Here is a 122,759-nt window from a genome sequence, read left to right as displayed (position 1 = left end):
TGTATTGGTTTGACAGCAAGATTACACACAAAATCAACAGATTTCAACCAAACTTGCTGCCAAGATTTGTACACTGTTCCGAATAGTGGAGTTGTATCACAATGTTTAAAGTATCTATAAAAAGGAAAAGGTCTGACAGAGATGAAGGTAGCAGCAATAACAATTGTAATGATAGCATTACTACTAGGAATAATAGTACATGTTTGGAGGCAAATTATGTATTTATTTAATCTTCATTTAATCAGGCAGGCCCCTTGAGATCAAGATCTCTTCTCAAAGAGAAGCCTGAGAACATGACACATTTATAATCAGCAACATACAATTAAACATAAGCAACAGCAAAATAACACAATAAAAATTAATAAATATAAATAGTCACAAGATTCATAAAAGAAACTCACATAGTAAAGATTTAAAATGAACTGTCATCCTGGATCAGCACAAGGACTCCGAGGAAGAGGTGAAGTCAGTAACATGTATGGAGGAGTCATGTGACACTTGTGTCTTTTATTTGGGTGAACTACAATCTTTAGTTTTATACAGCACATATTTAGACCGATGTGAATAACAAGTTGAAATATTATTCCTGTTCTTTTATGTTGGATTATATCTAATAACAGACACCAAGAAATAATCAATAATTTAACCCAATAACTTGCCCACATTTGTGAATTCTTTGAAAGAGGGAAGTGAAAATGTCAGCGATGTTGCAAGGCATCTAGGGCGAAATAAACAGGAAGGAGGATTGTTTCTGACCAGGGAGATATGTGATTGTAAATACACTTACACAGGAGAGATTTCCTAATTCCATGGTAATTCTCTGCTATTTGGTCAAAATTGCATCAATAATGTGTCAGATAGAAACAGATTTTTGCACAAAAAACAATGGGGAACTGCCTTCCTTGGGTTGACAAGATCAGTTCTTCATCAGCAAGTTAAGTGTTGATGTAAGAAAACCTCTAGAGTTCAGGGAGGGACATGAGAAAGGAGGAGAAGGATTTAAAAAGCAGACCTCCTTCCCAGTTTGTATGACTGACGAACACTGCAAAGATCAGATTGTAATCTCAGGCTCCAGCTTCAGAGCAGATATGTCTTACTTTACAATTGTGGCACTCATGGTTTTTCTGGCTATTGCTGTGGGTGAGTAATCTGTCAACCACTAAACAAATATAAGAAGATGAGTTTCTTGACTACATGTGATGCCTTACTTTCCTTTTTGCTGCACAGCTGAATTTTTTTGAGATGCATCCAGAAATCAATGTGTTTCTCTGACCTCTCACCACCTCAGGTACCAGTCTGGGGGATCCAGGAGTGCCTCCGCGATGTCAGTGCATCAAGAAGGAGAGCAGGCCCATCGGACGTCATATAGAGAAGGTGGAGGTGATCCCCGCCAGCTCTGACTGCTCAGAAACTGAGATTATGTAAGCACCAGGATCTAAAGTGTGCATTTTTCTTGCACAGCAGACATCTGAGGTGATAACCTTTGTCTGTTTGGTTGTGCTGAAATATTATCTCATCCTCTTATTTGGTCCTGCAGTGCCACTCTTAAAAAAGATGGGAGAAAGACCTGTCTGGACCCTGAAGCTCCGTGGGTCCAAAGAGTGCTCCAGAAATTGTTTAAGTAAGTGAAGCTTCACTCAACTTTCACTGAATGTTTGAAAAGATTAGCTCAAGAATCAGGCTTATTTGAACACCTCAGGGTAAGCATGTGCATGCACGTCTTTCTATCGAAGGGAATTTCCTCACCTTTGTATTGATTGAAAGACATATCTGGTTACTTTATGGCAGCGGCATACAAAATACTATTCACTGTGCTTTAATACTTAGTCACAGTTCAGGGAAGGATATGAAAGCTTGCAGAAGACGTTTCCAATCACTACCCATAAAACTCTCCAGGAATGCAGCTGGTTAATATTAATGCCTTATGAATGAAATGGCTAAAGACCAGGGGTGGGGCAATAATAAACCATTTGTTTTATTGTGATCAAACAGGATATAAATAGTGCTCCAGCTGTCATATATTCAGTTTGTGTGTAAGTTAGACAGCCTGCCCTATAACACATGTCATATTTCTCTCTTCAGACGCACACGTTGAAGAATAACGGACCGGGACACGTTTTTGTTTACATTGAAGCTTAAAGTGGACACATAAAGCACAAAGAGCTTGTTCTGTATCGCAGGAAGGATTCATGTGGCAGCGGTTGTGCCTATAAATCTTCAATACAACAACGAGTGCGGACACAAACAAGACTTTATCTGAAGAGCGTTACACCTTCAAAGAGCTGTTTTAAAAAGCAATTACAATATTTGTATTTTTGCTTTGTATCTTTTGTTTTTTGTATGAATCAGTAAATGTAAAGAATTGTTTAAAAATAATATATAAACATATTAATAAAATATGTTCCTTATTCCTTAGTCCTTAACATCAGGGGAAAATAGATAAATGGAACAGGAAAGTTCTACTTGAAGGCTGTACGACGTTTATAATGACTGAATGAATTCTTTGTATGAATTTATACCTTTGCTGTAACTTTATTATGCTGGCTTCGACAAGGTGGTTATGTCTACGATCATGTAAAAACTATCATACCTGACATTTTCAGGTTAGATTCCACTGAGGTCAGAGAAGATCTGTGTATTTTGTCTCTTTATTTAAATAAAGCATTTTTACAAAAGGTTTGTCTGCTTGAGGGCTGTGTCCCACTATGTCTTGGATCATAGATACACAAACACCATGGGACTTTGTCTCAATACATTTTAAACAACGTTTCATGGATACAGAACATTGCATACCTGCAGAGTTACTTTGAATTCTCAGTGGACGCACATTGCCACCTCTTGGAAAGAAAGGTTCACATCATCAGGACTATATCCAGTTCTAGTGATTGTTAAATGCCCACATTCATTATCTGCTCACAATACTGAAATTATATGGTTTTAGTAGTGTAGGTCTAATTCCATTTATATTCTATATTTTTGTATATTTCCCACATTCATAAGTATTGCATACTACTCATTATTACTTTACAGATATCTGTTTTTGACTGCCTTCTTGCTGCTGTAAATTTCCCCACTGCAGAATGAAGGATGATCTTATCTTGACTTAACATTAACCCACAGCTCAACTCAAACAAAAAGATCCAGCTGCTGCACAGCTGTACTTAATCACTGAAAGTCTACAGGACCAGAGCCAGCAACAGCACAAATAAATTGCTCTGCCAAGATATGTTATTGTGCAATGAGAATTACTGGCAACGATAAAAGAAGAAAATCTGTGGAAATCCCAGCATTTCCACAGAGTTTCAACAGGACCACCACAGAACTACCAGTAGCACCAGATAAATATTTGGACCATTTTCTTCAATTGACCTCTCTGAACTGACTTCTCTAGTTTAGTCCGCTAAACCATCATCCTGTCATTAGACCCTATCCCCACGACACTTTGAAGGAAGGTTTTCCTTTAATTGAAAGTTCTATATTAAATCAGATTAATATGTCTTTGTTAACCGGCTACGTACCTCAAGCTTCTATGGTAGCAGTAATTGAACCTCTGCTTTGAAAGCCCACTCTTGATCCAGATGTTTTAGCTAATTATAGACCCATATCAAACCTGCCCTTCATTTTACGAAAATCCTTGAAGAAGCTGTTGCTAACCAGCTGTGTGATTGTTTAGATAGAACTGGTTTGTTGGAAGCTTTCAGTCAGGATTTAGAATCCAACGCAACACAGAAACAGCACCGGTAAAAGTGAGGGAAGACTGTGCAATAAAGTTACCTCATTATAACAGCAGCGATGATAGCAGCAGTAATTAATAATAGCAACAATGATAATAATAAATAAGCTCATAATACAAATTATAGTTCTGGTAGATGGATCAAACGTCTCCTACAAGTCAGGTACCTGTAGAATGACAGTAAACAATAAAGATTTTAATAAATCTATTATAAAGATGATTATTTTATCATTCATATCAGCTGAATCAACACTAATTTACCCATTAACGTTAAGCGGGCCTCAGGTTTTACTTTTGTTGATTTTGATATGTTAAAATATTTATAATAAAACTACTCTTAATAAGACCTGTAAAATATACTTTATGGAGACGTTATCTTAAGACATAGAATTAAAAAAACTAAAAAATTATAATATTTGGTAGAGTGACAAAGCACCTGAATATTTTATGAAATATGTAAAAAGGAGAAATAATCAATCAAACAGTCAACATCAACGATATTTTTGGAACATTACTGTGATAAAACTCAACATTCATTTGCATGTAAAGACATGAATCAAGCAGTTTCCTTCTGGGGTGACGTTATAAATAAACAAACTGCAGATTCTCTCCTCTCTAACAAACTGCAGATGTGTTTTAAACAGGCTGTAGATAATAAGCAGGGACCGTACAGACGCCCACTTCCAGGGGGCGTGGTGGGGATGAGCCTTCTCCATCTTTGCTGTTTCTTTGCCGTAAAGTGGAAGCGAACGTCCCAAACGCCTCTGCAGTGATGTCTTGTTGTTGTGAGTCCGGAGGCAGCCGCCGGGAACCGTCTCCGAACATGCGCTGACCCGCCGGCCTGTGACGAGCTGGATCGAGGTAACACCAGGTTGATCTCTTGTGTTATTCTCACGTAGGCGACGCTTCCCTCTTATTTAGCGATGATCGATTGTCCATCAGCGTTAGCTCGCCAGCTAACCGCAACACGGCAGGGCTGCGTAGGGATGCTAGTGACGTAAAGTAAACAACAACAGTGAGGTAACATGTCCGCCGTGTTGTTGTGTTGCGTGGGGCTAGTGAGAGTGTTAGCAGGGTGGGTTGTTTGTGGTGGAGTGGGGCCTGGGGGGGGGGTTCAATCCTCACTCTTCCCCATCTGCATGCCGAAGTGTCCTTGGGCAAGACACTGAACCCCTGAATGGCCCCTCATAGATGTTGAGTTCACTAATTGTAAGTCGCTTTGGATAAAAGCATCTGCCAAATGACGTGTAATGTAATGTCATCTTGCTAACTAACAAACAAGCAATTCGCAGATAAAGACATAATCTCCTTGGTAGAGTTAATGACAGTTCTCCCCTCTAGGTCTGCATTGTTCTCTCCTTAGTCATAACTATATTTGTCATTAAATTCTGACTTAAAAACACAAATGAAATGTGTTAATGTAATGTGGAGATCGGTTTCCGGTTTACAGCTCAAGCTATTAACACAGTCGTCCCTTTTTGGTTAAAACAGCTGCATTTTGAACCACCTTAGTTAATATTGTTAACAGCTAACCAAATATTGTTTGGTAGCTGGCAAATAATTCAGTTTGTAACAGTGACTTCACACTTTAGGTGACGACAAGAGTAAATGTCTTACTTTGATAAATATGTACCTGTGGATCGTCAGGTCCAATTTGTGGAGCAATGGGACCTTTACATTTTTCTGATCACATCTTTCCTCGGTTTACAGCTCAAGCTATTAAGATTGTCGTCCCTTTTGGTTAAGGAACAAATCTTAAAATTGAACTGGCAGCATCTTTACATTAGCAGCAGGATCAGTTCTGTGTTCACGGGGCATTCCAGTCTAATTTGGAGAAATGCATAATATGATATTGTATCATAATGCTACGATAATACTGAGATAATGACTTCACAGAAGAATGTACATGCACCTTATTTTGTGTCAAGATTTGCAAAACTGGTTATTAATAGTTGTTTATGTAAACTTTCCGCCTTGGTTCCCGACTGGTAATGATCAGAAGGAAAAAGTCAGCTGTGGCAAAACACAATTAGTGACTGTCCAATCATCTGTGTGTGAGTGTGAGTGTGTGCATTGTTGTTGTTGTTGTGTGACGGTTTCCTCTGTGACTGGCTGTTTCCAGGCGCGCCTCCCCCGCCGTCACGCTGCTCCCCAGCCGGTGTGCTCGCTGCCATGGAGGTGGGCAGCCTCCCTGTGGAGCTGTGGCGGGTGATCCTGGCCTACCTGCCGCTCCCCGACCTGGGCCGCTGCTGCCAGGTGTGCCGCGCCTGGAGGGAGCTCATCCTCTCCCTGGACAACACCCGCTGGAGGCAGCTGTGCCTGCGCTGCCCCGAGTGCCGCCATCCCAACTGGCCCAGTCAGCCCCACCTGGAGCCGCCGTCCTGGAGGGAGGCGCTGAGGCAGCACGCCCTGGCCAGCCGCACCTGGGCTCAGAACGGACCCGAGCTCCAGTCCTCCACCTGCCTCCTCTTTTTCCGCCGACGGAAGGACCGCCGGGTCTGGCACGTGGGGCCGGGGTGCGAGTTTGAAACCCTGCGCGGCGCCCTGGGGGCGGCTGGGCCATATGACCGCGTGGTTCTCCACCCCGGTGTGTACGAGGAGCAGGCGGAGCTGACGCTGAAGGTGCCCGTGGAGCTGGTGGGTCTGGGCCGCCTGGGTGAGGTGGCCCTCCTGGTGTGCATGGAGCAGCAATGCCCCACTGCCAGGCTGTGTAACCTGGTGTTCATGCCCCCCTGGTTCTCCACTGTGGTTTACAAGGTAACAGCTCGATCTCTTTACACAGCAACAGTGTTTCCCATTATCTACCTAGACTGTGGTGGCCTGCCTTATTCTAAACTGTCCTGCCACAGTTTTTATAATGAAAAAGCATTCATAGTTTCAGCTGCCGTTGTGCCGTTGTGCAAAAAAAATACAAATCTTCCCCATAACGCTTTTAAAAAAAAACGTCAAAAGAATATGTCATAGTGTAATACTGATTGTGAGTCAAAAAGTCCAAAGTCTGATTTCTAAACTCAAATCAGGTCTAACTCTTTCTCTCCTTGCTCTGCTCTAGACGTCGTGGGGTCACGTCCAGCTCGATAACTGCAACTTTGAGGGGGCTCAGCTGCAGATCCGCGGCCCAGGAACCTGCCAGGCTCGCTTCTGCTCCTTCTCCCAGGGCAGCTCGGCCCACCTGCTGGGTGTCGTCCTCAGTTTAATGGACAGCTGCGACTTCTCCGGAAGCGACACCGCCTCGGTGACCGTGGAAGGTCCGCCGCTGTCAGAGAGGAACTGGGCTTGCAAACACTTGGCCGCTTTGGCCCGGACGTTCCCGTCTTGCGGCGTGTCTGGGAATAACAGTTACTCATCAAGAGGCCCGCAGGCTGGCTCCGCTGGTGGGCCTCAGCCTCCGGGTAATCATGTCAAAAAGGAGCATGTGAGCATGGAGGACTGGCAGCGGAGGACTGGGGTGGATGCACTGTGTCAGGGCACGGTGATCGAAGACGGCTGGAGCGACGGCGAGCACAGCGAGGGGGAGGAGGAGAACCGAGATGGAGAAAAGACCAACGACACCAAAAACCCATTTACATTGGATTACAAAATCTCATACGACAATCATGGACTGTCCCATTTGCTCAAGCCCCGGGCAGACGGCTCTCTGCCCCTGGCCTCCTCTCCAGACCCCCTGCCTGTGACCCCGGAACCCCTCACCCTTCAGCAGGAGCTGGACCGGGACCCAGAAGCTCAGATGCTGGCATCGTCCACCCTCGGCTGCATCCTCAGACGCTGCCTCTTCAGGGAAGGGAAGGGGGGGGTGCATCTGTCTAACTATGGGCAAGCTCGGCTGGAAGGCAACGTTTTCCGTGGGCTCAACTACGCTGTCCGCTGCATCCAGAACTCCACAGTAAACACAATCATAATAACCTTTTTTGAGACTTAATTGAATTTGACTCACATTTAGATTGCCCATGTTCAGTGCCTTTTTTGAAATTCTCTTTTTATTTAGAAAGGCACATTTCCATCACATACATTAAATACAGCTTTAGTCTGTCAAGGACATAATAAAGGATGGATGTAGTAAGTTTGGGTGATTTTGTACATATTGCCTTTCTGGGGTTTTGTTTTATGAACCTAAACTACTCCATGTAGGAACAATAACAGAGGTAAAGATAACACAACCGGGGAGTGCACATCACATCAAAAAAAAAGGAGGATCACACAAAACACAAGTATATTAAAATAAAATCAGATCTAACTGGTTTTACATACTCAGTCCATTTGGTCCAGGTCTTATAAAAAATTTCTTTCTCGACCTTGAGGGAAAAAGATATCTTTTCCATAACATAAATCTCATACACAGTTTCAATCCATTCATCAATGGTGGGAGGGTCCACTTTTAACCATTTCCTTGTGACACATTTCTTACTAGCTGCCAACAGTATAGCGAGCAGTTTTTTGTCTTTTATGTTCCACGTTTCAAACAATATATTGCCCAAAAACAAAGTTTCACATTTTAATAGGATGTTGTTCAGTGACTTTTAATCCTCATCACGCCATTTGAGAAATGTATCAAGTTCAGGAAGTAGCCCCAGATCATAAGTAATTAAGTGGCAGCTTCCAATTCAAACTGACACTTGAGCCGCTTCCCTCTCTCTCTCTCTCGCTCTCCTACTTCAGATAGTGATGCTGAGAAACGAGGTGTGTGAGTGCCGTGCGTCGGGTGTCTTCCTGCGTCTCTCGGCTCAGGGCCTCATCGCCGAAAACAACATCCACTCCAACGGAGAGGCGGGCCTGGACATCCGGAAAGGGGCGAACCCCATAATTCTGGTAACTGCCGCACCACTGGATATTGAATTCCATAGTTTGAAACATGCAAACATATCCACATTCGATGACATAACCCTAACCCTAGGGGATTTATGGGCTCCTTTCGAAGTCCCAATCACACAGACATTTATTAAAAAAAAGATAATACTAAGTAGGGTTGCAAAATTCCGGGAATATTCAAAGTTGGAAACTTTCCATGGGAATTAACAGGAATAAACTGGAAATGTTGTGGGTAATTTATACTAACTGTATTTACCTTGTCATATACAGACATAAATATAAACATTTTTTTGTGTCATAGGCTGATTTGAGACCTGAGGAAACTTTGGGCACTTGACTATATGCTTCTGCATCGTTGTGTCATTCTTAACATAGGTCTTTGCACAGTATTTGCAAATGTACACAGCCTTTCCTTCTACATTGGATGGGGTGAAATGTCTCCACACATGAGGGAGTGCACGTGGAGATAGTTAGCCAAACAATTGGAATAGTCTGTAAAAATATTTTACAATTGATGGATAAATTAATGGAAATAGGCCAGATGAACAGATGAACAATCCTCAATAAGCATGCTAATATATTTTCCCCAGTAATATGCTCAGCGTTTAATTTGCATAGTTTTTTGTTTTTTTTTCAAAATTCCCCAAATTCCCGAGCTTAATATTCCCTTGAGAAGTTTTAGGCAAGTTTCCGGTAATTTACCGAAAACTTTCCGCCCCTTTGCAACCATAATAATAAGTCACGTATAGAAGCTTGAATTTGATGTAAACGTTGTTGCTCTTAGTTTGATGGTGGTCTCTCTTTTGACTGTTTCATTTTGTCCTTTCTACAGTGCAACAGAATACACAGTGGTTTGCGTTCTGGGGTTGTTGTCCTTGGCAAGGGAAAAGGTTCAATTCGGAGCAATTGGATCTATAACAACAAGGAAGCGGGCGTGTATATTCTCTTCAGTGGGAATCCTGTGGTCAGGTGTGTGGGGCTCAAAAAACGACGGCCGTAACTTGTGCTGGAATGTGCTGTCCTTGTTTTTCCAGTGTAGAGAGGTGTTTGTTTTCGGTAAAGACAAAGTGTATTTGTTAGTGTGTTGTTTTTTGCAAATTCGTCATATTAAAACATTTTTTGAACACGTCAGCCGTTTTCAGATATGAAGAACACAGCAGGAGATTGTGCGGGATAGTCCTTCTACAAGCACTAGTAGAGTGTGCTGCTATACTTAACCCTGCATTATAGTGTTTTAAGTCATTCTCTACATTCTCTGCAGGAGAAATAAACCAGCTACTCCACTGGAAAACCTCAGTTAAAATAACTTAACTGTTTATTAATTGATGAGACTCGTTCTGAACTTGTGAAATTATTCAATGTTCTTCTTTCTGTCTCCTAGTGGGAATCACATCTTCCAGGGCCAGGCAGCTGGGATTGCTATAAATGAAAATGGCCGAGGAATAATAAAAGGTGAGAACGTGGGACTTTCCTAATTCACATATCATACCAGCTATCTGCCAAATAGCTTCTTCATTTTCATCCACTGCTTTTGCCGCTCACAGAAAGCACACTACATGGGGTTATTAACGTTCTGACTCTTACATTCATTTCCAGATAATGTGATCAAAGAAAACCAGTGGGGGGGTGTAGACATCCGAAGAGGAGGCGACCCCATCCTGAGGAACAACTACATCTGCTACGGCTTCTCAGACGGCGTGGTGGTGGGAGAGAGAGGCCGCGGACTCATTGAGGGAAACCACGTCTACTGTGGGTACTTTCAGCCTGATAATGGCAGCGTGCTGTGTTTTTATTTCAGCATCACAAGGGGTTTCATTTCCTCTCTCCCTCTTGCTCCTTCAGGTAACAAAGGCTGTGGCGTGTGGGTTATGTCGTCCAGCCTCCCGCAACTCCTGGGAAACTACATCACCCATAACTGTATGTACGGGCTGGCCGTGTTCTGCAGGAAAGACCCGGACAACATCGAGGCCAGGGAGGGTAACTGGCCGGGCCAGGAAGGGATCGCCGGAGACGGAGTCAGCGGGGAAAGGAGAGGAATAGAAGGAGAAGGAAGAGAAGTGCAGGAGAACCTCAACGAAGAGGGGGAACTGTTTGCGTGGGAGAGCGATCTGGAAAGCGAGGATGAGCGTCACTCTGCCCGTCGCTCCACCAGTGTAGCGCTGGTGGAGGGCAACTGCATGAGCTACAATGGAGGTAATAAAGCCCACTGATACGTCAAATACAAATTGTCACTCACTCCCCAGCTCTTATGTTGTCTCCATCTTTCTGCTTTTTGCTCTGTAGCCGTTGGTCTGTATGTGAAGAGCAGCGAGGCCCTGAATGTTTTCGCTAACCTTGTGAACAGTAACTGTGGCACTGGAATCGCTGTGCTGCAGAGCAGTCAGCTGACCCGGCTGGTCACTAACTGCATCCTTGAAAATGGTCGAGCTGGTGTTACGGTGGAGAAAGACTGCCGAGTGGAACTTCGTGGTAATGGCATCTATGAAAACAACGGCCATGGCATCAGTTTCAGTGGCAACGGGCAGATTGCAGAGAATGATGTGGTTGGAAACCGTGGATACGGGATCCAGGTGTCGGGCTGTGCTGACATCAAGGTGAGTTGCATTAAGACATGGAGAGAGCTTGTTAAGACTTATTTCAAATACACTTTGTACAACATTGCACATAGTAGATACTTTATGTTATGTCAACACATCATTTATATGCATGTTTTGTGTTTTTCTTTTTAAATGATTTGTATCTTCAGGTACTGCGTAACCGAGTCCAACCAGCACAGGGCTGTGGCATCGCTGTGATGGGACCAGTAAAAGGTGTCGTGCATGACAATCTCTTGTTCCAGGGCCATCCTGGAAACAAGAAAGCACTCCTCCACATGGATCCTGGCACAGACGGCTGTGTGTTACGGAACAACAATATTCTAAGACACAATAACAGGTAAACAGACAATAGGGCCGGAGATTTAAAGGGTATCAGTGGCTTTAACAACCATTTCTCTTTCTCCCTTTCCTTTTCTCCACATACTAACAGCAACTAGAATCCGTGTAACAATCTATGAGACGACAATGAGTAAACACTGCGTTTGTAGAACAGATACTTGTATCTGTGACCTTGCGGGAAATTATCTCCCTAACATGCAGCTAACCTTGGTTTTACAGTTCTGTATTGATTAACGGTTGTTTGTTAACATCTTTTCAGCCAGTAAACAAATGGAGCACTAACGCAGCCCAAATTGAAGGCATTTCCCTCAGGAGTTAGTAGCTAAAAAAGAACGTGTATTGGACTTAAAGCTTGTCAGGAGGCCATGAACATGGCTCCAAATAAATGATGTTTAATATCTTCAATAGATAAGCACCTGTTAGTTCACCATATTAACATGAACTCAGCTGTTTTATTGCAGGTTTGACATCATTGTGTTAGTGGGAATATAAAACAAATCTGTTACTTTTGTCTTTTTTTCTTTTGTAGCTGTACATCTGCTCCTCCCTGGGTGCTGGAAAACCCTCCACCTCGGCCACTGGCCAACTCCCCCTCTGGCCTCTCCTCAGCCCAGTATCCTTCCCGACTTGGAATATCCATGACAACCAGGATCAGTGCCACTGTGGAGAGTGGGTGCCACAGTGGAAGCATGTTCTGCTCCATCCTGTGAATACTTGCAAGCACTTACTATTTAATATGATTGAACTGGTCAGTTATCATATATTTGGAGAACTCTAAACTTCCTCAGAGAAGACTCTCCAAAATGATGCTCTATCGTTAAGGTGGATCAATGAGCTGGAAGAAAGAGGCTGCACCAACATAACCACTAAAGGGACCATCCACCTTCCGGGATCATAAAGGTGGCACAACATTTTGTACATCTGAAACCAGACTTTTGTAATTGTACGATGAAATGCCAGAGCATTCATCAAATGTGGACTCACAATGTGAAGCTGGAGGACAAGACATTTAAGCATTGTCACCATCGTACTATACCTTAACCATTTCTATACTAAAGCTTTAACTTTATCATGTTCTCAGATTTCATGTACAGGATCGCTGTAGACTTTGTATTTTTGTCATTTTGCTTCTGAGACTTACTTGTTAGGATGTGCACATGTATCCAAGTCCTAGCAGGAATCTAAACCCCCATTCAGACCTGCTATTAACATCCATCCTGAGTGATCTAATGACAAGTGGTCAGCATTAAGTTTAGGTAATGAACACAACCAAATGCGTCCTGAGATCCAGTCGCAATCGGAGGTGGTAGTTTAGTTTCACAATGATTCAAAAGTATTTTTTATCAGTATCCATGTTTATTTATTCATGGCCAGTGTCACAAAATCAACAGTCTAACACATAATTTGTGATACTAGATAGATTCATTCTTTCAGCCCATCCTGACTCCTCACTCTTTACCCTCTCTCGCTTGCACCGACAGTGACAGACACATCCGTAAACTCAGACTTGGTCAAAACGACATGATTTGGTATTCAGAAACCGAACTGACGTGTGTTTATTTGCATATCGAACTGGAGAAGGGGGATCCGATCACAAGTGGTCACTCAAGAGACACATCCAGGACGTGTTTTAATGCCCGGTGTGAACAGACAAACGTATCACTGTCAACTTGCTATCAGATCTCTCAGGACGGATGTTAACACCGAGTCTGAACGGGGCCAAAGCCTCAACCATCCTACAAAGTAAAGTTGTGCCTTGTTTCACTTCTTCAGTGATTGTAGCTGGGGAAGGAGTTGTCATAGTGCAAGGTGTATATGCAAAAATGATGGAGCTGCTCTATTTCCTGGTGAGTCTGTTTTTGTATCATGCCCATGTTTTTAAGATGAAGCTTTGACTTCATGATGGAATTCCGTTCAGTACACAACTTCACAGACTCACCCGGTAATTGCAAGTTACAGAAGGACAATTCTGTTCAGTGTGCAATATGTGATGTCTACAAAATGTGCCTCTGTTTTATCTGTCTCGGTTGTCACCTAGAATTTGTTTACAGCTCAATACTCTGCTGCTTTTTTTGTATCATGCACAGTAAATATTAACTTAAAACATCACGTATAACTCAAGAGTTCATCATTTTATTTGTCTACAAAATGCATCAATAAAACAGTTCTCTCTTGATCCGGTTCTTTGTCCTCTCCTGTTAGTGTCTTCAGTGCATTTTCTTGCGTTTCCGTCTCTCCATGAACTGATCATATTTGATCAGAGGTACAAGAAGGGACGCCTGCTTGTGTTCGCCTTGCAGTCCAGGCTCAGTCTTCCCCCGGGCCGGTCTAACTAGGGTCAGTCCCATTGACTTTGCAACTTCAATCATCCTACAGAAAAATATGAATCATGTATTCCTGCAGAGATCCTCTATAGCACCAATAATCTTCCCTCAGTGTCTAAAGTTTAAACACTAACATAGACTTCACATGTACTCATTTAACAAGACAATACTTCACACATTTAAAACCAAACATTACACACAGAAGTTCCAGACTTGGTATTTGCTTCTTACCTGGCCTCAGTGATTCCTAGATCGCGGTGCAGTAACGTGAGGTCAGCAGTCATGTGACCCATGTGCAGGAGCACGGCCAGAGAGTGCGCTGCTATTTTGGCTTTCATTGATGTTGACACAACGTTCAGGACCCTGAAAGACAGAGGAGTCAAATCAAAAATGTGTGCGACAATGAATTATATATTAAATTATATACATTAATTAGTCCTGTACACCTAACAAAAACTTGCTTATAATGGATTCCTCTTTTTCATCCACATTAAGGGTCTAAGGATAGAGGGTGTCATATGGCTTTACAAATTCTCATGAGCATGAACTCTGAAAAAAAGTCAAGAGAATTAGGTCTAGATATTTGCTTTCACATATGAAGATTCGAGAGGGCCGGTAGAGAAATTTCAGGAAAATGTCTGCACTTCACTTTAGTGATAAACAAATATATCCAGAAATATAAAGTGATTATGAAATATCACACTAAGGTCTCTGCTAAGCAAATGTAGTCCCTGCAAATAGTTGACTAAATTACCAAGGTGTTACATCATCGTACCTGCCATTGTTGAAAGTCTCCACAGTGAATGTTTTGAGCAGCTTGTTTTGAATGATGCGCGGGCAGCCTTCCTCCTGCCCAACTGCACATATAAATATAAATCAGTTGGTTTTATTCCCAGAAGAAGGTGCATAGAACCACATATACTTTGTGACGAAGGCTAAGAGCGTTACTCACACTTGCGGGTGATGTTCTTCTGCCGGGCCAGTTTAAGCAGCATTGAGAGGTAAAAGGCGGCTCGTGCCAGCTTGTGCCTGGCTTCATCTTCAGTCGGCAGGTTCTCGAGGTGCTTCACAACACACAGGCTCCTTCAAACAAACAAACGTTAGAATGCAAAGGAAAACACGTGCAGCTTCATAACATGTGTCAGTGTGAGCCCATTGTTACGCTACCCTCCGTCATTCGCCATCTTCTGCAGCTCCTCAGGGCTGAGTTCTGCCAACTTGGAACCGGCCATCTCCAAAGTTTCAAACTCAACAGGAGTCAGGACTGTGGTTGGTGATTAAGGACCAAGCCCCAAAAGTGTGGGTTGATTTTGAAATTATATTCCAATCAGGTTCGGTCACGTTGTGTACATGTTTGTTTACAAAACACAAGCCTGTAATCAGGTAAAACATTGGGCTTGGGTTGGTTCAGACACTGAATATGAAACAGGTTTCCTCTCAGGCTTGGACAGGTTTTGACAGGTTTGGACAAAACAATGTAGTCTAAGCCGCAGTCTAACCCAAACATATCCGGCTGTCATTGTGAAAACTCAACACATTTTCTGTTGTAGCATCTACAGTTCTTACATCCTTTGGTAATACACACACACAGAGCCAATAAAGGATACGATCGTCCAGTAGGTAGACGTCCTCAGGTTTGTCTGCGTTTGCATCGCAGGGAGGCAGATGGAGAGCCAGATCTCCTTGGGACTCTGTCTCGGCAACTTCCTGTTGTAGAGCTGAGGAAAGCGAAATTAAAATATGTATCAGAAACAAACTCAAGACTTGAGAGCACAGGGAAGACAACAGAGACTTAAACAGCCAGAAATTCCAGGTTAGCTTTGTGTTTTCCTGGCTGTTGAACTTACCTTCCAGACCCTTCTGGTCGATCACATTGCTGGCAGCTTTAGCCACAGCTTGGTGCAGTGTATCGCTGCCCACCTGATTCAGCCTGCGAGAGCTCAGAGCTTTCTTTTGTTTGTTGGTGCCAAACGTTGATATCAAAGAATCAACCTGCAGAGAAAATGGGATGCAACATTAATATATTACTGCCAAGGGGATTCTTGCTCTAGTCGGGGTCTGAGAGGAATAGAACACATCATGGTACCTTTTCTCTGTAGGTCAGAGTCGTGTCCTGGGATGTTGCAGTGTCCGTCTCTCCTGGTGAAACAAAAACATTGTAAGTGTAGAAAATTTGCCCAGACAACATTTCAGCATCAAATATTTGCCTTTCAAAAGATAATGATTGGGTTTTAGAAAATCATCAATCATTTGGGTTATGTAGACAGATTAGGATTTTGGGGAGACGATACCAATATAAAGAAGTAAGATATTTTTTGATATCAATACATATATATTAAAACATTTAATTTAAATTTTATATTTAGTTTAATAATCAACACGTGTTGCTGGTTGTTTTCATTACCTGGTATGACAGGCTGCAAGTTGAAGAGCTGAGCATTGTGCACCTCCATTTGCATGGTCTGTTTGTTCAGCACGCCGACATAATATCTAAACAGACACCAAACACACACCTGTTAGTCCTGTTCACAGTGGTGAACAATGGTATTGGTCCGAGTTTCTGAAAATGTGTTGCATTCACATACTTGCAAAGGTTGTTGCATTTCAGTGACCCCGTTCCAAAATTATTTCCAACATAGGACAGTCTCTCTGATTCAGCAACCTACACAGAGGAAGATGAAAGCAACACTGTGTTTTAAGTCACACTCAAAACACAAATCATAATAAACATATATATACACAAGAAACCACTATACCAATGCCTCCACAGCCACTGGTAGCATGCAACAAGGTATGTTCACTTCATTACTGTAATTGAGTAAGTTTCCACTGCATATATCAGCAAATATCTGTACTTCCTACTCATTTTCAAAGTGCATTTTTTTTTTTTTTTTTATGTGATCAATAGCAAGTAGAGATTTGATCCAATCAGAGCAGGCAAATAACATCAGACCCGCCTCCTCAGCTATGATGATGTGGTAGACTGCTACATTAGGAAATTGGAAACACTCTGCAAGTACTTTTTCTTTCATTACTTTAAGAAGCAAGCAAGTACTATGTTATTTTTTCTCAATCAGAGGATTAGTCTAAACATTAGGTACAGTGTGAACACATCTGTCAGAGGATAACTGTGGTTCTGCATCTTCCTCACCAGTATCCGTCTGCTTCTCTTCCTGGGGTTGTTCTCATCTACGCTCTTGTACATGGAGAAATCCAGTTTGTCTGCATTCCTCACGCTGCCGTTTGAAAACCGGACTGTAAAATAAATATGAATATTAATACATATTAATAAAAAAGACACAGAGGAGCCTGTCAACAGCTACTGCACAGAATCTAAAACATGTTTATTATGAGCCACAAGAAAATACATCAATGAAGAGGCAACTAATATAATGCTGCGATGCTAAAAACATGATATTCATCAGTGTGTCCTGTTTTAAAGTATTTTTCTTGACTCAGTGCTCGTGTCACCTGGATTTCACTAAACTAAACAACTAGCCCCGCTGCTGCTAGCCCCCACGTGTACGATACAAACAAGCCTTTATACTTGAGAAATACGTACGATCCGACGTTTACAGGCGTTATTACAATTTGAGTTATATTATTAAAATGCCTGAACAACCAACAAGAGGGACCAACGCACCCATAACAGCTTTGTCGCCTTCTCTTTCCTCTTTACAACACACTAACGAGCAGGAGGCCGCCATGTTTGTTGTCATGTTTGACGAGAGGGTTCACTCCCTGCTACTTCCGCCTTCGCCGAGCTTGACAATGTAGTTCTCCATCAGGCATGTGAAATTAAGAATCTGAAAATAAATAACATTTATTGGAAATCAAGTTTTTTAAAAACAGCAAAAACTTGAATTAAAGTTAAAATTGACAAAAAGTAAATTTAGGCCACATGAATTCTGAAAGGAAGGTTTTTCAAAATAAAATAGTTCTGTGCAATAAATTAAGTGATTTTTGAGTAACTTCCCCACACAGCTCTGAGCCTCACTCCACCCTCTGACCATTTTGAAACATGATAAATAAAACTGGGCATGGGTCTGATGGGGTGAGGAGGGTGAGGGAGAGAGAGCCAGATGTGAGAGTGATAGTGTCGCTGACCTCTTCAGGCCAGAAAAAAAATGGAGAGCAGATTCATTGAAATAGAAGATGGTATGAAAATGCTGCTTTGAATCTCTGGTCATATTAAGAAATTACCAACCAGAGAAGTGTGGCTGAAAACTACCTGGGCTGAGGAAGAGGAGGGTTCACAGGCAAATTGAACAAGTATAACTTTAGAAATAAGTAATACAACAGTGCTGCATTAGAATAAATACTGAATACTCTATTACTATTCTGCAGGTTTTATAAGATTCAAGGTTCAGATTCAAGATTTTATTTGTCAAATGCACAACAATAACATTAAGCAGTCGCTGGCAATGAAATGCTTGGGTCACAGGCTCTCAATGCTCAGAATATTACAAGCAAAGAAAATATTGAATAAAGTAATATAAAATAGAATATCAAAATTTTAAATAGAAAATAAAATATATATATATCTAAATATATATATATATACATCTAAAGAAAAAAACAACAGTGCAAATATGCTAAGGTGCTGGTTTAGTGGAGGTATTGCAGATTGGAGGAGTTCACAGGTTTTATGCCCAATGGCTTTGGCCTCCAGGGGAAGTCGTCCAGCAGGGGGATTAGCTCAGATGGTAGAGCGCTCGCTTAGCATGCGAGAAGTAGCGGGATCGATGCCCGCATCCTCCAGTTCTTTTCAACATGGATGCCAGGATTCACTGCATTTTCTACAGGTGCACCATAGTCTCTGAGTCTGGTGGTGCGGGCCCGTCGGCCAGACGGCAGCAGACAAAGATGTGTACGACTGGGATGATAGGGACCTCTGATTATCTGGTTGGTCTTCTTCCTACACCCCTGGGTGTAGAGGTCCTCCATGGATGGTAGCTCCGTCCAGGTGATGTGCTGGGCAGACTTCACCAGCCTATGTAAACTCTACGGTTCAGCCATAGATCTATGTGTTCAGCTGCCAGTCAGCAGGCTCTCTATGGTCAGGGGCGGCTCCTGGTACAGACGACATAGGCGGTTGGCTAGGGTGAAAAATGCCGAGAGGGCGGCACAAGAGACTGAATTATCATGACGTAACACATGCAATGTAAAACAATATATCAACGTCACACCATCTAATCATCCTCTAACCCCGGGACGCACCGGAGGTAGAAGCGCCGCGAAAAGCGGTCCGCCTCATTTCCTCGCCTATGTTCGCACCGGCAGTGTAATGCCGGGAAGAACCGGGAAGCGCCACGGCCACACACACACACAAGCACATTATCTCCTGTGGGGGGTGGGGGGTCGGGGGTGGCTACAGGCTTGCGTAGGTCAGTCACCTGTGAAGACCAGCATCATTTACCCCTGAACCAGCGCGGAGAAATGCGCTCCCTGGGCCGCAGGGATGAGCCAGCCCCACGCCACTACGCTGCCATGGGTGGAACCAGGACACCAGTGGACACAGGAGCTGGGTCAGAACTCATGGGTAAGTTTGGCAGGCTGTCGTGTTGGCAGGACTTCAACCACCTATTCATTGCACAATATCTAATAATATGTAAATGTAAAAAAAAATTAAATTAAATTAAAAAAATTAAATTAAATTATTATTTTTTTTAAACTGCGCCCGCACACCCTGCGCAGAAGCCCATTGCGCAGGAATTGCGTGCGCATTTTTTTTCTTTTTTATTCATTTAATTTAATTTTTCTTTTTTTATATTTAATTAATTTGATTTTCTGATGTCACCATCCGTGGCTCCGTGGACAGGCAAGCCAGCATCTAAAACATCCTCCTGGATGGGCTCCCTGTGTGAACAGACACGCTGCTGTGACAGACTGCGGTTAGAGTCAAAGATGAATCAAAAAAAGATTAAATTATCAGGTGCACAATTCATATATATTAATATACATATATAATATAGAGGTAAGAATCCACCCGATTGTGGACATCATTAATGTTTATTTTTGTCGACATGACATGATATGCTATCAGTACAGCTGACTTCAGACTCTTTATATTTTTTCTTATATATTTTAGTTTTTTATAGCTTACAATTTTGTCTACCTGTGTGTGCATCTGTATACAGTCCAAAAGTTATTATGGCTGCATGACAGTTTGCGTGTGTATGTTGGGTGGCGCCAATTTGAAATCTAGGTGCCAACATTGCCAGGTCCGGCCCTGTCTTTGGTGCACCTTATAATTGCAGTGAATCCTGGCATCCATGTTGAAAAGGATTGGAGGATGCGGGCATCGATCCCGCTACTTCTCGCATGCTAAGCGAGCGCTCTACCATCTGAGCTAATCCCCCTTGTGGAGAGGAGTCTCCTGGTCATAAAGTCATTGCAATCTTGACAGACAGACAGACATTGCTGTAAGATAGTAGAAGTCTCTGATGGGGAAACAGCGCCACCTTGTGTGTCTGGAAGGTAAAGGCCGTCTGCACAGTGACTGATGGGAGAATTAATAAAGTGAAACATTGTCTCACTGCAGAGATCTCGCTTCACAGCCTGTGTCCGCCTCCTTCACGGTTGTCCCCGGGGGAGGACACCGACCGATGCGTGAGACAAGCGGTCCCGGAGAGGACACATCCCCGGCAGCTCACATCCAGACACAGGAGGACACAGGGGTAGGGGTGGAGGGGGGGGGGGGCATGGCGTGTGACCGCTACACAGACCGTGGTAGCAGCCTGACATGTTAGCTAGTTTACATCTGAAGACACAAGCAGCAGATTGTTCACAGGGAAGCGGCGCAGCCAGAGCTAACCGCAAGCTAATGCTAGCGTCGTAGCTAACGGGCTGTTTGCTGGTGTGCAGCCAGAGAACTCCAGGCTCCTCGGTTCCTCTGCTCGGGGCCTGGTCGCTTCTTCTTCTGCCTCCCGGGACACCGACGCCTTCGGGATAATTCAAGGTAACGTTAGACGTCAGCAGCTCCACATTGTCCCCGTGTGTTTGCTCCTTCAGCTACAGTAGCTAGCTGCTCCTGTGGTGCAGCTAGTCCAGACTTGTTGTTGTATAGTTTTATCATTATTACAAAAATACTCAGCAGCTACTGTGCATTATACAGTGTTTCTTTACAGTGTGTCCCTTTACAGCATGGATTAGTAAACCCACTAGATAGATAGATAGAATTTGTCCCTTTACAGTATGGATTAATAACCCCACTATATAGATAGATAGATAGATATAATTTGTCCCTTTACAGTATGGATTAATAACCCCACTATATAGATAGATATATAGATAGATAGATAGATAGATAGAATTTGTTCCTTTACAGTTTGGATTAATAACCCCACTAGATAGATAGATAGATAGATAGATAGATAGATAGATAGATAGATAGATAGATAGATAGATAGATAGATAGATAGATAGATATAATGTGTCCCTTTACAGTATGGATTAATAACCCCACTATATAGATAGATAGATAGATAGATAGATAGATAGATAGATAGATAGATAGATAGATAGATAGATAGATAGATAGATAGATAGATAGATAGAATTTGTCCCTTTACAGTATGGATTAATAACCCCACTATATAGATAGATAGATAGATAGATAGATAGATAGATAGATAGATAGATAGATAGATAGATAGATAGATAGGATTTGTCCCTTTACAGTATGGATTAATAACCCCACTATATAGATAGATAGATAGAATTTGTCCCTTTACAGTATGGATTAATAACCCCACTAGATAGATAGATAGATAGATAGATAGATAGATAGATAGATAGATAGATAGATAGATAGATAGATAGATAGATAGATAGAATTTGTCCCTTTACAGTATGGATTAATAACCCCACTATATAGATATATAGATAGATAGATAGATAGAATTTGTCCCTTTTACAGTATGGATTAATAACCCCACTAGATAGATAGATAGATAGATAGAATTAGTCCCTTTACAGTATGGATTAATAACCCCACTAGATATATAGATAGATAGATAGATAGATAGATAGATAGATAGATAGATAGATAGATAGATAGATAGATAGATAGATGGAATCTGTCCCTTTACATTATGGATTAATAACCTCACTTTATAGATAGATAGATAGATAGATAGATAGATAGATAGATAGATAGATAGATAGATATAATTGGTCCCTTTATATTATGGATTAATAACCCCACTAGATAGATAGATAGATAGATAGATAGATAGATAGATAGATAGATAGATAGATAGATAGATAGATAGATAGATAGATAGATAGATAGATAGAATTGGTTCCTTTATATAATGGATTAATAACCCCACTGATATTTTGGTTCCCCCTCAGATTACTGCCTTTGTCTGACAGCTACAGACTTTGACTTGTTGTTTTACATCCTCACATCAGCACCTCCTCTAACAAACCTAGCTAATGAGAGCATCTTCATCTGTGTTGACCTTCACTCTCACCCCATCATCACTTCCATGTACTCTCATCCCAGGCCTCCATCGCCTCAGGCAGCAGCTGATGTTATCTTTGCTGTCACATAATCTGTGGATTAGTAACCGCATTAAAGGTGTAGTCAATAAATTGGGTGAAAAAGACACCCATCACAATTTCCCAGAGCCCAAAGCTGCTTGTTTTGTCTTATAAACAGTAAAGGATGTTCAAATTACAACTTGAGTAGCAGTCAGTAAAGCACAAACCTTCCTCCCTGGCCCAGTGGTCTATTAATTTCAGTCAAGCCTTGCCAATTTTTACAAAATCACGTGTATCAATTTTATTCATCGAGATCTATGAATTATTCATTGGGAAAATGTTGGAAAATGCCCTTTGATCTTCCCAGACACAAACTGCATCCTTCCACCAGGTTTCCTGGATATCTGTTCAGATGTTTTGGGGAATTTAGCTTACAAACAAACAAGCAAAAAAACAGACAGGATGTAAAACATAACCTCCTTTGTTGTTCTTTACATCAAACAACCCATCAAAGGATTCAAAGCAAAATCTTGTTTTTCAAAGCTGTTTTGATGTGGACTAATCAACTGTTTTTTTATATTCTTTTTTTTTATGTATTAAGGGCCATGGATTTCCCAGGCCACTTTGAGCAGCTCTTCCAGCAGCTGAACTACCAGCGTATCCACGGCCAGCTGTGCGATTCTGTCATCGTTGTGGGGAGCCGACACTTTAAAGCCCACCGCTCCGTGCTGGCGGCCTGCAGCACTCACTTCAGAGCCCTGTTCACTGTGGCAGAGGGCGATTCGAGCATGAATATGATTCAGCTGGACAGCGAGGTCAGGATCGTGAAAACCTTGTCAAAGGCAGTGGCAATGTCGTATAATCTTAATAATTTATAACGATGAATGTAATCAAGTTAAAAACATGGCCATATTTGACATATTAAATTCAGTTTTGTTACTGTTTCAAATAGCACCAACAAGGTCACTCAGATATTTGTTTGATTGCAGGTGGTGACGGCTGAAGCTTTTGCTGCTCTGGTGGACATGATGTACACGTCCACACTGATGCTGGGGGAGAGCAACGTCATGGATATCCTCCTCGCTGCCTCACACCTGCACCTCAACAATGTAGTGAAAGCCTGTAAACACTACCTGACAACACGTACGCTGCCTATGTCGCCCTCATCTGACAGACTCACACATCACCAGCCTCAGCAGGACCAGCAGAGGCGCAGGCAGCAGCAACAGCAGCAGCAGCAGCAACAGCAGCAACAACAGGCAGATTTAGCAGTGAACCCTAATCTAGCAGCTAATGCTAACCTTGCAACAAATGCTGCAGCATCAAAGTTGCAGCGCTCCTTCCTGTTGCAGCAGCTCGGTCTCAGCTTGGTGAGCTCTGCTTTGGGTGGGATAGAGGAGGATGGGATGGGAAATATAGCTGGCAATAGAGAGGTGGGACAGAGAGCCTCTTTCCCTATCCGACGCTTTCACAAACGCAAGCCCTCCACAGCACTGAACCTGTCAGAAGAGAGACCCAGGCAGAGGCAACGCCCCTCAGCCCCTAACCACGGCTTGTTGGGAGAAGAAGGGATGAGCGCAGAGCGAGAGGAAGGAGCACTCCTGTCCCCGGACTTCCACAAGATGGGGGACGAATCAAAATTAGGTGCTGGCCACGTAGGGGTCTCCCAAGATGACCCTCAGATGCCCAGCCAGTCAGACAGTGGACACTGTGGGGGGGAGGACTTGGTGAGAATGCAGGGAGGAGTGAGCAAGGAGGAGGATATGGATGACCATGACCAGCAGGACAACAGGTTGGCTGTGAAGATGAAATCAGGGACAGAGGAAGAGGAGGCTGAAGAACAGAAGGTAAAACTGTGGCTTCTTGTTTTTGAATACAGCATTTTTCACATTTTGAAGAGGTCTCTATGAAAAATGTATGAATCTGTTTGTAAGCGTGTTTTGATCCTGACCATCACAAAATCATTTAACTCGTATGCACATCCAAATCACTCTGCTCTAAAGAAGCTGCTGTCCTTGTCGGCTCCTTTCGATTTAAATAACCCCAAAAACCTTTGCTTCCCACAGGTGGTGGTTAAACGAGAGCCGCTAAGCTCGCCTGAGCCGACGGATGAAATCAGTGACGTGACATCGCAGGCTGAGGGCAGCGACCCGGCCGAGCCTGGATGTCCAGAGGAGGAGGAGAAGGTGGAGCTGAGCCCAGAGAGCAGCGACCGCAGCTTTACCTCGGAACCCCAACCCAGCTCTGACTCTCTGCTGCAGCCCAGCTCCCAGCTTCTCATCAAAAGCCACATGGGAGGAGGCGCCGGAGGTTTTGGATCAAATAGCAAACCCGGTTTCAGTATTTCCAGCTTCCTTAGCCCAAAGGATTATGGAAGTGGTGTTGCAGGGTTGGTTACAGGAGAAGATGACCTGCCCAACACGACAACTGGGGATGCAGTAGCACGTCACTTCCTGATGCGACAGGAAGCTGCTGGACCACCTGGCTCTGCTTCTTCTTGTCTTCTGCAGTCCCCACTCAGTGGTGAGAGTCGCAACAGCTTTGGAGACAACTTGCAGCATGATTCTCTATTCCTCCGTCCCCTGCACAACAGTTTGGGGAACCCCAGAGGAGGCGGAGGAAATATGAGTGGAGGGCATGGAGGGTTTGAGCCCTTTGGTTTGGACTTCCAGCGCTCCAGTCTGGGTCTTCACTCTCTAGGGCAACCCTCACGAGGAGCCGGAGGAGCCGCCACTGTTTCTCTGGGCTATCCAGGCTACAGGCGTATAGCCCCAAAAATGTCGGCCGGTATAGGAGGAGAAGAAGGTGTAGGCGGTGTTCTCCAGGATTCGGCCTCTTCCTCCTCAAGTCTGGCAAGTCCCCTGCTTCTCAACGAGAGCGGTGGGTATGACATGAACAGTGGCAGGCCCACCTCCCTCCCCCCTCAGCTCACCCGTGCTTCAGCGGACGTCCTGTCTAAGTGCAAGAAAGCTCTGTCGGAGCACAATGTCCTGGTGGTTGAGGGAGCTCGGAAATACGCTTGTAAAATCTGTTGCAAAACCTTCCTAACCCTGACTGACTGCAAGAAACACATCCGTGTACACACGGGTGAGAAACCCTACGCCTGCCTCAAGTGTGGGAAGCGCTTCAGCCAGTCCTCCCACCTATACAAGCATTCCAAGACCACCTGTCTGCGCTGGCAGAACAGCAACATGTCCAACGGCCTGATGTAGGATTGGGAGTCAAAATATAAAAGCCCCTAAAAATTTCAAATCAAAAATGTTCTCAAGCTCTGACAGACCAGACTTAAACTAACCAGTCCTGATCACAGACCAAAGACGGGGATGATAATGTTATCATCATTTTTTTTATTTCGGAGAAACCAATAATATCAAGTCAGTTAAAGTATCTGTAAAGACATTTAATCTGATGGAAGAGTGTAAGGATACAGGACATGTATGTATATAGTACCGTTGATGTACATTGTAATCTCTCCTATATGATTAACAAAAAAGAAAATGGACTTAGCATTATATGATGCAGGCCAGTTCAGGCTGTAAAGCAGCCACACTGTTGGGGGTTTGGTGTTTTTAGAAAAACGTCCTTGTCTGAGTGTTTGTAGATCAGAGGCAGCTGCATCACACTGCTGAGTGGTCCCAACTGTCATATCAATGCCTTGTTCTGTTCAATGACAGTCATGACTGTGAACTAACTGGTTCAGAGTCTGTAGTGGTGCAAGATATAATTCCTGTATTTACTAAGAAGGGTCTTCTTTCATTTACTCAATCTGTGAAAGGTAGAGTTAGAGACCAGGATAAGAACAACAACAGAAAACAATTCAACATTTGAAAACAGCTGCATTTTGAACCACCTTAGTTAATATTGTTAACAGCTAACCAAATATTGTTTGGTAGCTGGCAAATAATTCAGTATGTAACAGGGACTTTACACTTTACGTGACGACAAGAGTAAATGTCTTACTTTGATAAATATGTTCCTGTGGATCGTCAGGTCCAATTTTTGAGGCAATGGGACCTTTACATTTTTCTGATCACATCTTTCCTCGGTTTACAGCTCAAGCTATTAACATTGTCGTCCCTTTTGGTTAAGGAACAAATCTCATAATTGAACTTGCAGCATCTTTGCATTAGCAGCAGGATCAGTTCTGTGGTCACTGGGCATTCCAGTCTAATTTGGAGAAATGCATAATATGATATTGTATCATAATGCTACGATAATACTGAGATAATGACATCACGGAAGAATGTACATGCACCTTATTTTGTGTCAAGATTAGCAAAACTGGTTATTAATAGTTGTTTATGTAAACTTTCCGTATTGGTTCCCGACTGGTAATGATCAGAAGAAAAAGACAGCTGTGGCAAAACACAATTAGTGACTGTCCGTGTGTGTGTGTGTGTGTGTGTGTGTGTGTGTGTGTGTGTGTGTGTGTGTGTGTGTGTGTGTGTGTGTGTGTGTGTGTGTGTGTGTGTGTGTGTATACAGTTTGTGTCACCTGAGTAAACTGTTTACTGGATAAAGATGTTCAGCATGTGCTGAAAAAGTGCTTTGGAAATGTAAATATTGCACATTTGTGGTTGGATTCATAGTTTTGCTCTTTGAGAAGAGACAAAACAACTCATGAACTACTCAACGTTGTGTATAAGTTTGTTACTGTACTTGATATCAGTGCTTTATAAATGTCTCTTTTTTCATCTAATGTTGCATCTGTTGCTAAAGCACTTAGACAAATCATGCTCTTTTATAACTAACATGTTTACTGGAATGTTAAACTATTTGAAAAGTGTAATTTAGAAACAAAACATTTTTTACACAATCATTTTTTACATAGATGTAAATGTAAAATGAGTTTTCTTTACCCGAATATGATTTAATGTCGACCTTTAACGTGATTGGTACTGTAAGTTTCACAACTATTGTTCAATTCTGAATTTATTTTGTTTTAAGACTCAAAAATACCACACATCCTTAGGAGGAAACCTAATTTTAGTTTAGTTTATAGAAAATAATATCATACTAAAGATTTTTTAACTTATACCTAACTGAGAATGTCTGACTTCCAGCAGGTTGTAAATAAGAGCAGCTTCCCTGGTAATTGAATGTCCATGCAGTGTTGTAAAGTTCTGTTTTAGTGAACTGAAAAGAAAAAATAACTTCAAATATGCGTTTTTATATACCTGATCGCTTGCTATATCATGTCTCCTTCACTGTCGGAGAGATTCACGTGGTCTTTGATTTTCATTTGCTTTCCCCATTGTACTGTAGAGTCATTGCACTGTTAGCCTATAGAAAATGACAGATTTTAAAGCATAATCTTAAATAGACAGAAGAGATTGCCTCTTCAGATGTTCACCCCGTAAAAAACAATAATAAAAGGTGACCTGCGGTCTGCCCTGTAAACCTCTTCACTGTGGAGTAAAGTCGCTGTTGCCTCCTCTGTCATGATGGAAAGAGCAGGCTGTGATTTGACCAAATTATGAGGTGAAGGAAAACCCTTCCCAAATGGCTTCCGTGTCTCACACAGTGGCCTATTAGGAATTCAAATGCTGCTCCTCCAAAGCTGTTGATGTGAATCTCTGAAAAATGCACTGACTATATTACCCCTGTATGAATATGCCAAACATAAATTGATCAAGAAAGTCACTGCCTTACGCCCTCTTATCTTGAAAAGCTGGGCTTTTGTTGATATGCCAAATCTGAAGGATTTCTGTTTTTATTCCTGTATATCTAGCGTTAGTGTAACCATGAGTGGACTAAATGTATGAAGGCTATGAAGATTGTATAGTATGTTCAGTCGTTGTATAGATTGAATTAAAAAAAAGATAAATATAATTTTGTAGCTGGTGATATTTTTATGAAATGGTACAGAGATCCTATAAGTGACAAAAGTAAAGGAAACAAGGGCATAAAACTGGTCAAATATACTGGTTTTATTACCTTTTAAAAATAACTAGGTAGGTGTAAGTAATGGTCTATCACTCAGCCAGTTCTCAGAGTGGAACCACCGTCTTCTCACAGCTTGAGCTCTTTGATCATCGGCTCCCCCCGCAGACCGAGGAGGAGGTTGTTTGCCGCCAGGGCAGACATGGCATTACGGGTGGTGTAGGAGGCACTGGCAATATGTGGAAGAATCACTGTGGGAAGAGAGGATTTAAAACAAGACTACTTATTGCAAGTGAGAGTTAATGATACAGAGTAAAATTGCCCAAGTGGGATTTTAAAAAGATGAAACTGTGTGATGGACTCACCGCAGTTTTTGAGAGTAAACAGAGGGTGGCTGATGGGAAGGGGCTCAGGGACAGTGACATCTAAACCAGCTCCTGCAATCTGCCCGGTGGACAGCGCCTCATACAGGTCGTCCTGGTTCACTACCCCACCTCTGACACAGTAGAGAGCACGCTTAAAACACAGGTACAGCTCTCAGTGGACTTTCCTCATTCGCAGGCAACAGTTTTACCTGCTGGTGTTGATGAAGATGGAAGTATTCTTCATCTTGGAGAAGAGGTTCTTGTTGCAGATCTCTTTTGTTTCTGGCGTCAAAGCGCAACACACTGATAGAAAGTCCGACTGCTTCGCCAGCTCATCGAAGGAAACTAGGACCAAAGCAGAGGCTTGATGATGTTACATTACACAAAAAGTCTGAGCGCGAACTCATCAATATCTCTAAGATCAGCACGTGAAAGGTCAAAAGGTTTGAAATTATGTGAGTGCAGTAAATGTCATGTAAACCCTCAATTCACCTTGTTGAGAGTCAGTTTTTGACAGAAAATTAAGAAAAGCACAGGTTTTACCACAGTCAACAATGTAATCACCAAGTCCTGACAGTGAAGGGCAAAGACCATCGAGCAGCCTTTGTTGATTGGATCCCTACCTCCCACATGGAGGTTATGTTTGGAACATAGTCTAAGAAAGAACCCATCATATTTTGACGTGGATATGGAATTATTATCACTCTCTTAAATTTTTCCAATTTCCATGGGAATAACACATGGGTCTTAATTAAAAAATTCAGGCACATTTTTGAAACTGATATCTACAAGTGTGAGCAATTTGGTGGAGTGTTGCAGGACCGTTGAGTAATACTTTCTACTGTGTCAAAATTCCTTCTATGGGAAAGAGAAAATGCTGACACCATCAATCTGGTCCTTACCATACTCTGCATTGATCATACTGGCCAGCTCAGGCCTGGGGACCACGTCCGTGTAGATGAACTTCTTTACTTTGAAAGGCGCCAGACGCTCAGCGATGGCGACACCTTTGAGCACAAATGCACATTGGAAGAAGTCTGATACTGAAAGAACTGCAGTTTTTATTTGATGAGCCTGTGTACCGTGTGTTAGACACTGTGCTCACCGATCCTCCCCAGGCCAAGAATACCCACAGTGCTGTTGGCCAACTCATGTCCACACAGCCACAGGGTTCTCCATGTGCCCCAGCCACCTCTGACACAAGTGAGAGAGAGGGGGGGGGGGGGTTGTTTTTTAAACATCTATCAATGTTTCGAGGACAGGTTTGTCTGTGTGTGTGTGTGTGTGTATTGACATTACGTCTTGGCTTCATGCGTGGCCTCAATGAGCCTCCTGGAGGTCGTGAGCAGCAGAGCCACAGTCAGTTCAGCAACAGAATCCGTCAGAACATCCGGAGTATAACCTACACGGATTCCTCTGGAGAGAAACACAGACATTACAATAATCATTTTGGACCTGGAAACAATGGAACTTTTCTTTGGTTTTGTCACTTTTTAATTGAGATGTTGGTCAGAAACACAAGTTTACACACAAATCAACACTTCTCAATGGATGTGTGTGAATCGATCACCTTTTCTTCAGCTCCTCCAGAGAGAGATGGTCAAAACCCACTGACATAGTACTGAGGACCTTCAGGTTTGGACCTGCAGATGTGCATCACACACAGAAACACAAGCATAAATTAACCACTGTGCATTGCATGAAGGTCATTCAACCGGTTCAGGGACTGTCCTCTGACCTGCAGCGTCCAACAATTCTGCATCAATCTTCTCGGTCAGCACGCACAGCAGGGCGTCAGCACCTTTGACCTTCTCGAGCATCTCCTGTCTGGGCACAGGGATGTCATCTGAGTCCCACAGCTGGAACTGCACCCTGGGAAAATAGAAGCCATAATATTTATGCAAAAAAGTGTCTCAGGTGCTTCAAATCTGTCGGACTGCTGCAACTGTTTCCTGCTGATACCTTCGTAGACACGTATTAAAACACAGTTACTTGTCCAGTCCACCTGCATATGAGCAGGTGAAGAGCAGGGACCTTCACAAGGGAAGTTAATTTGTCAGTGGTGTAAACAAATACACACAATCAAAACCAAAATACATGCCGTTAAATAATAGATGCCACACACATATATCGGGGATTCTTCATTTAAAGCCCTCGATAAACAGCATTTATCGTGCAGGCCCTCACAGAAATACTGGGACCTAAAGGTAAAGTGAGCTGTGTTGTGGGGGAATACCCCTCCGGTTACATGTCTTATCAGCCCAACCTCAGGGCACATGTTTACTGTTTACTCAGAGTAAATGATGAACTTTGCCAAGCAGACGTTCAAACTCTATAACAGTTAAACGAGGTACAGCAGCGAATTCATTACAAGACATAGAGTTTAAGTGATGCAACAGGGGACTCACTGTCCAGATTCACGCAGGATCTTCAGACCCTCGGGTGGGATCTGTCTGGTGATGTATACCCGAGACAGGGTGGACATCTCCCTCTGCATGTTGCTTGTTAGAGCCAGTGGAGTAATCCTCTGGAGCCGACGCAGAGCCATGCGACTGCACCACATTGCCAGGAGGGAATGAATCTGTTGGCAAATTGTGTTGAGATCGAAGTGGTACTTTGGAGTTTGGCGTCCGTTGTGTGCATGAGCAGGATTTTGGCTCCAGTTTAGTGGAGGGGTGGTCCCTGTGTGTGTGTCTCTGACCAATATGATGAGAGGGAGGGTGTCTCTAAAGTCTGAGGTCAAAAGGTTTTGTCCCAGAAAAAAAAAATTGGCTGAGTACAAAGATCTTTGTCCTGAAATTGAAGGTTATTTCAAAATCACTGATACACAAACATGAAAAGAACAATCACACACACGCACACAAGCACACACACACAAACCTACAGATACACACAAACGCTATATGAGACAGCTTGTGTTTTTGATACATTATTGTCCACCTAAGTAAGTAAGTAAGTAGGATGTCAATGTTTCACTCAGCTGTTGACCTTTGTTCCTATCAACACTAAAAGCTGTTTTTTGTTCTGTCTTGTCTCTCCAGTTGGATCTGGTTCAGAAATCCCTAACAGTTAAGCACCGATGCCCAACACGGGTTAAAACACGAATATATAAAGGAATAGGAAATTGTTTCTCTTTTTCTTTATTCAGATATTTCACAATAATGTAAAATATGGTATCTTTGTCATTCTTGTAATCAACAAATAATTAATGAATTAAATAATAAAAAACTCTTAACAAATAATACTACTAGTATTGAACTTCATAATTGCTTTCAACTAAAAGTGTGTGAAAGTTTCTGCTTAATTGAGCCGACAGTTTGGGTAGAGTTGTAAAGTTTTGCACTTGAGGACATATTGTGATGTGCAGATGACAAAGATGTGCAAAACGTGAAGTTAAATATAAGTAGTGTGTAAAGTCATGCATGTAAAATAAGAATATATCAACGAGTGAAGTACTGTGTGACCTCGGTCATGTGATAATGGTAACCCGGAAGCAGTCCCGGTTTTTAACCAGTCGCAGCCATTCATTCGCTGTAGCTTGTCGCTCATCCTGGCAGGTGGCTTCCTATGATTCCTTCTTTTATTTTAAAACAACATGAACAACGACTTTATCCGAACGCTTTCTATTATTAAACCGGAAACGTCTTTCCTCTGCGGGGGGTAATCTGTAGCCGAACGAGTGTGTCATCACTTTGAACGAGTGTAGGACAAGTGTCCTCCTCAGTCTCGCCACCGGCACCAGGCAGCGGCGGCGCTACAGCTAGCTAGCTAGCGAGCAAGCTAGCTGTAGCGAGCTAAACCTTTCCTCCGCATATTTCCTGACTAAACCAGCGGGAGCTAACAGCTAGCATGTGTGACTGCCACACAAGGCGTCGCTGTGTTAGCTGGTGGTTGTCCGTGTAGCTTGTAGCTCGGCTGGCAGCTGTCAGGTCCACATCGTAGAGTGTGACTCAGTTAGCATGCTAGCTAACCGGCAGCGGGGCGTTGGTTTTTGATCTTAGACGCCTTATAGTCGAATCGCCTGTGACCCCGGTCTGTGTCTCTGTTCGTCTGACAGGTGCGGTCGTTCCCTCTCTGACACTTGGACCCCCCCTCCTCCCCTCCCGGCATGGCTGCAGACTCGATGGAGATTGACGACTCTCTTTACAGGTGAGTCTTCCAGGTTTACTCCGTTGTTGTTATTGCTCATGATACCTGCAGATCCCGTCGGAGTCCGGACAGGAGATGACATGTGTTGTGTTGTGCTCCTTCCTTTTCCCCCCCAGTCGCCAGCGATATGTGCTGGGAGACAGTGCTATGCACCAGATGGCCCAGTCGTCAGTCTTTCTCAGCGGAATGGGAGGACTGGGAGTGGAGATAGGTAACCATCACGGCACTTTATAGATATTCAGCACCACTGTATTCTTATAGTTGTTGCCAACAGAGGCTCATAAACTTGATTTTCTGGTTTTACAGCAAAGAATATCGTCCTGGCCGGTGTGAAGGTACGCATCCTCACTAAAATGTGATTGTTCAACAAATATATAATGTGTCAAAGTGTCCGATCAGCCCTGGTGTTAACATCTGTCCTGAGTGATCCCATCACAAGTGGTCAGCACATGTTAGAGTTGTGAACGCACCTGAATGGGTCCTGAGATCCGATCCCATTCGGAGGTGGTTTGGGACTCGTGTGGCAACATACTTTATGCTGAGTGACCGCAAATGTGTCCTGGGCCACATCTAAAGGAACACGCCTACTCCTGTCACGCTTCTAACCCACTACAGATTCCCAATTCATCAAATCTATTTTTACCCCTCTCGTTGCCCATATATGGAGTTGTTTGTGGCCACAATAATAACACCGATGGCCACCTAATGATTGCTCCTTTTTGTAAATTGGTCAAATCTTACTTCACAGCAGATCTGCAGCTCATTGATTCATTTATCACCTCCTGACTCTTCTTGTTCTCTCTCGCTGACGCTGTCACACACACACACAACCATTGCTCTCAGTTAAAATAATATAATTTGACTTACTTGTGTATTTGCTAATAGAGTGGGGAAGTGAGACGCATTCAGGGACCATTTCAATACCAGGTGTAAATGGGCAAACTCAGCGCAGGACGGATGATTATACCAGGTCTGATCAGGACCTTTGTCTTCCCAGTGCTTTAGCTGTAGTCTCTGTGTAAACGTGTGCTCTGTGTGTGTGTGTACAGGCAGTCACCCTTCATGACACAAAACAATGTGAGACCTGGGATCTGGGCACCAACTTCTTTATCCGCAAAGAGGATGTGTTGAACAGCAGAAAGAGGTAATATACGACATAAATCTGGACAACCTATACTCGTATGGAGAAATATCACACACTCACACGCGGACTGTGATCTTTATATACAGGCAAACCCTTCTTATAAATCTCTTGTTTACTTAGATTGTTTAATAAAAGTTTTCATCCATTCTCAGGGTGGAGGCGGTAGGCCCTCGGGTCGCAGAGTTGAACCCCTATGTTCATGTTGACATGTCTTCCTCTGCCCTTGATGACAACACGGATCTCAGTTTTCTTAGCCAGTATCAGGTAAGACATTTGTGAATGAGTGGTTCTAAGTCAGTCATAACAATTGTTTTCCTTAATTACCATAGGGTTTGTTTTCTTGTCCAGACACTGCTGCAGACTGAAGGTAACATTTGATCTCTGTCTGTCTGTCTGCTCTCTCCTGCAGTGTGTGATCATGACCCAAGCCAGGTTGAACCTACAGAAGAGAGTAAATGAGTTCTGCCACTCACAACAACCCCCCATCAAAGTAAGTCTGCAGTCATTACAGTGGTTCTACCTCACAGAGCACGAGTTAACGATGTCTTGTGGATGTGAAACACACAAACAGTCAAGTATTTATCACTAACTGTATTAAAGCTTGAAAAATAGTCAAAAATAGCGCGCACACCCCTGAAACCTGACTGAGGAACGATCCTGATCATGATCATCGATTAATAACTAAAAACATGTGATCGTGAGCGACAGACACACACACGCTGTAAACTAACCAGACTGTTGCATTTTCTTCCCTGCCAGTTCATTGGGTGTGACGCCTACGGCATCTGTGTGCGGGTGTTCTGCGATTTCGGGGAAGAGTTTGAGGTCTCTGATCCCACAGGAGAGGAGCCCAAGGAGATTTTCATCCAAACTATCAGTCAGGTAGATTTCTGCAACATGTAGAATTGGCATTTTTGTTATTCTAAATGTATTGCTACTCTAAACATTAAACAAATCCTCTTGACTCTTTCCCCTTAAGGACAGTCCAGGAGTGGTAACATGCATGGACAACCAACCCCACGGCCTGCAGACCGGCCAGAGTGTTGTGTTTAGAGAGGTCAATGGCATGGCCGAACTCAACGGCACTGCACGACAGGTCTCAGGTATTATGTCCACATTGCAGATAATGATTCCAGTACATTAAAGGTTTTTGCTGAGCTCTTTCTGTAAGTGTATTATTGTAATTCTATTTCACCAGCATATCTGAAAAATCGGAGATGCATCCAACATCAAGAATATAGTCGTAATATTTATTTGACGTAAAACCAATGCTGTCTCTTTCATTTCTGTCCGATTTTGAGTTGTTCCAAGAGCAGATTTGATGAGAGATTTTTTGTATTGGTGACAAAAGTACAGTGATCTAATCTAAGCCATGTTTGTCTCCTTTTTGGTGTGTGTGTGTGTGTGTGTGTGTGTGTGTGTGTGTGTGTGTGTGTGTGTGTGTGTGTGTGTGTGTGTGTGTGTGTGTGTGTGTGTGTGTGTGTGTGTGTGTGTGTGTGTGTGTGTGTGTGTGTGTGTGTGTGTGTGTGTGTGTGTGTTTTTTTATCAGTCCTTTCCCCTCATAGTTATGCAATAGGAGATACATCCCAATTACAACCATATGCACATGGAGGATTCTTTTTCCTGGTGAAAACCCCTAAGACATACACATTTGTAAGTAGAGTACCATAAACATCACAGTTGAACCTGAAAACAAACTTGTGTCTCCAATTGAGCATCCTGAACGCCTTCATATTTTTGTATTTCAGGAAACGATAGAGAGGCAGTTGTGTGATCCTCAGGTCCTGACACCAGACTTCAGTAAACCAGAGGTGAGTGTTCCTGGAGTCTGAATCGCAAAGTGAGGTCAGGGTGCCAGTTAGTTTTAACCCAGATCTACAGCAAAGCAAACATGACACATCACCAAAAAGCATAAACAATGCAGCATATCCTGTTCAGCAGGATAAGATTGGATGCTCAGGAATAATGGAGCCATAATTACTGCTGGATCCATACATGGTCAAAAATTGAAGCCATCACATTATATTTAAAAAGTAATAGAAGCACACATGTGGACAGGGCAGTAACATAATCTGACTTCTTAGCTTATTCTATTTTTATTTATTTTTTATATTTAAAAAATATATATTTTTATTAAATTTTTTTACACAACACAAAACATACTGCTCAGACACGACAGAAAAGGAAAAAAAAAACAGAATGTGGGCATATGGATACAGTAAATAGGAAATAATTAAGAAAATAAGAATAAATGACAGTGGGCACATTTTCCAGCCCCCCCCCCCCCTTCAGTCCCCCACATCAAGACAAGGCAGAGTCCAGATAGGAGTCAATACAGAGCATACAAACATAGCGAGACCACAAGATGCACGTAACCACTTAAGACAAATTCACAAAGACAGGCTTATTCTATTTTTATAATAACCACCATATTTAGAGTTGCATATACGAGTGAAGCCAGAAAAAATATCACTAAAATTACTAATTAATTTAGTCTTATGTTAACCAAGCTGTGTAATATATACTCAAGTTAGCCAAGGCCTATTATTTTTGCCAAGCCAATTGTTTTCTCACAATCTTTTCTTAATTCAACACATCAGGCTCCTCTTCAGATCCATGCAGCCATGTTGGCTTTGGACACCTTCCAGGAGCAACACGGCCGACTTCCCAGCATCGGGTAAATTCAGTATTTATCTGCTGCTCACTGTCTAGATCCAATCTGCTGCTATTCTTTTCTGTACTCCTGCACCTGAGGATATCATTGGTCCTGGCTGTGGTTTCCAGTGTGTTGAAATGTTTCATGTTCAGTTGTGAGCAGTTTTACTTTGATGCCATCAGGTGTTTACAAGATGCTGAGGTTTTACTGAAGCTAACTGAGGAAGTGAACGCTACCCTGAGGAACAAAGTAGGTCTTCTCTTCTGTTTTTATATCCTTTTTATGCTTGAATTTCCCTTTAATTCCCAGCAGAGAGGAACGCTCATTCCTTTTCCTTCCTCCTCTCTCCTTCTTTCCTCCCAGGCTCCTGTTAATGCTGAGCTGGTGAGCTGCCTGTCGAGGACGGCGATGGGAACTCTTCCACCTTTAGCTGCAGCTGTAGGAGGCCTAGCCAGCCAGGAAGCTCTCAAGGCCATCACAGGGAAGTTTGCACCACTACAGCAATGGGTAGGTCACCACAGTTTAACAGTAGATCTTCTTTTCAAAGGCAAAATGTTGCTTTTACAGTTCAATAGCACAGTCTATTCCATTTCTATTGCAACACATTTATGGGAACTATTAACTCTAATAGCTTTTACAAATATTTCTTCAGCACTATGCATTATTTTTATATAACTTAACTGTTAACTTTATTTCTGTTCAGTTTTACCTTGATGCCATCGAAGTTGTTAGGCCTCTTCAGTCTCTTACTGCCGAGGAGTTCATTCCCAGGGGCGACCGGTATGACGGATTACGAGCTTGCATCGGCGAATCTATGTGTCTTGAACTGCACAAGCTCAGAGTCTTCATGGTAAGACTTTCTCAGCTTTTTGATGGTACCTTTTTTTGTTGCATTAAGTTGAAGGTTACGTTTCAGTAAATGTCATCTCTACTGTTCCAGGTCGGCTGTGGTGCCATAGGCTGTGAGATGTTGAAAAACTTTGCTCTGCTTGGGGTTGGATTGGCCAAGTGCTCAGGAGAGGTGGGCATTCGCTCCCTTTTTCCTTTCTCTCCTCTGTCTTACTGCATCTCTACAATTTACTGAAACTAACTAGACTGCATCTGTCCTTCCTCAGGTGTGCATTACAGACCCGGACCTCATAGAAAAGTCCAACCTCAACAGGCAGTTTCTATTCAGGCCACATCATATACAAGTGAATACACATTCTTTTCCACCTCTGTTCCCTCAATATTAAATAACATGAATCACAGTACACTCACCATGCTGTACAGACACTCACTCGTACCCCTGTTTCTTCTTTGTCTAAGAAACCGAAGAGTACCACAGCGGCAGAAGCCACTTGCGATATCAACCCCGACCTGCAGGTGGATGCTCACCTCAACAAGGTGTGTCCGGCTACCGACAATATCTACAGTGACTCCTTCTATTCTGGCATGAACCTGGTGGTCACGGCGCTGGACAACGTGGAGGCCCGGAGATATGTAGACAGGTTGGTGCAAATGATAATGTAGTGTTAATGAAGTTCAACTTCAACTTCCGACGGTAGTGGAATGTAAGCACTGGCCCTGCACAGGTCCTAGCATCTTGGAACACTAGGTGGCGTTATGAGCAATGTTCAATCCATAAATGAAAATATATTTTCTATAAGTGTAATAATAAAATGTTATTGAAACATGCATTCATTTCTTTTATCAGTTGTGTAATTTATTTTAAAGCTCAAAAACACATTAAAGTATTCAGTATCTGTTCAAAGCATTCAAGTTATTGTACTTTCTGTGATCTAATGACATTTAGCCAAGTACTGATGTTGTGTTTCTGTATGCATTTAATTTCCAGTCGCTGTGTATCCAATCAGAGACCTCTCCTTGACTCGGGAACCATGGGAACTAAAGGACACACAGAAATCATTGTGCCAAATTTGACAGAGTCCTACAATAGCCATGTGAGTGTGAAAGCATATTTTTGTTCTTTGCTCCATTTTCTTCCTGCATTGTTCTTCTCCAGTGACTCAACAAACACAGACTTTACTCTAAGTACAATCATTCAACATATATCTTCCAGAGAGACCCCCCAGAGGAGGAAATCCCATTCTGCACGCTCAAATCTTTCCCCTCTGTCATCGAGCACACTATCCAGTGGGCCAGAGACAAGGTTTGCTTTTCTGACCAAATCCCTCTTTCATTTTTCGTGTGCTGATTATTTTAGTTTTCGGAATCTCTGTCTGTGTACCGTTCTAACTCAGATTTTTATTTCCATGGGTTAACGTAGTTTGAGAATGCATTTGCCCACAAGCCCTCCGTGTACAACCTGTTCTGGCAGACGCACTCCTCGGCTGAAGCGGTGCTACAGGTAAGACTTTGTATATCATCAAGTTTTTCCAAAACATTTTAATGTAATACAATAAGCATGGATTTGAATGATCATTTGTTTGTGTTTTTGCAGAGGATGCAGGTAGGGGACAGCCTGGAGGCGTCATTTCAGGTCATTAAGCTGCTAAGCAGACGACCTAGTCTATGGGAACAATGCATTGCTGTAGCCCGTCTGAAGTTTGAAAAGTATTTCAAGAGAAAGGTAATTAATCTCTTCCTGAAAATACACAAGTACTCATAACATGGTGCAACATGATAACCATTGTTTTCTGCTGTTCTTTTCATCCAGGCCCTACAACTTTTGTACTCTTTCCCCCTGGACACAAGGTTAAAAGATGGAAGTAAGTTTTTATTAAACACACATTTGCCTCTAAATTTATTTCACAGTAATTTCATGTGTGTAACTACAGTATAAAATGTATGCACATATTGAAATCTTTGTCCTCATCCTTAGGTTTGTTTTGGCAATCCCCTAAAAGACCTCCAGCACCCATTGATTTTGACTTGAACGACTCTTTGTGAGTGCTGCTTTATTTCACATTACACTTCAAGCCTCTTTTTTATTTTGTGTTTGACATCTGAGCCTCTTGCCAAACCCACCTCTGTTCCCATCAGGCACTTCACTTTCATCATCAGCACTGCTCGGCTTTTCGCGGGGATTTATAACATCCCATACTCAGAAAAGGTAGGTCATCTTCACTCGCGCACACACTGTCTCAAATACAAGTAACCCACTTGGTGACTAAACCTTTCCATCTTTCAGGACCTCTCCAAAGAGGCAGTGGCCAGGATTCTCTCTGACGTCAAGATTCCTGAGTACAGGCCTTCAGAGAAAGTAAGCTCCTCCACTCATCTGCTCCTTGATTTCTGAATGAAGAACAAGGAATCCTGAACTTGTTGTTTGTTGTGGATCTGTCCCTTCCAGTGTATAGAGACAGACGAGACAGTAAGGAAGCCTGATCAGACGAAGATGTCTCAAAGCAGTCATGAGGAGAGGGAGGCCATCACACAGCTAGAGCAGGCCATAGCTGCTGACCGCGTCACCCCTGGTACTTGAATAATAAATAAATATACACTGAGAGATGGTTGTATTACTATTATTGTTATATTTAGCGGTTACTCCTATGTGTTAATCTCTCTGTAGAGAGATTGCAGATGCGGCTGCTGCAGTTTGAGAAGGACGACGACAGCAACGGCCACTTGGACTATGTCACGTCAGCATCTGCTCTCCGGGCGAGGATGTACTCCATCGAGCCGGCTGACAGACTCAAGACCAAGCGAATCGCTGGCAAGATCATCCCTGCCATCGCCACGGCAACGGCTGCTGTGGCTGGACTGGTGAGAGCAGTGACCCAAGAAGAAGTGTTTTGAGAAAAGGCTTGAATTTACCATTCACAGACATGCATGTTTGAGATGTTGCCGTCCTGTGTTAATGAGTGATAATATGATATCAGCATTTTTGTCCATTTGCTCTTTTAATATCTTTTTTGTTTGTTTTGTTGATGTACTCAGGTGGCTCTCGAGTTAATCAAGGTGGTTGGAGGCTACGGGTTTGAATCTTTCAACAACTGCTTCTTTAACCTGGCCATCCCTGTAGTGGTGCTCACCGAGCCTGCACCAGTCAAACGGACACTCATTAGGTAAGAGCTAAGCTACACTTTTAGCCCCCACACCTCACTAATGCTGCATCACAACAAAGTTCCAGTTGCAAGCTGACAGTTGTGTGATGTCTTTCCCCAGGGACGACATCTACTTCTCCATCTGGGACTGTTGGACTATTTTTGGCCATGAGGACTTCACTCTGTCTGACTTGATAAATGCCGTGAAAGTAAGAAACATTACTCGTATTATACTGCTTTTGATTATCCTGAGGTTTTCGACCACTTATTTGAATGTATCTTAACGGTGGTGTCAAATAACATGTTGATGTTTTTTTGATGACAGGAGAAGTATGGAATTGAACCCACGATGGTTGTCCATGGTGTGAAAATGCTCTACGTGCCTGTGATGCCTGGACACTCAAAGAGACTTAAATTGACGTGAGTTCCTTACCTGAAAATAAGTATTTTTCTCACCTTGTTCAGATTTTGTTTTGTGCTGGAAATGATTCAGAAATATCCCTGTTGTCTGCAATGTACAGACTGTTTTAACTCTGACTCTCTGCAGGATGCAGAAGCTGATCAAGCCGTCAGTGGACCGCCGCTATGTCGACCTGACGATGTCATTTGCTCCGGAGGCAGATGGAGACGAGGACCTAGCTGGTCCTCCCGTCAGGTACCACTTCAGCCGGGATGGAGAGACGCCATGACACCTTTCAAAAAGTCGTCCTTAAACCTCTTGTGTCCTTACTTCCCTTCCTGTATATTGATGTGCCCCAGTAACCTGGGCCAGGGGCCAAGAGCTTTCCCTCAGGATGTTATCTGACAAAGGCAAAGCTCCTGGTCCCAGCACAAGCCCTCTCCCCCTGTACTTCATGGAGCAAGAAGAAGCGAGTCCTGGTCCCAGTTTTTCTAGCCAGTGGAACACGAGGCGGCTCGAGTAACATTTAAATGTACCTGTGTACATATATTTTCTCTGTTCTGTTTTCTACTGGTGAAATGCACAGCTCTGCCTGTGTCGATGCCTTAATTGATAAATAACCTCTTTCTGTTTGTGGCAGTGAGTCTGACTAAAAAGTATGTTTACAGAAACCTGCATACTCCCAAAATAAAGACCCACGAGTCTCATATCTGTTTTAAATCTGCTCGGACTGCCGGAGCAATGAAGTGGATTTGTAGGCATCGTGTCTTCTTCTTCCTCAGAGTCCTCTGCTTGGGTTTGAACATATTGCTGACAACAGAATTATCCAGTTGTCAGTCATCTCTCCTCATAGCAACAGGTGGAGCCAGTATTTGTTGTTTTTAAATTAAAGGTGCAGCAGGTCAGTGGACAGTGATTGTTCTCTTTTCATCATCACACTGATAGCATCATAAAACATGTATATCAAGAGGTATTGCTCAAAGGTTAAAGGGCAACACACACCGCTGCATCTCGATGAGCTTCATCATCGACTCTTTGCCTCCCAGTCAACTGATGTAGGTGATGTGTGGTGCACTTAACAATGCGGGTAAAACCACCTCTAGTTGTAGCTGCTCGTCTTACCTGTTTTATTAGGTAACCACATCGTTAACACATTTGGGAAACCATGTTAAATAATAAAGTTCAATGGCTGTTTCACACAGACATTTTCTGGAATTACTCTTAAAACACCTTTTAAGAAAAATTTGTTGCTGTTAATGTATTTCTTGCATTTGTTTATGGATATGTGTCCATGCCGTGTATTTATTTACTTCCTACTCATTTTTTTGTGTCAATCTGAGCCTGTGTTGAGCTCTGTTGAGTCATGGTTCACTGGTTAATCAACAGCTGCAGGAATATGTCGCCCTTCTGTTCAATTTCAGGAGGAGGATGTGAAGAGGATCTTTGAAGTGGTCCTCATTGGCCTGTGCAAATTAACAAAAATGTTAATGTAGTTTTGAATGGATTGAGTAATGAAAAAATCCAGTTTCTATAATTTGAAGTTATCGGACATATTCAAGTCTCTGACCATTACCAGAGGTGGTGAATTTCTCTTGGCAGAAGAAAATCTCTCATACTGACTCATTCTGACAACACTTGTGCAGTGAATGTCATAAGTGTAAAACAACATAGTTTTAATGAGCTACAATGATGATGTATGTTCTTGTGACAGACAACTCAACCAATGGTCCAATAAAATGAGAGAATTCTGGATGTCCTTGAGACAACAGCTGCTCCAAGTCTTTGTTTCGTTTAAAATTTCATCCTAGTGGAGCTGAAACGAAATTATTGAAAAACCTTTCTGATCGATTGTTTAGGTATAATTTCTTACATTAGAAGTTTTGCTGCCTCTGTCATATCACAGTGAACTGAATATTTTGTTTAAGTGAAACATTTATTTGTTTTGTTACATTTTATAGACAAATGACTAATCAACACATTAATATATTGTTAAAATAACCATTTGTCAATTTATTAAATAACAGAAATTCATCTTGTATAAAATATCCTGTATTAATAAATAAAATTTAATTTTCACACATTTATACTTTTTTGATACTGTAAACCAGGGAGTAGAATTAGCAATACATTCAATAGTTCATTTAGAGTTCATAGAGCAAACATGGCCATCTTATATTTCTACATTTCATTAATCTGATTGTATTCATTAAAAATATTTTTCACAGATCACGTTATTTACACACAGAACTACAGTAACTTCATGTTGGTACCAGACATTAAAACATTGTGATTACAGATCGATGTCCTGCAGGTTCCCCCAGCTGGGTCCCACCTTGACTTTGGCCTTGAGCTTTACGTAAAGTTTTACTGCCGACTCCATCTCTCTCTTTACTATCTGAGCAACCTGATGAAGGGTTTTGGGAGAAAAAAAGAATTTTAAATATATTCATGTGGTCTTTTCTAGACCGTGATGTCCTTTTTCTTAAATTGGCCTAAAAGAAAAGTGCAGGAAATCCACTACATTTAAGAAATATACTCTAAATCTCTTAAGTTTCTTTATATTCTCTATATATTTAGTATAGATTCAGTAACTGACAATCCAGTAGATCATTTCCATACCTGGATGAGGTCGTCCTCTGTGGTTTCATAGATGAGCTCATCATGCAGCTGCAGGACAAAGTAGGCTCCTCTTAGGTGAGACATCCGAGTCCTGCTCTGGTTCCTGGCTGTATAACAGAGCAGAATGTTATCAGACACGATTAGTCTACAGGCTTCCACTGTCTGTGTGTGTGGTGTGAGAACGGTGAGAGTGTCACCTGAGAGTGTGTGCTGGTGGGACGCGGGAGCAGCAGCATAGGTTTTCCTCAGTCGCTTCTGGATGTTCACGGTGGCGAGTTTAACAATGTCTGCTGCTGAACCCTGAACAGTCGTGTTCACCGCCTGACGCTCTGCCTGAGGGAGGGAGCAAGAGGGAAACGGATGTTATGAGCAAATGAAACAAAACAAAAAAAATCAAATGTGTTTCACAGCCTACAAATAAACGTAAGTTGTGGTGGTGCAGCTTGCTTACATGTGCTTTGATGTGCGAGCTGGAGTTAGTGATTCCAGGGAGGTACCTCCTGCGGCCCTTCAGAGTCTGGACGTAGCCGTTCTTTACACAGTTCTTCACAGTTTCTTTAAGAAAAGCATTGATGCCTGAAACAGAAAAAACAAACACCACAAAGTGAAACCGCCTGAACTGAAACAATGTGGCCAGCAATTGTATTAATCGTTCCACAATATTCGTTGAAACTTGAAACTTAAATTTAAATACACCAACAATTTTTATATTTTAAAAGCAGAAGTATGTAAAAAAAAAAAATCAGGTATTGAATACATTCTGAGCCATTAGTTTAAGTATGATTAAAGCAGAAATGTGCGTACCTTTGTATCTGGACTTGAAACTCTCTATGTAGCAGGCTGCATCATTCTCCTCCACTCCCATTTGTTCCCCAAGAGACTTGGCTCCCATCCCGTAAATGATACCGTAACAAATCTGCAAAGACAAACACACATTATCTCACATGTCACACACTCACACGCAGGCTAGTGAGTTTCCCATTGAAGGAGCACGTCTGTGGTCCTCGTCTCTTTCCTGCCTCCCACCTGTTTCGCCTGTTGCCTCAGGTTGTCATTCACCGTCTCTGGGTCGATACTTTTCCACTCGGCGGCGATGCAGCGGAACACGTCTGCTCCTCCATTCAGCACCTAGTGAACACACAGGCTCCGTCTCACTTTACCTGCGATACCATGTTTAACATACAAGGGTTTAGGGTTGCAAAATTCCGGGAATATTCAAAGTTGGAAACTTTCCATGGGAATTAACGGGAATTAACGGGAATAAACTGGAAATGTTGTGGGTAATTTATACTAACTGTATTTACCTTGTCATATACAGACACAAATATAAACATTTTGTTGTGTCATAGGCTGATTTGAGCCCTGAGGAAACTTTGGGCACTTGATTATATGCTTCTGCATTGTTGTGTCATTCTTAACATAGGTCTTTGCACAGTATTTGCAAATGTACACAGCCTTTCCTTCTACATTGGATGGGGTGAAATGTCTCCACACATATGATAGTGCACGTGGCATTGTTCTGTAGAATAAGATGAGAAAAAAGTTTGTAAAAAAATACTAATGCAATGCCAGAGATATAAAAAGTTAGCCAAACAATTGGAATAGTCTGTAAAAATATTTTATAATTGATGGATAAATTAATGGAAATAGGCTAGATGAACAGATCAACAATCCTCAATAAGCATGTTAATATATTTTCCCCAGTAATATCATGGAAACTTACCTGACTAGTCCTGCACACTACAGCAGGCCTCAATAGCCCTGCTGTAGAGTGAAAGATGCTGGGAGTTATCTGTGCATGTGATGGAAGAATGCACAGTGGAGGGTTGAAACTCAACGTGCAGCGTGTGCTGCATTCCATACATCTTTAAAATAGAGTTTTAAATTATGTTTTTATTGCTCAGCGTTTAATTTGCATTGTTTTGTTTTTTTCAAAATTCCCAAAATTCCCGAGCTTAATATTCCCGTGGAAAGTTTCCGGAAAGTTTCCGGAAATTTACCGGAAATTTTCCGCCCCTTTGCAACCCTACAAGGGTTTCTTACTGTTCACTATAAACCACTGACCTGCAGAAGTCGCTGATCCTTGGACAGATGAGCCAACACTCTCAACTCCAGCTGGGAATAATCGGCTGCTAATATCATTCCTCCTGCAGTGTTGTGCAAAAAGACAAGGCTGACACACAACACACACTGAAGTTACAGACCAACTCGAGACAATTACATCGTTATAGTCACCTGAAAACGGTACAAAGGCGTGTCTCATGCTGACGGAGAAAGTCGGGCCTTGTCCTGCAGCTCCAGCTGGACCTGAAGGCACCGCAGAGCGTCTCTTCTTTCTGAAACAGAACAGCATGAGCTTTGTAATGAAAATGCATCTAATTCTTTCAACTCCAGCAACGTTGAGAATAACTTTGAAAATAGTCTTTAAAAGACATGTTTTACTTAACAAACTTTAGGAATTGGCACTTGTCGAATTCATGACACTGTATTTTCCTTCTCATATAATTGACTACGGTATAGTAAGTATTAGCATAACAGATTTGAGATTTGATGAGGTTACTTCTGATTGTGATTGACAAATGAATAAATTTACTTTTATATTGAAACATTCACCTTTTACACGATGTATCTTCTGTACTGTTTGCATGCAGAAGTTAAAAAACATAATATTTATGATACAAACACATTGGAGTATATATTAAGTAAAGCTATAACAATATGGGAGTATTTATATTGACTCAGTGTTTCTGAAAAGGCAGGAGTAAAGTCAAATGGATTTAAAGTCTGCAGTTATCAACACGGTAAGAGCCTGAGTGGAATGTACTTGTTTCTTTCTCAAGTAGACAGATTTATCCACCAGAGGGAAAATGACATATGAGGAAGTTATGATTAGAATAACAGTTCTTTCTGAGAACATACTGGAGGCCACCCAACCCCCCACTTTGAGAGACGCTGGCTCATAGGTCATACCCACCCTGGTTTGTTCTGGCAGGCCTTTTGTGAAGGAGGACTCTCATCCACCTCCGTGGGCATGTCGATCTCAAAGTCTTTGGGGACGTTCTGTATGTTGGGATCAGTGAAGCTCACTCGACCTGACAGCAGAATGAGCTCGGGTCACTGCATGTTTTATATTTACTGCTAAATAAAACGTGCTAAACACAAAATAATTCACCAATGAAATGAAGTTGTGTCCTCGTGAAACACGCTCCGTATGTATCGGTTGTCTACCGGCTTTACCTGTGGCTGTGTGTGTCTGGGCGATGGGGTATATTCTGTTCATGGCCAGTGAAGGATGATATTTTTTTTCCCTCTGCAGGGGGAACACCACTTTGGTCAGGGCATTCGTGATCCGCCTCCACTCCAGAATCACACCTGGCAGCGGGTGCAAGGGGCACAGTTTCTCCAGAACATCCTGCCAACATGTTTTTCATTTAGTTTAAACACTGTGGATGTTTCATCTCCCCAATAATGTTGTGTACTGCAAAGTAGTTTCACCTTGGTGGTGCTGAACTGCTTTCCAAGCCGCACTCTGCCACCGCCTCTCCTGGTGTAGCCCAGAGTCTTCTTACTTTTTGATCCGCCCACGTCACCATTTGGAGGCAAGTGAAGCTCCAAGAACAAAACCTAGCATACACAAGTTTGGAGAAACTGTAACTCTGAGTGAATTTGAAGCTTTGGAACAAAAGACTGTCAGGATAAAGAAGTAAACCTGTGCGATGTCGTCAACACTGGTGAGCGAGAAGCCGTGTCCAGCCAGGTTGTACGCCTGAGACTCCAGCGTGGAGAGCTTGGCCTGCATCACGTGTTTCTGTCTCTCACACTCCTCGGCACTGAAGCCCACTCCATTCAGTTCCAACAGAGCCAAACTCACCTGAGAAGGCATCTCAATGCTCCTGAATAGATCTGACACACACAAAACATTAAACCACTGATGTTTACCACAGTTCTGTCCACTGCTACAGTACTGTACGATTAACCGTCTATTACCCAGCATGCCGTCCTGCTCCAGCAGGCCGCGGACGTGCTTCATGACAGCATGTACGAGCACGCTCTTGGTCGCTGCTCTGACACGGGGACAGTGTGCATGTGCATTTCCGAGTCCATCCAGCAGAGGTAGCTCTTCAGGACAGAAGACAGTCACCATGTTGGGCAGGGTCCTCTCCTCACTGCCGGGGTCCACCAGCCAGCAGGCGACCTGTGGTGAACAGTCAACACAGTCGTTTAGCTGCAGGTTCAAGTTTAGGACATAAACCGCCTCCTACATGTTGGTGGAGGGGACATGGAACAAACTAATGAGTCAAAATACACCTGAAATCAGATGGTTTCTGACAATTTACAGACCTCTTAAAACAGGGGTTTTCAACTGGTTTTGTCCCAAGGACCACCATTCTGACTAGAAAGTAATCCGTGTCCCACTGATGTGCCTACGCGCGCATGTGCCTACGTGTGTGTGTGTGTCTGTGTGTGTGTGTGTGTGCATGTGGATAGAAGGAAGTTTTAACATTTGGTTTTTTCACGTTGGTTTTATTTCAAAACCTCAAACAAATCTAGAAAAATCTGTGAAAAAACAACAAAAACGGTTGTTTTCAGTGCTTAAGAATTGAATTAAAGTTGCAGTTAAAATTAAAATGCAGTTTGTAGTTGTACTGCATCTCAGAACCATATGTACATCAATATATAACGTTCATGACTTAAATGTACAGACATGTAGCTGACATGTTGAGAGAACGTTAAAGTAACGGTGATCAATAACAATCAACATAAACTGGGGCTACAACTGAAGAGGGGAGATGACAAAGTAATGCAGAATATGTCACAAATGATAATCATACAATATCACACAAACAATTGAGGCGTACTTAAGTTTAACCTCATGATCACCAGCACCTTTATATTATTTTAGACATATTTTTCTTATTTTAGATATTTTTCCCGATATTCAAGAGAAATCTGGAAATGTGTTGAAATATCAAAACGAATTTCGCGGACCCCCTGCACTGCCGTCGCGGACCACCAGGGGGCCGCGGACCCCCAGTTGAAAACCCCTGTCTTAGAACACTGATGATTGTTCAAGTGCTAATTTAATGATACGTTTAGTTTTAATTAGTTACTTGATGCTATTAAAACGAGGTGAAACATCATGATTGAAGACTGAGACTTGACTTATTGACTGTTCCTGGAAAAACAGGGTGTAGCTTCTTCTTCGACAATTAAGTTAGAAGAACTTCTCTACTGTCTGCAGGTGTGTGTGTGTGTGTGTGTCTCTGTTGCTATTGACACATTTATTTAGTTATTAATCTATGATGTCTGATCATGAATCTGGATCGCTCAGGTCACTTTAACCCTGATATCCTGGCTTTCATTCATAGCTTTTGACTCTGCATGAGTTCAAAGATGTGCATGTGAATGGACACTGTGCATGTATGAGCTCTGTATTCTCACCTTGGGGTCCTCACAGCTGCCCTCCAAGCTGATGCCACAGCTCAGTACAAGCGTCTTGTACACCTGGATGATGTCATAAGTGACTACCACTACCCCACTGGGACCCTCTGCTGGCCGGCTCAGACAAGCCCTCACCTGCTCCAGCCTCTCACTTACTGGCAGACCCTCATCCAGCAGAGGAGGAGCCAGACTGGAGCTCAAACCTGAGCGTTACACAGACGAGATGAATGAAGGGAAACATTTCAGTTGGATTGTGTCCAGTTACGTGCATGTGCGCGTCGCTACCTTTGCTCTGCACCTGCTGCAGAGACACGTAGTACGCGTCTCTTGCTCCCCAGCAGACCGACAGTCCAATCAGCACCAGTCCATCACTGTTTCTCACTGGAAAACCATTGAGCTTCTGATGGGCTGCTGATGCTGCACAGGTGGACACACGCATGGATGAGGACATGGGTTATTTAGGGTATTACAGTCATTTGTGTTGTAGGTGACAATCTTAACAAATGCAGAACATTGATTCTCTGCACTGTGCTTGGTAGATTAAGTAGACTTGGGGTGTTTCTGCCAACACTAAGTGTAAGACTCTGATCAACTTTGGCCTCCTGCAGGCCAGGAGGATGGTTGCTTTATCTTGGAGAGAGACTGAAGTATCGTCTACAGTACACAATCTTGGATTAGAGAGATGGCAATGTATGTTACATTACAAAAGCTAACCTATGTAATCAGGGGTAAAGCACAGGAATTTGAAGAGGTGTGGGCACCCTTAATGGACTTTCTCAGGCAACGGTAGATTATATCTATCTGTAGGGATATCGAGTGTGACATTTTTATTTTATTTTATTTATTATTGTTATTATTTTACATAGGTATGTATGTTTGTGTGCGTGTTTATCTTTACTTATTTATTTTTGTATATGTATGTGTACGCAGTGAAGTTCGCCTGCATTTCATTGTGCAACTTGTGTGGTATGTGTCAAGGTGTTTTGTAGGTTCTTATTGGAAATTAATAAAAGAACATTGTTCAAAAAGAGTAGACTTGGGGTGTAAAACTGTGCTTTCTAACAATCTATATCCCATTTTAATGCAGCTTAATGTCACCTCTATGTTTACCTCTCTTGTGTTTCCCTCCTATTTCCTCCTCAGGCTGCTCTCTGCGCTCCCTCTTTTCACAGGCCAACGCCAGAGAGTAGCGCTCCTTCGTTTTCCACTCTCGGATGAAAGTTTCAAATAGGCCCCTGTCGCTCGCCACGTCTATGATGGAGAAAGACCCAGAGCTGCTGGAATTTAGTGATGCTTCTTGGGACAGCTGAAGAGTGAAGCCTTCAGCGACTGGCGACTCTGTATCGGGGGGAGTCTTTGGTCGGTGAGAGGACGGAGGAGTGACCTGTGGAGGACGGCTGAGCTGCTGGTTGCTGCGGAGCACAGGTTTGGTTTTGGAGCATTGAACAGACCTGAGCTCGGATTCAGGAAGTGTAGTTAAAGATTTTGTTTTCTCGAGCTGGTGTTTGTGGCTCCGATCAGAGTTGGGCTGTTTAGTGTCGGTAGCTTCTGATGGAGGATGACCGTGTCCTGAGAGAGATTTACGACATTTCCGGGCTGCCTGTTTCCGTGGAGGAAGGGTTGAGGGGGTCGACTGGTTCAGGGGCTTGGTGGTGAGAGGCGACTGGACCGAGGAGGTGGTCAGTTTTACTCTGGGGGTGACCGGCGGCGTTTCCTGGGTGGGGGGAATGAGGTCACCAGCAGATCCTGGTCTCTCTGTGACATTCTCAGCTTCCTGACTGGAGGTGAGTGCCGACTGAGATTCGCTCTCGGCGGCAGGTTGCACATTCAGCTTTCCTGTGTTTCTGCCCGCTTGTATTGAGGGCTGAGGTGGATCTGGAGTTTCTGTGTTTGCAGAAGCAGCAGCAGGAGGAACAGCAGCAGCAGCAGGAGGAACAGCAGCAGCAGGAGGATCAGCAGGAGCAGGCACAGCAGCAGGAGCAGCAGCGTCTGTTGGAGTGGCTGTGTGGCCTGCGTTGGTGTTTTGCCAGGACTGGTCAGACATACTCGGCCAGCGGTCAAAGATCTCTTGTAAATCCGGGCTGCAACAAAGATTTCGTTCAGGTGCATTATCTACAAATAAAACATTCATGTTTGTTGCCGTCTCTTGTTCTCCACTTCCTCCCTCCTGTCTCCCACTTGCTCTGTTGTCCTCAGTGCACTCTGTAGCTGTGTCCTTGTCACGCTCACGTTGACTTGCAGTGCGCTCGGGTAGGGTTTGTATCGGCCCAGGTTCAGACGGAGAAGCCGACAGCTGTTCCTTTGCGTTGGCTTCCTGAGCTTGATGTAATCCTTCTTGCTCCTTTTGCGTTCTCTCCGTGTGCCTGAGCAAGCTCTGCCTCTCCAAAAAATGCTCGCCCACTAACAGCGAGTCGCCCCACTCCGACAGGTTGAAGGAGGACTCGCCCCACTGCACTGCCTCCTGCTTGTCGGCCTCCTGGTTGGCGAGGAGCTCACTGCGTCGTCGCTCCTGGGTCGATGGAAGGGGGCACTTCTGCTCCTGGTCGTCAGATTCCTCCTCATCTGACTGGTGGTGTGGGCTCAGACCAGCCAGCAGGGCGCTGTCATACAGGCTGTCGAACAGGAAGCTGCTGCTTCTGTTAGGACTCTCAGAAGCAACCTGATTGGCAGCAGGGGCGTCAGGACCATCGTCACCACCTTCATTTTGACCTTCATCCATGTTATCACCTCCACCACGACCAGGAGACATCTGGGAAAACAACAGAACTTATTAAAGAGGCAAACGCACATATATAATCATGATTAGGGCCCGAGCACCGAATGGTGAGAGGCCCTATTGAATCTGTAAGGATTTTTATTATTTCCCTTTGGGGGAGTTTTTCAGGGTCTAGACATGATCAAAAAGTTATGAAACTTTGCAGGAAATTTTTACTATACTGGAGTCATTTGAAATGGGCGTGGCAAAATGGCTCAACAGCGCCCCCTGGAAAGCAGCCCCTAGGTTTCCCTTTGACCAATTAACACAAAAATCGTGGCCCACGTGTATCATGACCAGACAAACAAAAAAGTCTCAAGGGGCATTATGAAAAACGCAACAGGAAGCCCGACATTTTATATTTAGTGGCCATTTTGGCCATATTCCACATTTTTACTTTGACGTACTTGTCCCAGGGCTTTCATCACATCAACTTCAAATTTAGATGAGGGTAATCACAACAAGATGGAGATAAAAAATGATTTCGAGATCGATTTTTCGTCACACCATGTGACCGTGGCGTGGCGTCAAAGTTTGATTAAACGCCATCAAAACACAAGGTTCTGTATCTCGGACATATATTGTCCAATCGAGTCCAAACTAGACATGTAAGACTAGAATCCCGGCTTGATGACATCTACACAGAAATTACGACTTGTAATTATAATGGATTCTGTTGAGTCACCTGGTGGCTGGTGTTGAGGATGAGCTCCATCTGGCTGACTGTAAGAGAGATGTTGAATCTGGGACATGGGTTGTTAGGGGCAGGTCCGTCGTCTCCCTCGGGCTCGACAGCTGTTTCTACCATTCCCTCCTCTTTTGTCTTTTCTGTTTCTAACATCTCATTCCTTCCTTTTTCATTCCTGTACTCGTATGACTGCTGAACGAGAATTCTTTCTGTCTGAGTGTCCAATTCAAAGCTGTCGCCGAAGCTCTCCTGTCCCTTTTCAACATCTCCCTCATCCTCCTCGTACAGCTCCGGAGAGGAGAACTTATCCACCTCTCCGGCCTCTACCCTTCTCCGCTTGGCTTCCGGAGAGAATAACGGAGGATCTGATGTGGCGCCGTTTGTCGGGCCAGAAACTGAGGGAGGAGTTTGTGGCCCGGGGTCAGAGGTCAACTGCTGGACTGCAGGTCCTGAGGTGTCGGCCGATTTCAGCGGGGATGTTCGCACAGTCTCTACGTTATCTTGGGGACATTTGTCAGTTTGTATGGAGTTCAGGACTTTGCTCAGAGCCCTTGAGTGCTTCTGTCTACTTTGCTGCAGAGGTGAGGCAGAACCCCCTGTGGTGCCGTCTCTTTTTAAAGTCCTTGTGGAAACACTACGTTGTTCTGCCACCCAGGATATCGGGGCTCTGAAACGAGGAGGAGGCATTGGAGGAGGCGTGGGCTGAGGATGGGGCAGTGACAGAGGCAGAGGGCTGGAAACAATCTCCGCCAACTCCTGCGTCAGACTTCTTTCAAGAACGGGCTGTTTTGCTTGCTGACCCACTGGTCTGATTGAGACTGTGCTTTCACTTTTCTCCTCTGATTTTTTGGGCTCTTCCTCTTCTTTTTCTGGCCTCATGGGTGTTTGTCTTTCTAGTTTTTCATTTAGATTTTTCGTTTTATTTGCCATGGACATATTTTTATTTGTCTCTGCTTTCTTTTCTGTTTCTTTGCCACTCTCCACTGGCATCTCATTATCTGTTTGTCTCATTTCTGAGTCTGCTCCATCTTTCTTTCTGTGCACCTCAAACTCTTTGTTTACTTCCTTCTCAGCAGGATTGGACTTCCCCTGCCCTCTCCTGATTTCACCTCCTGCTTTCTCCTGTTTTCTTTTCTCACTTCTATAATCCTCCTCTCTACGTCCATCAGTATCTCGACTCTTACTTTTCTTGAGCCCGCCTCCCTCCTGGCCGTCTTTAGTGTTACCTCCCTGCGCTTCGTGTGAGATGAGATTTGAGCCAGATGAGGTTTCCGAGCCACTGCTGTGATGGTCGTCAGGGCTGATGACACCAGGAGCTCCAGGAGGAAGTGTCGTCGGGTCCCACTGAACTCCTAGCCTTGCCAGGTCTTCCCGGAGGAGGAGCCTCGCCTCAGAAACAATCTCGTTGGCTGCTTCCTGCTCCGTCAGGGCCCGCCCACCTGTCACCCAGACACAGCGAAGCTTCCGTCTCTCCGCCACCTCCATCTCACTTTCATCCACTGCACGTTTGGAGCTGAGGAAAACAGACACCGTTGACTTCACATTTGGGCATCAACATTTTTTCAGGGAGATTAAAACTTGGTGTGTTGATGTTAAAGTTGCTTTGATTTAGAAGTGGAGCAGTCGTTCAGTTGTTTAAGGATTATGGGATGTATTTAGGGTTGCAAAATTCCGGGAATATTCAAAGTTGGAAACTTTCCATTGGAATTAACGGGAATATACGGGAATAAACTGGAAATGTTGTGGGTAATTTATACTAACTGTGTCATATACAGACATAAATATAAACATTTTGTTTTGTCATAGGCTGATTTGAGCTCTGAAGAAACTTTGGGCACTTGACTATATGCTTCTGCATCGTTGTGTCATTCTTAACATAGGTCTTTGCACAGTATTTGCAAATGTTCACAGCCTTTCCTTCTACATTGGATGGGGTGAAATGTCTCCACACATCAGATAGTGCACGTGGCATAATTCTGTAGAATAGGATGAGAAAAAAGTTTTTAAAAAAACGCTAATGCAATGCCAGAGATATAAATAGTTAGCCAAACAATTGGAATCGTCTGTACTCATATTTTACAATTGATGGATAAATGAATGGAAATAGGCTGGATGAACAATCCTCAATCAGCATGCTAATATATTTTCCCCAGTCATATCATCAATACTTACCTGACTATTCCTGCACACTACAGCTGGCCTCAATATCCCTGCTGTAGTGTGCAGGATGCTGGGAATTATCCTAGCAGTTATTATAAGGGAAGAATGCACAGTGGAGGGTTGAAATTCAACGTGCAGCGTGTGCTGCATTCCATCCATCTTTAAAATAGAGTTTTGAATGATGTTTTTATTGCTCAGCGTCTAATTTGCGTAGTTTTTCTTTTTTCCAAATTCCCGAGCTTAACTTCCCACGGAAAGTTTCCAGAAATTTACCGGAGAGTTTCCGCCCCTTTGCAACCCTAGATGTATTATTATTTAGTTGTTTTATATTTATCATTAAAAATGTCACAATGGAACCAAACTAACAGCTGTGCTACAACTCCTCTCAGCTGACGGCCCTTCTTATGCCTGTGTGTTGTATCGGGACTAACATCACTGCAACAGACACACACGCACCTCTTGAATGGGACTGCATTCCTTAAGGCTTTCTCCACGTCAGCCACAGTGGCCCTGGCTAGTTCAGCGACAGTACAGAGCCCTTGTGTGTAGAGCGCTCTGGCTCGTGTTGCATTCAGGAGGGAGACTCGGACCAGGTCCACCAGCTCCCTCTGGACTCCAAAGCTCAGCCTGGTCTGGTACTGGGACAGCAGCAGCTCCATGTTGTGCCAGCCCAGACGCTTGCAGAACACTGTCACCATACCTGAGGGGCAGCACAAAGTGAGCAGACTGTTTCTGGAAGCTCCATTGATTTAAAGTCATTCAATAATTGTCTCTTTTTAAGCTTTGGCTTTAAGCTTTTGCTTTCTTGCCGTGTCTGTGTGGGTTAATTTAATATGGACTCTCATCCAGAAAGAATTATGCCTCATTTAAGCCCGTGCCTGAGGAGTCTACACACTCAGACCTCGTGAACCCTCTCACGGTAACTTGATGCAATAAGCATGAGCACTAATGAACGATGGATACAATATATAGCTCTGAAGAAAGTATATCGTCCATCAGCTAATGGAACGAAGTCTATTTTGTATATACATTATTCTGAAGTGCACCTGTCTCCTGCTTCAAGTTACTATATTAGTAACTTCCCTCCATTTTTAATGTAAACTCTGTAGGTGTACTCTACATTGACCTCGCCATGTACCTGCATAAGTAGAAGCAGACTGCTGGAGAGACTGTAACTGCCCACGATTGCAGGTGTATTTAGAAGCAACTGTTCCCAAAGGCACCTCATTCACCAGATCCTGGAGTACAAGGGTGGTGAAAAACCTGGATAGTGACAACAAAGACAGGAAGTTAATCTCTAAAACTGACTGTTTGTCAATCTGCAATCAAGATAAAACTGAGCGTTACCGTTTATGAATTGCCATCTGTCTACGCTGCTTTTCTGTCTTGGCGACCAGTTTGCCGCTGACAGACCTGGCGAGAAAACCTTCCTGGACGCCGACCAGCTCTGCCACTCTTTTCATCGATGACGAGAGCTGCTCCCACAGACGGAAGAACTGATACCAATCTATGGTCGTCCACTCTGCATACAACGGGGTGATCTGTGAGGTCAAAGAACCATGTATGACTCTGCTTGTAGGGACCGATTAAATTGGTTTTTATGAGGATTTTTGCTCAAAAGCTATAATCAATTACTTGCTGTATAATGTGACAATTCCAATATCCACAGATTTGCAATTTCATAAATTGGACAAATCATGTTATTATTATTATTATTTTTTAACATATTAACTGTGATTAAGCCTCGATTTGAAATGTGATGCATACTACGCTGCTCTTCTAATTGACTTTATCATGAAATGTATGTTCACAAAAAAGAATAAAAAAAAAAACAAAGCTATAATCAGTTACTCTTATGGAATGAAGTGGTGAGGGTTCAGGGATAATCTGGAGTGAATAAAACAGAGAGAAAGTTATGAAAGTTGTACCAGATAAAGAATGTGCAAATCATTTTCCAGCACAAAGCCCTTCATGGCACGCTGGAGATCTGCAAATATTCCCAGAGCCTCGGGAGGGGAGAGGGAGGAGGAGAGGGTGGCGCCGCCGAGTTGAGTGGGACAGTATCGCTCCTCTGGATCTGCAGATACAACACAACAGATCTTCTTTTTTTTTTTTTCCAAATTGCAGGAAAGCTTTAGTAAGATATGAGTTTGGATTCAGTGTGCATATTTACAGGAGACTTGCACCTACATGTGATGTGCATTAACGTTAACTGTCGTAGTAGTGCAAATATCAGTGTATCCAGATGCATCTGTTTGACTGCCTTAACTAAGTGAATCAATTAAATGTGCCTTATAAGACTACATACTAGCTTCCATCCTGATATTATTTTCTAATTCTGTTTCCGTCGTGCCATGGCACATAATAAAATAGCACTTTGGCAATGGTGTCTGTACCGTCTCCCTCCTTCTGGATGCTAATAAATTCATTATCCATCAGCCATTCAACACAGGCCTCAATAGCCCCTTTGTTGGTCCCTTCGTCTGATCTGGATTTGCCGTCACATTTCGAGCTGGCAGCCAGAAGAGAACACGAGGCGTACAATGACACATCCTTTGGAGTGCTGGCTACACCGCCAACAATGATCTGTGATTTGGGATGATATGAATAAGGCACAAAAAAATGTAATCAAAGAGTTTATGAGGCAAAAATGTTTTTTTGTCACTAAACTGAAAAAAGACTTTTCCATAATCAAGAAACAACTCACATACTTTCTGTAAATAATAGTGTTAATGTAAATATCCATCATACCTCCAGGATGGCTCGCAGCATGCTCGTGGTGACACCTTCCCCTTCCTTTCTCACCAGACAGCTGCTGATTGGCTGAAGAGCACCTTTGAGGAGGATAATGCCTTTCTGACGCTCCGCCTCCTTACAAACCAACACACTCTCACCTGAAAGAGGAGCAACAAAATGACATCATACCCACGTGATGTGGGCTCCAATATACATGATAGCTCCATACCTATAGTTAAGGTTGCAAAGGGGCGGAAAAATTCGGTAAATTTCCGGAAACTTTCCATGGGAAGTTAAGCTCGGGAATTTTGAAAAAAACTACGCAAATTAAACGCTGAGCAATAAAAACATTCAAAACTCTATTTTAAAGATGGATGGAATGCAGCACACGCTGCACGTTGAGTTTCAAGCCTCCACTGTGCATTCTTCCATCACATGCACAGATAATTCCCAGCATCCTGCACACTACAGCAGGGCTATTGAGGCCTGCTGTAGTGTGCAGGACTAGTCAGGTAAGTTTCAATGATATTACTGGGGAAAATATATTAGCATGCTGATTGAGGATTGTTCATCTGTTCATCCAGCCTATTTCTATTCATTTATCCATCAATTGTAAAAAAAATTTACAGACGATTCCAATTGTTTGGCTAACTATTTATATCTCTGGCATTGCATTAGTGTTTTTTTACAAGCTTTTTTCTCATCTTATTCTACAGAACAATGCCACGTGCACTATCTGATGTGTGGAGCCATTTCACCCCATCCAATGTAGAAGGAAAGGCTGTGTACATTTGCAAATACGGTGCAATGACCTATGTTAAGAATGACACAACGATGCAGGAGCATATAGTCAAGTGCCCAAAGTTTCCTCAGGGCTCAAATCAGCCTATGACAAAACAAAATGTTTATATTTATGTCTGTATATGACAAGGTAAATACAGTTAGTATAAATTACCCACAACATTTCCAGTTTATTCCCGTATATTCCCATGTAAAGTTCCCGGAATTTTGCAACCCTACCTATAGTGTCAACTCCTTTTCTCCCTGCTCGTCCTGCCATCTGTTTGTACGTGAGCGGGTCCAACAGGTGTCCATTGAAAGTCGGGGTTCGAATGATGACCCTGCGCGCTGGGAGATTAACTCCTGAAGAGAGAGTAGAGGTGGCAGCTAGGACCCTGAGCATGCCCTGACGAAAAGCTCCCTCCAGCACGTCGCGTTCATCGAATGTCAGCCCTACAGAGGAGAAGACGAAACATCAGCGTAACAGGATACAATCACCCTGACGTTCAGCCCCCAGTTTGTTGGGGTCAAAGGGTTCAATGAGCGTGTTCACCTGCATGGTGGAAGGCCACGCCCCATGGCACAGTCCGCTGGAGGATGGGGTCAAGCCCAGCAGGAGTTCGTCTCAACTGGGCTAAAACATCCACTAGACCCTCTTGATCCAGAGCCACTGGTCTGAGGTTAGTGTCGCCCTGACCATCTGAAGAAAGAGATAAATCACCTCACTATACAATATTCACAGAGAGTTATTCATGAATCTTTATTAGAATAACCAGGCTTATTTAGGGGACTGATATTAATGAGTGTGTGAAATTTGCTGTGTATCTAGTAAGTTTAAATGTGGTTTCATAAGGGGACTTTCTGGCCTTGGCAGAGATGGGCACTCTAGTTTAGAATGAATTAAAAAATCTGTCTCATACCAGCCAGTCTGAGGTTGTAGAACTCCCTTGCGATACTGTCTGCTAGTTTCTCGCACCAGTTCTTTGAGGGGCAGAACATCAGCACAGAGCGGCCATCACTCACCGTCTCATAACACAGGCTCACTATGTGGTCGTCATCACCCTTTTAAAGCAGGAAAGGACACAGCACATGATTATATCACCAGTCAGGAGAAAGTGTGCTTCAATCGTGATAACCGGACACTGGAGGAGCCGGCCATCCCAATCACCTTAATGTGGAGGGCCGGGGTGAACTGTCGCACCACGGAGAGGCTCTTGTCGTAGATGTTGCAGCCCACTTTGAGATGCTCCAGCAGGGGAACAGGTCTGTAGTCAGTCTGGTAAAGCTCAGCACCTAACCAGCTGGCCAGGAGGGAGAGGTTAGGCAAGGTGGCGCTCATACCTATTATCTGTACACCCTCAGACAAAGACCTGTGGAAGGAGATGCACAGACAGACTTACTAATCTATTAACAGGATTGTAAAAACACTGCACAACAAGCATACAATCAAACAGACGGACCCTGTGGTGTTCTGCTTCCGGGCTACGTAGCGGATTTTGGTCAAGAGCAGTTCGAGCAGGTATCCTCTCCCAGAATCCCCGACCATATGCAACTCGTCCACCACCACCATACCTGGAAGCACAAAAAACAACACACAACCTCAAACTCATACTTTATGCTCTATAGTCACACACACACACACACACACACACACACACACACACACACACACACACACACACACACACACACACACACACACACACACACACACACACACACACACACACACACACACACACACACACACACACACACACACACACACTTTCAGTGTTGCATTAAACAGTTATAGCTTCTATATTTTCGCCCCCGTCCTTTTGCCTTGTCAGCCGGATTAATTTAAACTACTACACAGATTTACTTAAAATTTGTTGGATGGGATTGGACATAGGCCATTCAATTTCAGCAGATCAAGAATTTTTATTGTTTAACATTGTGAAAAAATTTTTTTTTAACATTTTCACCAATTTACCAGGAAATAATTCACTGCTCTTGCAAAAGTATATTTAAGGAACTGACATCGATGAGCGTGGGACTGCTGGGTCTTGTGGTATGCGCTTTACTGTTTGCATTCTAGTTTTTATTAGAGATGAATGTATCTCAATTTTTTCCGATTAGTCCTTTAATCTACCAAATGTCCGAAAATTTAAAAAAATACAAAACACAATTTTCCTGATCTCAAGGTGAAGTCTTCAAAAGACTTGTTTTGGTCAAACTAACAGTCACATATCCAAATGTACTACATTTAAATGATTCGAAAGATTGATAATTCTTTTACCACACATGCAGTATATTACCTAGTAGACCCATACTGTCCTCTTCAATGAGTTTGTTGATCAGAGAGTTGGCTTTTTCTATGGTGCAAACAGCCACATCCAGGGCTTTGAACCCTCCAGCAGCTGAAGTGCTGCCCATGTATCCCTCCACACGAACTCCTGCCTCTTCAAATACACTCTACAGGCGCAGAGACACAAGTCTTTTAGATGGAGATCAACTCAGAGACAACACTTAGATATAATATATAACTCTGTCCACGTCTCCCTCACTTGAAGATAGTGCATCTTCTCTTTAGCCACAGAGACAAAAGGTAAAATGAAGAGTGCTTTTCTTTTAGTCTCCAAAATACGTTTCAACATCAGCAGCTCGGACACCAGAGTTTTTCCAGCACTAGTGGGAGCTGAAAAAGAATAGAAATATAAAGAGATTCAAGTGGAAAGGAGCTACAATATAGACATTAAACTTTGAATTCATTTGTAACACTTTCTTACCGGAGTACACCAGGTTACCTCCCTGCAGCACCTGTCCCACAGTGAGGCACTGAGCCTGCCACTCGAACATGCAAGTCACGTTGTGTTTCTGGTAGCGCTCCAGGACGGCCTTAGGCAAACCCCAGCTGGACAACTGCAGCATTTCAGCTTGATTCAATGGAGCACACAGGACAATGCCTACAGAAGAGCACACATATCATTCTGCATTTACACATGACATGAAATGACACTGGTGGCAGTTTGAGCTCTGACATCAAGGTCTATTCTGAGAATACAAATGTAAATATATTTCAGTTAAAATTAGACAAACCGGGCATATTTCAACCTAGAAGATTTCATGACAATACTTAAAATGATTCACCTGGCTGAGGCAAGGTGTCACTGAGAGAACTGAGCTCTAATCCAGTGGGGATTGTGAGCACAGAGGCCGACTGGTTCTGTAGCGACTGCTGGAGCTTGGCCCGCTTCATGGCAGCTGTGAGGCGCGTGGGGCTGAACAAGATGTAGTCTCTGGACACATCCAGAGGGGGGGCAGCGTTCTCACTTGATCCAGGAGGGCTCTTTCTTCTGGGCGCACCCTTCTGCCTTTTGAAACCCAAAGAGTGAGAGACATTTGCAAACAGCAAAGTATAGAAAAGAAAAAAAAACTGGGCGATGATGTGAGTTCAGACTCACTTGTTGGAGCTGCCTGCTCGCTGACTGTCTGTTATGTCTCGACATGGTGGCTTCTTAATGTCGGCTGATGCAGGCACCAGCTGTTCTCTTTCTGAACCCTTCTTAGCGCCTTCTGCTTCCTCCGAATCCTCACTGAATAGAAGCTTCTGAGCGAGATCTTTGCACTCATCCGTCCAACCTGGTCTCTCACAATCAACACTTCGCCCAGAGACCCTCTCCCGGGCGCTGGGGGCTCCCCGGGGTCCCTGACCTGTGGGGGCTCTGCTGCTCTCCCGCTTATTGTCTCCAACTGGTGCAAGCGAGTGTGCCGGGCCAAAGGCCGCCGATGACGCTGGCTCCTCATGGGCATCTCTCTCTCCTGGTGTTGGGCGAGCTGCAGGCTTCGGAGGGTCGACAGCGTCCAGCACCTGGAGCAACTCTGCATCAAGGGCTAATGTGGATTCTCCCAGCGGGAACACTGCACCCCCACCCTAAGATAGATAATAATACAGGTTGATTGTGATGTGAAATATTTTAAAAAGCAATGTGAAACGCCTTCGGTCATGCTGTCACACTCACCATGAGGCTGTCCCTGCTGTCTGCCTGTCTGTCCCCTGGTAGAGGCTCCTCAGGAGCATGGAGGCTGTGGAGTTGGCAGTTTAATGAAATGAGATGCTAAGACGTCTCCTAGCAACAGGAGGAATCTGGTCAGGATTCGTCTAACATTATGAACTGTGACTCACCCTTGTTTCTTCTTGATCTGGTGCTGACCCATGTAGCTCTTCCTCTTCGGAGGACCCGAGGTGCTCATAGTGAACAAGCTGCGCTGGTTCCAACAAACGTGTGAGAAGCTGGATGTTAGTAAACATGACGTAAGTTTATAAACTGTATTTAACAACACGAACACACGCTGTATTGTTATTTAATAAATAAGACTTTATTTTGGAAGCTAAGTATAAACATTGTCTTTCTGTTTAACAGCGCTGAAGCGTCTGAAATCAAAAAGTCCGCCGCTCCGCCCCGGTGTTACACAAAAATAAACTCGACGGAACAAATGCTCGAATGCGATCGTTCCTATGTATGCTGCATCATAATACTACTACTACTTATAATACTACTAAAACTACTACTACTAATAAGAATAATAATAGCAATACAATAACAATGAAACCAGTGAAGTCATGTCGTGTTGAATCCAAAGTGAACGAGTCCAGCTCGAGTGTGAAGGTTCGATTCTCTTCTGTCTCAGCTCAGATGAACCTGAAGGCAGGAAGCCAGCTGAGTACGAGACAGAAACAAAAAAACAATTCTTAAACAAAACACTTCTTAAAAAACTGGTAGTGGAGCCAGTATATGTTGTATGATATTGTTATTATCCTTTTTAAATGATTTGAAATACATTTCTTTATTTTTTGTCATATATTCATATTTGAATAAAACTATTAACTAAAACCATGTGACCACAGCAACCTAATAAGAGGGCTGTTAGTCATAATGATGTCATGTCACTGCTCAATTATCAATCCATCAATCATTATAATATATATTTTTATATATATTATATATAATATAATCTATAACTTCAGAGGCCATGTTTAGCAGTATAGAAACACAGTATATAACTATAGACTCTGATGGTTTGATTATAGGATTGTCGGAACTTTCCTATGTCAAAAAGTTAGCCTAGCTGATCATTAGCTTCTAGTTATAATAACAACTGTTTTACTGCCTGAAGGGTGTTGGGCTGTGAACAGATCATTATCTCATAGTTGGCACCAGATACATTGATTAAGAATTAATGTATATCACAGTCGAAAAAACTTGGTTTCTGGTGTTTCAGACCAGAGACCTTTCATGTGCGATGACAACGTGAAAACCACCCCTCTTCGGAAACTGATCCGATCTCTGCACAAGAAAAACCCATCATGAGAGTTCTGTGAAGAAGTCAAGACGTTCAGTTTCTCATGGACTCTTAAAGGTGCATTACTCTGTTTGACCACCTGGTGTCTAACAGAAATCAACTCAAACAATAATCATAAATCATTTTGTTTCAGTTCTTTATTGATCGATGGTCTCAGTTCTAAATTTTGAAATACATGTTTTTTTCTTACAGAGGTTTTCCACTTGTTCCTGTTAAAAAATAATAATAATCATAATGATAATAACTTGTACTTTCTGGGTTTTGGACTTTGACGCCTGCAGGATAAAAAATTCCCTGCGATGAAACGTTGGTGTGAAAATGTTAAATTTAGCAAAGACGTTTAATCTGTGGCTCCAAACATATTTAACTTCTGATCCAGTAAAATAAAGATGTATCCAACACTTTCATCACTGGTGGAACTGGCTGAGGTGGAGGAACAAAGTCTGAGGTTCTAAAAAACAAACAACAAAAAAATTAAATTCAAGACATTTTTCTTCATTGAATAACATAATTCAGTGAATCATGAAATATTCCTAACATTATTTCCATAGAAATGGCAGAAAACAAAATATAACCACATCAATTGCTGCAATGCATTGTCGCATTTTATATTATAATTTATTGATCGAGACCTTTTGATAAATATCCTGATAATGTTAAATAGAAATGCCCGAATGATCGATGAACCTTAAAACTTAATAAACAAAATTTAATACGAAGGTTTTTCCTACACTGTGTCATCTCTGATCAGGTTCAGCTTCCTGTTCGGACTCTTTCAGCCCCGAGTCGTGACTGAAGGTTTAATCTACTGAGAGGAAATGACAGCTTGTTGCCCGAGAGACAAAATCTGCAGCATAACATTAAATAAATAACAAAAGTGCAAAACTCTCTTTACGGCTTTTTAATACTTTCATGGCCCCTTCAGGAAATTAATCATAAAGTCAAAAACATTGATTTCAGATTAATATAAAGAAAAGTGAACACAAGCTGCTGCGATTTCACGTCCTTATAACACATCAAAAAAGAAAAGAAGTTATTTTTCTATCAATATTAAAGGCCAATTTATGCTTGAGCGTATTTTGTAAAACGGATAGATAAGACCGCCCTATCCGTCGTGAAACGCCCTCTCCGAGTGCTTCGGACAGCTTTTCGTACACGTCTGATTTTTCTAACTTCTCCGTGTTGTGTCGGAGAGCCCGCGGACAGCTCTTGGCTGTGACTGGTCCGCGAACGACATCATTTCCGTATGTCGTCATTTCCGTACGACGTCATTTCTGTTCGACGTCATTTCCGGACCTGTAACTTCCTGATTCACAATAAACACATACAAAACTACGATTCTACGATTAATGTGACGTGTGTGTTAAGCCAGCGGAGTTGTCCAGCTGACGGTGGCTCGTTTGAGCACTGACGACATGTGTGCACGGTCACAGACGGTTAGAACGAGCTTTCAAAACGGCGCTAGCAGGCTAGACTAGCGGGCTAGCAACCATGCTAACTGCGGTGGTGCAACAGTGCATAACCCCGCCGTCACGACTTTAATTCCACTTCTATCATGACACTGTTTCTATAATACCGCCAGGTTAGAAGCAAACACTGGGTAGTAGTTAGTGTCGGGAGTCCCTGCTGACTGTGTGTGGAAGCTGGGCTTGAAGCTAGCTGGGAGGGGAGCTAGCTAGCTCTGTGTAGCCTCAAGCAGATTCAAGCTGTGGAATCAGCAACACAGTTCGGAAACAAGACCGGGGAACCGCTGCGCTAAGAAACGATAACATCAGCATCTTGACCCGCTGGGTGTCACTTTATTTAGTTCTGTTAGCTGCCATGGTTCAGTGTGTGGGAGGCAGGCTGACAGAGAAATATAAACACAGGTGGACTTCTTCTTCCGATAATTGGGGTAGGCTTCTCTGAGCTCGTCTTCCGTTGCGCCACCTATGGGTTTGGCGGTGAATTTTATTCGACGTACAGTGGTCGGAGAAGTAAAAATCAAAAAGACTCTTCGTCTCCCGCTGAGCCCTCTCCGAGAAACGGATACGTAGAAGTATACAAGAGCCTTAAATCCTAACTAAAGCCACTTCTATGTTTCTGGAGCATTTTGTTCTCATATCAAAGGAAGAACTGTGAGAAAACACATGAACACGTGAGAGCAGATAAGAGAAGCTTGTCACTGAAACTGAAAGAGCAAGAGAACGAGTGCAGCTGCAGAGAGAAAAATATTCTCCTGGTTTTCCTCTGAAATTATATGACATCAATTATTCAAGAGTTTCCGTCCTGAAAAAACAATGAAGCTCCGTGGTAAAAGAAAAACTGAGCTGATTAGAAAAACAATAAGAGAGTTGAGACTGAGCTCTGATTGGTTCAGATTCAGCACAGGACACAACCACATGACAACCATCTGCGTTTAGCTGCGTATGAGTAATAAGACGGTTTCATGAAGTGAAACGCTCCGGAGCTTCTCTATGTACAAACACAAATGTTGAAGTCATTTGCTCTGGACATTTTCTTTTTCCTGCAGCCTCATTTTAGAATGTAGATTTTTCCGGGTCCGACTGGTTCACACCAGCAGGAACGTGTGAGAACATCCAGAGAACGCTGAGTGAAGCTTCTCAAAGCTAAAGTGAAAGGTGGAGATGAAAGGGTGAGAACACAGCGCCTCACGGTGGAGGAATCTGTTACAGCATATATATATTTACACGTCACATTTCTCTGTACAGGCGGAGTTTCTTCAGTGCAGATATTTTAGATGAATCAAGTCCATTCGTCCAAATCTGATTCATTCAAGATTCAGACTTTGGTTTAAGGTTGAGATTAGAATCAGGGTTAAAGATCAAACTGCTCTTTTGAACAGTTTCATTCAACAAACAATAAATTATGTGTGTAGATAATATCATCATCCGTTTTATGTAAAGGTTAACGTTAATAAGATATTCAGTTTGAAGCAGGCGACTGTTTTTAATGTGGTGGATGATTGCTGTGTTTGAGTTGAACCAGAGTATATTAAATGCCATTTTTACGGATACAACTAGTCAAATTTAAGGAATGGCTGATGTTTGATGGTGATATTTAATACACACAGTTTTTGTTTGTTGGCTTAAACCTGAAAGAACAGAGGTAACGTCCTTTAACATTTGAGACAAGGGTTAGTTTACAGATGTAATGTCCTCATAAGTATATACATATATGTATATATATATGATACTGTATATGTGTGAACAGCAGACACATCTATCAGTTGATTGGACTCCAGTGTGTGTTTGTGTGTTTGTGTGTTTGTGTGTGATATTTATGGGTGGATGACATGATGCATGATTTTCCTGTAACTAAGTGTTAATGTTTATTTAGATGCATTTAACCACTTAAACAACACATGGATGTGATGCATATTATGGTACTTTGTTTTAAACTTATGATTTTGTATGAAATATCTGTTATGTTTTGATTATATCTTAAGGTGAATACGCAAAATGTCCTGCGGTGTGACCGTAACATAGGTGAAGCATTAAACTTACATATTAACAAAATAAACCAGAATTATCTGGAGCAGGTAATAACTGCCTTGGCATTATATTGTATATAATGACTTTATTAATATTAGGTTTTAATATGCACAAAACTAGTATATGAGTATTTACAGCAAAATAACTTTCGTAACACAGATGCTGTCCGTGACATGGAAAATCAGATTTTTGAAACGGCAGTTACATGGACAACTATAGGGGCCCTTAGTTTATCCCGCTACCAGGAAGCCCCCCAGATGTTGGAATGTACTGTGTATGTTGAAAGGTGACTGTTAACCTCTGATTAGTTTCATAAATTTCTCTCTTTCTGTCAGAAAATGAATGTGTCATTTTTTGAGAGTCATGTAGTGTGACGGCTGTAGTTAAAAATTTGTTTAAAATTTTTTTTTTTTAATTTTTTTTAATTTTTTTTTTTTTTTTAAATTTAATTAAACATATTAAGGTTAAACTGTGTTATTATTCAGTTAGCATAAAAGCTAAGGTCAGTCTTGTATAGCAATGACTCAAAATGATGAAAATGTCCTGCGGTGTGACGGCCGGTCACACCAATGAAATTATACAAAAAATCCGAGGAACACTAGCAGTTTAAAAAAATTCAGCATTTGAACATTATAATTTCATACAACTGTAATCCTTATTAGAACTTTATTTAAAAAATACTGTTTCACCCTTATTTGTCAACTACCCACATAGTGTTTTGCGTACATTGTTCGGCAGTGAGTTTGAGGTTTTCATGCGTGTGTGTGTGTGTGTGTGTGTGTGTGTGTGTGTGTGTGTGTGTCTGTTTGTGCGTGTGTGTGTGTGTGTGTGTGTGTGTGTGTGTGTGTGTGTGTGTGAGCTCAGTGGTGCTTCAGGCGTCCAGCAGCAGCCTGGGTGCAGTTCATCTTCCTGAACCCGGGCAGCGTGATGCGTCCGTGTGTGTAGATGTCGCGGTCGCTGCCCTGGTTCATCCTCTTCACCAGGTTCTTCTCGTACAGCAGCGGGTGGTAAGCGCCCAGCGTGCAGGCGGCTTCGAAGAAAGGCTGGTAGTAGTGGCAGAGCTCCGTCTTCCTCTGCGACGGCAAGAACTCGTAGACGTGCACCACCTCGCACAGTGACATCATCAGGACGGTGCCTGGACACATCAAGAAGAAAGTTTAATGAGGTTTGCCCTTTTTATATCAAACTCAAGTTATTATTTTAAATTCCCACAAATCACAAACTTGTTTTTGTCCTTCAACAAATACAGAGAATCTCAATCGAGCTGCTGAAGCAGATTCACTGAGACTCTGAGGTGTGAAGTGAAGTCTGTCGTTTCTCAATAACACTTATTTAGTTGCTTGAGAGTTTTCTTCATCACAAAGTTTGACTAATTATTCAGGACTTTCACCTCATTGCTGATCGCTACATCACTGCTGGTCTAGTTTACAGTTCAAGGTCAAAAACACCATGAGACCAGTGGGACCAGTGCTCCCAGGAGTCCACCACCGGCTGCAGAGTGTGAACACTGCTGGTGTGATTCAGTCTGGACGATCAGACACTGAGACTTCCTCCAGACGGCCACATCATTTATCATCAAGATGTGTTGAAGAATAAGTGGCGAGCGAGCCGACGCGTCACGTACCCAGGAAGCCGGTGGAGGGCGGGTTCTTCGTGATGGGTTCGGCCATGTTGTCTTGTATTCGCTGCCACACCTGCCAATGGAAGCGGGGGTGCAGGATGTAGAACGGCTGCAGAGGATGGAGTCGTCTGTATCTCTGGTACTGGGCGAAGATCGGGTAGTCCGGCTTGTTGAACCACTGTGGGGGGGGGAGGGGAGGGGGGGCGTGTTAATAACATGACGTCGATCTGGATTAACAAAGGTCAGAGGTCAAATATGGAGTAAGAGTGACCACATGACCTCAGACACTGGTCAATACAAAGATGACCCTAAGCATTTAATATCAGAGCAGCAGGTTGTAAGAAGTGATTAAGGTCAAATAAAATAAATTGTTTTTTAAACATCACCTGAGTGAGGTCAGCGGAGAAGGGGGCGGGGTCCCAGGCCACCAGAGCACCCGAGCTGTACAGAGAACTGGACAGGAAGTGATGTTCGTCAGACGCCATCACCTGCACACGGGTTCAAAACAACATCCTCTGCATTATATTACAACCGATTTGAAACTTTTAGTCGAATGACATTAAAACAAAGAGAAAGAAACTTGTCATATGTTTATAAAACACAAATATATAAAGAAGACAGGTGTCCACTTCCTCCTGTTGGACAAAAAGAAACTAAAATACGAACGCCGTCATCTTCATCAGCCGGTTTTTATATCATTAAATAACTAATTCAAACCAAACTTGTCATGCCCTCCTCCTCACCTGCCTACTAGGCTCTCTCTCTTTCTCTCTCTCTCTCTCTCTGGGTGTGTAGGTGGCGTGGCTAATTGCAGATCAGAACCTGGTGTGCTGGAGTTGGGGCTTGATTGACCAGCTGCCTTCAAAAGCTCCACTCCTGCTCTCAGTCTGCGCCGGACTATAGACTCAGTTTATGTCAGTTCCAGCTTCCGCTTAATCGTACTATTAAGACTCTGAAACTTCCTGTTAATCCCGTGTCCTAACCTTGCCTGTCTTCCTGCTCAGGACCAGCAGCGGGATTACTGCCCTGACTCCAGCTCCAGAGTTCTGCCTGCCTGCCTGCCTGTCTACCTGCCTGCTTATGTTATTGGACATTTCCAATAAACCTCATTGACTTTACTCCTGTCTCAGCCTCTGCCTCTGTGTCCAGAACCTGGCCCTTAACACAAACTGATGTGTAATAAGTTGTTTACCTGTGAGTTGATGAGGCGGATGGTGGTTTTCGATCCGACGTCTTTCTCGTAGCCGCTGGTGGGCGCGGTGTTGAAGCGCAGCACAGCATCATGGGAGTCTGTAATTCAATAAACACTTTAGAGGAAGTAAAACTTTCTGAGTGACTTTTACTCTTCTGTTTTTATTGTATTTATATTTCAGGGGAAAACGAACGGACAATTTAAATTCCTCTCACCGATCTCTTTGCCGAGTCCGGAGTAGCGCAGCGACCCGGCCGACGACACCACAGCACACCTCTTGTACGGCCCGAGGTCAGAGGTCAGTGGGTTCGGCGGCAGCTGGGCGGCCAAGGGCAGCGACGAAAAGGGATGGAGGTCAGAGGTCAATGTCGCCACCTCTGTCTTGTCCCTCAGCTCGCAGAGAAGCTCGGGGCCGCTCAGCTTCGGTCGGCTGGAGACGCCGCCGGGGCCGGAAACCTCAACTCCAAATTTGTTCATCGCCTGAAAAACAAAATGTACACAAAGTCTGAAGTTTACACTAGAGCGGATATCAACATGAATGTGATCAATAACATCTATTGTCTCCCCCGGGCTCCCGTGTTTCCTTTCTTTTATCTCTGTGTTTGGTCACCTCCTCCTCCTGAGGGAATCATCAGGTTCTTTAGCTCTTTTAGTGAAAACAGCTGAGATCTCACCTGATAGATCTGCTTTGCCTTCCTCAGGCGGTTTCCCAGCATGCTACTGGACATCTCGTCATCCCACACCTCTCCCAGGAGCCCATGAGGCCCGAAGTACTCTGCGTCCCCCCCTTTGCCGCTCAGCTCCCCCCCTGTCCCGGGCTTGGCTCCGCCTCTCAGCACCTGAGGGTGTCACACAACATTACGCTTCACTTTCAGGGCTCGAGGTTAGAGATAGAACTCGGCAGCGCTGACAGGAGAAAGAACCGACCTTGATGACTGAGTGTGCACGAGGCTGCGCCCGAGTTGTTGCCAGAACCCCAAAGATGACGGGCACGATGTTTTCGGCGCAGATGGCGTAGAGCAGAGTCATGGAGATGCAGAAGAAGGCCATGCAGAGCGCTCCGCGGCGAGCCCGATGCCTCAGGCACCACAGCAGGCTGACGCGGTCCATCGCCGCCGAGGGGATCTGCACAGGAAACACACGCGTGTTACTCACGTGGTCAAACTGTTTCCTGTGTTTTTGTTTTTACGTGTTTCTATGTGACCAACCGCCGGAAACATGATTTTCATGATTAAACAGCATAAATCTCTACATGTTGAAGAAAGTCATAATAACATCTTAGATCTTCTCATTTATCCCCTGGTCCAAAAAGCCTCGAGTCATCCCCCCCCCCCCCCCCCCCGACCCAGTTTATTAAGCAGTTTATCCAGAAATCAAAACCATTTCGAAATCATCAGCTCATCTTGTCTGACAGTTTTAATGATGTTCATCAACAAGCTATCAACCAACCACTTCTTAGAGTTAGTTATAGACATTTATTGAATGTTCTGTTTGTAAAAGCTGAAGAAGGGAAATGATCCTGAAGCTTTCAGGTTAAAGTTCAATAGTAAAACTCAGTCGATACCAACCAGAAGAGAGGGATGAATATTTGTCCTTTAAAGAAGATGACGAGTGAATCTCTGAGTGAGTGAAAACAACAATGAAGAGCGAGACGTCACTGCCCCGGGAGGAGAGTGAAGTCAGGGAGAAAGAGAAGGAACAGGAGGAGGAGGAGGAGGAGGACAGCGGGACGAGAGAGGTCGAAAGAGACAGAGGAAAGAGAGAGAGAAAAGAGAGGGAAGGGGGGATGTGCATTAACAGGAGCAGGGGGGGGGGGCAGTCGCTCTTCTTCCCACGATGCTTTGTACGGCTATAGTGCAGCTTTGGAACTGGGCAGCAGGAGGTCACGCATAACGACCCTGACATAGAATTATATATAGAAATATGGCCAAAATAGCCACTAAATGCAAAATAGCAGGCTTCCTGTTGTGTTTTTCCAATTGCACCTACGACTTTTTTGTTTGTCTGGTCATGATACACCTGTATATCGATTTTTGTGAAGACCGGTCAATGTGAACACGTTCCAGGGGTCTCGGGGGCACCGTTGAGCCATTTTGCGACGCCCATTAAAAATTCCTTCAGAATACGTAAATTTTCACCACTTTCTAACTTTCTGAAAATTTTGGTAAGAAGTTGAGCATGGTAAAACCCTCAAAAAGCCAATTCATTTGCCTGAATAATTATAATAATAAATAATCCTTACAATTTCAATAGGGTCTCACCTGACACCTTTGATGTCAGTGCTCGGGCCCTAATAATAATAATAATAATTATACTTTAAAGTATATTGCTTACAAATTCTAAATAGATTACAAATAACTATGAACACAAATGTTTTTAAACACAATTAGTTGAAACAAAATACAAAGTGCATCTTTCATTAAAAAATGAAGCTCTTATAGAACTTACAGGCGTGAAGGCAGTCAATATTGAAATCATTATGCAGCCATCGAGCCGTCAAACTAACCATACTCACTGGACTGACGTCTGAGGCCCAAAGGTCAGTAAGGACAAGCTCAAATCGTGGCAGGAGTAGCTCATAGAGGCAGTTCTGGTTTCAACAGAAGCTGCCACTGATATGTAAAGGCAGCGGTCTTTGATGCCACACCGTTTTTAGATAGATGCCTTTGATGCCACACTGTTTTTAGGTAGATGCCTTTGATGCCACTGTTTGGAGGCAGCTGTCACTGCCACAGAATCCCCTCCCCCCGCCCCCCTCACTAACGCTAGCTGCAAGCGACTCACATTTTTGCCATACACCATAATTGTTATGAGGGACTCTAAGGTGTTGGTAGTGTTAAAATTTGCAAATGCTTTTCCATCACGGAACCTTTGCACATTTGTTGCAAATTGCAATCTTATAGTCACTCTCCGAAAGTATAAAAACCATCCACACGACGCAGCTTTCAGTTCCAACGCAAACACATCACAGTGGTATGGACAGGTACTGATGTATGACGTCATAAGAGCGACCAAGCACGCTGTCTATCAGACCTTTTAAAATCGGCTATAATTTCCGACTGCGACAAATAAATAATAAAAAGGGTCTATTTTCGAGTCAATACATCGATATATACACTGGCATCATGCATCCCTAGTTCCTGTGAAGAACTGAACTGAGGTTCAACATGACCGTCTTTCATGCAGCTTTTCAGTGTCCCAGCACAATCTTCAAATCCACGTGAACTTGAACTGTTAGAAGGCAGTTGACCACGTGTGAGCATCGTGACATTAAACAGACCGTTTAACCACACACTGTTAATAATGTGGGACAACCTCCCGCTTCACAGAAATGAAAAGACAACAAACATTTGACGTCAAATTTTTGTTTTGTTTCCCAATCTGCTAACATGGAGGAGTTGGGGTTGATGAGCAATCAAGACACTTTGGGATAGATTGACCAACCCAGGCTTTGATCATAGACTGTATATACTAGTGATGTGTCCTCCCTTGTCGAGGCTTCGAAGCGTGTGTCGAGTAATTCAGGATGAGTTTTGTAAAGCGCGTATCGAGGCTTGTGTTTATGGATGACGTTCAAAGTCTCACACACGTCTCTTTCAAAAACCATATGATTAGAGTATTTGGGGGGGGGGGGATCTTTACTTTGTACCCCAGCTTCATCTGTGCCCTGTGAAAAGATATTTTCTAAAGCAGGCGAAGTTATTTCAAAAAAAGAAACCGGCTGAAACCCAGCACTGTTGAAAAGTTGTTTTTAAATAAAAATGAATAAACCGTTATCTCTATTGTACGTGTTACATTTTGTCCCCATACAAATAAGTACAGTCACAAACCAAGTAACACAAGCACATTCACATCACAACCCTCTCACCAATTTGTTTCCACTAACCCTAATTCAAGGGAGAACAGGTGGAAAAAAAGAGCAAAATAAGTGCATGCAGAGATGAATGACTATGAGAGTTGCTATATTAACGTCACAAACAGGTACAAGTTTAAAAATTCCATTGCTTTGCATGCACTTTGGAAGCATTTTACTCTGAAAAACATGGTTTAAGGTCACTAAGTGTTATTTTGTGCCAAACACAGAATTTGGTTAATTTCGCTTTTTGTAAACCTTGGGTACATTTTTTGGCGTGCAATGACAAACGCTAAGCTATAGAAAAACACACAGAAATGATAGACGTGACGTGGAGAACTTCATCCTGTTCTGTGGCTCCACCACACAGGATCTACACAGGAAGTCAGCTCACCTGGATCATTCTTTCAGATTATTGTAAAGCATCCATCCTACAAGATTTAAAAAAAAAACTACATTTGGATTTCTACTTTGTAAACATCAGTTGGACAAACCTCAGGTCTTTTTTGCAGAACTGTGTTACAACAGAGGGGAGCAGGGCAAGACATTAAAAAGCTACATGCAAAGTACAAATCTACCTTTTTATAAGGACTCTGTCACTGTAATAAGTCCAAGATCGTAGTGTTATTATACTTGTCTAAATACAGTTGTCTTCCTACTTTTAAAAGACAAACAAAAAGCTGATTAAACTGACCGAGCTTCAGGGATTTCTTTGGGCACCAGTCCAGCTTCATCTTGTCTTTGGGGATTTGACGACGACTTAAGAACCAGATCAAGCAAGTCAGAAACACCCAGATCAAAATATTCAGATTTTTTTTTCATGCCCTACTCCCCTTGAAAATGCATTGATGGACAGAAAACCAAGTTGATTTCAATGTTAATCTTTTCCAGATGATATTCCAGACTTTCAGTTTGCCTAAATTTGCTCCTAGTCTTCTCCTCCGTTCTCCCTCAGGAGTCTGTGGTGGTCCGGATCCAGCTGGCAGAGACCCACTGCGGCTCGTCCTGAGCCTTCCTCACCGCGGTCAGCAGCTGGGCGCAGGAGTCCTGCAGCTCGTCGTTGACGATCACGTGGTCGAAGAACTGACAGAAGTGCGACTCCATCTTGCGGGCGGCCTCTTCCATCTCCTGGAAGTCGTAGCTCTGTTGGAGGACACAGAATTTTAGATGAAAATGTTCAAAACATAAATTAAATAGGTTTGAAATTAAATAAATCATAACATGGTGTTCTTGAGTATATAAATGATGAAATGCATCTATTTGTAAGGCTTATTTTTCTTCTCACTTTATTCTGATGAGTTTTTAAATCTGAACTGAAATACAGAAAAGTATTGAGTTAAGAAAAAACAGACTCATAACAGTGATCTTACTTTGAAGGGTCTGTTGACGTAGTAGTTGGTGGTGATGCACGAATCCTGTCTGGTCTCCCTGAGGTGCTCCAGAGGCGGAGGCTTCACATAGATGATGTAAGCCTTCAGTTCGTGGGTCCTCAATGCCTGAATGGCCTGAATAGAGAAGATGGATTCAAATTAAATGAATTCTAATGAAAGCTAGTTGTAATAAAAAGGTATAAAAGGGATGGAAACTTAGGTGGTTCTAATTAATCTGTTTGTTAACAGAATTATTTTAATTTAGACACAATGAATGATGATAATGTCATTAAATAGAAAACACAAATTTGCACAAAACTTCTCATTGATTCCGAAACTCAAAACTTGAATCCCTGCAACTGTTTACGTTGGGCTCGATGTCGATGACGTAGATCTTTCCCCGGTTTAAAACCTCCCTCACGGACTCGATGCTGGTGCCGTACAGATTCCCTTTGTACTCGCCGTACTCCAGAAACCTGTGGGACATCATCACCGTCATTTTCATACGAGTTGTAATATGTGCAGACACAGGATCGTTACATTTCTAACACGAATCAGGAACAAAATGTGAAACTTTGACCTTTATTTCAAGCTAAAATCTCAGACAAGCATTACAAACTCGGAGGCTGTACTTGTTGTTATAAACCATGTTGTAGAAGACTTCTCTGCTGGTGAAGAAATATTCTCTTCCCGACTCCTAGTAGGATTTGGGTGCCCTCGTGGTGTCTGGTTAAGAAAAAGAAAAAGAATCTTATAAACCACATTTCATATAAAAACTTACCATCAGGGGCTGGGATGTGCTTTTATATATATATATTTTTGCGTATTTATCTCAGTGGGATACATTCAAGCAAAAGCTCCTTGGTAGACGTTTGGGTTCATTTCGATCAAGCGCCTCCGAAGTTCATTCACACCCACAATAGACGGACCTGTAAACATCAGAATAAAAACATCTACAACTTAATCCTAATCGTACATTTCATCACCCAGATCCATCAACATTTCATTTTAAACGTTTATACATGTTATAAATTTCTTGATGCACTCAAATAAAAACAGCTGGGTGTACCTAAGACAGCGATAAGGCGCTGTGGGTCCTGCGGTTGGCGCTGGTAGCGAACCACGTCCTCGTAGGGACTGTTGAGGGCGCTGTGGCAGCTGCTGGGCCAGCGGGCGTGGCAGGACGGCTGCGTGGTGCTGTGGAAGTGCCACGTGCTATGTTTGGAGACTTACTTAAGTAAATCCCCTCAATTTTGCTGGTGAAGTCATCCTCCTCTGATTGGATATGAGCAGAAGCCCAGTGAGACATGGAGGGAAAGTGGAAGAAGGGATGGTGAGAAACAAAAAGGAAGAAATAAAGATACTGAGGAAATTATATATATTTTGGGGAGGAGCATCATAAAAAAATTATTCATCTTTTGCTATTTCTATTTGAGCGTCAATGTATTTACTCAATTTTTTTGTCCCCCCCCCCTATATATAAAGTCCTCCCTATATTTAAACAGGTTCTCACCTTCTCTGAGCTCCTCTGACATTTCCCCCCGTCAGACCTCCTCCACCAGCTGGGAAACAAAAGACGATTCCAGAGGGGATGTTTTGAAAAATGCTCCATACGTCTAAACCATTCTTTGCATCAGCAGCACCAACCTGGAGCGCCAGAGGAAAGTTGTTCTCCAGTGTGTTGTTGATGGCGCTCTCATACACCTTTTTCCTCATCATGGCCTCAGTGGCCCCGCCTCCCATCCCTGACTGGTAACCCAGCAACGACTTCAGCATCGTCTCAAAGGAGTCGGCTGAGAGGAGCCAAAGGAAAGTGTTGAGGTTATTTTTCGTTTACAAAGCGACGACTGTGGTTTTATTGCCTCCCTGCTGGTGGACTTACTAGTGTGGTTGGGGTTGATGTGCTGCTGCAGCTGGTTCACGGCGCCCAGGCTGACCACCGGCCGACCGCCGAACCAGAACAACGCCACAGACCCGTGCTCCTGATGCAGACTCATTAAGGAACTCGTGCAGACTGCCTCGGTTCACGATGTCCTGCAGGTTGCCATCCCTGACGAGGCAGAAAACAGTGGATGTGAATCTCATGTCAACAGATGGTTATACACATTTGACAAATAAATACGTGTGATGCCAGCAGACATTCATTTACACTAAATTGAAGTTTCTAGAAGCTGCAAAGATTAATACACATTTACTTACTTTTCATCTGCAGGGTTAAGACCTGGGATGCCAGAGGCTTTTCTGGATGACTGTAAATAAAGTCACAAATGGATTTGAGCTGTTACAGTAATAACAGTAATTGTTTATACGATTTAAATGAGCATGAATACATCAGTGCACTTTCTTCACAGGGGCTAACACACACATTTTCTTTGCCAAAAAACAAATCCAGCTAACATCCATTCAATTATATCAAATCCCACTGAAAAATATGCTATGTTAAGGCGTCTTTGCTTCCACACATGCTAAGGCACCACATTTTGTACGTTGAGCATTAATTTGAACCTTAAGATAAAATCGGCGTGTAAAGGCTCCAGTATGCTTCTACGTATCCGTTTCTCGGAGAGGGCTCCACAAGGGGCAAAGAGTCTTTTTGATTTTTGCTTCTCCGACCACTGTACGTCGAAAAAAATTCACCGCCAAACCCATAGGTGGCACAACGGAAGACGAGCTCAGAGAAGCCTAACCCATTTGGGAAGAAGAAGTCCACGTGTTTCTGTTTACCTCTGTCAGCCTGCCTCCCACACACTGAACCATGGCAACTAACAGAACTAAATAAAGTGACACCTAGCGGGTAAAAATGCTGATGTTATCGTTTCTTAGTGCAGCGGTTCCCCGGTCTTGTTTCCGAACTGTGTTGCTGATTCCACAGCTTGAATCTTCTTGAGGCTACATGTAGCTAGAAGCTACACGGAGCTAGCTCCCCCCCAGCTTCCACACACAGTCAGCAGGGACTCCCGACACTAACTACTACTGTCCAGTGTTTGCTTCTAACCTGACGGTATTATAGAAACAGTGTCATCATAGAAGTGGAATTAAAGTCGTGACGGCAGGTTTTTGCTCTGTTACCACCGCAGTTAGCATGGTGGCTAGCCCGCTAGCCTAGCCCGCTAGCGCGGTTTGGAAAGCTCGTTATAACCGTCTGTGACCGTGCACACATGCCGTCAGTGCTCTTACGAGCCAACGTCAGCCGGACAACTCCGCTGGCTTAACACACACGTCACATTAATCTTAGAATCGTAGTTGTGTTTGGGTTTGATGTGACACAGGGAAGAAGGCAGGAAATGGGAGGTCTGGAAATGACGTCATAGGGAAATGATGTCGTTCGCGGACCAATCACAGCCAAGAGCGGTCCGTGGGCTCTCCGACATAAAGACGGACAGCTAGAAAAATCAGACATGTACGAAAAGCTCTCCGAGGCGCTCGGAGAGGGCGTTCCACGACGGATAGGGCGGTCTTATCTGTCCGTAATAGAAAAGACGTACAAGCATAAATTGGCCTTAAGTGGCGAACTTTAGAGAGTTCGATTTCTATATTTTTTCTTTTCTAGCTCGTTTCGGCGAGAGGATCAACCCTGGGTTCCGCCCACTTTTACTTGGTAAAGTTGTATTTTCTTGAAGCAGTTTTCTGTTTGGTGTATTTCACTAAGTCGAACTCATAAACGATCAGAATGTTTGTGTATGATTCTTAAACTGGCTTGAAGAGGATGCTCTCGCTCTCCAGGGGGAGATGCAGTGTTAAATTTTCCATTTTAAGGTAGGGACTGGCGAGCTAAGGACTAGCTGGGAAGCTAACTTGAAATTTGCAGACACGTACCGGGTAAAAGTAGAGAACCGCGCCGACTAACATGATGACTAACGTGACGGCGAAGATGGCGAAGTCCAGCACGACTGCTCACGTTCAGCAGAACAGTTCCAGTTACTTTGACTCGTGAACATCTGGATGTTTTCCACCGAAACTCTGTTAGCGTCACCACGTCAACACACTGTCAGGGCTCGACTACACGGTCCGGACAGGGAAAAGTAATCGATAAGGTTGAAATTGATACTGAAACTATAGCAACGCTCATACACATTTTTTTGTGCATTTGTGCATTTTCATTTTATACATGTTTAATTATAATAAATTATTTGTATTTATGATGTATTTATTGTATTACGAATTCAATCATTCATCATCAGTTCATTCACGTATTTCTGTTTTGAATTATAATATTTATTGTTGTTTTATCCTCTTGTGATGCAAATTAAGCTAGTGATACTACTTTGGTCACACCGTTGCAATTTCAGCAGAAATAAAATAAAAACACATCGTTGAATTTGTTGGGTAAAACCCTGTATTTAAAAAGAACAACAACAACATATTGACATTTAAAAAACACAATACAACACAAGTTTAATGCCAAAACACAGTGCAAAAATATATGTTCAAAGCTGTAGTGTCGCAGCGGATACACATGTTCCTCAGGCGATCATTTCTGATTTGTCCCCCGGTTTGGTCGGCTCCAGATAACCTGAAGGACAAGACAGTTAAATCAAACAGGGATCTTCCTTTAAAGCAATCCCCCAAACACAAACACAAACACGGAATATTCTTTCTCACCCTCTGTGTAGTCTTATTCCAGTTGGAACGCTATTATGATCCAGGCCAGGATGACAAACAGCGCCACCACCAGGTTGATTGTCACCCATGTTTGGAGGATACCGTGCTCGGACCCTGGTGGCCTGGAGAAGAGAAAGTGAGAGTCTCAGGTTTCATATGCAGGCTTCATGTTGAGAGGTAAAAACCTAACATAGCACAGTTCCAGTGATCTCCCCATAACGTTTTGTTGAAGGACGGGTACAGGTTGATTTGATCACTGGTCATCTGCTGGCTCAAGGACAGGACCAACGCCAACAAATTCACTACACCAGAGGGAGAAATAAAACTGAAACCAAACTCACACCATCTGCTTCAGGTATAAAAGAACTTGTCGAGGAATCGCTGGATGACAAATACAGGGCGGACTCACAGAATGTGGCGTGAGTGTTGGGATTCAGGATGAACTCTCTCACAGTCATGGAGCATGACGCCAGATTGATTCTGTGAAGCAGAGCAGGTTTTACGATACTGACACGAGCTTTTTCAGCTTCATACTCTGAGATAAAAACACGCACCTTTGAAAATATTTAAAATAAACAACTATTAACACTGCAATCAGATCATTTTTTATTTGACCTGGGTCATAGCAGCAGCCACACTGGGAGAATTTGAATCCAAATTTCCACTCGGACGTTTCTACAGGAAAAGTTCCCAAAAATGCCCAGAGTTCAGTGCATGCAGGAATGGGGAAGGTTGATCCTCACCTTTCGAAGGCGGCCACAGTGTTGATGGTCAGCAGCATGTAGAACAGAGACGGGCAGGGGTACGCCAGGCTGTGGTACTGCTCCAGCAGGTTGGACAGAGCGGTGAGGTGCGGGCCGGGCAACATGAACACCACCGCGATGTTCCTCACGGCGTAGCCCGCCAGGAAGCCGTGGCAGTACAGACCGAACCTCCTACAGGAAATGCAGAAGAGATGATATTTTAGAAAAGGGGGAAAGGACCAAGAGTTCACGTGTCTTGTTTTTCTTACAGAGACATGTTTCCTTCACCTGAAGATTTTGTGCACTGTAGAAAAGTCTCTGTTCGGCTGATTGTGCTATGTGATATGTTGTTCTCGCATTAAATCTTACCTTTTTTTTTTTTGCAGATACTTTGCTCTTCTTTATCAGACATGATTGTAAAAAATAACAGATTTTGACATAGGAAGACGTCACTTTGGGCTTTTGGGCAAATTAAAGCAGCTGTTTTTAATACATTTCCAACTTTTTTTTCAACAAATCAAGTCCTTGATTAACTGAGAAAAGATGAGCTGATATGGAGAATAGCTTTTATAGTCAGTCCTTGCAGATATAACAGCAGATATAGTGCTTTAGAAACAGACTTTTTCCTTTTGCTCTTTTTGACCACCTCTTCTCCGTCTGTGTACTGATCAGCTCTATCTCCGTTCACAAGATCGGCCAGGTCATCTTCAACATCTGAAACTGCGGCACAAGCGTGAATAATTGTGAATATACTCCTCTATCCAAACTGAGCTGGTCATACTGGAGTTACTCCTTAACAAGGCACAGATCTGCCACAGATTCTGTTGTTTCTGCAGTTAAATTGTTTTCTCGTCATGTTGAAAAAGCCTACGTGTGCTGTCTGTACACTCAGATGTCCTCCTACTGTCCAGGCCTCCCATCTCCAGCCCCTGATCTAAGAAATGAAGCGGTGCGTGAGTATTGACATTTTACTCTGAAAGGTTAAGAACATACATGATATTAAATCTTTTTTGCTATTATAATTATTATATTAAGATATATTCCACAGATTCTGACTCACCAGCAGTGTCTTGACTTCACGTTTCACACAACAAAGAAAGAGACGACAAAAATATGGGTCAGTACAAAACTGTAAGTGAAAATAAAATGATCACTATCTGGTCAAGGTCAGAAAATAACACATTCATGTACCTCGTCATCGGGGGGAGCGACTGTTGTCCTCGCTTAAGAGAAAAAAGAGAAAAACCCAAGTCAGTTCAGTTCTTTATGTCGTTGTTAACAGTTGTTGTACCACCGCTGACTTAACTTTTTGTATCAATGACTCAGAATTATTTTAATTCATAACTCTGTAATTTAACAAGCTTTCAGATTCATTCTAAGACTTTTTCATGGTTTTCTTCACGTAGAAGGAAGTTTAACACTTTTTCAAACTCTTGAAGCAGTGTATTTATTTTTGACGAAGTGCCCGTCAGCGAAATCTGGGTTTTAATCTCTGCGAAAAGCTGAGTCTATTTTTTCTAGGTTTGTTTGGTGACAATTTAGGAGTAAAAGTTTTTAGTTTTGACTCAGATATCAAAACAGAGAAACGCACCAATACTCATATATAAGAAAATTAAAGCAGCTGAATTTTATATTCCAGTGATAAATAACTTAATTAATTAATACACTATAAAAATCGTTTAACTATTTGAATGTGGAGCACTTTGATTTCTCTATTAATTCTGTCTGCAACTCAGTTTTGCTTGAAATGACGAGTTAAAAACCAAACGACATTTTCTCGTTCGAAGAATCAGTTCATTCTCTTTTTGAATCATTAAATCACATTTAACTTTATTTGCTCCACCGCCTGAGGTCTTTTGGGGAAAGTAGACTAATCATTGTTTTGTTTTGTTGTAATGAATGTGATATTTTTCTCTCTTGCATTAATAGTAAAAAGTAATAATTGAAAAACTTAGATGCAAATGGTTCTTTTGAAGACAGTGCAACGTTAAACGAGTATAATAAATAACATTAACGACGATGGCACAGCACAGTGATCCTATAAATACCTGTGAATAAAAAGGTTTGGGGTTTGAAACCCGGATACATCTCTCACTAACCTGTGGAGGTGGAAGCTCCATGGGCTGCATCTTCTGTCGTAGAAACACAGAATATTTGAGATTTGCTCGTAACTTACAAAGCGAATGTGTTAAAAACATACAGAGTTAGAACACAACTATGGGGTGCCGTTTGTCAAGCAGCTCACGCTGAAAATAACAGCAACATTTTGTCACATTTAGCTTCAAACCATGTTTAAAAAACTGGTGTGAATTTTTGAGTCACTTTTTTTGCACATTTACAACAATATTTGTCAACTTGGAGATATTTTAAATATTTAAATCCAAATGTAAAATGTAACACTTAAATGTTAAATGTTAAATCTAAATGCTAAATCTAGATGTTAAATTTAAATCTAAATGTTAAATTTAAATCTAAATGTTAAATCTAAATCTAAATGTTAAATTTAAATCTAAATCTAAATGTTAAATCTAAATGTTAAATTTAAATCTAATTGTTAAATTTAAATCTAAATGTTAAATCTGAATCTAAATCTAAATGTTAAACATTTAGATTTAAATTTAACATTTAGATTAAACATTTAGATTTAAATTTAGATTTAACATTTATATTTAGATTTAACATTTAGATTTAACATTTATATTTAGATTCAGATTTAACATTTAGATTTAAATTTAACAATTAGATTTAAATTTAACATTTAGATTTAACATTTAGATTTAAATTTAACAATTAGATTTAAATTTAACATTTAGATTTAACATTTCGATTTAAATTTAACATTTCGATTTAAATTTAACATTTCGATTTAGATTTAGCATTTATATTTAACATTTAACATTTAAGTGTTACATTTAACATTTGGATTTAAATATTTAAAATATCTCCAAGTTGACAAATATTGTTGTAAATGTGCAAAAAAGTGACTCAAAAATTCACACCAGTTTTTTAAACATGGTTTGAAGCTAAATGTGACAAAATGTTGCTGTTATTTTCAGCGTGAGTTGCTTGACAAACGGCACCCCATACATAACTGTTAGCTACACAAACAACTCAAAACCGCTAGCTCGGAAATGTTAATCCTTAATAGCCACTTATACCGTTATTTAGGAAAACAAACGTGTTAGCCCCCGTTTCTCTCTCCAGCTGTTCTCAGTAGTGATGTGTCCTCCCGTGTCGAGGCTTCGAAGCGTGTGTCGAGTAATACAGGATGAGTTTTGTAAAGCGCGTATGGAGGCTTTTTTGTAAAGCGCGTATCGGGGCTTGTGTTGATGCATCACATACGTCTCTTTCAAAATCCATATGATTAGAGTATTGGGGGGGGGGGGGGGGGGGGGCGGTATCTTTACTTTGTACCCCAGCTTCATCTGTGCCCTGTGAAAGGATATTTTCTAAAGCAGGCGAAGTTATTTCAAAAAAAGAAACCGCCTGAAACCCAGCACTGTTGAAAAGTTGTTTTTAAATAAAAATTAATCAACCGTTATCTCTTTTGTACCTGTTACATTTTGTCCCCATACACATAAGTACAGTCACAAAGCAAGTAACACAAGCACATTCACATCCCATCACCAATTTTTTTCCACTTTCCCTTTTGACCCCGCCATTGTATCATAAAGACAGAGACCATATTAATAATAATCGTTTATGTATTGGCATCACAAACATCATTAATTTATTCAATTCAAAGCTTCACACTACAAATCGATGGTGTCATTATAATTGCATTTACATTTAATAACCACTTGATGGCGCAGTAGAGCAAATTAAGCCCCATGATGCTTCGGCCTATGAGTGAACCAATTGGATGGAAAGCTTCAACGCTTCATTAAGCTTCATCTCGCCATCATACCAACCCAGGCTTTGATCATAGACTGTATATAAAGGCTTTGATCAGTGTATGGTTATAATATATTAACCAACCCAGGCTTTGATCATAGACTGTTATACATTTTTGGACCAGTGTGTGGTTATTATATATTGTCCAACCCAGGCTCTGATCATAGACTGCATATACATTTTTGGACCAGTGTGTGGTTATTATATATTGTCCAACCCAGGCTTTGATCATAGACTGTATATAAAGGTTTTGATCAGTGTATGGTTATTATATATTGACCAACCCAGGCTTTGATCATAGACTGTATATACATTTTTGGACCAGTGTGTGGTTATTATATATTGTCCAACCCAGGTTTTGATCATAGACTTTATATAAAGGTTTGGATCAGTGTGGGGTTCAAATATTGATAATCACATAATTGGTGTTGAAGTGATTGGGTGTGGGCGGGGCCTCCGTCTCGGGCGTGAGCGAGCGGCTGGTGGGCGCGCCCGCTGCGACGTTGCGCAGGCTTCAAGATGGCGGAAGCCCTGACAACTCAGGAGCAGCTGGTAAGAGTCTCTTAGCTGATTTTTCCCTCCTCTCCCCGCAGTGTTCAGTTGGAACAAATGTCACATTCACTTCCCCCTCTAACAGGGGATTTTTTCCATATGTTTGGACGGGTTGGGTGTTCCCGGGGACGCCGTGGTTGAGGAAACCCCGCTGGCCCCGTTCGCACCCTGACTCCGGTGTGACTGACAGCAGTTAGCATGTGTGTTAGCACGATGGCGTTTGCTAGCAGCTACTAGCCCGTCCCCGGCTATCTATCCCGAACAGCAGCTCCCTCGATGACCCATCTTCACACGGACCACATGAATACACTCGTGTCGCCTCTGCTAACTCGCAGCACATCCTCACGCACGGTTTGTCCGATACGTGGAGCTTCAAGTGTCCTTAACGCCACCGCTAGCCAGCCAGCCACCACATGTAATCTAGCCGCTAATCGATGCTAACAGCTATTGTTGATTTCCAGGGATTTTCCTCGACAGCGTTCTTGTCCGACGGTACAAAGTCCATTTAATCAGGTGTGGGGGTTAGGAAGGACCTGCCGGGGATTCCTCAAGTCATGCTGGACTATGACACGGTGGAGACAGACTTAGATCGTGGAGCTCAACGCGAGGAGCACCAGCAGCTAGCTATCAGATTTACGGTCGAGGATTCAGAGAACTGAGCCTCCGGTTCCTAGCATTGTTGTTGCCATCACTTTCCAGTACAGAGGCGGGCTTGACATGGACAGGAAACGGCGAACGGAACACCGCGATCATCCTGGAGCCAACTTCACTTTTTATCGTGACTGGTTCTTCATCATAAGTTTAAGCGATCATTAGGCTAAGTAACGGGACAGGCTCACCCCCCCCACCCTCGGCATTTCTCGGTTTGTTTCTTGAAGGCTAAACATCGCATTCCCAGAATCAGTCTCCTCCATCGATCCCCAGCCCCGAGGCCACTTGGAGTAGAAAACGTTCGACTTGTTTGCTCAAAGCGGAAAAAGCGATCTGTTGCCTTGTCTTCGTATGATCCCACCATGGTCTCTCACTGGTTGAGACATTAATTTACCATCTTTTCCATGATAGAAGGGCGTGATTTAACAAATAAAAAAACAATTAATTCCAGTTTAACGCTACTACTGCCCATTCAACACACCTTTTAGAAACATGTGAACATTTATTTGGAATTTGTGGTGCGGGAACACAACCTGCAAGAGATGGTATAATGCTATTATTTTTTAACTTAAGTTTTTATTAAACTTTTCTTAGGCATGGTACATGGCAAATTAAACATGTTTCTTTATACAGGAACAAGTAGTATATGGTTGAGAATTGACTCTTATAACAGACTTCGCAAATATTTGTCTCAAAAATAGGCAGCTATTACAAAACAAAGTACAAAATGATATCCACTGATACCTTCATTGCATACCTGCACACCCCACCATACATGATATAGCATACATCATATAGACATGTTGCTGAGGTATACAGTATTACAGGATCCCACTTGGGAGAAACACAGCAAAACAATAAAACCAGAGTCCTAGTGGGGATCATTATTCACCTTTATGTAATTGTATAAGGCAATTATTGACTTGTTAAAGGACAATTTACTTTCTATTTATGCATCCATAAAACATAGGCTAAAGGGAGCCGAGTTCCTACGTCACACTGCTATATATTTAATGAATGTGTCTATTGTCTAATGTATCCATCATCTAATAACAAAACGGGTCATGAGATGCATCAGGATGACTCACGTCTGCCAAACCACTAACATGGAAACCCTGTATTGGGATTGATTTTTCACTTAATCCGCTTTTTCATTCTCCATCCTGTGAGAGAGTCCATTCAGGTGTGTTGTGTGTGGTGGATGAGGTAATCTGTGATACCCATTCATGATGATGTGCTCTACTCCGGCTGGTTTTATATTTGGAGGTGCATTACACTTGGGTGGAAACAAGCAGACTGTTGTCTCCTGGCATATGAGTTCTCTCTTCTACTTCATCTTCCAAAGGGACGGTCTGCTGACGTCTGTATCTGAAGTATTACAAAGCCAAGGGGGGGGTGACAGTTGTGTGTGTCCTTCTGTCAGTTTTCAGCCTTATCATCTGTCAGTCTTTCTTTCCTGTTTCTGGACACCATCAATTCAAAGCTTTTTATTAGTTGCTCCTGCTTGGCATAATTGCCCTTATGGTCTCCTGCGCTAACCTCTCCTCACACACAGACACCTCACCTTTTCTCTCCATGTCCTCCCTCACGTCTGTCCAGGCTGTGGAGGAGTTCCTGAGTGAAGTGCGAAGCAGGGAGCAGCCTCACAGTGCCGGGCTTGTTTCTCAACCTACAGCTGTAAAGTTTCTTATGGCCCGCAAGTTTGACGTCTGCAGAGCCATCGACCTCTTCCAAGCATACAAGGTACAGCAGTGTTTGTGATCGATGGCACAATAAGTGCAAATACTTAATTCATGTTATCAACATGACAAAGGGCTAAAATAGAAATAATCAATACAATTTCAATATTCATAGGCTCTTTTCCCTATTCAATATTCAAATATAATCATTAAATTCAATATGGCGTTACAGTCACAGTTTTGCACTCGACAGTGTAAAGTTTTGTAGCGAGACTGACGACCATCCATGATGTGTGGAAGACTTCACTGTAGCAGCATACATATTAGCAAGTCAAAACTATGTCCTGTTATAACGCGTCATAACTTGCTATTCAGTGAGACAGTTAGTCCACAGAGGACTCTGAGAAATCTATCGTGAACTACATACAACCTATAAACCAGTACGAAATCTCAGCAACAAACACTATCTATGCAAAACTATCATATATAAACTTTAGCTAATACTGTATAAGAATTTATTGAGTCTTTTAACTGACTTTGCCGCTTCATTTATGTGATGTTTTAGAACACGAGAATCAAAGAGGGCATCATCAATATCAATCCTGACGAGGAGCCGCTCCGCTCTGAGCTGCTCGATGGCAAATTTACAGTCCTGGTGAGTAGTGAAGTCCTTTTGAGCCACATAGAGCAAAGGGGCTCGAGTTAATCATTTAGCAATTACAACAATGGTTACATGGAACATGATGCACATACATTGTAAATAGAATATCTCTAAACTGACTGAATTTGCATTGGTGTATAATACATGATGGCCTGTCAATGTTCCTACCAGCCTGGTCGTGATGCTAAAGGCGCAGCTCTAGCGCTCTTCACTGCTCGTCTCCATCGGCCAGACGTCACCACCCACAAAGCTGTGCTTCAGGCCATCATCTATCAGCTGGATAAAGCCATAGAGAGGTGATTCCTTAACTGTTTTTCCCTGTACACTTCACTAAACTTTGGTATTGCGTTCGTGGTACACCCGTCACTTCCGGACCTATTGCTCTTTTTATTAACTTGTTCTGTTTACAGTTTTCCGTTTTTACTAGTTACTTGTTTCCAGTTTCGGATGTTTGTTTCCCAGATTAGTGTAAATTTTGTTAACAAAAACCGTGACAAAATATATTTGTCAACAATCTTTTTTCAAAAGCCTCGACAAGATGATAACGATCATTAAAACCAGCTGTGACTATTAACATGCAACATACTTGATGAAAAAAATGTTGGACAGTGAGATAAACAAAACAAAAAAATGTCTTCCTGTGCGCTTGTATGTTCTGTGTGTAAGTGATTGGGTAACATAGAGAGAAGGGAGAAGAAGATGACAGCAACATAATTGATTGACATTTGGATCCAATTCAAATACAAAACTGTGAGAGGAATTGGCGAGTGTGTAGTTTCACTGAGAGAACCCCTGAGGCTACAAAGTCACTGGAAAGAAAACCACAAACCTGTGTAGACATATTAAAACACACCACACAATAAATTAAACCTTATGTTCAGATGTTAATAACACTGCTGCACTTATAAAGCCACATCAAGACAATCACTTAAGGCAGTGGTTTATCATCTCAACACGGCCTTAGTCTCACTGAAAGTCAGAAGCCAAGTGGGCTACAATGACCAGCCTTCAACTTAAGATGGCCTCATTTGTTTGGGTGTACTTGTTATCTGTTATCTGTAAAACACACTTAAAATTGTTTTTTTGTGCACTTTACATGTCTTCACAATTTTGAATTGGTCTGTGGCAGCTAAATGTTCAAATGTACAGAATGTGATCCGTAAGATTATTAGGATGTTTCTGTTTTCAGGAGTTACTGTAGCTGTCTAGTTTTTAGCTTGCTTTGTTTGCAAATAAGTTCCAATCATTTTCTTTAAAGTTTGTAAAGGACTATAAACATAGGGTCTTTAACACTACTACGAAGACTTACAACACTTCTGGCACAGTTCTGACAAAACTGAGCACAAGTGTAGGATGTACTGCTGTGTTCTTTTTGATTGTGGCTGGAGAAAAAAATAAAAAATAAATATTACCTTATTCTTAAGTTCCCTCAGGTGTATTTTATAAAGTTATTCTTTGACGCCCCACCACTGCTTTTTAATGAACAATCCTCTTGTTTCTGCCGTAGTGAACAAACTCAAAGAGATGGACTCATATTTATCTACGACATGACCAACTCCAACTATGGTAACTTTGACTATGAGCTCTGTGTCAAGATCCTCAATTTGCTCAAGGTAAAAATCTGGAACATCCTCTCTTGCTCTCTCCTCTACCTGCCCTCTGGGTTTTGGTGTTAAACTGCCTCTCTCTGTACTTTCCAGGGGGCTTTTCCAGCTCGTCTAAAATGTGTCTTCATTGTGTCGTCGCCTCTTTGGTTTCGAGCACCTTTCGCGGTCCTTCGCCTCTTTGTGCGTGAGAAGCTGAGAGAAAGGGTATGTGTGTCTCTCTTCCTCGGGTGGTTATGTCCCAATGTTTAATACGCTTGTTAATTTATTTGAATTTTCTTTTCTTTGCTTTGTAATTCATAGGTGTGCACGGTGAAAGCTCATGAGTTGGCCGGTCACATCCCAGTCTCCTCCCTCCCTGACCACCTGGGTGGGACATCCCAGTACAGCCACGTGGCCTGGATCCAGTCCTGTGTTAACGTTCAAACAAACACTGTTGAGGGTGAAACACAAGAACATGACACGCACGACTGTGTGGGAAGCCTGCTACGCTCTTACAGCTTGGAGTGCAGCAACACTAGCGCAGGCGCTACACTGTCCTACACCCACATAAATACACAGTTAGGTTCTGAGCTAGCTGTGGCTAACTCTAACTGCTATGATGATAATAATGCTAACCCACACAGCAACTGCACTGTGGTGGAGAGCAGGACTCAAGGCCTAGGCCAGTATCAGCAGAGCCCAAATTCTGCTGCCAATAGGCTGCAGGGGAACCACCAACACTGGAACGGCTCGGCTGTGAGCGAAACCAACATGGCCGTTAGTGGCTCCAGCCTCAACGCTAACATGAATGGTCGTGGTCGCCAAGCCCCTCCCCAGTCAGACACGCCTCCTGACACGCCGGTCTCTCAGAAAGGTGATGAAAATACAGAAGACTGCACAACAACAGACTCAGCCCTTAGACCTCAGAATGAGGATGTCAAAGAGGAGGAGGAAGATGAGGAGGAGGAGGACGAGGAGGAGGACGAGGAGGAGGAAGGGGTGCCTCCGTTGCCCCAGAAATCTCTACCTCGACCGCCCCACCAGCCTTCCTCTCAATCCCCGCCACTGTCTTCATCGTGTGATCCCGACGAAGACGACCGCTGCATGGAGCTGTCTCTCCACATGCCAGAGCAGGGAGGCATGACGGTGCACGACCTGGTGGAGCACGTGAAGAGGAGGAAGAAGAAAGGGATCTATCAGGAGTACGAGGAGATCCGCAAGGAGCCACCGGCCGGCACCTTTGACTACTCCAAGTAAGAGATGAAAAAAATATGTTCCAACTCTACTTTTTAAAAGTCTTTCTGCTGTTTGTTTTCTCTCGCGCTAACAGGGCAAAGGAAAATCACATGACAGATCAGCCCAGTATTTCAGTCTGATACGTTTCTCAACTCTGCTTCCACAGGAAATTAGCCAATCAGATAAAGAACAGGTACAGCGATGTTCTCTGCCTGGACCAGTCGAGAGTGCGCCTCTGCCAGCTCTCTGATGACGAGGATGAGGTGATTATTTCATCCTCAGTCCATCTCCTGTTTATTGATTCTTGTATTTATTTCATACATGTGTTTTAAGAACTATTCCTGTAGCTCTTTCCTTTGACATTTTGCTGTTTCATGATGTGACAGTGCAGCCAACTTTGGTCATATTCACATCCCTTATTCGTGTTTGCACAAGACGGGTACTTCAGAAAATAATTGTCCACACTGAAACAATCCGAACAGGATTTGCTCTGGACATAAATTTGTAAATTCGATTTAGGTTAGGTGACCGTATCACACCCTTTGTTTTGTTTTGAATGAGAGGCCTGTTTTTGGAAAGCTGTAAAAAAAATGATAACGCACAATGGTATAATAGTTTAAACTATAAACATACAATCCATGTTGTAAAAAATAAACAGGTGGTATGTCTGTTGAACAAATCTTGAGATTGACGACAGTATGAATCATCCGTAGAACTTTCATAAAGTATCATATTTGTATGCTGCTCTTGACATAATGTTTAACCATTTACTACAAGTAAGTGACAAAAATAAAATTTTATTTTATATGGAAGTCAGAGATAGCAATTTGAACAGAAGATGTGTCGGCCCTACTCTAATAATACGTGTAAATATGTGAAGCATCCAAAAGAAGGAATCAGATTCGAACACCAGGCAATGAGTCTCACTTCATCACTACTGTTTGTTTTCGCAGACGTCAGATTACATTAATGGCAGTTTCATGGATGGGTACAAGAGAAGCAACGCCTACATTGCAACTCAGGGTGAGGAGCTGTTGGAACACAAACTATTAACTTTGTGAAGTCCTTTTTTCTACATACATGTTTGTACTTAAACTCAACTCAGTACACTCTGGTGCTACCAAAGCCTGACAGATCTTTATGTCCCACAGGTCCTTTGCCAAAAACATTTGGCGACTTCTGGCGCATGGTGTGGGAGCAGATGGTACTTATCATTGTCATGACCACCAGGTGAGACTCCTGCCACGCTGATTCCTGAGGTTTACTATGAATTATCCGGATTTAATCCTGAATTGGTCAACGCAGTTTATTTTGGGGTGGAGGGGTTCAATGTGATCCATGTAATATCAGGAGTGTTGATCCATACAGTGTGCAGTATTGGCAGATTCTAGCAGTGCAGGAAGGCACATGGCACGTTTTCTGAGCTAACACAAAGTACGAAGATTCCCAAAAATCCTCCGCGTCTGTTCAGTTTGAGAGATGTACAAAGCACGTCTACATGCTAGAGTGGTAGAGTAAGCAATGTCACGAGGGGGATTGAAAGGCTGTGATTTGTGTTGTGTTTCTCAGGGTGGTGGAGCGTGGACGTGTCAAGTGTGGTCAGTACTGGCCTCTTGAGGAGGGTAGGACTGAGCAGCACGGTTACTTCCTGGTCAGGAACACACACATCCAGGGGTTCCAGGACTTCAAACTCTCCCTCCTCGAGCTCTACAACACACAGGTAAGTCATAGGGAGCACCTCAGTACCTGAAAATTCGTAAACTAGGTATTTTTATTTAACATGAAAAAATGGCCGTTAATGTCCATTTGATGACTTTAGGGATATCTTAATTTATAATAAAAAATAACTTTAGATAAGTTAATTATTTTAGATAGTGGAATATGATTTTGTTGGTGGAATGTCTTCATCTTCACTTGAATATGCTAGTTGATCCTAACGTCCATCTCTGTACTTCTTTGACGCTGCCTGACCTTCTGTCAGTCTGGAGAGAGACGGGAGGTGTGTCACTACCTCTACGTCAGCTGGCCGGACTTCGGCGTGCCCAAGAGTGCTTCTGCTATGCTGGACTTCCGCGAGCACGTGCTTGAGAGGAGGGACGCTGCGGTTCAAAGCCTGGGATCCAGTTGGACGGGGCCTCCAGGGGGCCCCCCTGTGGTTGTGCACTGCAGTGCTGGCATTGGCCGCACAGGTAAACACATAGGGTGTCAATATTGACAACATGATAGCTTGAATGTTCTTTTTACTTATCCTTAAGGTAAGATAGTCCTTTCCTGTTATACAAACATAATCTAGAGATAGTGCATGGAACAATTGGCAAAAGCACATAACTTTAACACCTTAGAACATTTTGCAGTGTGACTTCAACTTATTATTGAGTCTGTGCTACTAAAAAGTCAGACTGCTCTACGGGAGAAAGGTCCTTCTCGGTTCTGAATTGGTATACCTGGCAAGAGTCAGGAAAGTGTCTGTAACTGTAAATAACTGTTTAAGTCTTCCTCAAGTAACTTCTCTGTCTTCTCTGTAGGTACATTCTGTACACTGGACATCTGCCTGTCCAGGCTGGAGGACATCGGCACAGTAGATGTCCGTCAGACGGTGCGGCGGATGCGTACGCAGAGGGCTTTCAGCATCCAGACCTGGGACCAGTACTACTTCTGCTACACGGCAGTCATCGAGTATGCCCAGCGCCATGGGAAACTGAGCCCAGTGCAGTGGTCTGACTCAGAAATAGAGACTGACAGCGAATGAGGGACACATGGAGCGATAACGTGACAGATGGGGTAGCCAACCTTAACTGAAGTCATAGGAATGAAATAATACAGAGGAGTGACATTTCTCAGTTGAAGAGGAAGATGACTCTTCTGCCATAAGAGAGACAAAGGATGGAAATCTTGTTTTTTACGCTCTTGATGTGATGATGCAGACTCCCACAGTTGCGCTTCCTTTACCGGAGTGGCTACATGTCGAAGGTTAAGAAAGAAATACAGGGATTGTGTGCCGCATCGCTGATTGAGCAAGCTGTCCTGCCAATTTCCAAGCCCATTTTTATTTAGCAAGCTACGGGGGGACTCGGACTACCCTGAACCTGTCTTGTTGACAAGAGCGTTGTACGACTTGTAGCATTTTTTATATTGACTTGCACATGAGGAATGACAAACTTGAACTTTACCCCTCGACGCCCTCCAAACCCCTGTCTGTTTCATGTTCCTTTTCAGCCCTGAACGAGTCGGTGGTCACAGGAAAACTGTCAGGGGGATGAGAAGGTGAAACTTGAAAACTTTTGTGTTCTTATATTTTTTAAAGAGGAAATGGTTCTGCGTGAACAATTGGCCATATGTGATGGTCGATCAGTGTGTGAGCCATTTAGTCCATTTATGTTTTTCTTATATTTTCCATGTTCTTATTTCTCTGGTGCATTTTCTACATATGTTTCATGTTTGTGCATATGTAGACTAACTTTTCAAAGCCAAAGTCCTCACCCTGAATGCTTGGATGTACTCCTTGGTGAAATATTATAGACTGAAGCCCGTGTATATTCTTGTAACATACATTTATACATTAGTGTGCATTATAACAACCTCTGAAAGAAGAGCAAAAAAAAGCAGTTTAATATAATTGACTTATCCTCGAGAAGAAATATCTATGTAGCGAGCCAGGCTATGACAAAATAATGAAGAGTTCTGGTTAGTAAACCGATATCATAATGCAAATCTGTGATTTGTCAGGTCTAACATCATTTTACTGTCAGAGCGTTCTGATTGGACGATCTTAAGTAATTTGGCCTTAACTTGATTCACTGCCTCGTCGTTCTCAGACCTAAACCATACCTGTAGCTGTAAAGTGTTTTATTTCCCCTTTTGGTTCTTGTTCCCGTTAGAATCTCACACCATTGAAACCACAACTGTTGTGTTTAAATCTCAAGCCAGATTCTGCCTGAGATAATTGTGCCTTCAAGTTTTCCTTAGCTTAATGTCTCACTAGTATAATAATAACACCCAAACTAGTGCACTTGCATAGTTCACAATGACTATGTGCCACACAGGACACCCACATTCTGCCTATAGTCCTGTACATAGTACACTACTTAATAATAACATACAAGTAGTAAGTTATCTGGGACTAAGCTCTGGTTGGAGACATGGCTATCCTTTTATCATTTGACCTCAGGGGGTAATTCTAGTGTTTTTTGCCCAGTGTCACAGATCCGTTTCTGGGTTTGCCTCTGGTAAATTATCATTTAAGAAAAAAAACCTATATCAAGTTTATTTTGTATTTTTTACTGTATAGTATTCCACAATATTTATGTCTTTGTAAAACTTCTACAATATGGAAATCAGTGAATGTTGGTACGATGCTACAAAGAAAACAAACCAGTTAATGCATTTGATAAGCTGAACAAAACAGATGGGGAGTGAAATATATTTTTTGTTGTTCACATTGAAACTTTAGTGGAAAAATGTCACTTGCCATTGTATTTTCAGAACTGACTTGTATAAATGGTGATTGTTTGATTCCAGGACAATATGGGGGTCGGCGTTGCTTTAGAGAGCTTGTTAGACTCTTCAGTAACAGTGACATGAACGTCTTACTGTCTGGTACCTAATGCCAAGGATTTAACAAAACAAAAAAAAAGCTATCAAAGAAGATAACAAAGAGAAGTGGCTGATGTTTCTTCCTCCCTAAAAAGCCCCAGCTTGGTGTCAGGAAGTTAAAACAAAGTATTGAGAATGGGTTGAGGTTTTTTAGCATGGTCAGAGAGCCTTGAATGTTTTCGGGGTAACGGTGTCCAAGCAATTTTGTCGAGACAGATGTGGATATTTCTGGTGAATGTGGACCCTGCATCCCTCAATGCCAAAGGCCCAGGCTCACCCTACACATGTTCTCCTGTCACACATCCTCAGCAGCCCACTAGCATGGACCTATCAGTGCATCCACGGACACACTTGGGAGCAGCACGGAAACATTACTGAAGATTATGTATAGCTACAAAATACGAGAGTGTGTATGTAAAACGAGTTTTGGTCATGCTGTTTTTGATTTGTTTTGTGAGAAACAGAGAATGCAATGTGCATTTGTCATTGTTGAGTTAATGTTTCTTTTTGTGATCTAAGTTCTTGTGATTGAATTATGGCCTTTTACATGCTGTCAGCCCGGCTGTCCCATTAAAGCAATGGTATTACTATCTTCAACAAGCTGAAGTCATCTCTTTGGGGCTGAATAGGGGGGTGCATGTGCAGAATGAACATGTAGTCTGTGTTGTTAAGTTCTTGAGTGGGTATGTGGATGCAACACACAAAACACAGGTACTGGTACTGTAGCCAGATGTGGCTGAGATTTAATTTCAATTATTGATCATGACACCATCACTTCCTGAGTTTCTGAGGCTGAAGTCAACCTCACCTGATAAGACATTTTTTTTGTTGTTTGTCAAATGTGTTTTTGGGGTTTAAAAAGCAAAGATGATCACCTTCATGAACTCTGCGTATCCATAGAGCTTTAGGTGCAATCTGTTAGAAGTGGAAATCACAATTCACTGCTGATTCAAACGACTTTGTTCATTTGAAATGTTTGTGGTCACTGACTTTGTAGTTCTCAGTAGACCTCTTGAATCTCACCTTAACTTACTGTTTAAAATATATTTCAGGATGTTTAGCATGTGACCTTTCCTATGGCTGCAACATTTACTCCTACTTCTGACTCTAGTTAGTTAGTCCGAGCTATACGATTCAGTTAAAAATACAAAACTAGCCTGAACAAGCTCCGTGTGTATCATCAGATTACGAGTGTGTCTGTTACTTCTACAGTCCGTATTGTGCTTTTATTGTGGAAACAGGACTGAGCTGAGTGCACTGCTCACAGTCACCAGTGAGGGGCGCTGCTTTGCTAAAAGCCAATGATTTGTCCATTGACAATTATGACTCATCACAGACAATACCATTCATAGATCCGTCCTTGTATCTACAACCTGGACTATGGGACTCATCATCTAACATTCCATATCATTTGTGTACATAAGTAATTATGCTGCCTATTGATTTTCTGTTCATAACATTTTAGAGAAGGATGTGATTTCATGCGTCTTGATTACATAATGTTCCATGTGACCAAACTAACCATAAACTACGTCAGGTTCTGATCAGAATTTATGCACTGATTTAATTAACATACATTTTCAGCATCTTCTAATAGGCCACAAATGAAGGTTGAAACCACAGAATGTTTCTGTTACATTTGCATTAATACAACAAAATCCGCTGAGTACCACAAGTTATAAATGTTTTATTAAGAATAAATACATAGATTAAGTACATCAGCAAACGTGAGCAGTCCAGTTTAAAGTTACACTGAGAATGAAAACACTTTGGACCTAAACATAGTGTACGACCGTGTCTGATTACCTGGGCAGCTAGTCTGTCGCTGACTGAGCGTCTAGATATCAAACTAATCTCTCTCTCCGAACAGAACTAGGAGTCATTTTCACAGCGCTCACTCAGTTTCCACACGGAGCTGTGACCTAAGGTGAATTGAATCCTCTCGAGGCGGCATCACCTTCGGATGTGGTTCTTTTGAAACGAGTTGGGGTACGTTTTCTGTACACGGGAGCAGGAGGCGCAGCAGACCCCTCTGTAGTAATTGTAAATGCAGAGTCGGGCTTGAACCACCACCATACAGTTATGATACAGGTCACTGCATGATGGGCCTGTGGAGGGAGAGACAAACACAAGAGAGAAATGGATAACAATGGGGGGAGCATGACAAGTGTTATTCTTTTCTTGTGTGTCATTCACTCCACACTGCTGCTCAGAGCCAGAAGGAGGCTGGTTACATCATGTCAGAGCTGCTACAAGAGACAAGAGGATTTACTGTAGATATCATGTCACATTTTCCTGATGCTCTGTGTCACGAACATGTTGATGTTTACAACTTATTTCACCAGAACCCCTGAACATCAGAAGTGTTTTGAACATGACAACTTGATGTTCTTGTCCTTTTTTGTACATTAATAAGTCACTTACTGATCTTTGTTAATTGTTTTTAAACAAATGTACATTGGCCCGAGAGAGCTCAACGCAGAGCAAATTAAGAAAACCCATGCAAATATTAAAAACGCGCAAATTAAGAAAACAACTTCCTCAATTTGATGACACAAGAACCTGTGAAGTTCCATCACAGTGCTCCGATCACATGTGACACACACAAGGGCTTCATGCTACTGTAAGACCTGAAGAAATCATTTATCATTCCTTTTTTCAGTATTAATTAATATCACCAAGTGGTTTATGATAAATAAATACTTTGGGAGTTGTTCTTTACTTTGGCAGACTTCATTAACTTCACAAAGCGTTAAACTACAGCCAGGCTCATCACTTAAGTCTCCTGGAGACAATTCCACAGTCGTTTACGCAAATTGCAGCACATTTCTGTATTCACATGTGTTGTCAAATTGAGGTAGTTCTTTTCTTAATTTGGACTTGTATTTATCTATTTGCATCTGTTTTCTTAATTTGCAGTGCGTTGAGCTCTCTCGGCCACCGTACAAATGTTCATTAAAATAATTTTTCAATCAGCTAAACCTAATAATTAACAGTGGGAGGAAGCAGGAGTATGTGGAGGAGAAACCCTCGTAGGAGAACAGAAAGAAACTCCATACAGAAAGAGCCCGGCCAAGCTGGGATCTGAACTGGGAACCTTTGTGCTGTGAGCCGATGGTGCTGACCACAGAGACAGCAGGTGATGAACATCTTCACCATGGCAACATTCAATGACAGCATCACAGATTCATCCCACTCCAAACACGTCCTCCCTGACCCGGCTGTGACCTCAGCCTCACCGACGGTGGACACAGTGTCAAACTGCTCGTCACACTTACTTATCTCGGCTACACAAGGTTGTTTATTGCATTCTTCTCGACTCTCCGGGGTCAAACTGGGGTCACAGCGGTCGCTCGGGGCAACACTGTCAGCAAGACAGTGGGCCTCTCGGACACGGTAGCCCCCGTTACAGGACCGAGAACACTGAAGTGACAGAGACGGAGAAAAGAGGCACACAAAACATATAACACCTTATAAGGACAACATTTAGACACCGCAACTGATGCCTTATAAGAACCATTGTTGTCATATTGTACATGTGATATGAATACGCTAAACAAAGTTTGCACTGGGTTGCCATTCTAGGATGGCATCATTTAAAGGGGTTAACCAAATTTCTTAATAAAAGAGATATCGAGTCAAATGTCTCAGATACTTGATTGGTTGCTTGTTCTGTGGAAGGACAGAGAGACTTCTGGGACACTCACCGCGCTCCACTCTGTGAAATACCACTGGGCACCACATGGCTTCAGGCTGCAGGTCTGAGCTGTGATTGGCTGAGGCAGATCCGAACATTTCGGCCGGTCAGCGACCTCCATGTGACCGTTGTTGTTGAAAATACAAGCCACGCTCCGAGTCTGCGTGCCGTTCCCACACTCTGCAGAACACTTCCACACACAGAAAAAGCTGCAGTAAGTAAATGTTCCTTTAGCAGTTTCTGTGTGTACTCCAAGTGTGTGTGTGTGTGTGGGAATTACCTGACCCCATGGTCCTGTGTACCACTCCAGCCGGTTCTGACATGGGCCTGAGTCACAGGATGTCAACTCCGCTGGACGATCCCCTTCACAGCTGTCCAATGGAAGGTCAGTCACATGGTCCATCAGGCATATAGCTGTCCGGGTTCGATTACCTCGACCACACTCTGCAGAGCACTGAGGATTATCATGCACGTACATAGTAAATCAGTGTCGTTTTAAGAATTCAACATGATCTCACTTCTTTTTATGTCTCTAGAGGTGTGTCCTTTCGGAGAATAATATCAAATTTGGAATAAATGTCAAAGGTCAAGGTCACGGTGGCCTCACAAAATGATATTTTGGCCTCTTTAACATATCTCAAGTCTGCCTTTAGGAAATTTCTTCAAATATCGACCAGTTGTCACTTGGACTCAAATATAAGCTGATTGATTTCAGTGATCAAATGTCACAACGACCTCATATGAGGTATGTGGACTGAAACTGCACAGGTTGGTGGAGGGATACACCTGCACAGGGGTGGTTCTAGTTTTCTTTTGTCACACACACACACACACTCAGGAACATTCTGTGTGAACAGATTCTGTGTTACCCGTTGGCTCCAGAGGGAGGTGAACCAGCTGCGTGCACACGCCCCCATGTCACAGTTTTGCAGTGTGTCTGGCTTCAGGTTCATGTTGCACTCGTCATCCTCCTCCACATCGCCCTGGTTACTCAGACACACCACCTCCCTGCTGCGCTGGCCCACCCCACACGGCACTGAACACTGGGGACAGAGGGAGACGGGTGAGAGGGAAATGTTTTTTTGATGGTAAATGTTGTTGTTTGTGATGATGATGATGATGTGTGTGTGTGTGTATTTTCACCAAGCTCCACTCGGATCGAACATCCCATTGGCTGCATATTTTCAGTTGACAGGTAGACTTGGTCACCGGCCTATCAGACACCCCGCACAGCTCTGGTGCAACGGTAACCTGGGACTCTGTCCCGTTGGCATGGACGTGAGTGACCTGACGGCAGATGACCTGTCGGTGCTGAGTGCCGGGGCCACACCTCTTGGTGCAATCCGACCACTCCCCCACATCCCAGCTGTGGGCCAATCACAGAGAAGAAGAGAGAGGCTGATGGGGATTTAAGAGCAGTTTGCTATCATCACAAATTAAGTCAACTCTTGTCTTCTTTTTGACCTGTGAGGTCAGATGTTGCTGTTTTAGTCCCAGAAGAAACATGTGAGTTTCAGACTGACAGTTCTCATGGATCACTGCCACTGTGGACCAAATATCTAACATACCAAACATACAGTTGATACCCTAGCGCCTCGCAACATCCTGGTAAGACATAGTGGTTTGTGTGTGTGTGTGTGTGTGTGTCTGTGTGTGTGTATGTGAGTGAGTGAGTGTGTGTGTGGGGAGGGGGGGTTTACTCACTAAGCAGCGCAGGGCTGTGTGTTGCAGAATTCTGACTGGTTTACTGGTTGAAGTGCAGGGTCACAGAGGTCAGCAGGAACAGTCGCCTGTGAATCCTTCTCAACACACTCCAAGAGCACTTGACGCCTGCCTGGCAAGTGCACAAACACACACACACAGACACACACACACACAGAGGAAAAGGACTAAGCAAGTGAACGTGTGTTTTTCACTGTACACATTCACATTTTGACAGACAATGAAGTTGCTGTCATTCACAGTAATGATGTACAAGGCCTGTGTATTTTTTCAGCAGTTTCAGTATTGTGGGTTTTTGACAACCTCATCTAAAGCTTCCTGTTGAATGTGTTTATGTCATCTTTGATTCTGTAACATCTTATTATATATAATGTTTATTTATTTATGCTGCAATGTGAAGTTTGCAGATCCCTATATATTCTGTGAAAGGTGTTTTTGCATTGGCAAAAGTTTTAAAAAGCCACAGATATATATATATGTAAGTGCTAAATAACCATATTTTTTTTATTTTTACGTTTCTTGGTGTTCTGTGTGTTTCCTCACCAGTGCCACAGGTTGTGCTGCACTCTGTGTGGCCACTCCTCGTCCAGGTATACGTAGGCTGAAGGTCAGAGTTCACGCTGGGTTCAGTGGGAACCTGGTTGTGGGACGGTGTCTCCTCGGTGATGTCATTGTTGGTCATGTCACCTGGGTGTGTTTTCTCGCCTGAGAGGGATGGATCTACCGTCTCTACTGCAAGAAGGACAAAGTCGGAGGGAGGTGAAACAAAAATGTCTACAGACGTGTGAGAGAAGAAAGGCATTAGGTGTGTTTGAGGACAGTGTGGGTGTGTACAGGCTGACGTAAATCACAAATACTCAGTCAGCATGCAAAGTAAAAAAAAATCCGGACTATGCAGTGTGCTGTCGATGTGCAGCAGTCTCTGGCAATGCAGAAAGGAAGCAGAGACAGCTGGAAGAAATCTAAAATGATTGTGGATTTTGGCGTAACGAGCCCAGTAACACCTCACAAAACAAAGAAGATATTAAATATTTGGAAAAGCATTGAGGTTTCTCTTTGCAGCGTACAGTGGCAGTTCACAGTTGCAGTGGGTGACGTCCAGCACTGCACATATTGTTTCATTTCATGCTAATATAAAACATTTAGATAGGTTAATAACTAAAAGCGGAAGAGAATATTGCCTATAAATGTTACATTGTGAATATCAAGTGAGAGAATTAACACCTACGTCATTCTAACCAATACATGGAATCATCCTCTCACACAGTTCCACCCGCCTTTAAACTGAGCTAAGACAACAACTGACGACGCCTGTTTTCAGGAGAAATCCATTTTAATTAAGTAATTATTTGTCAGTGCCAGTGAATAGAAATCTTTTCTTTGATTAATGTTAAATATTAGGCAATGATATGAAATACGGCCCAAGTGACCGGTTATATCCTCAGTGTGCGCCAGAAGTAAGTTTGGCCGCCTGCTTGCTATATCGAATGTTATCAAAATCCTAATCAAATTTTCAAAAGGGATACATGTTGGTGTTACTATGACACTGAATGAGGACACAAACAGACGCATCTGTTCTGTGTTACGATCCCTGAGGGCAAAACCAGAATCTGTAGTATGAGAAAATGGCGCCGTGGTCCTTTAGGTTCACGGTAATACAGCTTTAGCAGAAGGTTTGTGTGTTTATACATGTTAGGGGTGTGCACTTACCCAGGGGAAGTATACCAGAAGGTGCATGTGGTTCAGGAGTGGGTTCTGTGGTTTGTAAAGGTACACTGTATTCATAGTATACACCAGGTCCTGGTTGCTGGTAGATCAACTATGGAAACGAGATGGAGATTAGGTATATCATGATATGTAGTAATGTCATTTGAAAGGTATTATTAACTATATCTACTTTTGCATTTGAATAAGAGACAGAAGGTATTTGCAGCTGTTTCAAAAGTGTTTGCAATTTTTGCATCTCACGTAGACGTGCAGGTCCTCAGTGAGCGGCCCAGGCGCCGTGATGGACTCTCCGAGGCGAGAGCGGATTTCATTGGGTCGTCGGTACGTCAGCTGTGTTCCCACGGCGACGAAGATCCCAGGCCTGTCAATCACCCACTTTCCGTTGATGACAGACACTCCAGTTTGGGTCTGCAGAGCTGGAGGAAAACCCCACGTTCATCCATCACTGTTTGTCAGGCTACACACATCTCTGTTGTCATTGTGTGTGTGTGTGTGTGTGTGTGTGTGTGTGTGTGTGTGTGTGTGTGTGTGTGTGTGTGTGTGTGTGTGTGTGTGTGTGTGTGTGTGTGTGTGTGTGTGTGTGTGTGTGTGTGTGTGTGTGTGTGTGTTTGTGTGTACCTAGGTAGTTTCTGCTCTTCACTGTCTCCTGTATGCTGATGTTTTGCGCTCCTGCTGGAATCTCTGCAACCTTGTGGTAGCCAACGCGCAGGAAAGTCCGAGAGAAATTCCCCTTCACCACCTCAAACCCCTGCCAACACACACAACACACACTTAAATGCACACAAAGCCCAGTCATGTACATGCAGGCACTCTTTGCATGCTCCCCGTGCCACAGTTGCACCGTCACAGGCATCAGTTTCAGCGGTATAATCATAAATTCCACTGGATCACATCGCTGCTCTTTTTTTGCCTCACTCATCCATCCTGCTCTCCAACTCTCTCTCTCTCCCTCTCTGCTCCTGGAAATCCCACCGCTTGTTCCATCCAGTCCAACAGTTGGTTTGAGTTGGGGAACATTTATTGTGTTTCTCTCCATTCCTCCTCTGAACATTTAGCACATTTTAACTTGATCTCTTCTATTCTTTCTATGAATAAGCCTTTTGTGCTCCTTTTTTCTTATTTTTTATTCATAATCGGATAAAGCTGGAGTTGTCAGGGATTAGTTAGCGAAAAAGACAGAGATAATCTACAACAACTGGTGGACTGTCATGCAACTATTGCTCACTACCAGATTTTAAATTGATTTGACTTGTGGATTGTAAATTCAAACGCAACTCTTAAATAGCTTTCATATACTTTCAAATTAAAGCATTTACACATTTACATGACAATGTGGATGTCTTACCTCCAGAGGGGATGCACTGGCTTTGTTATCCCAGGGAAGAGCACCTGAGGGAGGGCAGAGAAGACAAATGAAGAAGAGGCGAGCCAGAGCTCGAAGCTGCTGCGGGGAACCGAGCTGCTGCCACAATTCAGCCATGGAGAGACTGAGGGAGGACACTCACAAACACACGTACACACACATGTTTAATGGGAGTGTGTGTGTGTGCTTGTGAGGTGGGGTTGGCTTGAGGGTGGGAGGGAAAAGAAAGAGACAAAGAAGAGATGTTGAGAGAAAGTGTTTGAAAAGGGTAGGCACGGTTACTTCAAGTTGAGGTCACTCCCACTTGCACCTCAACTTTGGATGTTGTGACAACTGTGTGTGTGTGTGCGTGGGTGTGTGTGTGTGTGATTGTGTGTGTGTGTGTGTGTGTGTGTGCAGACTGGCTCCTGTATCCTACATCTCATCCAAAACCAATATCTCTGCCTGTGAATGGTCATGCAAGATTGTGAGGCTTTGGCGATCCTCAGTCTTGATCTCGCTCTCATTTCTCCACCCACTTCTTGTTTTTCACTTTATAAGGCTCGTCTTGTCCTCAGTTATTCCGCTTTACATTTCTGCAATGATGGAAAAAATGAAGGATATCAAAATTAAAAATACTGCAGAAAGAAAGAGCCTGGAACGAGGATAACCGAAAAAATATGCGTAATCTTTGCACAATTATATCGCATTTTCTCTGTTTCATGGACACAAAAACACTTCAGTTATACAGAAAAAGCACAAAACATGAAGAGAACTGTTATTCTCTAAATTGTTTCATTTTGCCTTCAACACACAAAGGATGCTGATTTTACAGTGACTTCATTTCTCCACCGTGCCATGTAGGGGGGAAAAAATCTGATTCCGAAAATTACTATAAATCCACTGGCCGGGAATCAAAACCCAACAGTGACACACAGCCGACGTCTTCATCTTGACGGGTTATGGTAATATTTTCATGGACATAAATGTTTTGGAGAAGTTCGTACACACATGGGTGCAATATATTCCCCTGGCTGAATGTTTTAGTTCTGGGCACAGGAGTGTTCTGAGCCCTGCAAGCACACCAATGCAGTGAAGCTCGCCTGGCGCCCCAACTTTCCACTGTTTTATGTTGGGGGAGTTAGGAGAGAGGGAGAGTTATAAATATCAGAAACGGCTTTTAAATGCAGCCTAATGTCGCTGTGTGGAGAAATGTAGTGGGATGGAGCAGAGACAATATATTTTCCTATCTGTTTTGTGCGTGTGTGTGAGCAGAAACCACCGTTAAAGTCTGAAAAAGAAGGTCTCCCCCAGCTGATCCACACCGCAGCTGCTCACAACATGGGTGTGAAATCGCCAGGAATGAGAATTCCGAAACTTCTATAAGAACCTGAAGTAGTTTTACGCGATTGTGTGTGTGTTGTGTACTTTGCGTGTGGAAGATCCTGTGTAGGAGTCACGTGCTGGCGAAGCACCATGATTCAAGCTGACTGTAAATCTGTAAAGCTGAGGATGAAGATGCTTGAGGCGGCAGAGAGAGCTGATGCCAGTGTGTTGTTTCCTCCGCCCCCATGTGTCTGCGTCTCCATGTAAGTGTCTGGCTCTGTGCCCTTTGACCTTTGACTAGTGCGCCGATGTGCACGCTGCAGCACACACATTAAAACCTAAAAGCTGCACATCCCATTGAAACCTCTCCTTTTTCTTCTTTCTCTCTCCCTCCTCTCTGGCACACATCCAGATCTCGGACGTCGCTCCCCGGGAGTGAATAGCTGGTCGTCACGGAGCTATGACACAGGCATTCTGGGAGCCTCCAGAAGTCTGTCAGGGAATACTGTGCACGACAGGCACTGCTCGGGATTCCACGTCTGTTTTGCACTGTGACAGCTTAATAGCTGCCACGTCTGATCACTCACACACGCTGTGAGTCCCTGGGAGCAGCTGGAAGTGGCACAGCAGCTCCTTAACACATGGATCTGCTCAAACTGTGACATGTACAAGCACAGGGCCATAAACACAGGCCTGTACTCCAAAAACATATTTAACCAATCTGAAAACATACATGTTAATAATATCGCCTTTTGGACAGATGATGGAGTTACAGCTATTAGAGGTTATATCTGGATTTAGCTGAGGAGAGTGCACTAAGGCTTGTATGTGATGTTTAACTGGCAAAAGCTCAGGCCTCCATGAGCAAACCGTCTGTTAAAACCATTGACTGTAACAGAGCTTGCCCTCCAAATCATTACAACCGCTATTATTTTTATTCTCGAACGAACACAAAGTTGTGATGCATCTTATAAAAGGACCCAGAGGGGGAACACCCACCGGCTGTATGTTCCAGTACATTGAAAATGAGTTTTAATATGCAGTAAAATTGTGAGATCATACTGATTTGGGAATGAAAAAGCTCTCACTGTTAGATTTGTAAAAAACAAAACAAAACATGAAGCCTATAACTGGTTTCGTGAGAATCGACCATGTGCGACTATTTAAAATGTGTTTTGTCAGTGTTTCTCTGTCTTGTTTATAATTCTTTGTGTATGTGTGTGTGCGCGCATATGTGTGTGAGTGTGTGCATGTGTGTGTGTGTGTCTGTGTGTGTGTGTGTGTGTGTGTGTGTGTGTGTGTGTGTGTGTGTGTGTGTGTGTGTGTGTGTGTGTGTGTGTGTGTGTCCTTGCTGGCCACACTAACCGCAGGGGAAAAGGAGACAAAATAGTAAAAGACACAAAGAATGAACAATATAGTCAACTGAAATTAATCTAACCACTGAAAAGGAAAGATTTGTTTCCCTCACAATCCCTTTAAATGTTACTCTCTTCTCCACTTCCTTCTCTTCGCCTTCTCCTTTCCATTTCTCTCCTCTCCTCTCACTCGCCTTCCCCTCTCTCCTCCTCCAGCTGTGGGCTGTTTGATGTCCCTCTGTCCCGTCCTGGCCAGATGCCCCAGAAACCAAATGAGGGGTTCTGTCATCCCGCTGACACCTGGTCATCCCCTAACCACCGGTTACTCCCCTAACGACCAGCTCCTTCCCTAACGACCATGAGAAACACCGGACAACCACTGATCAATCACCGAAATTCCTCTGCAGCTTTCTGTCCATGTTGGACTTGTGTCAAGTTGTGATATTTTCACTCCATAAACATTTTACGGGCTGATGCGTGACTGGCCTCAAAAGCATGATATCTTGCTGTGGGTGTCCTAACAGACCAGGTGCAGTGTGTTGTTCCTCGCCAATGCATCTAATGAAAGAACAGTGACCAAGACAGGATGAGTTAATGTGGCCTTTTCTGTACATCACGCAAACTTTGACAGTGAGAGTGTGTGCAGTCATTACTGGTGGCTGACAGGTAGGCAGGGGTCTGTTATAACCCAGTCAGGGGTCTCTGTCCTCACCTCTTCCTGTTTCCCTAATTACAGGCTCAAGACTGGTGCAGGTGAAGACACACACATACACACACACCTCTTGACACCATAAATGCACCTCTCTCTGTGGTCAGCTGCTGCGGCTGCATACCGACCGGGTCAAGCTAAGCAGTTTGCGCATTGCGACACACAGGAGGAGTTCCATCCCTCAGGTTGTGTGTACCTGCCCATAAATGCACATCAAAGTACTTAGGCAAGTAAATCTTTCCGCTAACCACTACCTTTCAGAGAAGTGTTGCTGTACTTATGCAATGTAGCACTGTTTGTTTGGTGTGTCATTTCATTTTGAGTAACCGCAGTGGAAGCCCTGGGTGGGGCTGAGGGTGAACACCAAGGTTTGTAAAGGGCAGGTACAAGGACATATTGGTTGGGTGAATTGGTGACTGCCTCTTGGGATGAACATCAGATCACTTTTCCTTATTTAATATAGAAGAACACTTGCAACATTTTCAGAATATTAAAAGATAATCATTTTACTGCTTTGATGACATATCCATTGTGTAAATCATTATACACGATGGGAACACCAAGTATTTAATGGTTCCTGCTTCTCGGTGCTGACTTTTGCTGCTTTGCCTTTCTTACTGTAACTTACATGTTCTTGTCTTTGCTCAGGGGTAAAATAAAAGGCCCCCCCACCCCCACCCCTCATATCGAACCAAGACACCCACACTGGGAAATGGGAAAACACAAAACAGTTTGTAGCTTGTCCTCCCATTGTCGTCATTTTGCATGTTTTTGTGATTGTTTTGTGCTTCTCTGTGATTGCATTGTCTCTTTCTCGTCACTTTGCGTGTCTTGGTGGTCGAGCTACATCTCTTTGTAGTACTGTCTCTTTTCCATCGCATTTTCTGTCTTCTTGTAGATGTTTTACATCTGTTGTTGCTTCATCGTTGTTTTAGGTGTCTTTGTGGTTGCCTTGTTTTCTTTGACCTTATATTGTTTCTCTTTTCCTTGTCGCTCTGTGAGTCTTTGTGGTCATTTTTGTAGATGAACCCATGGTGACCCCCATGATTTAAAACCCAGTGGAGGGATGTAACAAAGTTAATTTACTTTTTTACTGTTGTTAAATGCATTTGTCTGTCATTAACTCCATGACATATATATCAGAAAATATCGTATCATTGCGTTGCATTTCCACACTGTTTAAAGTAATCAATCCTTATAGGAATTGGGCCACTGATCCAACAATCCCTGCATTTAGTGTTTTCCCCTCTAATACTTTGTCTACATTTTCCTTATAATACATACATACTTTTATCTGGTAATTACCACAGTTTGGTACTTTTACTTGATGTTTCTAATATTCTTTCCACTTCATCTGCGTACAGACCTCTTGTTTAATGGCTGCAGTGACTATTCTTCACCACAAGGGCGCAAACGAAGCACCAAACGGAAACCGGAAGTGAAGTCAACGTCAACGTACGAAATTCAAACTTGTGAGAGAAACATTTGTGACAGAGCTGAGTTTTCTGCTCATGGTTGTTGTTCCGGACTTCACCTCCATCCTCTCAAGTTTTCCCTCTAACTCAGGTAACTTCACTCACTCAGCTTCTACTCACAGTTTGCTATGCTATAGACTTTTGTCTGAACTCGTCTGCTCTGCATTGGTGAAGCTAGTTAGCTAACCACAGCATGTTGCTTAGACTCGGTGCTAACTTGCTAATGTTAACGCCGAACGCAAAGATAGTTTTCCCGGTTCTGGCTGGTTTCGGTGTTTTCGGTGAGTTGAGTTTAACATCGCCGCTGCGAACCTTGTTCTCCGGCCGCAGGAAGTGTCTCACCGAGCGGCTGCGGAGGGGACGATGCCCGTGGAAAGGACCGAGCCCCGCGGAGCCGACGAGCTCCACAGATACTATGAGGTCTACGAGACCATCGGCTCAGGTAATGTCCATGTTGATGGTTCTTCTTGTTGCTCTGTCGGTGTATTGTCTCCACTGTGAGCTGTGAACCGTGTGTGTGTGTGTGTGTTTTCCAGGAGGCTTCGCTAAGGTCAAGCTGGGTCGACACCTCCTGAGTGGAGAGAAGGTTGCCATTAAAATCATGAACAAGAAAGATTTGGGGGTAAGTCAGAAAGAGGTCATTTTACATTACATTATTACATTTCATTTAGCTGACGCTTTTATCCAAAGCGACTTACAATAAGTGCATTCAACCCCGAGGGTACAAACCAAGAACAACAAGAATCAAGAAAGTAAAATTTCTTCAAAAATAAAGCAAAACTACAAAATGCTGTAAGTAAGTGCCATTTAAGTGCTACTAAATTGTTAGTTTAAAAAATTAATTTCATTAATTTCATTGTCAACAAATAATGTAAAATGTGCACTCTTAATTTGACTAAATGAAAGAGCTGAAGGAGGCTTACATTTCTGCTTTCTCCAACCAGCAGCTGCAAAAAAGTTTGCATTTTAAAGAAAATGATTTTGCTTTATTAATTTTCTTTTAAACAAAGTCAACCATTTTTTAGATTGACCTGCTTTCGCCACTTTATTCGTGTTTTTTTTATTATTGTTTTTGATCTTATCTCCTTTTTCTACCACAAAGTTTGGAAGGTTGCTCATCTTCAGGATGTCTTCATAACACAAAAGTACAAAAACACAAATAATTTAAAACTCACTCAGTAGACGACGAGCAGAATACACCAGACATAGACATCAATGTTTTGAAGATTTACAGCATTACAATCCGTTTTCAGACCTGAACTCTAGAAAATGTCTGGAAAATTTGGTGCACATTTGCCTTTCCCATATGTTTAACACAGCAGGAGACTTCCTGGGTATGCATTCACAAAAACAGGGAAATGTCCAGAGCATTCAGACGAGAGATGGCACCTGGGTAGAGCATGCAGCAGGAAAGAGATGATGTATAGATTCTGCTGTGGAAGTCACATGCCCAGACATTTGCGTTCTCACATGCTTCCCTGGAAAGATCCAGTGAAACATCCAGACTAGAGTGGATGTCTGAAAGCACCTGTAGGTACATGTAAAAAAATAAAGTGAAAACATTTGTCATTTCTCTCCCTTCCAGGATGATCTGCCGCGTGTGAAGGTGGAGATTGATGCCATGAAGAACCTGAGTCATCAGCATGTGTGTCGTCTTTACCAGGTCATAGAGACTTCCACACAGATCTTCATGGTGCTGGAGGTAAGCACACAAGATTACACCATACACACAGAAAATACGGTTGTGTGTATGTGTGTGTGATAGTGGCATGTTGAGTCATGTGGCTATTTTGTGTCCCTCTCTTCTCTCAGTACTGCCCAGGTGGGGAGTTGTTTGATTACATCATAGCAAAGGACCGTCTGTCAGAGGAGGAGACCAGAGTGTTTTTCAGACAGATAGTGTCAGCGATGGCTTACGTCCACAGTCAGGGATATGCACACCGAGATCTCAAGCCGGTAAAAACCTCCTCTGTCTGAGCGAACCTGCAGCAAATTGTGTCGAGGTTACCGCTGTTTCATATGATTTTAACGTCTGCTGTAATATTTGTCTCTTTGAACTCCAGGAAAACTTGTTGATTGATGAAAACCACAATTTGAAGCTCATAGACTTTGGCCTTTGTGCCAAACCTAAGGTAAAACATCACACTTCCTGTCCTCCTCTGTGCATATCAAACATATTTAGCCTGTAACCTATTTCCCCCTGTAATATGAAAGGAATGGAAGAAGTACAAAGTATTAAGGTTGGCCTGTTTCATTGGCAACTGATCGTTCAAACATTTCCACACCACAAACCTCATCAGACATTTTGAAAGATCAATGAAATATGACGAGTCTTCAAAGCCAGCTCACAGTAAGGCAGCAAGCGAGCGGAACTGTTTGGCAACACCAGTGCCACTCACTCCCTGAAACCCTGTATCAGTCCTATCACAGGCTGAAAGAGTGAAAGTGTAACAAAGCTACAAAGTTATGTCTGATATTCAGGAAGCAATATAACCTGATACCTGAATCCCAACACAGTTCTCTGAGTCAAACTAATATCAATCGCCTGATTTGTATTGGTCAGTATTGGCCTTTCCCCGTTAAATTGGTCTGCCTTCCAATGTGCACCAATGGGAAAATTGTTTAAGAAGCTTCTATACAGAGCAGGTTGCTTTGCTTGGGGTATTTTAGATATGGTGTCATCGCATAGTTTGTCCACCAGGCCGCGCTCTGATTCCCTTTATTTACCATACAAAGCAGCATCTGTAGCACATGTATATGTGTTTATATGACGAATATATTAATGGTTTTTTTTTTCATACCTAAACTCTGCATTGGCCCCAAAAATCCAGTATCAGTCTGGCTCCAATACTCATTACAGAATACTAACCCAGTATGCACATGCAATGTGTGTGATCTGACTCTCCTGTGGTGGTCTCTCTCTCTTAGGGGGGCCTGGGTTATGAGCTGATGACGTGTTGTGGCAGCCCGGCCTACGCCGCCCCTGAACTCATCCAGGGAAAATCATACATCGGCTCAGAGGTGAGAGAGGTCACACCCGGGCCATTTACAATTTTAAGAACCATTGGGGTGGCATTTCCAAGATTTGCCCTTCTTTAAACCCACAGAACTTAATTTTTTCACTTAGCCTGCTACCTGCCTGTTCCACAACCCTGCTTCTTCATGGTGTCTTGAGCATATTCACTGGCGCATGACTCTGTGCAACTGAGCTGTGAAATCCTGGCTGTATCACTTAAAGGAGAAATATTGCTGTGTGATGTGTAACCTCCAGGCGGATGTTTGGAGCATGGGGGTGCTGCTGTACGCTCTGCTCTGTGGATACCTGCCTTTCGATGACGAGAACTGCATGGTCCTCTACAGGAAGATAACAGTGAGTGAACTGCTGCTGATGACATTTTCCAATCTTTGTATAAAAATAGAAAATTATTTCATTGCTTCTAAATATTTGGAGGCCACCCCTACAGTGGTTGTTTGACCTTATACAATATTATATTACCACTTAAAGAAATCTTTAAATAAGGGAAACCTTTTATGTTTATGATTTATTTCTATTTCATAATGTGGTTGTTTATGTGTTTAACATCTTCAGAGAGGTAAATACGAAAACCCCCGGTGGCTCTCTCCGGGTAGTGTCCTCCTCCTCAATCAGATGATGCAGGTAAATCCTTTGATTATTCAGTTTCCCGTTTTTTATCTATTTGTATTTATTGTCCTCTCAGCCTCATGGTCACCACAGTTGTTCACATTTGACTGAACCTGTAAAAGCCAGAGAGAAAACTAAAGTCCGACCCCGGCGCGGTTACTGTAAGTTGCACTTAGTTTGGGTTATTCTGTCCCTAACACACATAGTGAATGCTTGTTTCCCTGATTACAGACGTGTGCAGTGTAAAAAACCAGCCTTGCAAATAACACCGACCCAAACCAAAATATAATTTCAAAATCTTTGTCTGAATCTGTGTACGGCTGCAGCACAGTATTGTCCTGATAACGCATCAGAGGCAGTAACGTTTGTTACATCACAACTTTTGTAAAGAGTTTGTAAATAATCAGCTAAAGGTGGGACAGCTTTTTGAATTATTTGCATTAAATTTCAAAGCTAACTTTACCTCCATTGCTGCAGGAAGGTTGCTGAAAAAGCCTGTTTGCTATGAAATGAGAGATTATTGGTATTATTTTCAGTTTTGCAGACCTTTGTATCACTTAATGTTATTCACTGGATTTTAACTGCTTGAATTTAAATACAACTTTTAAAATTGGGATTTTCTAAAACATTGGTTGTGTATTATGTTGCAAATTCAGTTGTAGTTTCTGTGTGTGTCCTGTAGGTGGACCCCAAACGGCGTGTTGCTGTTCGCCATCTACTGGACCATCCCTGGGTGCTGAAGGACTACAACAGCCCTGTGGAGTGGTTCAGCAGGCAGCCGGTACACTCACACAAACACACACCTATAAGCTGTATAATAAATATATATATTTATATAACAGAAATGCACAACACCAAACACGTCAGTATCTGATTCTGTTTGAGTTTCTATCTCTTCTATTTGCTCCAGTCACTGCAGAAGTACTTTTCCACAGAACAGGCCCAGAATCCTCAACAAAAAATATGATCAATTATTTTTTGAGAAATGTGGTATTAGTTTGCACACATACAGAAGGTGTCAGTCTTGTTTTTCCAGTAATCCTTTTTTGTTGTTTTTTGTGTAGCTTGGTCACATAGATGAGGACTGTATCACTGAGATGGCCGTCACCATGAAGCGGTCGAGAGAGAGCACCACAGCACTGGTGAAGGAGGTGTGTGCCACTTGGATCGCACTATTTAATGTTGACAATGATGTCTATTATGCTGATCAGATCTACTGATCAACTCATTTTGTGTTTATATGACGAAATTACAATATGTGGATGTTGTGTCAACATGATAGTTTACATAACTATGATTCCACAGTGGCTGTACGACCACACCACAGCTATCTACCTGCTGCTGCTGTCAAAGAAACAGAGGGGAAAACCTGTCCGTCTGCGCCCTGAACCAACTGTGTGTGAGGACTCCTACTCCCCCTCTCAACAGGGTCTACAGGTCAGACTCGGGACCACAATGCCCACCATGCTCTGCTGTCTGCACTGGGTTTTTCCCACTGTTTACCAGTACCAAATGTTGTTGTTCTTCATTTCTGATTTTCTCTCTTTCGTTAAGACAAGGGAAGCTCTTCATTATAGCGAGGATGAAGATGCTGTGGATTTTGGCTCAGACTACATTGATGACTGTCCCTGGATTGCAATCAAACAACACACCCCCAAGGGGGTCAGAGGGCAGCCAGACGGATGTGCAACCAACAAAGACAAGGTGTGTGAGAGTTGGGTTGAAAATAGGCTTTTTCTTTTTGTCCCTTTTAGAGAAGGTTCAGAAAAAGGAGCATGTTTGGATAAAAACCTTCTCTGTTGGGGCATGTTTTATGAGTCTTCCAGAGAAATATACTCATGCCACATTTCACGCTTCCTCCTAAAGAGACATCTGGCATCTCCATCAGTGGAGAGAAGATGTGCTTACAGCCCGACTCCAGAGAGGGGGCGGAAGACCCCGCAGCATCGCCAGGAGAGGAGGGACAGAGACCAACAGCAAACCCCTGATAACAAGGAGAATATTGCTGTTCAAGAGAAAGATGTAGACATTTTTGTTTTGCCTCCTCCTCGAACTCCGGCGTCCAGTAAGAAGAATGCACGCCACAAGAATGTGTTGACCACACCCAATCGAAATACTGACGGCAAGAACAACGCACTCACACCTAAAGGTACAAATAATCTCTTGGATTCTCAACAAATGGCTGTAGTCTCAGTTCAAACTGTAGTTTGTGTTTGTGCTGTAATTGTTTCTGGTCCAAACAAAAAAAAGCTTTATGCACAATGTCTATTAGATTATTTGAATTAGCCAATTGGCCCTCTGCACATTGCCCAGTCTCCTTTATCTGCCCCTCTCTCAGTCTCATGCAGCTCTCATAATCACAAGTGCCACGTTCACATGCCACACATTTGCAAGTAAATTGTCTTCTGGTAATAAACTCATTTATTGGCCCTGTTTTTATCCCGAAGCCACTCATATTTCTATGATTTAACTGTCATTACGCCACTGTGAATGGACACACACACTTATCACTGTCAACTCAAAGGTGAGGTTATTATCAGGAAAGCTAATTCTATTCACTTATCTGTAAATGAAGGACACTAATATGAATGGAGAATCATTAAAGTCTTGATTATTTGTCAAGGTGAATCCTCTGCTCAGATGTCCAGCCTCATTAGTTTCCACTATAAACTCAGTCAATGCTCCGCCACAGAGCCGGTTGGTGTTGAAGTGTCCGGGCTCGGTCCTGCTCTCTCTCTGTCCAGCCGCCTGTTCTAGCGCAGCATGTCTACAGCACAGACATGCTGCCTGTGACACACTTGTCCACACACACACGAGCACAGTGGTCTGTCCCCAGGCGTGTGCCGTGACAGGTGTAGCTGTCTCTTTCCTCTGCTCGCTGTCCCTCGTGGGCTGTAGTGACATGTGTTCTCTTGCCACCAAAGCCTACCTGTGAGTGTGTGTGTGCGTGTACTTGTGCTTATATATTTGTGCGGACCATTTTGAGAACAGACATTACGGAGTGAGGACATTCTGGCGGGTCCACACTTTTTCAAAGGCTTGTCTTAGGGTTAAGACTTGGTTTAAGGTTTAAGGTCAGGGATTTAGTTGTGATGGTTAAGGTAAGGGGCTGGTAAATGTATCATGTCAATGAGTAGCCTCAATAAGATAGAAGCGCAAGAATGTGGGTGTGTGTGTCAGACTACTTGTTTGTGTACACCAAAGAATTGGTGTTCAGTATGAAAGCCAGCTAGTGCTATGCAAACAATCAAAGAGCTGTATTCATGACTTTTTACATTCAATCTAAGCCTTCCCATTTTATATGCTCTCTCTGGAGATGCTGAGGTCCTTTAAACCATTTCTCTCCCTTTGCATCTTGTAGATGGAGGCAGTGGCTCTAAGGAACAAACCAAGAAGAGAACAGTTGAGAACAAGGAACCTGCAAACACGGACATATTGGCCTTCAGTCCTGAGAGAAGGTGAGTAACCTGAGGGACGGGCGAGGCTAGGAGGTGAAAGAAAGGGGGGGGTGTAGGAAGTGTTTGAGCAGCGTAACGCCTAAATCTTAGGGAAGACTGAAGTTCACCCATCTAAGGTAACAGGAGATGTTCGGGTGGGCAGCACAGACCGAACCGAAACTGTTATTCCAAACCTAAATGCATGACCATCAGCAGCCTGACTCCCTGATAAGACAGTTTGAATCTCAATGAATGATGTCAAGAATCAGAAATGCTACAGGGCACAATAATGGACAGGTGACAGCAACTTGGATCAAATGTCAACCCAGAGTTATTACACGCTTTTCCCATTTGCTCTGCAGGTCTCGGTCTTTGGACATGGCCGTTACAGGAGACAGCGGCAAGAAGAAGAGAGGAGGGAAGGTGTTTGGTTCTCTGGAGAGAGGTCTGGATAAGGTGATCACCATGCTCACTCCCAGCAAGAGACGAGGCCTGAGGGACGGCCCGCGCAAGATCAAGGTACATGCAGGGAGACGGAATCACATGTGCTATGTCTCATCTAAAACACAGTGCTGCTAGTTCTGATCTCCTTAGATTCATTGATTAGATGAGTCGAAGGAACATAGTTTGAAACCGCGTATGACAATATAACATCTTGAAATTGAGCAATATTTCTTCCTAACTGGAGCCAGAAAATGTTTAGTTGTTTTCTTTAGTAAATTACCTAAATAGAAATGAATTGTCAAATATTTAAAACATTTTTGCACATTACTAGGCAGCGTTGTTGATCTGTGTGTGTTTTCCTTCAGGCACAATACAACGTGACTTTGACGAGTCAGACGAATCCGGACCAGATACTCAACCAGATCCTCGCAATCCTGCCGCAGAAAAATGTCGACTTCATACAGAAAGGGTAAGAGCACAAACCTTTTGTCGGTTAACTTGTATTTTTCTCTTATTTTTCTTAGCAGTTTCAAATCCTAATGTTTCTCTATGTTTTATTGCCTTCCATTCAGATACACCCTCAAGTGTCAGACCTGGGGCGACTTCGGGAAGGTGACGATGGCGTTTGAGTTGGAGGTGTGCCTGCTGCAGAGGCCTGAGGTGGTCGGTGTCCGGCGCCAGCGGCTGAAGGGAGACGCTTGGGTCTACAAGCACCTGGTGGAGGACATCCTCTCCACATCCAGGATTTAAAAGCACTTTTCAGCTCCTCTCAAAGTCAATAGACTGGCCCCTTCTCTGTCAGCTGTGACCCCCTCTGTCGGATGTAGAGAGTCTAAGCATTAAAGATTAGGGCTTCATTATTTTGTATGAATATTAAAAATTCTCCTTAGGCCAGTCTTCAATCTCTAGAGTATGTGTTACATTGAATTTATGAGAATTACAAGTCAAGATCCTTTATACTGTATCTTGTTTTATGTAGAGTATTGTTGTTTAATTCCCTTTTTCATAACTAGCAGGCTAAATAGGGTCCATGTCAATCCTCTTGAGGTGTGTATGATGCGAGTGTGTGTGCGCATGTTTGTGTAATGTATTTACAGTTTACCTTCTGGCTGCTTATTACCATATTTATGTCATGATGTTGTTATTCTCCCCTGTAGGTGCAAAACTTGATTTAATAACATAAATAAGCAGAGCGTTACTAATTTACTTTCATTGTTTTATGTCTGTGTACATTTCTTCCATCATGATGTTTTTACTTGGTTCTATGAAGTGACTGTTTATATTTCCTGTCGGTGCTTTTCATGTTTTTCCATGTGTGTCACGTCGTGTCTGTAAGATTTTTTACTGACAATGTAAAGGGAGCAAAATAAATGATTTCTGCTGAGCGAGAGGCTTGATCCTTTACTTTTTGTTCAGCAGTTTTATGGAGTAGTTGTGTGTTTTCACTGTCATCCTTATGTTCATCTTCTCGTCCTCTCGGGTGCAGAGATTGATGGTGATCGTTTGGCTCAGTGACAGAGTCTCTTAGCATTTACCACCAATAAGATTAGAGGTTAAAGGTGTCAGATATCTACAGCGTTTCTCACTTCAGATACTTACAGACGCCAAGTTCATATTCTGCACTCAAATGTTGATACCCATCGTTTACTCCATCACAGATGTTATGTTTCTGTCTGTTAAAATCTGGATCAGTGGGCATATCCAGGAATATGGCAAGATAGGGTGTTTTTTAAAATTTCGAATGATTTCTCAAAGAATGAATTGATCTTAATGAAAAGTAATCTGGTGTGTTTTAGGGACTGATATATACGAATGTGTGCAACTTGGTGCGGATCCAAATACAAATCTGGATGTAGTTCATTTAAATGTGGTTTCAAAAGGACTGTTGGGCCTTGGCAGAGCGTTTAATGGAAGTGAAAACTTATTTGTAAGTTCTGTAGTGAGTTGATAACGACAGTAAAGGACAATAGCTCAGCCTTTATGGTAAAATGGTGGATGATGATTATTATGGCAGAAGCTGCTGTAGGAGCATGATTGTTATGACTGAATACTGATGATCATCGCCTAAAACATCCGAAGTCTCCTCTCCGTCATGACAGAGTTGCAGCTGATGGACATTTATTTGTGGCCACTTCTCCTTTGTGTCTCAGCAGGGAGGGGAAGGGTAATAGTAATGGTGGGTGGAGGTGGTGATAAGGAGAGTTTAACCTTAATGAATTCTGAGAGAGGGTGGGGGGGGTGATTTAAGACAGAGGTGAAGGTTGGAGTTAAGTTGGAGGGGGTAAAAAGAAAAATCCTCCCATAGGCCTGTTCCCGTCCTTATCATTCCAGTGGTGGTGAAGACTCCTGCTGGGCTGAGGTTGGAGGATCGGAGAGTGTGTGTGTGTGTGTGTGTGTGTGTGTGTGTGTGTGTGTGTGTGTGTGTGTGTGTGTGTGTGTGTGTGTGTGTGTGTGTGTGTGTGTGTGTGTGTGTGTGTGTGTGCGTGCGTGCGTGCGTGTGTGTGTGCACGTGTGTGTGTGCGCGTGTGTGTGCGTGCGTGCGTGCGTGCGTGCGTGCGTGCGTGCGTGCGTGAGTGAGTGAGTGTGTGTGTGTGTGTGTGTGACAACAGCTGCTCTAAAAAACAGCTGTCACCAGCCTCACATTAAAGACTTCTTCATCATTACCTCCACCACAGAGGTTATGCTTTCCCCCCCTCTCCGGTGTTTGTTTGTTTCTGGGCAGATCCAGGAATCTTTTTATCATTTTGTTTAATATGAAGAGATAGGATTTATTTTTATTTCAATTTCCCAGGCAGAAATTCATGGATCTTGATGGAAAAAATGGTCATGTTAAGGGAACTGATATTTATGAGTGTGTGACATTTTATTGCTGATAGATAAAAATCTGGATCCAGTGAATTTAAATATGGTTTCATGAAGGGACTGTTGGGCCTTGACGGAGGTTACGCTTCACATTGGAGTTCCCTCTTTCCTCCCGTCTAGCAATCCCAAGCACCTCCATGCTTTCCCGTGACCTTTTTAATTAAAAGTTATGGTTTCAAAGCCGAAAATTACTGCCATATATTCTTTTAAATCACTCGGACCTCTTAATGAAGGCAAAATGAACCCAGTCAGTGACTCATTCAAGAATTTCACCTTTTCTAAATAAGGTATTGAAAGCAATTGCTGCCATTGTTCCTCCATTCAAACAGGGGGCACTGTGTAGATCTCAGTCCATGCCTGCTGGAGGACTGGAGTAAATATCATGCAAACTGGTTTAATGAGGATTAATGAACTGAGGCAGCAGAGGTGAGGCCTCCACTCTGTGAGGAGCAGGGAGCTGACTGTGCTGCCTCAGGGTTTGGTGCGTTCAGACGTGATTTCTCTGATAAAACTGCTCTCATCAAGTTAGTAAAATGTTCAGACACTGGCCTGAACCCTGGAGCAGATTTGTGCCCCCCCCCCCCCCCCCCCCCCACTTTGTTTGTTTTCTGCTCTGTGAGTGTGGAGGCGTGTGGGAGAGATGAGGCCTCTGCTTCGATCGCTCTCATCCTCCTTTTCCAATGTGAGTTTATGTTTCTTGAGGAGTGCTATTACTCTGATACGCTCCAACAGTTTTGCTTGCTGTGTGTGTTTGTTTCTATTTTTTATTTGTGAGGCAGCTGCATGACACGTCCATTTCCTGTGTTCTTCTGTCTGCATGTCTGCTTCAGGGCTTCTCGAGGCTCAGACGTCCAGTAGTCCTCTGCATGGTGACCCCTGTGAGCTGATGAGAAATAGAGGGTGAAACTAATTAGGCCCACAGACAGTGGAGTGGTTCCCAACCTGTGGGTCAGGGGCCCCGGGGGGTCCCCATATAAATCTGTGTTGTATTTATGCGTGTATGTGTTAAGAGCATTTAAACTACACCTTGACACGTCTTTCCAATATTTGCATTATAACTTAATGCAAAGAAACATACTTTCCGAATTGAGATAGCGTGAACGCCACCACATGAACACACAAGTTTGATATATGAGCTTAAAACTCAATGTCATTTTGTATCCACGGCTTTTTTTCCCACTGTTGTCAAGTGTCCTGAAGAACTTGTGTTGGTGCAATGTACATCAATCGCTTATGATCATTGATAACATTGAAGAGGCGGTGGACTAGTGGCAGAAACTTGGACTATGGGCAGAAAAGGTCTCTGGTTCGTCTCTAGTTCGACTCAACGGAGAAACAAAAAAAAAAGAAGAACCTGGATTGATCTGTCCAAAAATCCAAGAGGATTCTCCCTACCCTGTCTAGTGCCCCTGAGCAAGGCACCTTACTCCCCTAACATCTGCTCCGCGGTCGCCGTACATGGCTGCCCACTGCTCTGTGTGTCCTGCACCAGATGGGTTAAAAGCAGAGGTTAAATTTCCCTCCTTGCACGAGTGTGCATGTGTTTGGGACAAATAAATGTATCTTAATCTTAATTTCCCATCACCACTTTGCTGTGTTCCTGAGCAAGGCAGTGATGTCTCTCCTCTGTCTCTGTTCTTCTGCTTGTCCTCCACACTGCTCAGACGGCTCCTGTCTGTCCCGTCTCATGTCTCCAGCTCCTTCCAGAACACCGTGCTGCTGACCCTGGTCTGGCCTTGGTGCTTTGCCTCCGTCTGCATCTCGGTGCAGCTGATGTGACTCCACCCTGTACCTGCTTCACCTGGCCCTGATGGTTTGGGGTTGGGGCCATTTTGACCCTCACGCGGCACAAAATGGCTGACGGTGACACCGCTAACGAGAGAGTGTTGTACCAGCAGAAGAACCAGGAGAGGGGTCACGCCAGAACCAGACTGAGGACGCTCGCTCAGTGAGTTCTTCTGTGAAATGATTTTCTGTTTCTCTGAGTAGAAATTCATCAGCAGTTTGTTTGGACCTGCTTCCACCTTCATTTATCTAATGAACCTACGCCTGTAGTTGATTTTCACACAGCTACTGTTTTTAAATTGGCTTTGCGATGGAAAGAGAAAAAACACTGATTAGCCCGTGTCCTTGTGACCTAAATGAGGTTGAAAATACTTCTGCTAGTTGCCTCTTTCACAAGCAGCCTGCTGCCGTCCACTCATCTATCTCTCGCATTCTCCCTCTCTCCCCGTCTTTAAACGTGGCTCCCAATTATCAGCGGATTGTTGTGCTGTTTGCTTCACATCTGCAGATGTTATCATTAGACATGTCTGTCAAATGGAGACGAGCGGATAAGAGAAAAGAAGAGGAATAAGAGAAAAATAGTATGCATTCATTGTGTAGGCACGCGTGTGTGTGTGTGTGTGTGTGTGTGTGTGTGTGTGTGTGTGTGTGTGTAGAGTCGAGTCCAGCAGTGCAAGGCATGCAAACCACATTCCTGAAAAACACTAATAAAGGGAGTTAACAGGGAGAGAAACTAGATGTGGTGTCGGCGTTGAGCCAAGGCGGCGGCTGCTCAGCCAACCAGTAAACGGTGTGTGCTGACACGCTGTGGCTCTCAGATCTGAGGGATGCTTTCAAAAACGGCGAGAAGAAACTATTTTATCAAAACTGTTAACACTCCCGCCGAAGGGTGTAGCTATAAAAAGTAATGGATGAAGTTTCTGTGTGTGTGTGTGCGTGTGTGTGTGTGTGTGTGTGTGTGTGTGCGTGTGTGTTAAAGAGACAGACAAAAGAGACAGAGGGGAAATGAGGCTGGATCATAGAGATTTATTATATGGCCGTGGCATCCTAATTAGCATAAAGAATGGACCGGCCCACTCAAGCAGAGAATTAAAAACCTTAATTGTGCTGTCAGCCTTCCTCTCTCTTTCTCACTGTTGACTCTACTTCATTCCGCTCGCATTCGTCTCCTCCCGCTCCCCTCGCCCGCTCGCTGCTTATGAAGTAGCCTGCGTCCATGCTGTTTAATTGTTGGTGATAAATGGGAAGAGGGATGTTTGTAATTGTCTCGGAGATGGGGGAGAGGCCGACGGAGATCGACTGGAGGAACGAGAAGAGAGAGGTTTTTTTTTCCTATTTTGAAAGTGGCTGGTGAGGAGGCCATTCATCACATGTTGGTGTGAAGCAGGAAAATGAGCTTGGCAGAAACGCAAGCAAGGAATCCCAGACCAGAGTGAAGGTACACGTGACGCCAACAAACCATGAAGCCGATCATTCCTGTCATCGGATAATTTAACACCGTTGTATATTTGTAGCGTTGGGCAATAACTTCAGATATTTCTGACCCAGGAGGTGACATGAGCTTGATATGTTTTAGCTTTCAAAATATTACAACTTTATTTATTGTGATAAGAACTAGAAAAAAATCGAATAAACATAATCTTATAATTTACTGTAAAAAGTGACAGTAATAACTTGGATTTGACGTAAACACAGCAGAAGTTACTGAGAAGATCCGGGGAGTTTAACAAAAGAAAATAATGGATGGATGATGGTTTATCAATTTGCGGACAGCTTTTCCCAGAGTGCACCTGTGATTTACAGTGTAATGGCATCACTGCAAATCTTATTCTCTCTCTTAGTTATATTCTTTTTAATTTCCTGGTTCATCCGTGCAGTTTGGTTTGGCCGTTGCTGCTAATGCTAACTTAGCCACTTCTTCTTCTTCTGCTGACAAACCTTTAAAGCATCACTTTCTGGCGAGAGGGATTTCTGACTACAACACTGTGTGTGAAATCACTCACTTGTTCTCTATTTGTACATGATAAAGTTAAAATAGAATGAACGGTTCATTCTGTTGTGAGGAGCAAAAGGAGATTTCAGACAAATATGAATCATTATTTTCAAA

At 42.9% G+C, this 122,759-nt stretch overlaps 11 protein-coding genes, 2 non-coding genes and 2 pseudogenes across 14 annotated transcripts; 7 read left to right on the top strand and 8 right to left on the bottom strand.

Moving 5' to 3' along the window:
* The first annotated feature begins 1,088 nt into the window (after window positions 1-1,088).
* LOC133027830 (growth-regulated alpha protein-like) lies at window positions 1,089-2,274 on the top strand. Its single transcript, XM_061094976.1, has 4 exons — window positions 1,089-1,140; window positions 1,289-1,421; window positions 1,538-1,621; window positions 2,083-2,274. The coding sequence occupies exons 1-4, from the start codon at window positions 1,089-1,091 to the stop codon at window positions 2,093-2,095; spliced, it is 282 nt and encodes a 93-aa protein (XP_060950959.1). The 3' UTR covers window positions 2,096-2,274.
* Window positions 2,275-4,513: 2,239 nt separating this feature from the next.
* Window positions 4,514-13,649, top strand: fbxo10 (F-box protein 10). The gene is made up of 11 exons (XM_061095033.1): window positions 4,514-4,594; window positions 5,856-6,490; window positions 6,786-7,616; window positions 8,390-8,539; window positions 9,372-9,508; window positions 9,921-9,991; window positions 10,136-10,288; window positions 10,382-10,732; window positions 10,823-11,133; window positions 11,286-11,473; window positions 12,005-13,649. Exons 2-11 carry the CDS (start codon window positions 5,906-5,908, stop codon window positions 12,183-12,185), a joined length of 2,958 nt encoding a protein of 985 aa, XP_060951016.1. The 5' UTR covers window positions 4,514-4,594; window positions 5,856-5,905; the 3' UTR covers window positions 12,186-13,649.
* Window positions 12,833-17,533, bottom strand: polr1e (RNA polymerase I subunit E). The gene is made up of 12 exons (XM_061095045.1): window positions 17,443-17,533; window positions 16,951-17,054; window positions 16,385-16,461; window positions 16,204-16,289; window positions 15,886-15,938; window positions 15,647-15,791; window positions 15,407-15,517; window positions 14,967-15,063; window positions 14,752-14,882; window positions 14,575-14,656; window positions 14,031-14,162; window positions 12,833-13,845 (listed from the first exon to the last, which is right to left on the bottom strand). The coding sequence occupies exons 1-12, from the start codon at window positions 17,516-17,518 to the stop codon at window positions 13,683-13,685; spliced, it is 1,257 nt and encodes a 418-aa protein (XP_060951028.1). The 5' UTR covers window positions 17,519-17,533; the 3' UTR covers window positions 12,833-13,682.
* Window positions 17,534-18,487: 954 nt separating this feature from the next.
* trnaa-agc (transfer RNA alanine (anticodon AGC)) lies at window positions 18,488-18,560 on the top strand. The gene has a single exon. It is a non-coding gene; the product is annotated as a tRNA-Ala (tRNA).
* Window positions 18,561-20,088: 1,528 nt separating this feature from the next.
* On the bottom strand, window positions 20,089-20,161 carry trnaa-agc (transfer RNA alanine (anticodon AGC)). Its single transcript has one exon. It is a non-coding gene; the product is annotated as a tRNA-Ala (tRNA).
* A 384-nt stretch (window positions 20,162-20,545) lies between these two features.
* LOC133022881 (zinc finger and BTB domain-containing protein 5) lies at window positions 20,546-26,690 on the top strand. Its single transcript, XM_061089792.1, has 4 exons — window positions 20,546-20,760; window positions 22,891-23,104; window positions 23,279-24,136; window positions 24,356-26,690. The coding sequence occupies exons 2-4, from the start codon at window positions 22,895-22,897 to the stop codon at window positions 25,499-25,501; spliced, it is 2,214 nt and encodes a 737-aa protein (XP_060945775.1). The 5' UTR covers window positions 20,546-20,760; window positions 22,891-22,894; the 3' UTR covers window positions 25,502-26,690.
* Window positions 26,691-28,198: 1,508 nt separating this feature from the next.
* Window positions 28,199-31,186, bottom strand: grhprb (glyoxylate reductase/hydroxypyruvate reductase b). The gene is made up of 9 exons (XM_061088795.1): window positions 30,945-31,186; window positions 30,275-30,408; window positions 30,107-30,179; window positions 29,836-29,952; window positions 29,642-29,730; window positions 29,439-29,543; window positions 28,746-28,881; window positions 28,537-28,667; window positions 28,199-28,422 (listed from the first exon to the last, which is right to left on the bottom strand). The coding sequence occupies exons 1-9, from the start codon at window positions 31,097-31,099 to the stop codon at window positions 28,301-28,303; spliced, it is 1,062 nt and encodes a 353-aa protein (XP_060944778.1). The 5' UTR covers window positions 31,100-31,186; the 3' UTR covers window positions 28,199-28,300.
* An 867-nt stretch (window positions 31,187-32,053) lies between these two features.
* uba6 (ubiquitin like modifier activating enzyme 6) lies at window positions 32,054-42,950 on the top strand. 2 transcript variants are annotated; one of them, XM_061091339.1, is made up of 32 exons: window positions 32,054-32,093; window positions 32,594-32,685; window positions 32,802-32,896; window positions 32,992-33,020; window positions 33,735-33,829; window positions 33,982-34,093; window positions 34,239-34,319; window positions 34,589-34,711; window positions 34,809-34,932; window positions 35,379-35,482; window positions 35,578-35,640; window positions 36,430-36,506; window positions 36,668-36,734; window positions 36,849-36,992; window positions 37,189-37,335; window positions 37,426-37,506; window positions 37,601-37,678; window positions 37,794-37,975; window positions 38,323-38,428; window positions 38,548-38,637; window positions 38,755-38,835; window positions 38,929-39,057; window positions 39,145-39,196; window positions 39,310-39,373; window positions 39,471-39,540; window positions 39,619-39,690; window positions 39,781-39,904; window positions 40,000-40,193; window positions 40,368-40,495; window positions 40,596-40,683; window positions 40,800-40,894; window positions 41,022-42,950. In XM_061091339.1, the coding sequence occupies exons 2-32, from the start codon at window positions 32,645-32,647 to the stop codon at window positions 41,161-41,163; spliced, it is 3,078 nt and encodes a 1,025-aa protein (XP_060947322.1). In that variant the 5' UTR covers window positions 32,054-32,093; window positions 32,594-32,644; the 3' UTR covers window positions 41,164-42,950. The 2 variants fall into 2 exon arrangements, with proteins under 2 accessions (XP_060947322.1, XP_060947330.1); XM_061091347.1 differs by lacking the exon at window positions 32,054-32,093 and having other exon boundaries at window positions 32,453-32,685.
* A 214-nt stretch (window positions 42,951-43,164) lies between these two features.
* On the bottom strand, window positions 43,165-62,290 carry polq (polymerase (DNA directed), theta). Its single transcript, XM_061084763.1, has 37 exons — window positions 62,223-62,290; window positions 62,059-62,122; window positions 61,501-61,970; window positions 61,187-61,410; window positions 60,826-61,002; window positions 60,604-60,734; window positions 60,355-60,511; window positions 59,515-59,626; window positions 59,223-59,424; window positions 58,975-59,116; window positions 58,608-58,754; window positions 58,295-58,507; window positions 57,290-57,432; window positions 56,935-57,124; window positions 56,467-56,609; window positions 55,886-56,079; window positions 55,677-55,801; window positions 54,995-55,238; window positions 53,563-53,891; window positions 52,376-53,271; window positions 51,114-51,684; window positions 50,046-50,810; window positions 49,221-49,352; window positions 48,936-49,138; window positions 47,481-47,688; window positions 47,203-47,396; window positions 46,989-47,117; window positions 46,731-46,905; window positions 46,468-46,585; window positions 45,729-45,829; window positions 45,558-45,640; window positions 44,520-44,621; window positions 44,298-44,409; window positions 43,945-44,069; window positions 43,691-43,826; window positions 43,494-43,600; window positions 43,165-43,278 (listed from the first exon to the last, which is right to left on the bottom strand). The coding sequence occupies exons 1-37, from the start codon at window positions 62,288-62,290 to the stop codon at window positions 43,165-43,167; spliced, it is 7,746 nt and encodes a 2,581-aa protein (XP_060940746.1).
* Window positions 62,291-67,754: 5,464 nt separating this feature from the next.
* On the bottom strand, window positions 67,755-73,367 carry LOC133018388 (beta-galactoside alpha-2,6-sialyltransferase 1-like). Its single transcript, XM_061084751.1, has 8 exons — window positions 73,350-73,367; window positions 70,635-70,832; window positions 70,382-70,546; window positions 69,923-70,187; window positions 69,708-69,805; window positions 68,902-69,003; window positions 68,519-68,693; window positions 67,755-68,029 (listed from the first exon to the last, which is right to left on the bottom strand). Exons 1-8 carry the CDS (start codon window positions 73,365-73,367, stop codon window positions 67,755-67,757), a joined length of 1,296 nt encoding a protein of 431 aa, XP_060940734.1.
* Window positions 73,368-74,511: 1,144 nt separating this feature from the next.
* On the bottom strand, window positions 74,512-76,927 carry LOC133018379 (MAGUK p55 subfamily member 4-like; annotated as a pseudogene).
* A 2,466-nt stretch (window positions 76,928-79,393) lies between these two features.
* On the bottom strand, window positions 79,394-81,474 carry LOC133018370 (transmembrane protein 237A-like; annotated as a pseudogene).
* A 3,183-nt stretch (window positions 81,475-84,657) lies between these two features.
* ptpn9b (protein tyrosine phosphatase non-receptor type 9b) lies at window positions 84,658-95,727 on the top strand. Its single transcript, XM_061084229.1, has 13 exons — window positions 84,658-84,721; window positions 86,972-87,115; window positions 87,617-87,706; window positions 87,884-88,008; window positions 89,220-89,325; window positions 89,413-89,523; window positions 89,620-90,551; window positions 90,701-90,797; window positions 91,488-91,557; window positions 91,686-91,764; window positions 92,104-92,254; window positions 92,516-92,723; window positions 93,060-95,727. Exons 1-13 carry the CDS (start codon window positions 84,689-84,691, stop codon window positions 93,281-93,283), a joined length of 2,370 nt encoding a protein of 789 aa, XP_060940212.1. The 5' UTR covers window positions 84,658-84,688; the 3' UTR covers window positions 93,284-95,727.
* Window positions 95,728-97,080: 1,353 nt separating this feature from the next.
* adamtsl7 (ADAMTS-like 7) lies at window positions 97,081-105,094 on the bottom strand. Its single transcript, XM_061084719.1, has 13 exons — window positions 105,045-105,094; window positions 103,620-103,761; window positions 102,893-103,022; window positions 102,515-102,690; window positions 102,257-102,365; window positions 101,166-101,278; window positions 100,529-100,614; window positions 99,968-100,190; window positions 99,694-99,867; window positions 99,105-99,278; window positions 98,835-99,014; window positions 98,406-98,550; window positions 97,081-97,235 (listed from the first exon to the last, which is right to left on the bottom strand). Exons 1-13 carry the CDS (start codon window positions 105,092-105,094, stop codon window positions 97,081-97,083), a joined length of 1,857 nt encoding a protein of 618 aa, XP_060940702.1.
* Window positions 105,095-108,844: 3,750 nt separating this feature from the next.
* melk (maternal embryonic leucine zipper kinase) lies at window positions 108,845-117,291 on the top strand. The gene is made up of 17 exons (XM_061093831.1): window positions 108,845-108,923; window positions 109,018-109,103; window positions 110,067-110,183; window positions 110,294-110,437; window positions 110,545-110,613; window positions 111,410-111,502; window positions 111,753-111,851; window positions 112,071-112,139; window positions 112,807-112,905; window positions 113,189-113,275; window positions 113,430-113,561; window positions 113,679-113,828; window positions 113,991-114,273; window positions 115,486-115,582; window positions 115,924-116,080; window positions 116,371-116,474; window positions 116,578-117,291. The coding sequence occupies exons 1-17, from the start codon at window positions 108,845-108,847 to the stop codon at window positions 116,753-116,755; spliced, it is 2,043 nt and encodes a 680-aa protein (XP_060949814.1). The 3' UTR covers window positions 116,756-117,291.
* The last annotated feature ends 5,468 nt before the right edge of the window (window positions 117,292-122,759 follow it).

This window comes from Limanda limanda, chromosome 2, assembly GCF_963576545.1.
Source record: "Limanda limanda chromosome 2, fLimLim1.1, whole genome shotgun sequence".
Taxonomy (NCBI): domain Eukaryota; kingdom Metazoa; phylum Chordata; class Actinopteri; order Pleuronectiformes; family Pleuronectidae; genus Limanda; species Limanda limanda.
Note: the sequence above shows the minus strand (reverse complement) of the source record. Positions and strands in the feature narration are given on the sequence as shown.

What these genes read in the sequence shown, in the direction of transcription:
- LOC133027830 (XM_061094976.1), top strand. Translation starts at nt 1,089, where the DNA reads ATGTCTTACTTTACAATTGTGGCACTCATGGTTTTTCTGGCTATTGCT. An exon ending in TTTTCTGGCTATTGCTGTGG is followed by an intron (nt 1,141 to 1,288) that starts GTGAGTAATCTG and finishes TCACCACCTCAG; the next exon opens with GTACCAGTCTGGGGGATCCA. An exon ending in TGCTCAGAAACTGAGATTAT is followed by an intron (nt 1,422 to 1,537) that starts GTAAGCACCAGG and finishes TTGGTCCTGCAG; the next exon opens with TGCCACTCTTAAAAAAGATG.
- LOC133018388 (XM_061084751.1), bottom strand. An exon ending in CGGACTCGGCAAAGAGATCG is followed by an intron (nt 69,806 to 69,922) that starts GTGAGAGGAATT and finishes ATTGAATTACAG; the next exon opens with ACTCCCATGATGCTGTGCTG. An exon ending in GCCCTCCACCGGCTTCCTGG is followed by an intron (nt 68,030 to 68,518) that starts GTACGTGACGCG and finishes TGATGTGTCCAG; the next exon opens with GCACCGTCCTGATGATGTCA.
- fbxo10 (XM_061095033.1), top strand. Translation starts at nt 5,906, where the DNA reads ATGGAGGTGGGCAGCCTCCCTGTGGAGCTGTGGCGGGTGATCCTGGCC. An exon ending in AGTGGGAATCCTGTGGTCAG is followed by an intron (nt 9,509 to 9,920) that starts GTGTGTGGGGCT and finishes TCTGTCTCCTAG; the next exon opens with TGGGAATCACATCTTCCAGG. An exon ending in TGAGGGAAACCACGTCTACT is followed by an intron (nt 10,289 to 10,381) that starts GTGGGTACTTTC and finishes TTGCTCCTTCAG; the next exon opens with GTAACAAAGGCTGTGGCGTG.
- polr1e (XM_061095045.1), bottom strand. Translation starts at nt 17,518, where the DNA reads ATGACAACAAACATGGCGGCCTCCTGCTCGTTAGTGTGTTGTAAAGAG. An exon ending in CTTGCAGCCTGTCATACCAG is followed by an intron (nt 15,939 to 16,203) that starts GTAATGAAAACA and finishes TTGTTTCACCAG; the next exon opens with GAGAGACGGACACTGCAACA. An exon ending in CTCTGACCTACAGAGAAAAG is followed by an intron (nt 15,792 to 15,885) that starts GTACCATGATGT and finishes TTTTCTCTGCAG; the next exon opens with GTTGATTCTTTGATATCAAC.
- LOC133022881 (XM_061089792.1), top strand. Translation starts at nt 22,895, where the DNA reads ATGGATTTCCCAGGCCACTTTGAGCAGCTCTTCCAGCAGCTGAACTAC. An exon ending in TGATTCAGCTGGACAGCGAG is followed by an intron (nt 23,105 to 23,278) that starts GTCAGGATCGTG and finishes GTTTGATTGCAG; the next exon opens with GTGGTGACGGCTGAAGCTTT. An exon ending in AGGAGGCTGAAGAACAGAAG is followed by an intron (nt 24,137 to 24,355) that starts GTAAAACTGTGG and finishes TGCTTCCCACAG; the next exon opens with GTGGTGGTTAAACGAGAGCC.
- adamtsl7 (XM_061084719.1), bottom strand. Translation starts at nt 105,094, where the DNA reads ATGGTGCTTCGCCAGCACGTGACTCCTACACAGGATCTTCCACACGCA. An exon ending in CTGAGGACCTGCACGTCTAC is followed by an intron (nt 102,366 to 102,514) that starts GTGAGATGCAAA and finishes TCGTTTCCATAG; the next exon opens with TTGATCTACCAGCAACCAGG. An exon ending in ACACAGCCCTGCGCTGCTTA is followed by an intron (nt 100,191 to 100,528) that starts GTGAGTAAACCC and finishes ATTGGCCCACAG; the next exon opens with CTGGGATGTGGGGGAGTGGT.
- uba6 (XM_061091339.1), top strand. Translation starts at nt 32,645, where the DNA reads ATGGCTGCAGACTCGATGGAGATTGACGACTCTCTTTACAG. An exon ending in GGCCGACTTCCCAGCATCGG is followed by an intron (nt 36,507 to 36,667) that starts GTAAATTCAGTA and finishes TGATGCCATCAG; the next exon opens with GTGTTTACAAGATGCTGAGG. An exon ending in TCAAAGAGACTTAAATTGAC is followed by an intron (nt 40,895 to 41,021) that starts GTGAGTTCCTTA and finishes GACTCTCTGCAG; the next exon opens with GATGCAGAAGCTGATCAAGC.
- melk (XM_061093831.1), top strand. Translation starts at nt 108,845, where the DNA reads ATGCCCGTGGAAAGGACCGAGCCCCGCGGAGCCGACGAGCTCCACAGA. An exon ending in CTACGAGACCATCGGCTCAG is followed by an intron (nt 108,924 to 109,017) that starts GTAATGTCCATG and finishes TGTGTTTTCCAG; the next exon opens with GAGGCTTCGCTAAGGTCAAG. An exon ending in AGTGGTTCAGCAGGCAGCCG is followed by an intron (nt 112,906 to 113,188) that starts GTACACTCACAC and finishes TTTTTTGTGTAG; the next exon opens with CTTGGTCACATAGATGAGGA.
- polq (XM_061084763.1), bottom strand. Translation starts at nt 62,290, where the DNA reads ATGAGCACCTCGGGTCCTCCGAAGAGGAAGAGCTACATGGGTCAGCAC. An exon ending in GCAGCTGTGAGGACCCCAAG is followed by an intron (nt 47,689 to 48,935) that starts GTGAGAATACAG and finishes TGTTCACCACAG; the next exon opens with GTCGCCTGCTGGCTGGTGGA. An exon ending in AGCAGTTCAGCACCACCAAG is followed by an intron (nt 46,906 to 46,988) that starts GTGAAACTACTT and finishes ACATGTTGGCAG; the next exon opens with GATGTTCTGGAGAAACTGTG.
- ptpn9b (XM_061084229.1), top strand. Translation starts at nt 84,689, where the DNA reads ATGGCGGAAGCCCTGACAACTCAGGAGCAGCTG. An exon ending in GTGAGAAGCTGAGAGAAAGG is followed by an intron (nt 89,524 to 89,619) that starts GTATGTGTGTCT and finishes TGTAATTCATAG; the next exon opens with GTGTGCACGGTGAAAGCTCA. An exon ending in CGCCTACATTGCAACTCAGG is followed by an intron (nt 91,558 to 91,685) that starts GTGAGGAGCTGT and finishes TATGTCCCACAG; the next exon opens with GTCCTTTGCCAAAAACATTT.
- grhprb (XM_061088795.1), bottom strand. Translation starts at nt 31,099, where the DNA reads ATGTGGTGCAGTCGCATGGCTCTGCGTCGGCTCCAGAGGATTACTCCA. An exon ending in ATCCTGCGTGAATCTGGACA is followed by an intron (nt 30,409 to 30,944) that starts GTGAGTCCCCTG and finishes CTATTTTCCCAG; the next exon opens with GGTGCAGTTCCAGCTGTGGG. An exon ending in GTTTACTCTCAAAAACTGCG is followed by an intron (nt 28,423 to 28,536) that starts GTGAGTCCATCA and finishes CTCTTCCCACAG; the next exon opens with TGATTCTTCCACATATTGCC.